Raw genomic sequence first — 144,179 nt, forward strand, 5'->3', positions numbered from 1 at the left:
AAATAGAATAATAACTGAATAATAAAGATAAGATGTTATACAATACGTGGATTTATTTATATTTTAAAACATGTAATAAAGTGACACGCACAGATATTGCACTCGCAGTCGTCTGCAAAGTTCGCCTTTGAAAAAGTTTCTGAACAACGCACCTGTCTACCTCAATGGAAGCCTGCTCTCAAAAGAGCCGCGAATCTTTTAGCATGATGCTTTAGAAACAGCGAAGCAATTTAAATATAGAAATTTTATTGTTCCTCGCAATGAAAAGCGACAGACTTGATAACTATAGTTTTGTTTAATTGTTCGAATATGAAACTCGTCTCTTTAAATTAAATTCCGACTGTATCTACTTGATTAACTGAAGTTGAGGATTTCGTCTCCGTCACAGTTTCTGCGAATGGCTCGAATTTTCTTTATTTAATTAATTGTAAATTGTACAGGATGTAATATCTAGTGGGTAAGAAATAGAACTGGTAAAAGTTAAACACAAATAACCTATCTAATTAATGTCAATTTAAAAATAAAAGCATCAATAAAAACGTCGTCATTTTTTTCGCACTACGATAATACAGAACGGACTTTTGTAACACTGGACAATTTTGTGCGAGAATATACTCGTCTTCCTGAAATAAACATAACAAATGTCACAATTCCTTTTGATGTTAATCCGAACAATTTCTCTGCACATCTCCCTTAGAATATCATAATTTAATGGTACAGTTAAGGTAGCTGTATGATATATAGCCTTGTAAGCCAGTAGTTGTTAATAAACCTCATATGCTTTGTGGTCTTAAGGGATTTCCACCGGATTTAGACGTGGTAATTTGATACCGTATTACTATTAACGTAGAATTAGTCAGTTAAAGTAGATTATACACGAATATTTACCTTAATCTTACATTTAATTGTCTCATTATTTACACAAATTTTTAAGAAGTTTATTTATATATATATTGCTATAAAATAGTAAGTAAACTAACAACTATTTCTCCTTGATATATTCATGTCTTGTCTTATAATAAAATTTTAGTCACAAAATATTACCTGCTTTTTTTAGTTTTTAACATGAAAAGTTTCATTCGGAAAAATTCAATACCTATTTTCTTAGAAGGTTTATTATTCCAAGAATCTAAATAAAGGCTTACTTCGTAATACAAGTTACTTATAAATCTTCCAAAGACTTAAAATACATCACGAAAATTTTGCTTGTTAAAAGTAATTTTGTGAGGAATTGTAGGAATTTACGCGTAAGCAAGAGTTCCATGCTCTAATACAATTTTTTGAAAATGTTAGTACATTTTCTTACTAAAGATTATAAAAGCAGCAATAACTTAGATAGCGTCGATTATGACGTCTAGACTATTTAATATTCAACATGTCGTTAAACTTCTAAGACAATAAATATGCAACACCATTCCTAAACAATTAAAACATAAAATTCATATCTTACAACAACTAATAATTCCATTCTTTATGTTAATACTAGCTTTCGCCCGCGAATCTGTCGTAAGTAGCCTATGTGTTCCAGACTATCCTCTACATCCACGCCAAATTTCATTGAGTTTCGTCCAGCCGTTTAGGTTACATACCTAACAAACATCTATCCATCCATCTAAATTTTTCAATTTATAATATTAGTAAGTTATAAGTTACACAGTTCAAGAGGTCTTATCCCAAAAACTGCAAACCGTACTTATTTATACCATGTTTCGGCAATACATTTAATTAGAAACACCGATATAATTTACATATAGATAGCTTAGATTAAACAGTTATAATATACTCAGAGGTTTATATTTCAAAAGATCCTACACATAAAAATGAATAAGGAAAATGTGAATTACTTAACCGTTGGCGCATTAAAAGAACGAGGCCGTCTCGGAATGTTGCTAAATCTCCCAAGACGTGCTATAGGAAATGTTCTCTTTATCTTACACCATCCTGCTTCCGAAGCGCACCTTCCGCAACCCCCTTCCGCCCCGCCGCCCACGCCCTGCCTTCTGCCGCCCGCTGCTCTGCGATACACACCGGAACGGAAAGAAAATTTGTTAAGAAAGAACATTGATATTTACAAATTATTTGTACAGTAAATCATTTACAATTGCTAATTAAAATTTAATTCAATGGCTGTGAATGAAAGTTTTATTCCGGTAGACAATCAAGTTATTTTAATATTGTTATTAAACACGTTTTAGATTTAAACATAATGAATAGCGGAAGAAGAAATATTTATAAGTAACAAATATCTTTGAAGGGAAACTATATTATCGAATGTAAATATTATTACATTTTCTCGCGTACGTACTCGAAGCACAACACAACAGAACATTCTACTAAAGGAAACAATCTTCACTGGAAATGCCATAACAAATATTATAAAAACGAATGAGTTTTTCTTCGAACATCTTTTGTAATATATGATATATCTATTGACACAAATAAATATCTATTGCAACATACTGACACTTATTGATATGAATAAAATAAGCAATTCTGCTTATTTATTTTATTATAAATTAAAAACATGAACATAGCAGAGAGAATGGTCACTAACAGAGATTAGAAAATGTCGCTAAATGTTTATACTAAGATAACAAAATAAGATTGAATTTGAATTATGAAATCCGAAGATGTAAATCAATCATTTACGCTACCGAGCTAGCAACAGCTGTGAGCTGTGGCACGAGTAAGAACAAATAGTCTGGCCAAAGTCGAACCATATTTACAACTTTCCGTTTTTTTTTCTTCTACCATTACTACTTTGGACTTTACTAGCTTCAAATGTTATTGACATATGCAAAATGTAATCATGTTTCTCTAGAAGCTGCAAGTGCATAGTTTTGTCTGTAGTGCAAATGTGTCGAGGATTACTATCAATCTCCGGGAGCGAATCTCATATGGCCTTTTGGAATGCGCACTGCCATTTGTGCGCTGCCGGTCAGGATTAGGCCGCATTAGTCGAATCGAATTCCGTGCTAAGCGCTCTGCGGTGCCATACGTTACACCAATACGCGCCTTCCCTTAACTATAACCAGTTCGGCGAGCACATCTGGAACAGAAAATTTACTGATAAACAAACGATATAACTTTAGTCAATTTAAGTTCTCCGATTTTCGTCGCCATCGTATAAAGTATGTTTGTAGAATTTCGCGGACTAAGTTTTAAATGTATTTTACTGATTATTATCTATTACTTTGCGGCAACGAGCGGATTAATTAAGAATTGAGAGTTGTTTTTAACGATGTTAAATTATTATTTTATGGAAGACGACGATTCTTGCAATGGTTCATCTTTAAATCTAATGCTCGTGGTTTGAATCTATATATATTGTGCTTTCCTCTAATCTTTACTAATATTATAAAGAGGAAAGATTTATATTTTTGTATGTATTAAAGTAACTCAAAAAGTGCTGGACCGATTTCAAAAATACGTTTACCATTAAAGAGCTACATTATCTGCGAATAACATAGGCTCCATTTTTTATTGTTTCTTAATTTCAATCAGGAGAAGTCGCAAGCAGCTAGTATAGCTCCGACGTATATATAATAAAAGATATTTGTAACATAAAAGTTACATTAAGAAAGCGTATAACTTAAAAAAAAAATAAGAATACTGTAGACGGCTACAGCTAAGCTTAACCTCAATCAATTATACAACACCAGCAATTAATTTCATCTCCAAGTTTAACGATTGTTTGTGTGAGGTAAGCTCGTTGAATTAACATCAGTGGTCTTTATAAGGAAGACGGCAGTTTGTTCGTGTCTTCTTTAATTACAGTACCTTATAAGGAACATAAGTGTGTGCTTGCTGAAACTATTCGTGTCAGTAAATCCGGTCTAGCACGGTTACAATCCTAGAGCGTAGTATTCATACCCCATGTAAATTTCAAGAGAGCCAGGCCCCTCGTTAATTTGCTCTTGTCACGGGGCACATCCCTTTCTTAGTAACTCGCTACCCGCTGCGTTTAGATGCCTTCCATCGGGTAACGGCGTCACGACTCCTCGAAATTGCCTCACTATATCTTCGTATTTGCTATCGATCTGTTCACATTCCATATAAATATTCTTTAGATTCCGTAACATGGCAACAAATACTTGTTTATCATGCCATTAAATAAACAAACGCGTTTCATTACGTTGGAAGTATATTTTTTCATTATACGTGTTGGATTTTTCACTTTTAAGGGATCCTTATTGTTTGCATATTTGCATAATGAACAAAAGGCATAGTAACATTTAAAATTATGACAGAAATAAGTAAGAGTTAACCATCGTAGATTATTATCGTTAAGCTGGGAATTTAAAATAATCGAAAAGGTTAATGGAAATTTTAATTTATTCAAACTGTTCTTACGTAAATATCGCTTTGTCGTAGTAACTATTTCTGTTAACATTTTGTAATAGAAAGATATAGCTTATCTACAGATAACTAAATCAAGGTAATTTCATACACTTTAGACTTACCCTTTGGTTTTTATCAATTAGAATACAATGTATTCGTTTTCCTTTTAAATTATATTTTTTTAACGGATTTTGAAGAATTTTAGGTTACGAAATCAAGTAAATGCAATTTAGTTTTAGTAATCTGATCATCTCTATATTGTTAATTCTAAAGTAAGATGGTAAAATGTGTGTGTAATAAAGTGGTACTTATATTATGATGACTTTGTTCAACTGCAAAAACGAGCACTAGAGAAACATGTACTTACTCTTGAGACCGCGGCTCTGAAATACTAATTAGGTGATCTACTGGCGGAGATTATTTAGGATGTTCTTCTTTGACTTACACTTCGTTATCTTTGGATATTACCATGAACGATGAGCTGCAGCATTTCGTATTTTGTGTTATTGTACCTACGTACTGCAGCCTCCAGCATTAATACTTTAAAAAATACATCAATATATGTTCAACAATTTGAACCAAAGCAATAGCAATTTATGGACCGTTTTTAATATTCATTTTCATTGTCTTTAAAACTATTGTGTGTAAACTGTTATTAAACAATAGTAGAGATGGAAAGTGGGTCGTGATTTTTTGCGATAAAATGTGGAAGAATTATCCACTTTTTGTTTTATATTATTGTTTTGTTCTACTACGAAATTTATCCATGGAATATTACCATATTGTGCCATAAAATAATGTCCTTATTTTTTTAATGATGTCTAAAAATTTCAAAAGAAACCGCCACAATAATCCTAAGATTATAAAAACAAACAGCGGCAACTGAACGTAAACATCTCTAAAGATTTAGAATAAAGTGAAATTATAAATCAATCGGATCTCATTTCCATTTGCGGTTAAAAAGCCACAATATTTTTACTCAATAACCATTTACTAAAAACGTGATCGTGTTTAAAATGATATAAATATTGGTGTAAATCAAAATGATAAGGGCGCTGTCCTCGCTAGATGTAATAAATTTTATAAAATATTATAAATAGCTTACATATTATGATTTCGATTCCGATAAAAGTAATGCAATTTCAATTCTTTTATGTAACTGGCTCTATAATAAACCAAGAACAAAATAGTATTTGTTTTATGATCTAAAATCTATAAAATCCATATAAAAAAGTCTCCTGTAGTCGTTTTTAACTGAACTTCAAATAGAAAATAAAGGTACATTTTCAATAGTACATATCAAAATAGAACCATAAAAGAAGCTTGACTCAAAATAATCTTTTGCTCTAATGGTATTTATTTAGCTGAAACGATTTTCCTTTGGAACATTTTCTCCATATTTTTAAAATATTGCCTTATATGAAAGTACCGCAAGAGGATCAGCCCGCTTTTATTTCACAAATGCAAACGAGGAATGATTATTTACCATGTCTTTCAAGAGATTTCAATAAGAAGCCGGATGCGCAAGGCAGTATGAAAATGCCGCTAAACTCAAAACGCTCTTATTAATTTATTTAACTTGTGTTAATAAGTCGCTGTGTGTGAACAAATGAATAAATAATGGCCTATGAATAAATAATAAATAAATAAAGTAAGTTAGATACCTTCATAAAATGCATTTCCAAACTACGTAACTTTAGTTTTACTCCGTTGAAACATAAGTCGTCATCGTCGTCAACATAAATCACGTGATTACGTGATTTAGACGAAAGGCGTGTTTGAAAATGACATGTAGATAACACTTTTTCATGTCCAATTAGTGGATAATAATTCAATAAAATGAATATCAAAATTTAATATGGTTTTACGTTTATTTTCTAATGGAAAAAAATATTTATATCTAAAATCCGTATTTTACATATCATCATCATCATCATCCACCTGCCCTTATCCCTTATGGAGGGTCGGCACAGTATGTGCTGCTCTTCCATACATCTCTATCAGCCGTCATATCTGAATCCACTCCTTTTTTAAGCATATCCTCTTTCACACAATCCATCCATACTTTCTTCGGTCTTCCTCTTCCTTTGTAGCCATCCATATTCAATCTTAACACTTTCTGGTTTATGTCCCCATCATTTCGTCGCATAACATGTCCATACCACGCTAACCTTTTGCTTCTCAATTTCTCCACCACTGGCGCTACTTTCAAACTTCCTCTAATGTACACATTCTTAACTTTATCCAATCTTGTCACACCACACATCCATCTTAACATACGCATCTCAGCCACATGCAATCTCCTTTCATCCGCAACTTTGGTGGCCTAACATTCAGATCCATACAATACGACAGGTCTTATGATGGACTTGTAGATCTGTCCCTTAAGCCTAAGAGGCATTCTTGGATCACAAGTCACACCAGTAACCTGTCGCCATTTCATCCAACCTGCATTTATTCGGCTTTTTACGTCTCGGTCAACGCCACCGTCGGACCGTATTTTACATATAACATTAACATAGAAGTTCTTACTAAAACATTAAAGAATTATTTTATTGGTTTAATCAATCCTATTTAATATCATTTTTATACATATCTTCTAAATTTCATATCAATAAGGATACGAAGGTTTAGAAATAATGTAACTGATAAATATCACATTTTTTTACAACAGGCGCGTGTTGTCGCCGCATGTTAGATAATGTTCATACATCTTTCCGTTGATTAATCACCATGCGCTTACGATATCGATTTCATTGAATATTAACATTTACCATTTAATAATGATAGTGGTATTTATTTATTTAGAAACTAAATATAACATTTTTTATTATTACAATAGCAATTATTTGTAAAACTTTAAAGCCAAAATGCATTTTGGTTACACAATTACTAGTAAAATTAAATGCATTTTTTTAAATGAACGACGTTTTTGTTTTTGTTATACCTAAATTGATCGGTTATATATTCACGTGAGCCAATAAACATGCAACAAGATCGTGATTATTTAATAATCTAACTATCTAATGATAGCAATAATGATAGAAAGTGTATTGCGAACAAATTAGAAGGAACTTAATTGCTTATCAACGATTTCGGATACGTCACTGTCAAATTGGGGAAATTATCTACGTGACGTCACTAACATTAGTACAAATAACTCGCTACATGGAGAAGGAAGTTACATGGATTGAGCGTCAATATGTGGTCAATGCTAACAACGGTGGTACAACAATGTTCTGTCAACGCGGACGCATTCTGACGCGAGAATATTCAGCTGAACGGATATTAGAGATCGTACGGCGTCGGCGTGCAGTATTCCGAATCTATAATTCCATGCGTCATACTTGCAAGTGAATTGCGTCAGCGACCCTCTTAGTTTGGCATTATACAAAGAAAGTTATGAAATGTTGAATAAGAACGCTAAAATTATTAACTGTTCTATATCAAAAATAGTGTTGTTTATACAGGTTATAGATGACGCTTGTCCCGTGGTCAACTGTTATAGAAAAATAATGATGTAACTTTATCAGAGTTACTCAATTTCGGTCGTGTCAATCCTCATTGACTGGTGTGTGGCGGCGAGGAGCGGTCGTCTAAAGTGTGCGAAATAAAACAAGTCGATGATTCAATATCACACGTGATCGAAACCGGACGCTTTATCTTTGTTGTGATTCCGCTACCCATTGTATCCAAGACACTGCTTTACAATGCGTATTCATTAATTCTTGTAGGTAAGAATTTTTCAGTATACATAAATCTATAAAAAACCTATGTGTTGGAAATTTTGATTATTACCTAAACAATTACTTTATTTAACCTTGAAGTAGTTTGGTATTTGTAATTAAGTTTTGTTGAAGACTTCATTATTAATTTTAAGCGGAAAACCATGTAAAGTGATGAGGAAAATTTGTTTTAGCTTTTATCTTGAATTTGAGCCGGAATTCTTAGCGGTTATTTGGCATTGTTTGTATGGCAAGTTACATACTTAATTTGTAACTGTAAACTTAGGTGCTTATTTAATCGGCCATTGTGGGTCAAATGCTAATATGACTATGTATTATATTACTATCAGTTTCGTCATACAATTATCAATCAGAGAAATTATTCAATATGTAACTTTACAATGTACTATTAATTTCTAGTATTATTTAAAACATATTTATATTTTGCACAATTATTTGTAATTGAGTTTTTCTTCTATTTTTAAAGGTAAAAAAAGTAATTTCTAAAACAAAGGCGATTACAGTTGTCTAAAATAGATTAAGATTATTTCAGTGTGAATTAACTTTATGCAAACACTGATAACGTAAGCCGTAGATAAATTTGTAAGTGATAAGAATAGGATAACTCTAGTTGCTAACTAAAATCTTCATAATCGCAAAACGTAGCAACCATTATAACAGAAAATCAGTTTGATTAACGATATGTAAAAATCAATTGATATACAACACTTTACTTAAACACTAATTTGTAATTTTACAAACGCTAACTACGTTGGCAAACTCGTAACAAACTCGGGGAATTTCGTAGTGAATAATATTTGAGCAGTAACAAGCAATTCACGATTTAAATTAGAGTTACATAGTAAATTGATATAAACGAGCTGTAATGATGCTAATTGGCCATATGCGTATCTGAAAGCGAAATTGCGGTAAAATCCTTTACCGAAAACTTGAGACAAAACAATTTTTTCATCAAAAAATAACTAAGAAGTGCAGTCACAGTATTGTCTCTGTTGAAAGACAACTATGTATAAGGTGTCCATCTGACATTGGATGTTTTGAAACTTAATTGTAGGACAGTTTTAAAATATCTCGGTGCTTTTTATTAAATTTAACAAAAGAATCTTAAACCAAAATTGCTGTCACTTGTTTTTGCTGCATGCATATAATTTGAAAAGTATGAAAACCTTGAAATAGAAGTGGTGCAAGGTGTGATCATTTTGTACAGAAGATTAAATGACCTAGGAAACACTTTTGGAACTGGTTAGACATTCAACATACATACACGACAAATGAAAGACCACGATGAAAATAATCATTAAATAGATTAAATAATATTGTACGTAATAAAAAATAATCTCTTCCGAGTTCGCGTCAGTGTTAATGGAGTAGATTATTGTTACCTTGAACATAATTCTTATAATAATGCGTGTGTTAGACAAAGCGACAATACCATATTTCTGACCTGGAATACAAGAGATGAAGAATAAACAATGAAGGTTGAGTTCATTCTATAAGAAAATATTTACTTGCATACGTTAAACAAGAATCTCATTGAAACCATAGTGAAAGTTTACTTTGGATCTCATTCGAAATCACAATAAGATTTATCCTGCCTGCATACGATATTCAAATTCATTTGGAACAAATAGGTTAATTTCTAATAATTTAGTTATGATAAGAATTGTATATTTTTTAAGTAGTAAATTATAAAATGCGTAATACAATCATGCGATGGCCCCCTAGAAATCGCAATCTAGAATAACAACCTTATCACAAATACGCGCTTTCAAATTTATGTCAAGCATATCTAGAAAAACATTTCCATCGTCGCTTGTGTTTACGTTCTTCATCGATAAGTTTGGCGAACTCACTGTATCGGAATGTTGAGTATTTTATACAATCGGACTTTAACCATTGTGTTTGATAAAAAATGATGCAAGTGACCCGCAAAAAAATTAAAAGTTATCTCGTCAATAAAAATCTTTGAGGTCAATGTCTTCTGTGATATTATATTTGTAGAGACTAAACTAGCTTGTCTGATCTTGACGTTTTGATATTCTATTCCTTACCGAGTTACCGAGGGATATAGCAATAGTTAAAAACTTTATCACTTGTATCGTTTAGAAAACATTCGCTACCGCTAAAATTCTTGAAACACTAAATACAAGTTATAACATTAACGGGTCGACAAAAAACAGAAAGTTTTATGCTGTCTCAAGAAGTCACGTGATTTAAAACCGGTCTCCGTGATTCCTCGACAGCATTAGCACGAGCGTAACCCTACTTAGTTGTCCGGACAGGTGACTGATTCAAGGAAGTTTTGTAGTTTGATTGTTACCAATTTATTTTGGTTGTAATTTATTTCCTTTAAGATTGTATAAATTTTTAATTTGTTCACAGATTAATAACCTTGGGAATGACATGATATTATCTTTCCTACTAGTAAATAGAATATTATGAGAAGAAATCTAAGTAAACCACAATGTCAAATAGAAATTCAATGATGGCCGTTCCTAGAGTGGAGAAAAGACTAAAACTGGTTCCACCAGATGGAGGTTGGGGTTGGATGGTGGTCGCTGGAGCAGCATTGTCTAATGTATGTACTATGTACTGAACCTAAGTTTGTCTAGCATAAGTAAAAAAAATCTAATTTCAAAAATATTCTCTCTTACTTTAGGTTTAGAATGATAGATATGACCATGACTATAAAGCGACACTACGAGTCTTTATGCATATGATTGAATATTAGATGCATTTAAAATATACGTTAAAAATCTTTTTGGTCACTCAAATTTACTATGTAAAACTGTTTCCAGATTTTTAATCAGTCGATGCTGTCGCTATTCAGTTTGTTGTACGGAGACGCATTAGAAGCAATGGGCCACAATACTAAAGGCGCCGCTATAGTGCTAAGCACGATGTTATTTACTACAAATTTCGGCGGTCCCATTGCGGGGGCAATAATAAAATTAACGTCGACTAGATTTGTAGCTGTGCTAGGAGCATGCAGTTGTACTTTGGGTATTTTACTAAGCGGCTTTTCAACTAATATATGGCATTTAGTAATTACTTACGGTATTTTTTTAGGTAAGTGAACATTATCTAAATTCAAGCTGAATTGGGTTTTTCACATTAAAGTACTACTTCTAAGTATTTTTATATCAGCCGTCATATTTGATTTCACTTCCATCTTCCGCATATCCTCTTATACACAATCCAATTCATACTTTCGAAGACATCCTCATTCAATCTTATTATTTGTTTATGTATTAACGTTAAGTTTTTTTTTTAGGTTTTGGACTGGGATTTATACAAAATTCGTCGTTTGTGGCAATAAACAGCTATTTTAAATTAAGAAAGAGTAGAGCTGTGGGCTTAGCTAACGTCGGTACAGGTATAGGACAGACAGTTATGCCGCATGTTGTTAGATATCTTTTAGAAAATTATGGTTTCCGAGGAGCTTGTATGCTGTTAGGATCCTTGAGTTTACATGGGGTAATGTTTTATCTTATCTTCTTAATATCAATGCGAAAGCTTAGATGGATGGATGGATGTAAGAGTTTGTAGTATAAACTGCAAAAAGATCTCGAAGAAATTTGACATAGACTTAGAGGATAGTTCGGAAGAACACATAGGCTATTTACTTTTTAATTTCTTCATTTCATGCGGATCCGCGGGCGGACTTAGTTTTACTAAAGTTCTAACTAGAAAATAGTCAAAAATGAATTATTTTAATTTAAATATATTCTGATTACAGATCGGTGGCACATTATTAATACAGCCAGTAGCATGGCACATGAAAAAAGTAGAAGAAGAGGTTGTTATAGATGAAAAAATACAACTATTGGAAGACAAACACAAAAACATTGTCATTGATAAAGATCATAAAGTAAATGGTGAATCAATTTACCAAAACGGTAGTCGGATTTCAAACAATGAAAGAGAAAACGGATTGCCAATGAATGGTACGATAACATCACTATAAATTATAAATACTTTATTTTATAGTAAAGGGCAATAACTGCTTGATTTAGTTTTTAACACATACATTATCTAAGAGAACGTAGTTTACTTTCAGGCAAAAACTCATCACCGAATCAAGCGCAACATAAAAGTATATTCCGAAAGATATATGAATTGTTTGACATGTCTTTGTTATTGAGTCCTCGGTTCATTAACATTATTATTGGAACAGCATTAACAGTTACTTCGATTCAAAACTTCAGTCTTATATTTCCTATCTTTTTACAGGTACGTATTGTACTTTACTCTGATGAATATTTTAATATAATTAGTATTTGTTCACGAGCACATTAATTTAGCACGTGAAAGACACTTCCGACTTTTGGTTGGCGTAAAATTAATGAGATGTAAAAAAATTACGAATAAAAAGATATACGACTGCAATTTTTTGTGTAATACGAGTATACTTGTTTATGTAACAGAACATTTTTTTAAGTAACGCTTAGCAACAATCAATATATGTTTTTTGTATTGATGACGCAATTTAATTTAACATCTTATTATCAATTGTTACAATTACAGTTATCTTCATTCGATACTTCTTAAGTATGTCATGTAACATATATTAACAACATTATGAAATGGAATCTTAGTAATATTATAAATGCGAAAGTTTGGATGGATGGATGTTTGTTAGAGTTTGTAGCCTAAAAGGCTTTAAGGATCTGAATGAAATGTGGCACAGACCTAGATGGAGTCGCGGGCAAAAGCTAGAATTTAATAAGTTTAAGTTGTATGTGTTTTAATTTGTCTTTAACGATTTGCAGAAAGTGGCATCCCTGGATAAACAGCAAACGGCAAATTGCATGTCTGCTGTTGCCATCGCCGATATTATTGGCAGATTGACATTACCCGTATTCCAAGACAAGTACAGGATAAAGGCGAGAATGATGATTATTTTGACAAGTATTTGGCTAATCGTTGTTAGACAGGGTGAGTTTATAAGTTTTATTTATACGCCTTGAAATATCTCTATCAAATATTCGTATACATACGTTGCAAGTGTGTTAATTTGTCGACTAGCTATTATGAAAGTTTAGATAGATGGATGGATGGATGGATGTTTGTTAGAGTTTGTAGCCTAAACTGCTGAACGGATTTCGATGAAATTTGGTATAAATGTAGAGGACAGTCTGGAAAAACACATGGGGTACTCAGTTTTGTTTTTTTTAATTCCACGGGGACGGAGTCGCGAGCGAAAACTAGTATTCTATATAAACTATGTCATTTCATTGTTCATTCAAATTAAATGCGTAAATGCAAGGAAATCCCCGAATTTTCATTGTGGCGCTTCTTTCATAGTTACTTAAACAGTTGAACGTTATTCAAATAGTTCTGTAGTATTATTGTATACAACCTTGTTTATTATAATATTACTACAAAAAGGATAAATAGATTATATTAGGAAATAAAATGGTGGTGAATCTTATAGGACTTATTTTCTGGTTACACCAAATTCTTCTAAATTTGTGGATCATGCGTTACTTTACACAAAGTTATATATTATTGCTTCGTTATGATTTGTCATTTGCGTAATTCATTACAAATATTAAGATTATCAGATCCGGCAAACCAGACTAGACACGATTATAAATCAATGAAAATTAGGTCAGCATTATCATAATTATCATCTTACCAATGATACATTATGACAATATTATAGTTTTACAAAACAACAATATCTAATCTTTTCAACTAATGAACTGTGTCAAAAAAAATATTTTAGATTTAGATTTTTTATTACGGATATTTAATTTACTAGGCAATTTTGTTGCATCTTTGTTATTCCTTTTGGAATAGAGGAGACAGAACGTAAGAGGTGACAATTTTGTATGACTACTTAATCAGTAGAATCCTATAGTAAACAATTACGATTTTCATTTATTCACTTGGCTAAATGCTCTTGTAATTCTAATTAATCTCTTAAAGTATACAGTCAGCTGCATAAATATGAATACATTTACAAAACTTCAGCACACTTCAGGCCTTCAGTTTTCTTTTTAAATCATGCACTTGTTCGTCAATAACATGTCTTAAAAGTTTACGAACGAATATGTCCATGCATGTTTTAAATCAACGGCATCCATTAACATTTATATTTATAAATGTCAATGGAGCTGACTGTACATTGAAAAACATATGTACTCGTATGTATCCGTGTTATTGAGTTGATAAAAATAATGAATCTTGCAATTTATTTTCAGTTCTTGCATACCAAAGTGACTTAACCGTTCTCCTCGTTCTATCATGCTTATACGGTTTTGGCAGAAGTATGGTTATCGTTGCCCGGAACATTGCTATATCTGAAAATTGTCGGTTGGATCAAGTGCCAGCTGCTGTTGGTTTGGGTATGCTAAGTATGGGAATGATAGTTCCCCCTACAGGATACTTCCTAGGATGGATCAGAGATTATACGGGCAGCTTCATCGTGTGCATATCCGCACAGAATGCATTATTGGTAGCATTCTTGATAATGTGGGTTCCAGATATGATAATGATATGGTTCGAAGAAAGAAGACGGAAAAAGAAGAATGTAGATGTTGTTGAAATGTCATGACAGAAGAATTAAAAGAAACAAAAAAGCCAAATAAAAATGTTAAAACATCTGAATTGGATGTAAACTATAGATAGGACACTATAATAATTTCCGTGGCTGTGATACATGGAACAATATTATCTACTTAATTTCATTTAGCAAGCATTTATAATTTTAAGACTGAAGCTAGATATAAGTAAGGTAATAAAACTTTTAGGTGAAATTTATACATAAAGAGCTTAACATGTTGTCTAGTCTGTAAAAAGATTATCATGTTATTTAATAAACTGAAAACAAATCAACGAATTTTTTTATTATCTTTTAAAGTTTACTTAAACCTTGTGTTTTAAAAAAGGGCATTTAATCAAGACGTAGAAAATAGATTATATTTATTGTCCAATTAAGATCAAACAAATACCATTCTGGATATCGTATTTCAAATATAATTTTAGAATAACGCTTGACTTTAAAAACTATACAAGGGTAAGTCCCAAAAATCTCATGTTTAAAACAATAACTAGCGGCCTGGAAGAGCACGCGGCACGCGGCGGGCGTCGCCAGCAGACGGTCACTGACTTGCATAAGGATGAATGTGTTTCTTTCACAAAACACATTTCTTTATCCCATTATAGCGTAAATGTACAGTAAAAAGTGTCTTAAAATATAAAGTCCATGATGAACCTACACGAATAAAAGACGATCCGAAGTTTTTGGACTTAATCTAAAACTGCATAAAAGTGTTTTAACATCAATTGGAGCAAGAACAAAAATCACTCGATTCCAAATCATATCCTTATTTGAAAAACTACAATATTTTAATTCTTTATATTGTGCAATCACAATAATTTAATAAAAAAAATCTAGTTACAAGTCAAATGTTGATCCGTTAATAAAATGTTTGCCGCAGTACGCAATAAATTAAAGTCCATACTTCTGTGAGTGGTGTAAATGCATACATTTACTGAAAACGTACAGTAGAAGCACACTAACTCAAAGCGACTTGGTGAAAAAAATGTTTGTTATTTCATACAATAGCTCACTGTACAATATTCCTCGACGACAAAGAGCAAAATATACAAAATTCTGGGCGCGGAGTATAATCCGTTAGTTTTCCCTGGAAAATATATACGAAAAGGACCCTCTAGATTTACGCGCTCCCCGCGTTGCACAGCGGGAATGAATTTATTTAGCGTCGACGAAATTAAACACAGATATATTTGTGTTCTGCAAACAGTTGTTTAGCATTACGAAGCTATTTTTTTTACGCAGGACTGATTGTCTTTTCAGTCAACATCTTTGTAATAACCTTTAAACTTCTTTAATAAAGTCCGACATTTAAAACATTTTTCTTTTAGTAACGAATGAAGTATAAAGAACACTATTTGCCTTATAAATTTGTACAAACAAACTATACATGTTCGATTTTAAAAATGACTGGAGTAGACAGTTAAAATAACAATTTAAATTTTATTTCGTCCACGCAATATTAAGATAAAAAGTAGCCTATAATATGCCCTATGTCAGATACCCTTCAGTGAAAGTCGACATCGGTCCAGTCGTTTCGGAGATTACGCGGAACAAACGCGGCTCGCGGACAAACAGACAAAATAATTTTAAATGCGTTTTCGTTATCACCAACGCATATATATCATTTACCCGAAATCAGGAATTTTTCTTTTGATATTACAAACAGACAATCCAATTTTATTACATGTGTAGATGAACATTACACATGTACACTAATATCGTTAGCTATTACTATTTTAGACTGAAAGAGATTCGTTATTTTTCAAGCAGAAACTGGAAATTACGTTATTGCACAAGCAACAATTTGAATGGTCACGGTAAACGTGTGACGTAAGTTGAAATTTTCCATAATACAGCTGTCAGTTATAACGAAATATCTGACAATACTTGCCAATATGGGAAGGGATTTTGTGTTTATTGTTAATTTTGCTATATCTTTTCGATAACGTATCTATATCAAAAGGTTAAATGTACGAAAAATATTTACCATGATACGCGATTATTTTCGCTCAATATTTAATCGCGTTAGTTACTAGTCAACATGTCTGAATTAAATAGAAGAAGAGTATGTCTGCACACGCTAAACTGAGGAAGTACAATTTAATATCGTGTTACATTTGCTAGTCTAATTAGTGTAGAATGCTATAGTTAATCTAACATTACGCTGAAACAATTAGGAGCGGGCCGAAATATAAAATACGGTTACGAGTGCAGACAGAATTATCGCAACCGTATTTGTGTACATAGTGAGTGATATCGCGGGTATTAGCTAGTGTGTATTTGAGTAAAGACTAGGATATTTTAAAGTTAGCGAATGTACGAATACAGTGCCTGCAGGCTCGGAGTGCGCGGCTGAATATAAATTGCTATATTACATAGAAGAGTTAGTTTTTAATTTATTACTCTGAGCATAGTTCACCAAAAACATTACGCTCCGATATGGACTTTACCCAACATTCACAATATTTTTTTATTATTAAAATGGAGTTAGTATTTTATGAATACTATTCGCGTTAATAGCAATTAATTTTATCAAATGATTTGTTAACTCGTGCGTTAACTTTTACAACATATTAATTAGTGCTTATGAAATAAATGTGTATGTTGAATTTATTGAATATAGTGATATTTCTTTTTAAAGAGGGGTTATTATCTTTTACTATATCAATTGGGTGTGCTCAGTAGGGTAAAGCAGTATATCCAGCCGAGGCACAAGTTCGGCCCCACATGGAGTACTGCTCGCATCTCTGGGCTCAGCTCTTACCGATCGTTTAGATCCTCTGGCCTTGCGGAGGGAGGTCAGTTCTCTCTGCACTTTTTTAAATTAAAATCAATAAATAACATAATGCATTATATTATATCAAATATAAATGATACCAGCTGTGTAGTCTCGGTTGCAAGCAACATCGTTATATTCTCAAGAAAAATAAAAGCCCAGTCAAAAAAACATCAAAATCTCATTAGTTCCCATTTCATGCCGAAACGACACTACGGAAGCAGTATAACTAATGTACGGCAATAAACACAGACGAGAAATGTCGTATTTCTTTTTATAACTTCAGTGTTCCATCCATTTTCTGGTTTAAAAGGTATCCAGCGAGTGCTGACGGCGAAATGAAAACAGGAATACCGACGTGTTATGTTCTGGACGCCAACAAAACAATACCAACATATAAACAGGACACTGTTTTATTATATCTTATTTTCTCGTTTTAAGTCTCCATAAAGTGCGTAAGTTTCAACAGTTTTTACGGAAAAAGTAACGACATATTTTCTTTTAAAGACTGTTTTAAACAAGTTTCATTTACCACAAAGGCAGACAAATGCTAACAGCGAAATAATTCCGCTGTGGAATATCAACGAGTTATTTCAATTTGAAAACATGTCATATCGAAAATAACACGGTATGTTTTTTTTAATAAATTAAGTTTAATAAATACGTAGAAAAATAAATTTGTTTACGTTGTGTTTGGGTAAGAAGCAGACGTTTAGGGCAGGTAAATGGAATTCTCTTGCTCGAGATGTACCCAGGCATTCCGTCTGTCTGTTTAAATTTGCACGGACCCCGTTCACGCTCTTTCACTGCAAACTTTTCACTTCTTTGGCCGTAAAACTGTCCCTCGGTTTTGTTTAATTATATACAAATGTTAGCAATGCTTCTTGATTTCACATTGCTTTTGTAGCGTAATGAAAAACGCGTAGCACCTCTTATAGCTATAAAATAGTAAATTAAAATGACATTTATTAATGTTTTCAATAACGAGAGACGCAATCAGTTACTGAAAACTGAAAAAACGTACGTAAAGTCTGAAAAGTGAGACTTAATTCTCATTTTTAGTTTTTCATCTCACGTTAAATTCTAAAAAAAAAAAAATTCTTCATTAACACAAGTAGTTACTTATGAATTTGCAAACAATTTTTTAGAATGTTTCTGAAAGAATTGCAGTTGAATATCACAAAATTTTATAATGAAACATCAAGCAAGTAAATGTGTTTAAAATAGACAGCACAAACTGTTAACTATTTAGTTGCAAATAAAATGCTTCAATTCCAAAGTATTAATGTATCGAGGCATCAATAGGAAAAGCAAGAGAATTCCATTACTGCGTTCAAGAGTTGTCCGCGGATCGCTCTGTTCGCACTGGCCTGTCTGTCTTTAATAAGCCCTTTCTATTTTAATGGACAACAGCATCATTGCTATCAATTCTATTGGTTGCTTTTATATATTTTCTGACTTATTATCTAAGTTTTAGATTTTGTTAAAGATACGATACGCACAAGATTGCAACAACTATATTTTTCATCTTTTTTAAGAAAGGTGTCTGTTTTACGTCCTACAAATATTCGATTTGGACGATTAGGACCATCATCATACCTTAATCGGAAGCATTACGATGGCTAACTAACAATTTACTGTGACACAGTTTGGAAATACCAAAAAAAAAACCATAAAAACTTTTCTTTTTTTAAGTAATATTTCAAACAAAAGCGTTAACTTATTAAATCAATGTCTTACCTTTAAAACATACGATAAAATGTACAGCAAGTGAAATTCCCTCCATATAGACCTCCCTTTTATTGCTATTTGATTAAAATTGGCCTTTTTTTACTTTGATACTAATTACTTATTAAAAGAAGAAGGATTTACCCAAGTAACCAATCCGATGAATTATTTTGTTTAGAAGAATGAATCTTGAGATAACTAACAAAGTAAAATGTAATGGAAGAATTGATAATTAAAAGAAATTGACGTTACAATTTTTTTCTGTACATATTTACTTCACTTTTATATATTTCAGTATATGCTTTCCATTATCAAAAAGCTTGCAGTGGGATCTCTTAATTGTGTGGTGAAAACAATAAGTAATTACTTTCCCGAAAAAACGAAATGCAATTTAGCAGTGCTCAATAAATGAGTGCTTAAACCGTGGAACAAATAAGAGGATGCAACAAAACGAGGTGCGCATTGTGAGGGCGCCACAGTCGACGGTTAACCGTACCGTTTCGTTGCAATAGTTCGATACAACTTGAAAGCTTTTGAACGGACAACTAAACGAATCCAATCAACAGTAAAGGGCGGTAAGGTATAACCGTTTTAATATCGTTACTATTATAAGTTATTCTGCTTCAGTCAGTAAATTAGGAGTGTTACTTCTAATTTTATCGGAAATAGAATGTTCTATAATTCTGATACTGCTTTTTCAATAGTTTTATATGTTCTGAATATAATCCAATTTCAATGTCGTTTTCAATTTAAATACTTCTCAATTTCCTACATAATTGGCAGCATTACACAGGCCAATCCATAGTGTCAGAATACGATAGTTAGAACTGAATTAACAATTGCAAAGGTCAATTTCCAAATACTCATTTGCTTGAAGCTTTCATGCAAAATCAAGCGGTAAGGTTCAGATATTGTCAAAGGATTTAACGAGGCAATATCGTAGTAGAGGTCTCCCGATCTTGATTCCTCCGCATTACGGTAGATGGAGCCGTGTTTTCTACACGATTACTCGTTTGCGATAGGTTCGGTTAATTTAAATTTTATTATCTTGGTTTGAAAAACTACATTCGCTTTTTTGTACACTAATCTATATCTATACTAGGCTACTAGCTAAGCGATCGTCAGTACGGTTTTCGTCAACGTCGCTCAGCTGGTGATCTTCTTGCGTACCTAACGCATAGATGGTCGGATGCAATCGAGGGCAAGGGTGAGGCCCTGGCAGTTAGTTTGGACGTGGCCAAGGCCTTTGATCGGGTGTGGCACAAAGCACTTCTTTCGAAGTTGCCTTCCTACGGGCTGCCCGAGAAACTCTGCGCCTGGATTTCCAGCTTCTTGGAGGGTCGGAGCATCAAGGTCGTTGTCGGCGGTGCATGCTCTGACCTGAAACCAATCAATGCTGGGGTCCCACAGGGCTGTGTACTGTCCCCCACACTGTTTCTTCTGCATATCAATGACATGCTGCGAATACGCAGCATTCATTGTTATGCAGACGATAGCACTGGTGATGCACTGTACACGGCCCGCGCTAATGTTTCTCGGGCCATTGCCGATGAGAACCGGAACAAACTTGTGTCTGAGCTGGAGACCCTCTTGGGTGAAGTCTCGGATTGGGGTCGACAAAATCTTTTCGATTTCAATCCTAAAAAGACACAAGTATGCGCCATTACCGCTAAAAAAGATCCCTTTGTCGTCAATCTCCGGTTTGAGAACACTCCCCTGGTTGCCACAGCCAGTATCGGTATTCTCGGCGTTGACATATCGAGTGACGTTCAGTTTCGCGGTCATTTGGAAGACAAGGCCAAGCTGGCCTCTAAAAAGCTGGGTGTGCTCAATAGGGCGAAGCAGTACTTCCAGTCGGGCCACCGCCTTCAACTTTACAAGGCGCAAGTTCGGCCCCATATGGAGTACTGCTCGCACCTCTGGGCGGGAGCACCCCAATGCCAACTTCTTCCATTTGACCGCATACAACGGAGAGCGACTCGAATCGTCAACGACCGAACTCTTACCGATCGGCTTGATCCTCTGGCCTTGCGGAGGGACGTCAGTTCCCTCTGCATTTTTTACCGTATTTACCACGGGGAGTGTTCCGAGGAGTTGTTTGGAACGATTCCTGCCGCCGAGTTTCGTCATCGGACGACACGACAGACCGCCAGGTACCATCCTCACCATGTTGATGGCTGGCATTCCACAACCGTGCGGTTTTCGCGGAACTTTCTGCCCCGCACAGCCGCGTTGTGGAACGGTCTGTCCTCGGCGGTATTTCCAAACCAATACGACTTAGGGTCCTTCAAGAAGCGAGCCTACAATTTCCTCAAAGGCCGGCAACGCATCTGTAGTTCTAGTGTTGTGACCACTGTATCTGTAGTTCTAGTGTTGTGACCACCTGTATCTGTAGTTCTAGTGTTGTGACCACCTTTGAGTTCCCGTCGCTCGTTTGCCCCCTTCTCTTATAAAAAAAAAATACTTCTATAATATTATAATAAAGCGTAAACACACACTTCTTTGTTGCCTAAGATTTCAGCAATTACAGCATATTTTTGAATATTTTTTTTGTAATAAAAAGCCCTATACTTACGTCACGGTTTAAGCTATTTGTTTTCAGGCCATTAAACTTACGGTGTAAATATTTTAGATAAAAACACTAATGTGGGAAAGATACTATAAGTTGCTGCCAATATCAAGTTGCTTCCTTGAATGCCAAGATTTGTTATGTCATGTCATTTTGACATTTGCTATTGATAATTTGACAGATGTAAACAATACAATAAAATTTTTACAATTTCATGCGGATGAAGCCGCACAGGAACAGCTAGTATCGTACAATGGAGTTGTGAGGACGTTTTACTAAACATTTTTAAGATATTTATGTTGTTTTCTATAAAGTAAATTGTAGAACTTTTATATGTAGTTTCATCTATTTGTCAATAAAATAACCCTAATCTGTAAACATTATGCGTAGCCTAGGAAGGATTAATGTGCACTCTATATCAAAAGAAAAGGGGTGCTAACACCAGACTTAGAGATTAAGTTTGCGTTGTCATAAGTGCAATGCTCTTAGACTATTTACTTTATTCTAAATTTATGTAACATCAAGGTTAACTTTAGGAAAATCAATAAACGGTTACTCTTTGATTTATGTTAAAGTAAATTTAAATATTAAATTGTTTTTATGTAGACTAGAAAGTAAATCATACTATTCATACTAATATTATAAATGGGAAAGTTTAGATGGATGGATGGATGTTTGTTAAAGTTTGTAGCCTAATAGTCTGGAAGAACACATAGGCTATTCAATTTGATTTTTTTAATTCCACGCGAACCGAGCGAAAGCTAGCACTTCAATAAAACAAAGTAAAATAAAAGTGACTACTTATTAATAGTAGAAAAAATTACTTCTATTAAAAACAATTAATTTATGTGAAACTTCTTAACTCTATTCATTGATTTTAGGGCAAATAATCATTTTATAGTTTTCTTTCGAATTCCATGTAAAAGTTTTAACAGATACTTGCAGGCGTTGCCGGTGAAAATTTAAAGTATGTATTACAAACGCCGCAAACCGTCAGCGGCGGTAGCACGAGAATTCCATTACTGTGCCGAGTTACTCGCTCGCATCCCGGCCCACTTCACTATCCTACCCTGTTCACCTTTTTAACAACCTTGTTTATTTAAATACACAAAATCATTCACATCTAAAACTTAATTATAACTTAAAAGCCATTTTGAAAATCCTTTTGTTCCTATTTGCAAATGACAAAACAAATTTATGTGGTCAAAATTTACTTGACTTTTTCTTATATTTACAGTAAAATGTAATTTAAATTTACATGTAAATTATCTAAGTTACGTGATGAGTATTCTTAAATATAGAAAAAAATTGAAGAGCCATTTCTTAGTAATTCGGTGTCATAATAAAATATTTCTTATTTACTAAATAGAAATAGCTTTTTCATAAAAATTTTGAAATCATCGCAGACACAAAATAACATTTATTCCAGGTACGCTTTGATTTCAATAAAGATATTAAAAATGAGCAACTTTGAATTAGGTGTTATTAACGTCACGGTTGATGAATATCAACGTACGAAATTATTATCAAAGCAGTTTGAATATTAGTCCTCCCATTCATGAAAAATATGACATACTTTGTGTGGAAAATGATTTCTTAAAATTAATTTTCTTCTCGCAAAATATATCGCAATGAATTTCTCATTGCGAAGAACCTTGGCGTATTTATTAATTGAAATCTAAGACGTTCTTTGATGTTAAAATAACTTTTAATATTAAAGTATTATTGATTTGATGAAACAGGTCATTGATGACAAGCATCGGAATTATTAAAGAATGGTGGCCAGAACCTAAATAGGTGTGAAAGCGATAATTTCCAACTAATAGAATATAGAGCCTAACAAAGTTTACTTTTGCCTTAAATTTGCCTTTCACACGTTTAAACTGAACAATTTCACTCTTCAGTCTAAACTGTCAATTAGAACTAAGCGTCGGTAGCGGACATTAAGCTTATTTTTTAAAAGACTGCTAAATGCTATTCTTCAGTAAAGTGTTTTCATTGCCTTGACTTTATCGACTTATAATTTAAATACTACAGAATTGTATAATTAAAACATTCTTCAGTCGTACACAAATGTAATAGATTTTTTGTTTAAAAGACAACTCGTAAATTGGCTTACTGCTTCAGTTTTACTTTTTCTATGTACACCTGGCTGGAGATAATAGAATTTTGCAGACGCGCCGCAAATCAACTTCAGACTACTTACGTCAATTTTATATTCAGTATTCATACAGCCCCGAAATATCATTTGTTACTTGTAAAATATGTACGCTATGTAACTTATGTACATAAAAGAACGGATATATGTATTACATATTTATTTACTTATTATAAAATATCTCGTTGACAAGAGACTCTCTAATGTTACCTAGAACTAGGTTATATTATTACGTAAAGCCGCAATATAATCTTATACCTACATGTCGAAACATTATAGATATCATATGACTAAACAAAACTAGATACGTAATTGGTTTTCTGTACAAACCTATGCAATGCATATTCGCTGTTGAACTTGTTGAACTCATAAAACCTTATCTCTCCCCTTCGAGGAGCGTTTGATGCGAATTTTCTTGCGTTCAAGTACTTGATAGTTTTTTACTGGCAATAAAAGTTTTTTAGATAAAGTTGTTGAATCAGACATAATTCTTAAAATAGTCATTAAAATAGATTATTAAATAACACGTACTTATGCCGATTCCAATGTTTTTTTTTATTAAAAAAATAGAAGGCAAACCACATTTGAGATACCGAATGAGTTATTATTGACACAAATACTTTATGTAAAAGTGTACACCTAAAAACTCGAAAGATTTAGAAGAGTGCCAACTAAGTGGAATTTATGGTACTATAGATTATCACAGACGTGTTAGTTTTCAAGGTAAAAAAAGAATACATAACAAAATTACATCGTGTATGTCGTTTTCTTGTTCTTCCTATGGATATTTCTTTTGGCGATGGTCCTCTTTAAACAATTGAGAGCAGAAAGTATTACAAAACATTTAGCTAATTCCAGTTAATTGGTTTTATTTGCCTTTAACGTTATGAAACAAAATGCGTTTTTTACTCGTATCATTTAAATTTTTAAAAGAAATAGACTTACAAAAGTAACACATTGTTACATTTTATTTTTACGTAGTTAATTTAAGAACGAAAAGCAAAATGTATAGAGAATTAAATCCAATAATGCTTACTTTTAAATCTTTCTTTAAAATCGTAGTCACATTCTCTGTTATGAAAATAAAAAAGGTAAAAAGAAATAAACATACAAATACGCTAGAAAAGACAAGTTTCTAGCGTATTAGACATAGAGTGAGATGTACTTATTTTCCCAATTAATTATTTTCTTAACTTCTTTTTTTATACATATATAATATAAGGTGGCAAACGAGCAAGCGGCCACCTGAATCCACCGAAATGGAAAGCGACCGCTGTCTATAAACATCAGCGGATACGTTGCATACCCTTAATCGATGGAGGAGGAGACGCACATAAAGAGGACATTTCCCCTTCCTACGCATCTCCTCCACCGTCAAATCCACTTTTCCTTCCCCTCCTTTCCTCTTACGAAAAGGGTGGAAGTAAAAGTGGGACTAAAATTAGTCCTCCGGCACCACACTCATCAGAGGAAACGCGGAATTGCTTCCACTTCACGTCTGTTTTCTGTGAGGTCATGGTGTTACACCGGGCGAGCCGGCCCATTCGTGCGATGATGTTAAAGCGGGCTCTACCACTGTAGAAAAGTTATTAGTTACGTAGTGTAACACTAGGCAATCACATTATTTGAATAATATGGAATCATATTTAAAGTCGTAAAAAGAAAGAGTGAAGTAAAAGAAAAAATATTATTAACTTTCCTAAACAGCAAGTAACTCGACTCGTTCGAACGCAGCACGGAGAGGGCCGGGATTGAAGTACCAGCAACAATGACGGTCTTTGGCTTTTGTAATACTTTATTATGTGCCGGCAAAGATCCCCTGACAAAACTTTATTGGAACATCGAGTATGAACACTCGAGCCGATATGAGATACTAGTTATAATGGAGAGTCATTATTCGATAGTGAAACCCTATATAAAGCGGTCGGACTATCTATTCAACGCTTTACTATTTTTATTATGTTAGAACATTTCATTGTATAACACTATAGATTACATTGTCCCTCAGAAATTAATTTTCTCATCTAATTCTAGGCCATTGTGTCAGTTCTTGTCCAATTTAATTATGGCTTCTTAAAGTAATCATACTTAGCAACCTAATACAAATTGCTCTTTCAATAGTTAAGTATTTAAATTCCACGAAATACTTTTGGGACCGATTCTCGCTAGATTTTTTTTAATGAAGCTGTCAGTCTTTTCACGCTGTTATTTAGCTATTATTAAGTCCGATTCAGTTATTATCTTTTGTTTTTATTTTTATTCGTATAATTATTTAGCTTTCATTTTTTTCAGTAGGAAACAAATAAGTAACGTAGTAAGTTCCATTTAAAAATAAATCAAGAGTCTTAGCACATCCGAGATAAATTAGTCAATGTCTAACCTGATTTTAGATGGTAACAATCGATATGCTTGTGTAGTCAAGTGTACCTGCTTCCTAGACTCTGACCTGTTATTTCAGGTTCAGTGGGTGCAGAATGGAAACAGATTACACTACATGAGTTTTCGCAATAAAAATATATCTTACTATTAATTAAAGTTTAGGTGGATGCATGTTTGTAAGAGTTTGTAGCATAAATTGCTGAACTAATCTTGATGAGATTTGCATAGATGTAGAGTATAGATCATATGATCACACAGGCTTTTTACTTTTGTTTTTCTTTAATTCCACGCAGACGGAGTCGCAGGCGAAATCTAGACATTAATAACGACTCTTATTATATAAAATTACGTTAATAACAACAGTGTCATTTTTTTTAATAACGTGTATTTAGTATTTAGATCGAACTTCTTTCGTTAATTTTCTAATGATTGTCTCTAAAAGTAGGAAACTTTTGTTTGTCGAATGAAACTCAGTATATCTTACTCAAATGTTTTCTAGGTTAAATTCGTTTCAGAAAATGTTTTCGTTTTATATTTTTTTAAAGTTCTATTAAAACAGAGTTTTTGCTGATTATTAAAAAATGTAAGAGCAAATTGAAACACCTCTTTATTATTCGGCATAATAATGCATTTAAATAAAACTAAAGCAAGAAAAAAGCGTACTGTGTGAACGCGCCCTGTCTATTGAGTCTCGTATTGCTTTCATCATTGGCTGGTCATTCCTCCGGCCGGCGCCGCAGTGTCTCGTCCACGGGAACTTCACTATCACACATCATAGAGCAATAGTTAAGGTAGCGAATGAATAAATTTACTGGTACGACTGTCGCTTTTGTGTGACGCGGTAATCTGCTTCCGCGCTATACAGATATTTCAGTATTCTTTGATGACGTCATCAAAGTGTCCGTTTTATGATTCCTTTAGGAACAACAATAACTTCTGACTTTGGTATTGTATTTCATTCTATCTAATATATTTTTTAAACAAAATATTTACAAAAAATCTGTAATTCGAGACAGAAACTATGTTTCAAATTCATTTTGTGTACACAAACTTATTACGTAACATGAACGTAGCTTAATTGCTCAGAAATATTTAATAGGAACAGCGATCACTGACCCATGATGGTGTTCAAAGTAAGATGTAAAAGTCCATTTATCACGCAAATAGCTTTGGCTACGAGCAATCAAGAGCACTGGATTGCGAACGCATAGAGAGATGCCACACGGGCTTTTGTTACCGCGGCCGCAACATTTTACAAACAATAAATACAACCACTTAACGTAACGCAACGTGACTAATGCTAGTTTCACATATTGGAAAAACAGTGAGACACTACAAGTTGGTTGAAATATGCTCTGTCTGCAGTTCTGCACTTGCGGCAAAATGAAAATAGCCTATATTTGAATAACAATATAGTATAATATTTTAACTAGATTCACGTATACGTGGTCTCTAATTTGTATTGTAATATTTCATGACGGATCTACTCTGATAATGCTTCGTTGCCGTCCGTGTGGCATCTCACGATTTATCTAACATTTGTAATCTAAACACTATTACGTGTAAATTTTGTTAGTTAATAATATACATGGTAGAGTATGAATCTAATAAAACTGAAGTAAGCTCCTTGACTGCCGGTGTAGGTTTTCTTTTACTAAATGTGGTCCATGAAGTTACCACGTAGTTCCTCTTTATCAACAACTAGTTGTTTCTGTGCGGCTTCATTCGCATGAAATTATGAAACCCTATTTTATTAGTTACATTTGTCAAATTCTCAATTGCAAATATCTAAATTATTGTTACCATAATAACCTTGTTTCCTTAATGATGTCAGCTTGTAGATTATTCCTCTCTCTCACATGAAAATTTTTTCCAACTTAATTACGCCTTAAGTTTAATAGCATGAAAATATATTGTCTAAAGCGTGTCATAAGTGTAGGGCTTTTTATTTAAAAAAGAAGTATTCATAAATATGCTGTGATTGTTGTCATCCGACTCTACGAAGTAGTGTGTGTTTGCGCTTTATTATATTAACTAACTGTTCCCGTGCGTTTTCATCCGCATGAAATTGCTATTAATATATATAATGAAAATTCTATTTTATTGTTTACATTTGTCAAATTATCAATTACAAATATCAAAATAACATGACATGAAGACAACCTTACTCCCTTGATGTTGGCAGCTACTTATGGTCTCTTTCCTACATTAGGGTTTTTATCCAAAATATTTGCCCCTAAGTTTAAATCGTGAAAATATATAGCCTAAAGCGTGACGTAAGTATAGGGCTTTTTATTAAAAAAAGAATTATTTAAATATATACTGCAATTTCTGACATCTTAGGCAACAAAGAAGTGTGTGTTTACGCTTTATACAATACAACTCCAAGTATAGATATTTTTACAATTTACTAACAGTTGTATTGTGATAATAGTTTTCATGGTTCAATTTAATAAAGTTACCTAATTTATAAAGATTTTTGACATGACAATTGCGAAGATAAATCTAAAGTAGCTAAGATTTAGACGTGAACAGCTTTTCCTAAATCTTAGGTCTAGTAAAATATGTTTGGCTTTCCACAACCCCGGTTTTTGTAGATATAAAACCTGTTACAAATTGCTACGGATAAAATCTTAAGAGTTGAATGTTAGGTAGGAGTTTTATTAATGTTATTAACAAATTTTGATGTTTTTTTATTAAAATTCCTCTAAAGACATCTTAAAAATAGTTTTTATAAATAAGAATGAAATGTATACATGTAATTTTTTTATTGTTTTCTCTTCTTCGTGTTTACATTTTTTTCAAATATGTAAACATAACGTTTGCAGTTTTTTTTTTACTGTCAATAAAGTTAATAAAAACAATTAGCTTTTGTTGTTAATATTAATATACACGTTATAATTTAATATTGTTGTTAATATTTATTTATTTAATTAGTTGCTCTTTGATAAATAGCAAAGTTAATTAAAAACCGATGGCATCTATTTAACAGGCCTCAAATTAGAACAGATGAGTGGTATCAAAGGGCCGCGTTACAATAGACTTTTGTTCTTTAAAATCATAAAAGATGCAAAATTTGAAAGAATTTAATTTTTCTATTTGAGTTTTTAAAACGTTTTAACCTTAATTTAAAGTATAACCTAAAATTCTAAAGGTCGTTAGTTAAACGTTATAAATTTTGCAATAAACTTCAATAAGAATCTATTTATTGTTGTCTAGAAAACATTCACATAATAATTGGTCTTAAAGGTTGACATGAATAAGTTACAGCAATCCCTTACTGTTCGCAATAAAAACGACAAAGCAGGTCGCTTCGTTTGAATTTTAAGATGACGAAGAAAAGATGGGTCTGCTTGTGTCTAGACGTTCGGTACTACGCAGTATGGCAAATAATTTGTTCAATTTTACTACTACACGTTACCTCCAATACATAAAGACGAAAAATATTTTGGGAGAGTCATCATAAGTGAAAATAATATGGTTCTTTTACCTTTATTTTGTGTTCACAATAATTAGTATTTTTCACTCATGAGTGGAAACGTTTTTTAATAAACAAGAGTTTTTTTGAATAATTGTAAATTGTGGTCGGTACTGATTAGAGTTACCAAATTGGAAAGAAATAAAAAAAAAACAAGGTAATATCATATGTAAATTGTTTTTCCAATGTTTGATTATTGGTTTTAAAAGTTAAGTTTATAGCGATAATTTAATTCAAAACTCTATCAAATTTAAACTGATAGGGTACACCAAATTCAAGTTCACCTTTTACATCTTTAGAGCAGAAAATATTTTATGTTAAAAGCACATAAATAAATTAAAACTTGGAGTAGCAAATTATTTTAAATCATAGCTCGTTAAATAATTTCAAAACTTGAGCAAATGGACTGATGTGTGCTGAGTTTTACAGCGGTAATAATTCATAAGTCATGAGAGTAATGTGCGTGAAATAGATTCGGTGCGCCCTCTTGTAGCATCTAGAAGAAATGCTTAAATTCAGCCGGACTCGGTTCGTTGGCTTGGAACGTTAAATTAGTCTGCCACACCCTCGTGTTGTTTGAAATATAATATAAAATAAAATGAATATCAAATTTAACATACATTTTATCCACGGTGATGATGTTTACTGGTACAGGTTTGGTGGCGCGATATTTGATGAGATCTTAATTAAAATCTTTACTCCTACGTTACGCAAATCAACGTATTTGTGTAATACGCCTACACTACTTAATCTGGATAGAAACTTTATCGAATAAAAATAATCATCTAATATATAGCAAAGCATTATGACACACAATGCATGGTTCACCAACTGACCGATTGAAAGCTAAATAGAGTTTATACAAATTCAACTTTAAATATTAAAGTTTGCAACCAAATAAATCAAACATAAAGCGTTAATGAGAAATAACATTCTGGAAGAGGGAAAAATAAAGGCAGAACAGAAGCGACGGAGCGTTGGCTCTGAAGCGGCTATGAATAATCCTGCCGTCAGCACCACGCGAGCTCGCTGCCCAATTAAAAACGTACTCTTTCCACGATTTTTAGCTTAGAATATTGTATAATAAGCCAATAAAATACCCCACTTAACGCCTGCGAGGGCCCGCCGGCTATGAAATATGCACTCCTCCCCTCATTACGGGGAGACGAAATTAAATGTAAACGCTTCGCTATGGAATGTCACGTAGACTCTTTGATGAACATGTTTTTAAATATTAATATGAACCAAAACACAAGTTTTACGCCTACACATAACTTTAGAATCATTGTAATGAAAAATTAAATTAATATTTATAACTGGACGACATCTTCGCTATAAAACACAATCAAGTAACTACGGTTTATTTTCGTCGTCATCCAGGTGACTCCAGCAACATTGGTCAAATCGTCAATAAATCCAGTAATAGGCTTCTATACTTCTTCTTATTTAATATCGCACATTTCGCATACCCTGTACTAACATAAAAGGATTTTTAGTTAAATAAATAAATACGTTTCATATTTATTAGAATTTTATTGTCAGTTCACTATCTGATTTAATGTAATTTCACCTCAATTCAATTGGCCTTAGGGAACAGAAAGCTAACAACGGTTTGTTAAAAGGAATACTTATTTCACCCAGCAATCACGAAAGAATCGTCGGAAGCTTTTTCATCCATTCGTGGTAAAAAGTGGCCACTTAGACAAAGTCCCACATTAATATTAAAACTCTAAGATTAAAGCAAAGTTCATCACTCCTTCCTTACGTTTTAATTTCAAAGAACATATTATATTCAGGTAAAACGTAGATAATACACAAATGTATGTGCGATGTGCGATACAAACTGTCTCTATTTTTGATTGACTTCCCAAAAGGAGGTACTCGATTCGTCTGTATGTTTTTTTTTCTCCCGTCCCATCTGTAAACATATAAAAAATATGATACTTGAGACTGGTGTTATTAATAAAAGCTCGTTCAATTTTTTAAAAGTTATTAAAACAAAGTAAAGTCTGGTCTTTAAAAAAATATTGTCATTATTTCATTTTACAGAGAGCATTTCCTTGTAAGATATAAGAATTAAAAACCTTAATTCGTAAAATTATTCCGATACTACGCGGAAGTGGCGCCATCTATTAGAAACTTTATGAATGTGAATGTATTCTCGACCAACGATACTACCGACAAAATACTTAAAACATCCTAGTAAAAGAGTCCGCTGTTGCGAATTGTTTAAATGCGGTTTAACTAAACTTAAGCAATTCGTTAGTTATAATAGAATTATTTTCAGTACTGTAATTAGCGTTTTGAATAAAACATTTTATTATGAAATGTATATAAATATGTCCTCCGCGTAATTCAACAACAAGAGTTATGGGCAATGGTGTAAGTTCTAATACGGAGTAACTAAAAAAAAAACTTTAAATTGAAAATATCGTGTAACCATTTTATTTCATTTTATTGTGCCAAAGCAATAGTATAGACAAATGTAAGTAGGTCCCTATTATTATTATCATAAAATTAATGTAATCATCGACAGCAAAATAACAGAACCACGCTCCGAATCACAAACGATTCCATTTTTATTAATAAATGAATCAAAACACAACGGGAAGTTACTATTATTTATTACCCTATCGGTTGAAAGCTAACGATCGAAAAAATTATGTTTGTTTTTGTAACGTCCCATTTTTGGTGCTGAACAAGTGTTTGAATATAAACAAGTGGATGAACGTATACTTGTGTAAGTAAACAAATTGTGTAGACGTATTTTGCCTTCGGTACCACACAACGATGATAGATCATGAGAACATGTGATTGTTCATACATTTAAGATCATTACAAAATTTAACCAAAAACATGTAAACATTCTCACGATTGAAATAAATATTTTAACTAACAAAGTTACGATATCCGTCTACTAGTAGCAAACAATTTAGTCGCTTTTATTTGAATAAAAAAAAGTAATAAAAACGACATAAAAAGGTTAAACTCAAGATTAAAAACTGAATTGCCTAAGTCTAACAACTAAAAATGTAGACTAGACATATTTACCGCAGTTGTTTTCTTTAAAATATCTACGACCTATTAGACTACAGAAGCAAAGACAATTTCTTTAAAAGCTACTAATATCTTTTTAAGAGGTCTTATCGACGAAGAAATACTAAATAAGGTTCGTCGTGAACATTATTTAGAAAAAAAACTATAGAGTTTACTTATTTCGAAAAGGCGGGTCGTTGCGGCATCAGATAACGCCAGATTTGCGGCCAGTCCATTAACAAATTACCTCTTTAAAGAGCTTCGTATAGATAGTTCGAGTACTTATTTACATACTGAAACTGTTTTGTCACTATGGAGTAACTGGCTATCTTCTATCGTTCAGCGTGGTGGGCTTACATAAGTACTAAACAACATTTCGATTTTATATTTCACTAACTTTTGCCCGCGACTCCATTCGCGTGAAATTTAAAAAAAAAACAAAAGTGAGTGGCCTATGTGTTATTCCAGACTATGCTCTGTATCCACACTAAATTTTATCCAGATCCATTCAGCCGTTTAGGACACAAAGTCTAACAAACATCCATTCATCTTAACTTTCGCATTTATAATACTTATATGATTAGTAAGATGAAGAGGTAATGTTATACAAAAAGGAATTCTCTCAAACGCTTTCACAAAAACAGATGACAACGATATGGGATAAAACAAATATTTTCTCCTAAAAACAGAGTTTGCTATCTCGATGTATGGAAAATATAGCAAGATTTATTTCATATTTAGTATGTCCAGTAGAATAACAGTGAGGCTTGTTTTCTGGGAATTGTGGCCGGAAAGAAGCTACCCAAGTTGAGATACACAAATTCGTACTAATGTTTATTTTATTTCCGGGTAAATTTTTAACGAGACGTAAGAACTCTTTAGGTGAATCCCGCCATGCTACCAGACTTGACCCCGTATGCAAAATTTAATTCAACATTCTAAAACAGAGCTAGGGAAATATTTTAAATGTGCGGTTTAGGAGTTTGAAGTATAACTTTGATATTTTCTAAAATATATTTCTAATGTAAACGGAATACAAAGCACACGATTCAAATTAATCGTTGCCAACTGGCGTTTATGATTCATAGGCGGACCAAAATTTTGATGAAAGTATAACTTCTTAATATAATAAGTAATTGTTTTCATGTGTAAATATATTGCGATAAAAATAGGTACTCAAATGCGATGGTAGCGATATTAACCTTACTACAGTTTACGTAATTTCAAGTATCCAGGCATCTTAGACGGCCTAAAGATAGCTAACAAAAATATGGCGTGATTACATTTCACAAATTAAAAATACTTCTATTACAGGTAATCCTGAACCAGAGAAAACTTCATGAACGTTGCAATAGTGGCAAGTCGGCAGAGGCAGTTACAAAATAGTCCTAATGTTTAAATTTTAAACGTAAGAAGTTTTACGAAAAAAAACCATTGCAATGATACGCAATTGGCATTTTAATTATTCGTGAAACGTAATGTAGTTAAGTTTAGTCGCGACGTCACTTCCGGTGAGCACGCACCGCGCAGGCGCAGCGCCACCGGAACCGGAAGCTGCGGTGCGGCCGCACAATCTGGAGTTAGACGGCGGGAAACACTGAATCAAGTGCAGCCTCGCTTTCTGTTTTATATATGAGACTGTTAAAGATAAATGCCAACATTCTCATGTAAACCTATCCTCTACAGTTCCATTCCAGCAGAAGCTAATCCGCGCAGTAAATTATAAAAGCTTTTATATGCTAGGATAACGTTGTTGTCGGAGAAAGCAATGATAGGTCCAGTCTTGATGTTAGGTTGTTTATTTAATAGGAGTTTTATTTGTATTAATACAGGATAATCACAGAAATGCGTAATAATTACTCTATCAAATCATTTTTTTACATTCTCACCTTAAATACTAAAAAAACAATTTCATTTCTCATGTTTCAATATTAAACGAGAAGGCCATCTGTAACACCGACACATTAATCATAAATAACGTTATTTAGAAAATAAGCTAATTGATGATTAATTAACGTTCAGCCTTGAGACTGTGCGTTCGATTTTCGTGTTACAATCACTTTTATAAATTACAAGCTTTCGCGCGCGAATCCGTCCATGTGAAACTAAAAAAAAACACAAGTGAGTACCCTACGTGTGTGTTCGTCCAGAGTATCCTCTACGTCTTTGCCAAATTTCAAAGAGAGTTCAGTCGTTTAGGCTACAACCTCTAACAAACATCCATCCATCCATACATCGAAACTTTCCCATTTATAATATTAGTAAGATGTTTTTCTAATACTCACTGTAGGTCTGGTGAAACAACCACACACATACTAGAAAAATTAGGAATCTCGAATAACTAAATTTCTACTCTTTTCATTCAACCTTTTCTCATGATAAATAATTTGTATCAAATATTTAAAATGATAATGTAGTTTTTTTTTTAATGTTTCCTAAAAGCATTCATGTGTCTTGGACGTAAGGTTTATGTGTATTGTCTCAAACAGTACTTCTAAACATCTACACAGAACGAGGCTCGAGTCTTTTGTGGGACGTACATCGAAACTTCCTCCCCAAAACTCCATCCGAACGTAGAGAGTAAAGCCTTGTACTTGGTACAACCTGCTTGCGTCCTCTTTTTCTGTCATATTTTTACAAAACTTATCGCAACCAGGCATAACCAAGTTTGGGTTAAAATATTACAAAGGAATTTGAAATAAATAATTACATTGCTTTAAAAATAATGAAAAAAGTTTCTGCTGTTTTATACTACTTCTTTTACGCTTAAATCATCACCAGCTCACTATCTGTCTCCACTGAGGGGCTCGGAGCCTACCCTAAGTTAGGGTGACTAGGCCATAGTCAACCACGCTGGCACAGGGCGAGTTGGTTGAATTCCACATATCTTTGAATTTCTTCGCCGATATATGCAGGTTTCGTCACGATGTTTTCCTTCACTGTAAGATCGTCAGGTAAATTATGTACATATGAAATTTCGATGAACCGGAAATCACATTGGTACATGGCGGGATTCGAACCCAAGACCTGTAGATTACAAGTCAAGTGGTTAAACCACTGAGCCACCGACGCGATGCTCTAAAATCAACGAATAATCACACAAACATTTTACGATTATTCCACTTGCATTATTTCACTCTAATTAAAACTGGCATGTACACGCTTTTAGTATTAAACGAATGAATAACATGTCACCGCGTTGTCAACGTATTTTAAAGTGATTGACAAATTAAACATTTCAAATCAAAGTCATAGCTTGGTTTTGAATAGTTAATATTATTTATAAAATGAATACTTTATTCCCTAAGATATGTAAATTTTTACGTGTGTATAATAATAATTTAGCGCGTAGATTCCATAAGACTTCAATTCTTTACCAAGATTCCGTTAAAGAAGCCAATCCTCTAATATTGGAACCCATCGAATATGAGAGTTGCACGTTAAGGAGCCACGACAATGAAAGGCGTCAATCTCTATATGAATTCGGTTTATACGTTGGTGCATGTCTGCCGAAATTCGTACAAAAGATTCAAATGCAACACACCGACGAATTGGAGATTCTCGTCGCGCCCGAAGGCTTGTTCCCCGTACTAAGTTTTATGTGTCTGCACCAACACGCCTGCTTCAGTCAATGCTCGTCGGCGACGGCCATCGATGTACCCAGTCGCACATACAGGTTCGAAGTAATTTATGACATTCTTAGTTTGAGATTCGGTGAAAGAGCCAGAGTCAAAACTTACACCGACGAAGTGACTCCATTGCATTCGGCTTATGATATTTGGAACGGTGTCAATTGGCATGAACGAGAAATATATGACATGTTCGGTGTTATTTTTACTCACCATCCTGATTTGAGGAGAATTTTGACAGACTACGGGTTTAAAGGTCATCCATTGAGAAAGGATTTCCCCCTAGTTGGGTATACAGAGGTGCGGTATGACGATGGTTTGAAGAAACTGGTGTATGAACCTGTTGAGTTTGCGCAGGAAATGCGAAGCTATCAGTTGGAATCTCCTTGGAATTATTACAAAAATTTCGATGAAGATTACAATGCTCCACCACCACCGCCCAAAAAGAAGTGAGATTATTTAGTGTTTTGTTTATTTTAATAAAGACAATTTTTGATTATTTAATTTATTTTATCAAAACATCTATTACAGAAATATATTATGAGGTGTTCAAAACTTTTAAATAACAACAATTATGAAGTGCTAGACCGAATTCTCCGCACTTGGTTAATTATGATAAATTTTACTATAAATCAAAGTCATACAAAATATATATTTGTTTAAATTTAATTTGATGTAAACAGTAGTTTGATATAATGCTCACGTTTGATAAGGAACTTGGTATTCGTAGTTAGTCGTTTAAGTGCATAATTAACACATGCCCAATGTGCACAGCTATAAATATTAATTAAAGTTTGTATCTACTTATCAGTACTACTACCATACACAGTAACACTACGTACTTCTAATGAGATCATCAGTAATACGTTAGAACAATCTATAATGTAAAGATCAAAATAACAACTACTAAGGTTTTACTTCTCAGTTTGGTTCTATTTAAAGCTCTTAGAAAACTAATATGAAATATAATCTACTTCTTCAGTCTCATCGAGCAGATGACAGTCCTTTCAAAAGCTTGAGAATTAATAACTTTGGAAATTAGCGGAAGGCGGCTAATTATTCCATCTCCATTTCAAGTTAGTTCTACTTACTATAAGAATCTTTAACTCGGTTGTGGGACAATTAAATTCATTTCATTGTCTTACTTTCAATTGTAGAACACTTTATATCAAATGTTTAATATTTTACATTGAATTTATAATGATATTTTAAACATTTCAGAAATGCGTTAAATTTTAATAAATGTTTAAAATAAATTGAAAATATGTTACACTGTTCAACACGTGTGAATAAGTATCTTGTTTCGAAGTAGTACAGTAGTGGGATATCTTAGTGGGAATTTTGGCATCGTATCTGGCTCTATCATACGGACATCTGCGTAAGAATAACGATAGAGTGGAGGAGTGAATGAGCAATCGGCCGCAGTGTGTGGCGCGCCCTCGCCATCGCCGTCCGCACGCCGCGCTCGCTCCCTACTCGCACTAAACTTAATACGTACTTATTACCAACTTAAATCACTTATTACAAACTTAACTTACTACGTATTTCATTAAAATTTGAAGGCATAAGTAAAAATAGTACTAACGTAAATTTTTAAATAACTACAAACATCCCGAAGAACTTTGTTGGTAAACTTTTACGTCAATGATTAAAGGGTAAGTAGTTTTTTTATCATCTTTTTTTAATTGTATTTGTAGTTTAAATCAGTAATCATTAGCTAATTTATAAGCATGTTTTCAATGAAAGAATAACTACTATATTATCGAAAAACATTTTTATTTAATATTTGTTTACTTGCTTGTTTTAATAACATTAATGCATGTTGTGCGAAGTCCCTCGTGTTATAGATACGATTATTTTAAATTTAAGATAGTTTTAAGTTAATATCGTAGAAGAAAAAAAGCACAAGTTTAATTAAGTTTTTATGAGTTTTGCGTAATAATCATTTCTGTTCTTTTATTATTCATATAATTGTTTTCATTGCAGCAAATATAGATAATGTTATCGTATAGAGGACAACAATAACATGTTTTAAAACATTGAATTTTACTTTGTTACTTTAAGAGATTCGGTAAATTCGATTGTTAACGTTTTATTTTGAAGAATGGTACATTTTAATGAATATTTTATTTTGATTATTGTAAATATAAAAAAAAAATGTATTTTAACATTTGTTGGCATGCTTTTTGTGTCAAACGTAATAATCTACGAATAAAAAAAAACAGAATAATCAGATAATATGAAGTATAAGGGTTAACGAACCATAAAACAGCATATTTCCTTTTCACTATTGCACAAATTGCAGAACACTATTATTAATTTAATGTAACCTTAACATATTAAATTGTGTAGTCTTTAAATGACTAAGAAGTAAATTGTTCGATATTTACATATTCAACAAGAACGCGTTGTCTCTCAGACAGAATATCCGTTCAAATATTTGCCGAGAGAGTAAGACTCAGTTTAACACTTCCTCTGTTAATTGTTGTTCTACGTTACGGACGCCACGGTTATTGTCCGCTGATAGCGCAGTACGGCTGCGTTGTTGTTTACTCACATAACTACGAGTTTCCACTGATTGAAGACATGTACAAGAACATGTACCTAAAAGAAAAAAAAGAACGTTTTTCTTGCTTGTTAGCAATATCAAATTTAAACAATTTCTAAGTATTATTTACAAGATGAATTCATTTGAAATAAATATAATTATCATCACCAGCTTACTGTCTCAACTAAGGGAGTCGGAGTTTACCCAAAGTTAGGGTGACCAGGTTTTATTCAACCACGCTGGCCTACTGAGGGTTGGTTGACTTCACACAAATCTTTCAATTTCTTCGTCGATATCTGCAGGTTGCATCACAATGTTTTCCTTCACTTCACTTATTGAGTATTTTTAAAATAATAATGTCACTATATAAATTGTTGTCTAGCAACTGAATAGCCTGTCCGAATTCAGAGACCACGGATTGATTACGACACTTATACAAATCGCTATTCTGAATTTAGAACCAAACGTAGTCACACTAATACCTTAACCATCACTGAAATATCATTATAACATACGAATATCCTTGTAAAATTATATAAAAATTACTTAATTCATCCTTATTCTGATCTATATTTTATTATTTCGTATTAATTAACCTAAAATTACGAAAATGCTCATCGAAATTATTAAATCATATTCCGAAACCTTTACCATAATTACTCGTTGCGCCGCAAATTTATATGTAAAGTAACAAATATTGTATTGCTTAAACAATACATAATTATTATATTAATTAAGTTGATCATGCGCTGAAAAGCTTATTTAAGCATGTGAAATATATTACTAGAAGAATCACATAATAATAAATATATGTGTAACTTACATTTGAAATGTATATTTATAAACAAACTGACTCTTTACTCAATAACTTTATCATAAACAAAAATAAATATAAAAAACACTTTGACTAAATGATGATAAAAAGTAACATACTGTATCTCATAAGTTTGTATGTGAATTTTTCACAAAGCATGTTCACGAGATAACAAATTCAATGAACCTTTTTCCATACAAGATTGCGGTCTTCGTACGGTTGAGTTCCAATATGTTGATAGTCCTCCTATTGAGGTGGCTGAAGTGAGATGCGCATTTTTCTCAAGCATTATCGCGGAAAAGTAGTTACCGGTACGAGATCGCATCCGTGCTCATTTTTGCAACATTCTCGATCGACTTTTCGGCACCCAGAATAACGGACGTAAGTCCAATATAACCCAGTAGATACCTTTATACGCGGTACTGAATCATTATTGACTGATCGAATCGTAACGTCGCGTACATGCAAATGACTTTTTGTATGTTCAGTCATCACTTGTACTCTTTGCAATTACGTTGTTGATTGCAAATTAAATATGTATTTATTGTTGAAGATTTTAATGACTTTAATCATTTACCTATAAAAGCTATGCTCTTAAATAAATGAAAAAATAAAGAATAAATCGACGATTCAAAAAAAGGATTTACAATTTTTTGTAAAGCTACTATGAAATAATAATGAAAGTATGTTATTTTATTTTAGAATTTATATTGCAGATCGAGATGGATATCTCATGTTTCACAATTTGACGACAACGCGGAGAATCTTTCGTGACTAGAAATATGCAGCAGCCTTGGTGGCTATACTTGCTAGCTGTATTCTGGATACGTCTTGATTCTAAGCTCGTAGGCAAGTCTTAAAAATATAATACAAGATTTATTTATACGTCATTGATTAAAACTTTTTAATCGTCATACAGGTCAAGCATTTCAGCCAGAATTTGCGGAACCTCTATCAAATCTAACTGTACCGATTGGGCGAGATGCAATCTTCAGATGCCTAGTTCAAAACCTTGGAGGTTATAGAGTAAGACATTTTACTATAAATAAAACAATCATTTATTCATATTTTATTTTCTAAAACATTAATTATTTACAGGTAGGTTGGGTGAAAGCTGATACTAAAGCGATACAAGCAATTCATGTGCATGTAATAACAAATAATCATAGAGTCAGTGTATCACATAACGGTCAAACTGTATGGAATTTACACATCAGGAACGTACAAGAAGAAGACCGAGGTCAATACATGTGTCAAATTAATACAGATCCAATGAAAAGTCAGGTTAGTATTTAAAATAACAAACTTTATAAAATAGAAACATGAGTTTTTATATCATACGGTGAAAAAGAGTTATCCGCAATTGCAGATGCGTTACCTACTATTAAACTAAAGAGAAGGGCACGCATAAAGGAGGGCATTTCCTCTTGCTATGCATTCCCTTCTCCACGCTTTCTCTTCCCACCCTTTTCTTACAAGTATAGTATAGGAAGGGACTAAAATTAGGCCTCCGGCGTTATTGAGTTTCTTTAGTTTGAAGTCAACGCACTCCATTCTGCCTTGTCAGTAGATACAGCCCTATCACGGTCATATGGTTTTGATTTTCTTCTAGTGTCTTTGTCTTTAAAATATCCATGTATTCTTACTTGTCGGTACAGAAATTCTCGTGTCATAATTTCAGGTACAAACATTTTTCTACTTCTAAGTAATGTTTTATCTTCCGGACCCCATTTTGAAGTGGGATAAAAAATGTTACGTGTAGAATTGAAGTAATGATAATATTTTAATTCATAAAACACGCCAAAAATAACTGTAAGGGCATAAAAACTTAAAAGAAGAATCAGTAAGAGAACATCGCAGGGGATACCTAAACTTTGGATCTTGAAAGAATTATCATATTCATTAACTAAAACTTTCATAGCTCTGATATATAATAATAGTAAAAGTAATATGGGATTTATAATCCATGATATTTTCCAATAGTAACTTGCTTTAACACCGATCATGAATATTATATCAACGTTGTGATTATTGTACCCGTAAATCCAATAAACAGAAATGGAGAAGAAAAAGCTATTAATAAGTTGTATAATTTCTATAGCATCCGTAAAAGATATAACCAAATCAGCACAAAAAATTGGACAAGATATTAAACATAAAAGCAATATTAAAGCAGCACAATATACATTTTTATATGTCTGTACGGTTTTAAAATTATTCACTAGTAAGTCGTGCAAATAAAAAAGTGTAATAAACAAATTAACAAAAAGACATAGAAACACGGCGGAAAACCAAAGAAAACTCCAAATCGAACTTTCATCGTAATAACTAGTAATTTCTGAAACTGAAGCGAATATTGAAAAAAACGGATTGTTCCCCAATTCTAAGACATTTTCTTCCTCGCCGTGAAAATAAGACATACTCTTGATACCGCTGTAGATAATTAGCGCAAACATAACTGAATAAAATAAAGCAAATAAAGTTACTGCAATAGCTGTCATAGTCGCGGGACTACGGAATGGGATATTTTTGGATAAAAATGCGAACATACCAAAACCAGTTCCAAATGACAACACGCCGCGGGTTAAAGTTAATGTACAAGATTTAAAATCATAATCATTCCAATTAATATGTATCTTTGATGAATACCATGCACCACTAGCAGATAAAGCAACGCAAAATAACACAAATACAACAAAACTTACATACACGACCAATATTTTGATTGCAATTCGCATTGATTTTTCTTTTCTCAAAAACAAACAGAACAAAACAAAACAGACCGAGCTGCTAATGATCAACGATTTCCATTGAAATGTACAGTTCTCATTCAGTGTAATTTTTCCACCAATTTCTCGTTCGAAGAAGCAAGAACTTGCCGTTTTCATGCCGCAGTCGTCGTCGAATAACATTTGCGTTTCAATACAGTGTTGAAAAATTGAAGTGTTAACGCGCTTTACCATACATCTTGAATTATTGAATTCGTCGCAAGTGAACCACGGCGGGGGATCCAGCGCTGCGTGGAATGTATAATTTAAATACCACGAACTGAGTACGATCAAGTACAAGGATTTGTAAACAATCAAAACCACAGTTCCGTACCCGATGCTTCGTAGAATTGGGAAAAAATTCCACATAGATATCGCATCACAATTCGTGTACTGAGATATACAGATCTCCGAATAAACTAGTGGCAAACCAATAAATATCGCTGAGAGTATATAAATACCGCCGTGGAAATAGAAACCGTTATGTGACATTTCGATCGGTGAAAAAACCATGGTTACTTCGCCCATCATCCAAACCCATAGAATAAGTCTGTAATTACCATAAGTTTTCCACCGACATTCAGAATCCATTATTGATTTGTTTGTTTCTTTAACATTGTGAATCAATTTGCACTTTTGACAGTCAAGATAATTTATTATTATCGTGGCCATTTAGATTAAACTATCTTTTCACTTCAATATTGACAATCAATATAAAAGGAATAACAAAAGAACAATAAAAATAAATGATAAACAGATAAAGGGAATTAAACTGCTGGGAACTGCAGGCGGGCGACGCAGCGGGTAATGATTCGTATATGGTAGTCCTAAATTATTGCACTCCGCTGTAATTTATACTCGGGTGTGATAAGGGCATAAATCCCCAACGACTGTGCAGCTGCAGGCTTCGACGGCGCCGTCGACGCGGCATGACGCCACTTGACGTAATGTCATACAGAAAAAAATGTTACACGCTGAACTTTGGATAAGGAATTAATGTGTGACAAGGATGCCAGTCATTATTATAATTCAATTAAAGTTCTATTCAATTCTTATGAAGAAAACTGAAGATTCCATTATGTCGTAATGTTATTTGTCTCATAATCCATAAATAAATCACAATGTAATAGTTATTTTATTCACAGATGGGGTACCTAGATGTTGTTATACCTCCTGACTTCATTTCGGAGGAAACATCGGGCGATGTGATGGTCCATGAAGGCGGGACAGTGCGAGTGTCGTGTCGTGCTCGTGGCCAGCCCGAGCCGCGCGTCATGTGGCGTAGAGAAGACGGTTCAGATCTTGTAATTAGACATACAAATGGAACTAAAACTAAAGGTCCGTAGAATTAAATAATACAGTTTACGTTTATAAATTTAATATTTAGACAATACATTAAGATAGTCACTTGAAATTAGTATGATTTTGTGCGTTTTTTCTGAGCATTTTTTTTTGTTTTTCCTAGTGTCAATATATGAGGAGGCAGTGCTAGCATTCAATAAAATCTCGCGGTCAGAAATGGGTGCATACCTGTGCATTGCGAGTAATGGTATTCCACCTTCTGTTAGCAAGAGGATTGTCATCAAAGTGCATTGTAAGCATAACAGTTTTACTAAAGAAATTATCTTATCTTTACCAGTTGTTTTGGAATAACTAAAATCTAATTTGATAGAATAAAATTGGTTAGCGGCGGATTCTTCGTAATTGTTCTTTATCTTAAAAAGTTTCGGATGTTTCTTGTTATTAATGGTGTTAGTCAATGTCAGCCTTCACTACCTATTAATTATTTTAGCTTTTAGATGGCATTGTCGAGACGAAGAAATTCCTCTTTCTTAGATTATCAGGATTATTTTGTGCGACGATTTCGATTATTAAAAAATACAGATAGTTATTTATTTTTAGTTACCGTTCTGGTCTTTCCCAATCTTCAGAGATCAATATTTCTACTTAAAATGTAGGTCATATACATTCTTTAATATATTTATCCTCTTCAGTTCATCCAGTTATTCAAGTACCCAACCAACTTGTGGGGGCGCCTCTCGGAACCGACGTCACATTAGAGTGCTACGTCGAATCATCGCCAAAGTCCATCGTCTACTGGGTGAGAGATTCAAGTAAGTCTAGACTTATTATTGTTTTAAGTGTAAACAAATCTTGCAAGGGTTTTGCATCTATTTACCGTTTCGAAGAGGTGTATAAGTTGATGTAAATTTCATTTTCAAATAGAAAATTGTGTATAAAAATATTCTATTACATACTTCTCACATATTTTTTTCTTTAGTTCACTTGATCTATGCTTCCTAATGTTTCTGCATTGTAACATTGATTCTTGTCTATTTACAATTATTAAATATTTCTATTCATAAATGTAGAGTTGTCCCACAAGACAATTTATAATTGTTACCACAAAATTGTTCTTTAAAATTATCATATTCGTTGTTAATTTCGAAGTAAAGTACAATTAATTTCGAACGCTAGTGCCGTCAATATCCTGACTGCGATTACATTCTGCGTTCATGAATCGAAAGTCAATTGAGTTGTATCTAAATTAGCTGTTACGCATTTTGTTGGAAATTGGTCACTTTATTTGAATGATGGCAAAAAATTTGTTACTTCAAATCAAGTCCTAGTTTGAATAAACATCTGATCCCTCTTCATTAAATTGAAGTTTAGAAGTCTTGTGACCAGGAACATTAAGTAAGGAAATCGTTCCACTGGGAACTCAGCCTGGTTACTTGACACGACGATAATTGCAAGCGTATTAGTTAATCGCATCTGTTAAAGTAATTAGAGATAGCATCGATTAGAGATAATTAGTTCTGGCATGATTAACATGAATGACTTATCTTGGTATGCAAATTTTGATAAATATATCAATAGAGAAGAATGAAATTTAAAGAAACTTAAATTATTTCAGGATTTTATAATGTAATTAAATAATGTTTCGTCAATAGTTTAAGAATATGTTAGTTAAAAATAAAATAAATATCAATACTAATCTAATAAGGAAGAAATATTGTTTTTTTAAAGTCAGAAACTATTGGACCAGTTTCAACAATTCTTTTACCATCAGAAAGCTAAATATCATCGAATAATGCTTTTATTCAGCGAAAGCTAGTTAGTAATCTGTAACTTATATTACCTATCGTATATAAAATACTGTACGGTCTGCAAAAAATTGTTTGAGTTTTTTGGCATGAGTCGAATCGGGCGTGTCGGTGCTCAATGGTTGCGAGTAATTAGATATTAAGTTTTAATTTATGAGTGCGTTGGGTTTAAGTCTTAAGAAAATTGAGCTATTGTGGTGAAATAAGACAATAGCCGTTAGTGCCGCTCGGTTGGTCACGGCGCGTTACGACTGCTCCGCGGCCGCCGACAATGCTTTTGTTATTTATATCTTGTGAATGTACGCCTTTTGCCGTTTCTATTATAAAGAGTAGTTCAAATGGAAAAAGTAGTTTAGGATTCTCTTCTTCGTGTTGCAGTTTCCATTCGATTTTATTTCAGTATTCCTCTAGACCTGAAGTTTTTTAAATTTATCGCATGTTACAACAATTTGTATAGTAAAGTTAGGTTTAACAATAATAGTCTTGACTTCACCATAGTTAAGTTTGTGTATCTAATCTCTAAACACATCAACTGACTGTGAATGTTAAATGACGGTGTCTAGTAGCAAGGAAGCAAGTTTCGCTGCCAGATCAAACATTCCAGTAACTCCGGCGGAGGTTGATTCGGTAAGTTTCCGCTTAGACAACCGGACAGACTGTAACGCCGCTGTCGATGTCGATCACTGATGGTTTACATATATTTATCGATATGATTAAAATATAATACATAATTGTTTAAATTGCATTATTGTAAATTATTCTGAAGGTTAATGGTGTTAACAGTATTAAAACCATCTTCCGTATGTTATCTATACTAACTAATATTATAAAGAGAAAAACTTTGTTTGTTCGATTGTAATGAAAAGGCTCAAAAACTACTGGGCCGATTTTAAAATTCTTTCACCGTTAGAAAGGTTATTTATCTATGAGTAACATAGACTTGATTATTTCTATATTTCACGCGAGCGGAGTCGCGGAGAAAAGCTATATTTAATATTCGAAGAGATTATAATGAAAAAAGAACGCTGGGTGTTCGTTGATTTTACTGATGAATACATATTTTATTCATATTGCCACATATAAGGTGCGGAGGCTTCTTTCAATGAGTTCCCAAGGTATTTCAAATGAAATTCTGTATTTCCACAATATATTCACATAATGTGGCATTTGCGGGACGGCTAGAAAGTTTCATTTTTATGTGTGCCTGATGTTTAATAATACGAGTAAAGTTAGAAACATACGTTTTTCCTAATATATTTGTAGCAATGCAATAAGCGCTCAAGTCACGGAATCTTCGGTTCATAATTCCCGTGTGCATAAAACTATCCGACATCCAATAATAGTGGAAAGTGGAAAATTTCACCACAGGGGAATCATAATAAAACGACCAGTATATCGCACCCGTTGTTAAGATTGTTATATATGTGACAAGCTTTTTAATAGAAGTAAGAACATATATTTTTGTTTGATATCGTCTCGGATATCTGTTGGTGGCTCGCCGGCACCAAATCAAACCATTACGTATTCACGGAGGATGACAACGTCTCGGATTATATTGCATTTGTTGCGGAGCGCACAATACTGGAATAATTCAAATGTTGTTTTATGTTTTGTTTCCCTCTTCTTTATTTTGTTACACTAGCTTTAGTTCCCGGCGTCACTTGCATCACATGAATCATAATTATGATTTATACCAATAACATTTATGATATTCCTTCTATTTTATATTGACTAATATTTCACAAGTCTAACATGTCTTTTTAGTAGATTTTTATTAATTTACTAATATTTCTTTTACAATCCCAACTAAGCTCTACGCTTGTGCTAGGATATGGTTAACGACATTAGTCGAAATGCGGGATTCGAACCCTCGACCACATTATCGGAAATCCGTACCACTAACCATTAGACTATTGGCGCTCACAAGAATTAATATATCTGTTTTAAATCGATTCAGTACATTTGGCTTTGTTCTATAAAATTTCTGTTTAAAAAAAGTTAAATACAAAAGCTAAAGACATAACCTATTAGTTACAGATGACTCGTCAGTAGTAATAAATCAGATGTTTCAGATTAAGCAACTGTTACATTCAGCGCCAGTAAGAAAACGAGCTGTAATGAGCTGGATGGAGCGATTCGAGCTTTTACTTCGTATTTCTTCCCCTCTATAGCCGTCGGCGGTTTCGCAAAGTTCTCTCAGCAGTTGTCGCCTGAAATTTACGAGTTAATTTTCAATGGGAAACGGTTTAGAGCTTCTAGTATTTTTAAGTTTCGTGAAATATTTTGCATTGTTTTGGTACAGGGAGATGTTAAATAACACCGGTTATTAAGCAATACCGATTGCTAGACTGAGTTACAAGGGAACTAAGGGAGTACCTTAGTACTGCTTAAAAGGTTAATAATAACTGTGTGGGGAATAAGGTGTATCGTGTTCGAATAAATGAATTTGTGGAGGTGTTGAAAAGGGTATCTCTTAATATAAAGGTGAAAAAAGCGAACTCAGTACGCTGAGGGATCCGTGCGGTAAGGCGTGAAGCATTATTTTAAAGGCGAACAATTTGGTAGGTGTAAAGGTAAAAGGTCGGACTGGTATTGTGGTGATTTTTTGACATCGACGTTTTCATGCTTGACATTTATCACTTTGTTTAAACAAAAACCCTTTATGCCCGCTACACACCTCCGGATTTAACGGTATATTTATCAGCAACCTTAAGATTGTGGTCCACTATGGAAAAGAAAATATTCATAACGCAAGAATTTACTCTTTTACGCGCGACTTCGCTTTGACGTCTTTAAATTCGTATGGCTTTTGCATTAATTCACAAAAGTGTTAACAGTTACGCATTTGTAGATACAATTGTCAGTAATTAAAGCAACCAATCTATTAAAAAATTGATTCATTATCGTGCTATAAAGCAAAGGTACATGTTCATTTAAAACAGTTTGTGGTGCACTGAGTACTCCAAGAGCTTTGCTACCTCTCATTCTATTCAGTAATGCAGTTTACAGCGTTCCACTACGTACACTTAGTGCTGTGGAAGAGGTCATAACTACTACAATTCATTGACCAATGCTTTCTCGACCGACATTACATTTCATTGGCTCAATTCGAAATATTTTAAAAGTGTTTACTATTTTATTAAGAGGGAAAAGTAGTTTTAATTAAGTAAAAATGTTGATAGTTTGATGTTGTTGGTAATATTTTTCGTCAAAGTAAATAGAATCAAAAGTACTGAGACTCTAACTCTAAGGTTATCTAAGTTTTAGATTATGACTAGTTCGTTAATATTTAGGTAATATTTGAACGTTAACCGAATGTTTTTTTTATGCAACTTAATATTCACTTTTATAGGCCGAAATGTGTTAGCACATACGTAATGCGTTATGACAGGTCTTAACTAATAAAACGCATTAAGGGATCAATTTGTTTTGGCGAGTATTATGATTCATGTAACAACCGGCGGCCGTCGATCAAGCCTTTGTTTGGTCGAGAACTTGGTGAATGACTTGCGTTTTTGCTGTGAAAGCAATGAAAACCATCGCGAAAGGGGAACAACGCTGGATCGTCATTTTCGTTTGTCATCAATCTATGTTAGGGCTGACATGTAAGTGTTAATTAAGCAAGCCCCACTCGAGCGTTATTAAGAGTGTTACAGTGTTATTTTAGACATTAATTGAGATGAAATTTCTTGTTATGAATCAAGGGCGAGGCAAGTCAGGGGTGTATTTTGTAAATTCGTTTGAAGGCCATCTTTGTCGCACGACATCGGCGAACTAGAACGGAACAAGCAAACAGAAGTTTCGATTGAAATTAAGATTAGAAATGTTTAGCGTTATCTTTTCGCTTTGAAGTTTCTTACAAGATAATTAGGTTGCATTTTTAATCAACTTTCCTTTTAGTCTAAACTCCGTTTATTTTGGAAGGATAATCAAATTTTCGCTTTCACTTCCGATACTGATTAGAAAATTAAGATTATCTTAGAAAATAAGAAGTTGTTGTTTTATGCTTGTATTTATAATTTTATGTTATGTCTTTGAATTTGAAAACTCAAAAGAGTAAATCGTTTTATCTTATATTGAATGAACAGTAACAATTTTCTAAGTCTATTACATTGTCTGAAGTATAGAAAAAATAAAGTGCGGTTAAATAAAGGTAAAAAAAATGTAGACATATTTTTTATATTATTAAGAGAAGTTAGTGAATGGCAATATGCTTTGTTCATTGCTTACTTACAAAATACTTCGTTAACTTTTGAATGTGTGTGCAAATCTCATTAAAGTACTAAATGTCCAAAACTAAATTTGTTGTAATCTTGTATAATCTCTTGCAAATGTTCGCAATAAAACAATTTCGTAGTGCACTTTATAAAGCGAATAAAAGAGAAAATGGTCGTTATAAAACGAGCGCGAGGTGTAGTATAACGCAACAGTATTTCCGTAAGAAAGCTAGTCACTTTATCATTTGCGGACAACAGACGCCGGAGCTTAGTGCGCCCGCCGCGGCCGAACGACATAACGGGATGGAAGGATTGTTTAGATTGTGGGACAGCACGGAAATTGTAGCCATTTTAAAACTATTTCAGCTTTATAATTGTTTTTTGCATTAATTCTTGTTTATTCCTGCATTACCAAATGTTTAAACATCTTACTTAATATTATAAATGCAAAAGTTTAGATGGATGGATAGGTGTTTGTTAGAGTTGCAGCCTAAACTGCTCAACGGATCTCGACGAAATTTGGCATAGATGTAGAGGATAGTCTGGAAGAACACTTCGGCTAGTTACTCTTGTTTTTTTTTTTAATTCCACACGGACGGAGTCACGGGCCAAAGCTAGTATTACTATAAACGAAATTATAATTTGACTAACGATAAATCAGTTCTTATTTGATTGGTTTGTCTTCTTCAAAATGAACGATTGCCTAAAATACTAATTTGTATTTTTCATTATGTCTATTTATTTATCCTCCTACGTAATAACCAAATACTTCTTCATTAATAAATTTTAAGTTTCTTCACAGTTACGTTTCGTAGTTTAATTAAAACAACAATACAATGAGATTGTTAATTTTCTTTTACAAATTAATACTTTTAATTGTACATTAACAATAGAAGTTGATGTTTCGCTCTTATTTATCACGGTTCGTTATTTTCAAAGAAATTCAAAGCCCCGACATAATAGTAAAGCTCTGTCCGGCAAACTTTATACTCTTGAACAATTAATACTTTCCAAAGTACTCTCTTTATTCCTATACTCTGCTACACAACAATGATTTTTTTATTGAATTAAACAGAGATTACCTTGCTAGTACAATTGAATTTTTAACTATTTCTATTTTGTATTTTAATGACTATTATTATTTTAACAGATGAAATGGTAATATCGTCAGAGAAGTATGAAGTCCTCAATACAATGTTGAGCCCTTTCGAAAGCCGCATGACATTGTCCATACGTCGATTGGAGAAGATTGACCTTGGAGGCTACAGATGTATTGCAAAGAATTCATTAGGCGAAGTAGACAGTAACATCAGGTTGTACGGTTAGTATATCAAATTAAAAACAAAATATAATACCATCAAGGACGCTATTATTTTGTGAGCACAGTGCACCAGCGAGTATAGCCGAAATCTTACACTACTCTTTTCTTAACTCATGCTTAACGTCAAAACTAAGGAATACACTTTAAAATTCCATCTTATACTAAACTGTATGTAATTTTTTTGTTTCAAATTTTGTCATAATTATTGGAGTTTAAAATTACTCGAAGTTGATTTATACGTCAAATCGCCTGGACATTAGGAATAAAACGACATAGGCTTTGTGTTTCCTCTTGAATACTGCAAATTAATTACTACACCTTAATGTTGATGGATAATAGCATCAAATTGGACGTGGCTGGAATATTATAAGGCATTATTAACAGTGCAATAGACTTAGCTTACAAAAGCCTTACTACTAATGGAATAATTCCCAAAATGACCTGAATGGTCAGCCATGCATTATACAATGTGGCTTAAGATGAACTACACTGATTACCTCACGACAATACATGCTTAACAATAAACTAATACTGAGAAATAAAAAAAGTCAAAAAATGCTTTCTTTGGTCTAAGAGAGCTTTTTAAGATAGATACAGCCATTAAGATCAAAACTTTACCGTCCTATTTAATCACACAAACTTCGTACACGTGGAATTAAAAAAAAAAAGTAAAAAAACGCCTACGAGTATATTACTCAGGTGTAATTTTTTTTAAAATCGGACCAGTACTTTTTGAGTTATGTAAATAAATACAAATCTTTTTTTTCATAACATTAGTATAGATATAGGTTACTTAAATCTAATCTTAAACCGTTTACCGCAAAATTTGGTTACAACTTTTGTACATAATAAACGGTTTGGTTATGCTAAAATTGATCATCCAATTTAAAATAACAATGAAATGAATAGCAAAACATATCTAAAGTAAACGAAAATCTGAGTATCATTCGTACACGTCTTTAAGAGAACGCAATGTTCCTACATCCGGGAATTTCCTATATCCTTCAAATTCTTTACATTAATATCGGGATCCAGGGCATTTGTTCTCGTCGCTCCACAACGCTCTCAAATTAGGTGTATCACTGCCATGTGAGACGTGCGGTGCGCTCGAAGCAGACACGTTTACTGTGTACCTACGTTATATATGTGCTCTATTTAACTACGTGTATTGTTTAAAATATATTCAGTGATGTAGCATTAATTTATGTACTGAAAAATACTGTCTAATTTGAATCGTAACTTGATCTGAACTTAAATGCATATTTTTTAGCTTTTGCCATTTGTAACCGAATCTATCAATAGTATACACAGAGTATAGTGGTTAACGGACAGTCTAAGTCTAGATTTACACAAAGTACTATGGGATTATTAAAGTTATCACTAAGCGATTAGTAGATACTGCATAATGTTGTTCCTTTTCAGAAATACCGGGACAAGATCGATTGAAAAGTTTAAGCACAGAACAGAATAAAGAAGATTACAAATATTCAACACCTTTAGAAGGTCCTGATAATCAATTCGGATCCGCAGATACTTCTGATGATGAAGACGAAAGAGAAACTTCAACAGATGTCTTCAATAAAATGTTAATAACTGCTTCAAATGATACTGCAAATAAAACTTTACATTTAACTCGTTCAAACGCAATAAGTAAATTAAACTTAAGTAACAAAGTAAAGAAAATCACAAATAAATTTGATATAACTTATCAAAATAATGCTTGTAAAAATTATAATGTACAATTAATACTGATATTATCGTTTGTATTAAAGAGTGTTTTATATTTGTAATATTAAATAAAAATCGCCTTCACAAATTAAAAATACTAAATCGATAACTTCCTTGCTCTTTTATCAATAAATTTTTATTAAATGAAATTAATTTATTAAAAAAGAATTAAAAATACATTTGGTCGTAGTTTGATAACAGTAATGCAAAACCTACGGCTCATAAACCTAATTGAATGTGTCGAGGCGAGCGGGAAATTGGTATTGATGCGAAAGTTCCGCTAGCACAAAATTAATATTCAACTGATGTTTAAACATGTACATACCGGCATTATATTATGCTAATTTGCATAACATACTGGCTTTTAATAAATATTGTGAAAGCTATTTTAATAATGGAAGTAAAATTATATTGCTTATTGTTACGTTATTACGTTATTGTATAAACTTTTTTGTACACTGTACACGTCGAAGAACATACGTGTGACGTCATCGAATCTTGTTACCATGCATGTTGTTCAGTTAAATCTATTTTAAAAATCTATCTAATATTCTAATTCCTTGTTAATAAAAGTTAAAATGTATAGAAAGTTATAAAATAATTACTCAGATATACTCGCTAATAAATTTTGATTGTTGTGCACAGATATAAAATAGCTATATTTTAATAAGCAAACATTTTGTATAAAAGTATACAATGTTCAAGTACTAATAAACAATAGGCTCGCAATTTCCACACCAGTTACTTATGAATGGAAAACTAATGTATAATATTTCAATGTTAACATGTATCCATAATTAAAGTAAAACGAAAACGTATGTATATATTAATAAAAGATGTTAAAAAAATTAATGCATTTTTATTCGACGTATTAAACAAAATTATTCAAAAATAATAATTGGAATAAATACACATCATTTTACAAGTAAATGAATGATCATTTTTGTAACATATGAAACTCATTGTATACACTTTGCCTCTTTTCTCGATCAGCCGTAAAGGCAAGAAAGCAAGTTGATAGACATCAAAATACGACTATAATAAATACGACTATTATTTCCACAATAACAATCAAAATTAAAGTAAAAATTAGCTTCACATAGAACTGTTTATAATAATCTGCTGTTATGTAAATTTATTATATCCAGTTCTGTTGTCACATTTTAAAATATCTGAACACATTGCGTGGATTAAAACATTAAACCCGTTTGATAACAAAGCCCGCAATAACATTAGTGGTAACACACACTTAAGCCCACTCTGATAATTACATGCCATTTACTGTAAAAGCAATCGTCTGGTTCGAACGAATCCTTTGTAATATTTAATTAACGAAAAGCTATTAATAATTCAATTACTTTAACAATTTCATATGTTATTGAATACGCTTGAGACTATAGTCGATTTATTTAAACATATATTAAGGTTAATTAACACAGAATGAGCATAATTGTAGCAACACAGTGATCATTTTTATCATATTTGAAGGCATAAAAACAATTATGGGTGAAGTATCACTTGTTCTCCTTAACTTTCATATAAAACTACACAGACTTTGAGCATATTTAAGAAACTTACATAATTTCCTAAACGAAAACAAGCCGATACAAAGTTATAAGTAGAATAATAATTTTATTTGAAAATCTGTACGAAGTAAGAATAAGTCGAGGCAACAAGTCAAGTTCGCGAATCAGGCACGGTTGTGGTTTGTTTCAAGTTTCCGTTCCAATGTGGGGGATTACCCGACATCTTCGCTCATCTTCATTATACGGTGAGAAGTTTGTTCGGCTGTAGCCGCCTCGCGCTGTGTTTTGTTCGTATGTATGCAAATGTGCCGCGCTCACTTCACAAACAAATACACAACTTTTAGCTACACATAATTACCTAATCTTTTATAATGTGCCAAGTTATTGTTAGGGGCGAAAGAAACTTTGATTTAATCACAATGCCGATCAAATATTTTTATTATTCTTTAGATTTTCATTACTACAAAAAAGCTATATTAGTTTTATTCTTTTAAATTGGGTTTATTTTATTTACTTAGTGTTTGAAATATTGTGTGTATAATTATAGTAACGCAATTAGGTTCGACATATTTCGTTATATCAGTGTCGGTTCACCATTTCGGTTAATTAAAACGCGTCTGAATTCTCGGGTTGTAAATTTTTCGTCTGCGAGGTTTTTTTTTTATGAAACTTTTCGACAGAGCATCCAGTTTTCTGTTTATTTATGAGCTTTGGCTGGCTGCGAACGGACGGTTCGCTCGACCGACAATATTTTCACATTAATGTTTGCCGGTTTTTGCTGTACAGATTTAGATGAAGTGTGGAATAATCATTAAATATACATCGTACACGAAACCGTTTTCCAAAAAACAATTTCCTTTTAGTTTCCTTCCTCATCGCCTTTGACCTATCAAATAAATAATAGGTGACAATGTGTAAAGGAAAACAACGTAGTGAAACAGGAGGTCCGTAACGAGAAAATAATCAATCTCCCGAGTCCACTTGGAAGCAATCAACGGTCTGTTATTGCGTCCGTCCAATCCGATAAAAGAGCCGATATATCAAAGACGTCCGCGGTTCAATTACTTGCCAATGTGCTATCTCTTAGACGCAGTAATCGAAAATGAAAATAGTACACATTTTGCAATGACCGACACATAAGAGAATGTCGGACCGCGTCAGTAACAGACTCCGCGGCATCAGGCCTGATCGATATTGTCCTTTATCGCAACTATTAAGGCCAAATTGAAATTTACATATCTGCTAGTCAGAATAAATGATATCGAAAACCTTTTAACCATATTTAAATCAGACATAATAATAAAGTTCTGTTTTAAGCTCTTCCAAGAATACTCCATATAGGAATTAATATACAATTTTTTACGTTTACATATTTGTAAAGCTAACAAAAGATAAGTTTTAGTTACAATGAGGACGCTCCTGGATTATAATTTTCGAGCGCTCCTTAAGTAATCTTGCTCCCGTTTTTTACAGAAAATATCATATATTTCAGTAAATTTGTCGACGCTATTTAAAAATATTCATATTAAAAGCAATAAAATATTACGTGAATTCGTATATACACTTCTGACGTTTAGTTGTGATGTGTTTGAATGTTTAATATTCACAAGAATTACATTAAACATGCAAAAGAAATATGAAATTAATTCATAAGTCCCCGTATGTGCTGGTGTTGTTCCGCATGTCTCGCTTTGAGAGACGCCCGCGGCAAAAGACGAGCTTTTAACGGCTAATTGCTTTAATATGTCCCAACGTAAGACATTGTCGAAATTAGATGAACCTACACTCTTCACGGGCGTTGTTAGCATGTTACCTTGGAAATTGTGCATCAACTCATCTCAGGTATAAAATGAAGTATAAAATTCAATTTAAAGCATCAAAAATAAGTCGACTGCTAACGTTGAAAATTTATATTTCAATTTAATAAAAGGTACAAAGTATGTATGTACATATTACTTCGTATAACAGACTTTTCCAATTATACATACTTTTTATTAAAACCTCATCGTATTTCTACTGTATACACTTTTATTAGCGTTTATATTAAACCTTTTTATAAGATTCTCTACGTCATACGAAATTGTTTTAGTATAAAACGGCCAATTCAATCAACTTCAGACTCATTTCGCTACACATAAAGAGAAATTAGGTAATTTGTTACGCTCCTTTCTATGCAGTCTTTGTATGAAAATATTAATCGAACGGTTACACAGTAATCTATTGGCGTAATACAGAATTGATAAGAAGATATTTCTATGTTATTGTTCGTCTTAATATAAAAACATTCTTAATAACATAAATATATCTTTCATTTGTCAGTGTCCTATTTTAGAATTTCATTCGAGCAATTAATATTTACCAATAAAGTGTAAAACCATAACCAATACAAATTAATAAAGTTTTAGATAAGACTCCTAAAATTAAAAGAAAAATTTTCTCAACGATCTACTCTTTATATGTGTGTATTTTGCTATAGGAATAATAGTCTCAAGCGAAATTCAAGTTCTCAAGGCTGTACCAATTCATTGGAATTGTACTAATGTGAGAAACAGAGCGATAGCCAGTTCCGTCCCAAACGAGCTTCACGAATGTTTGCCTAAATCTGACAGCTGCAGCTAATTCGTACCAAATAATCTGGCGCAATACTGGAATTAGGCGTAGAAACCATTACCCGATATATTGATTTATTTAGTGCTTCAAAACGACCCGCTCGGGTCTAACAATTCGTTGTACTGGATCCATTTATTCGTAACAATTCTGAACTTATACGATTGGTAACTAAAGTTTTCAACATATGGTCTGCTATAGATATATAGCTTATTAGTTTTTAGTAAACTAATATCGACATATAACAATCGACGATACGACAGTATCTACTAAATTCAATTTGTACAAAAACGTTGGCAAATCCTTATTAAACCCACGAAATTTAAGTTATTTTTGTGAAATAAATCGCAGTACTGCCCCTTTTGATAATAAATAAGATAAACTTTCCCTTTACCGTCACTTAGGGCATGTCCCACCACTGGCTGATAGAGGCTCAGATAGCTTAAAAATGACGTCACTATCACAGACACAGATTTTACACGTTGGATTGATGTCAGACAATTTAAATTTGATGGGACAGGCTTTAACCTTATAAAATCGAATGTAAAATAACATTACAAATACTTTTAGATAGGTGTCGTGCGCAAATCAATTTCCCACTAACAGTGAACTATAACTCAATAGAGTTGTTCAGAGGAACGTGCCAGAAAGCCAAAGAGAGTGCATCCATCGTTCCACAACCGTGTCTACTTTCGCGCCTGACAATATATTATATTGAGTGCTGCGAAAATTGCAACCGCGCTTCCAACTTTCACAATTTACACGCGCCCGCCGTCGCCGCCTGCATATGCCGCCGCATCGACTACGTACCAACTAAGAATTAAATACATAAATATAAAACCATTTCTATTCAACGCTCAGGGTACAGACTGCACATAACGTTTTGCCTGATATTATCTCGGATATAGATTAAAACTTGAGTGTTTTCAAGAAATTCATGTGCATGTAGTCTATGACGTTCTTTTTTTATTGATTTGTTATTAGAAAAATTGTTATCGTCAACACCAAAAAACAACCATTTTTCTCTAGTAAATTTCTAATATTTTGTGTAATGTACAATTTGTAAGTTTGTGATAATAATTGATTGTAAATATGTATGAGCATGTAACTAGCTATTACTAATTACTTTTTCCGCATGATAAAAAAATAGCCTATGTTACTCACAGATAAATTACCTTACTATCGGCAAAAGAATTTTCAAAATCGGCCCAGTAGTTTTTGAGTTATTTCAACAAATATATAAAAATACAAATCTTTTCTCTGTATAATATTAGTATAGAACATCAAAGTAGCTTATGAAACTAAATAATTTCGAATAATGCAGCAATTGCTGGATAAAGCTAAACTCAAACAATAAGTATTCCGAGATCAGTCAGGACGCAATATGCAACGAGGAGAATGAAATATTGAGCATGACTGGCTTTTATATCGATTTATCCACGAAATTGGTCATAACTTTGACAATTTATCTATATTTATTAGTTTGAGACTTTTTACAAGCGAAAAATTGCAATACGTTTATACGTGAGTATAACAGATTTGACGTTGACTGTCTTACAGTAACCATCCATTAAAATTCGTAGATGTCGGCGTAGACGTCTACGTCTTCTACGCCGAAGTCTACGCCTAAGTATTAGTACATCGGTTTCACTGAGATATGTAATGAATATTTCGATTCAAATTTTTAGTTTCATCTATATACTGTAACATTGTCTGACTGCAAACATGAATAAACGCTATTAACATATACGAAAACAAATCCAATCTGCCAAACACGAAGTGGTAACAAGACACGGGAACTTTACAGGACTTGTCACGTATAAGCAAACTCCAGCTCGTATACTATTAAATGCAAACATATTTGAACATATATTAAGAACCTTATTACAACGAGACAAGATCTATATTTGAACTGTAAAGGTTTAAAATGAAATTGGTAAAAGACGAGACGCGGCATTCCGGTTTTACTATTTCCGTTCTGTACAGACAAGTATCACTTGCGCAACAACGGCAACCGATGCAGTTAAAGATATCGTCTCCTCCAATTCACTTATTTTGGCGTAAGTTTACCGTAACTTCAACCTGTATGTATATATATACCATACCATATATACCAACAACTTATGTAATATTTTTATTTGAATTACATTTTACTTAAAAAAATATTTTAGACATATTTACATCATTTCCTTAACAAGAGAGACATTGATAGATGTAAGTAGATTATTCAAAATTATATTTTCGTAATAGTCGGTATACCGTTTTTTTTTAAAGGATTTTTTTCTGTTCAAAGAAAATATCACAATAAAATCTAGAATCAATTTTGTGATTACCTTGTTTTATCACTAAACATTCGATTCCACTATCAAAAACTTGTTTACTAGACACAAAAAAAGTTTTAGTATTTGATTGCTATGCCATCTATATTTTACAATAAGTACTAAAAAGGGAAACAATATTTGACTATATTTATTTAGGCTGCCATCTACACGCTTGCTACGAAACCTGCTACACTGTTTAACTTGAAGCCTCCATAACTGACCTACTACTATATTTATACAATAGATGGCGCCCTCGTGCCATTTGCCATTCAAAAACTGCAGGCTTTGCAAAATGTTTGAATTATGTTTGATTTTTATAATCACAAAAATACGATTAAATCAGAAGTTTCTTTATAAAATACCTAAAGAAAAACCTACATTTCTCTATCTACTCCAATGTTACAAAGCTTGAATATGATTCAGATAAATTCTCGGTAGTATAATTATTTCTTTAGTACAATAAAACTTTTGAATTACGCTGTAATCAAAAGTTAAAAGTGCCGCCTTGAAGCTCAAATTTCATAACTTCGTTTATGAAAATGAAGCGCTCCCACACGTTACTGAAATATTCATTTTCAATATTATAATGCAGAGAAACATGTCTAAGTATTATATTGCTCACAAATAAAAATATGTATAATGATGTTAATTCTTAAAATTAGAAATCAACTCTACATAAAAGCGTTGCTTTATTTCCCGACAGGCTGGAGAAATATGGTTACCATATCTAGTAATATAGTATTCTTTGGTCTAAACTTGAAATGTTGATTGTCCTAGAACAACAAAGGGCTAAAATTAGTTGCTTGAGTAACAAAAAATAAAAAAATAGGTTTTCTATCATGATCTTTCTTACTACATATACTAAATAAAAGTTTGTTAAAGATTTCCTAAGCCTAAACGGCTGAATAGACCTGGATGAAATTTGGCATGGATATAGAGCAAAGTCTGGAAGATTATAAAGGCTACCTATTTTTCTTTTTTTTTAATTTCAAGCGGACGGAGTCGCAGGCGAATGCTATTTTTAAATAATTTGTTGCATGTGTTGTTCTTTACATATTTTAATACTTAGGTACCTTGTGGTAGAAATTAATTATCACTTCGAAACATAAATAGACTGCGGAAAACGAAACGAGTGGTAATAAGAAAAAAATGCACGGAGATTCAGAATTATAATGCAATAAAACGCTCGCAAATTTAATAATGCAATCATGAGTCGGATTTGCTGTCGGGACACAAATGCAGTGTGGAGTCCGTGATATTTTTAATATGAATGATTTATTTTATTGCGATACAATTTTAATCTTTTAAAAAATTGATACAAAGAAACATGGAAATACTGTTAAGTGATATTTATGCTAACAGAATTGAATAAATTCTATTATTACCAAATAGAAAATAAACATCAATTGATTATGGCGTTCTATTCTTTTTTTTTATAATACAAGGTGGCAAACGAGCAAGCGGCCACCTGAATCCACCAAAATGGTAAGCGACCGCTGCCCATAAACATTCGCAATTGCAGATGCGTTGCCTACCCTTAAATGACGTAGGAGGAGACGCACATAAAGAGAACATTTCCCCTTCCTATGCATCTCTTCCACCATCAAATCCACTTTTCCTTTCCATCCTTTCCTCTTAAGAAAAGAGTGGAAAGGGAAAGGGACTAAAATTAGGCCTCCGGCACCACACTCATCAGACGAAACGCGAAATTGCTTCTACTTCACACTGTTTTCTGTGTGGTCGTGGTATTACACCGGGCGAGCCGGCCCATTCGTGCGAAGATGTTAAAGCGGGCTCTACCACTGTTAGATTGTTTCTATTATTTCTTTTTAAGCTTATTAAACCAGCTATTACTGCTTCAATGTATTTTTGTAATATCTGAAACATTGAACAGCGTGGACAAGCTTTTACCGTAAACATAAAGACATTTTCATATATACAAATAAATTCATGTCTCCATACTCAATAAATCGAACAAAGAATACTTTATAAGTATAGGAAAATTAACAGAAAAGACAGTAATTGAACCTTTTGGAAAAAGTTGAGTCATTTAACAATAGAATAAAGAAATGTAGCGGTCGGTCGGTGCCGATGAGGCGGGACACTCGATGAGATCCTAACAAGTAAAGTTCACCGGGAAAAGTAGGTATTAAAATTCTAAATGCATTCGACCAAATGAACCAAGTTTTTACAGACCTTCGATTTCGAAACCCGTGGAGTGGTTTCTATCTAAATAAATTATAAAAAAGTATTTGTAATTGATTTTAAAATCTTACTAGTATTTACTGCCTTTAAAAAAGCACTTTGTTTGCCTTTGGGTTATATCTACAAACATATTTCGAAGTTTTAGCTACGAAAATCGATTTTTTTCTTATATGTAAGCCTTGAGTGTCAATAATAACTTCGATACATGTTATTTTTTTTAATTTGTTTTAAATAATTATGACGAAAGTGTGTTAAAAAATTACTGTTTGAATACTTTTCATTCAATTCGTATCCAATTTTGTTTCACCTTAATTAGATATTCCATGGAATCTTTGTTATCCAGAAAAGAAAATGGTCTTTCGAGGGAAGTTACGTCTACAAAACTTACTTCTGATTAAGTTTGTTTTTCACGATCAACTTTCTTTTTTTATAAATATCACAACACTGCGGACTGCATATATAAACATTAAATATAAATACATTGGAATGTCAAATATTGTTTAAAAGTATTTTTAATTTGATTAGCTCACCTTATTGACATGAAGTCTGAAATTGTAAGGTATCAGAGTGAGCTGCAGGCTTAACGCCTGTTCAACTTAATAACATCGTCGCTACAACGGGATGGCGCTGCAATTATAGCTACATCCGAAACGCTTTAGTGTTGTTCGTGGTACTACTTAACTTCATATCGACTTACATTTCAATTTGTCTATATATCTTAAAAACCTCAATTCAATCTTATTATCTAACTAATATTATGAATGCGAATAATAGATGAATGGATGGATGGATATTTGTTAGAGTTTGTAGCGTACACGGCTAAACGGATCTCGGGTTTGACGTAATTGTAGATAATAGTCTTGAAGAAGACATAGGCTACTTACTTTTTTAATTCTACATGGACGGATTCGCTGGCGAAATCTAGTATTAAGTACAAATATTAAATCACTGTAATACTCGTAGAATATTAAACTTCTAAATTAAAATATTGAAAGCTTAAGACTTCATTAGGTAAACTTATAAATCTAAATAACCATCATAGTTATTTTGGTCAAACTTTAAAAAATTGTTTGTTTTTACATTTTAATTGGATCTCGCAAACATTGTTCTAAATGCAGTAACGACCATGTCGCAATGCGAACATTTTCTATTGCATACTCTTTAATTAATTGCTGGTATTTATCGTATCGATACTTTAAAAAAGGACATCACTATCTGTCTTTAACTTATGTTCGCCAAGTGTTAATTTCACGACGCAGACTGACAAATTCGCTGGAGGCGCGCTCAGCGCCGGCTCACACGTTTTTAATGACTCAAAGAACTACCTCAGTAGCTAAGGTTCTTTTTTGCGTATACCTTTTCAAGTTGTTGAGAAATTTTGTTTCCAAATAGTGAAACTACGGTTAATCACGTTCTTTATTAAAACCACAGTTATTCCGTCTTCAATGCGAAAGGCATGTGCAAAATTGAACGACTAATTTTTAGAGTTGCTAAGTTGTAAGAGGCCAAAAAGTAATTATTTAGTAAGAAAATACATCTTAGCATTGTGTTTTTGGAGATACTAAGGGTTATCTAATAAATCCAGCCGTTAAATATATTTTTACCCTAAACATAAAATGAAGCCATTCAAATGTTAAACACCACTGTGATTATAAATTTAAATTTGTTTAAACGATTGTTCGAGTATTCTTATTGTTCAAGGAAAGTTTACTTTGAAACAATGGTAATAGAGTTGGTAATGGCTTTGCGATACACTTTAAGCCTCAACTGGATTTTAAATCGTAAAGTAGTTGCGTGTTCCGAAGCGGGGTTACTGAGGAAACTAAATAAGTAATCGCCGATAATAAATCAAAGTTAATGCATCTGTGCAACTTTATGTATGAACCACAGAGCCTTTACTGTGTTGTTACTAAAAGGTGAGCGTGTATTTGGTGATGCTTTAATAATAGTTATCTAACTAAGAATGTTTAAATGAATATAACTAAATAACTTCCTAAGATACTTATCTAGTACTAATGTTATAATGAGAAAATATTTGTATTTTTGTATGTATTGAAATAACTCAAAAACTACGGGGCCGATTTAAAAAATTCTTTCACCATTAGGAAAGTAAATTATCTATGAGTAACATAGACGACAATTTATAATTATTTTTTATTAGACGCGGGAGAAGTCGCAAGCAAAAGTTAGTCGTTTGATGCTGCGTAACATTTTAACTGACAAAGATTAAGTCACAGTTGTAATATTGAAACTTAATATACTAATTAAATTAACAAATATCTAATAACGCTTTTCTTCTTCGAATGTAAGATGCTTTTATTCTTAATAGAAGTTTATGGACTAGTCAGTTATCGCAGTAGATAGTTCTAAACTTTGTTACCCTCTTGATAACTACGGCTATGTAAATTTAAACTTGGCTGCAATGTTCCGTGGTAAGCAAATCTTGAAGTAATTACCTACGTTTAATTTTTAAATAGTGTGATATCTCAAAGTAAAAAGTTCGTGTTTGTTAGTTATTTAGACGAGGAAAAAGACGAAAACCTGATAACAAACGAATTTTAATTTTAAATATGTTGTTAACCTGTAAAAATACTATTCAAACTTCTATATTTATTTATGACTTTTTTAAATCCTCTCCTATATTCAAACTCGGCGAAATACCTATAGATGATTTAAAAGACTAATTATATCACATCGTCACTAGCTCCATATACGTCCCCACCGAGGGGCTCGGAGCCTACCCTAAGTAAGGGGGTGACTAGGCCATAGTCAACCACGCTGGCCCACTGCGGGTTAGTTGACTTCACACATATCTTTGAATTTCTTCTACGATGGGTGCAGGTTATTATATTACATATTTCTAGTACACTTAAATATATGACAGACTAGCTTTCGCCAGCGACTCCGCCTGCGTGGAATTAAGAACAAACAAAAGCAGGTAGCCCATGTGTTCTTCCAGAGTATCTTCTAAATTTATGCCAAATTTCATTCATTCAGCCGTTTAGGTTACAAACACAAACTCTAATAGACAACCATCAATCGAAACTTTCGCATCTATAATATTAGTAAAATAGCAAATACGGCTGTATTTAAATAACTGTATACACGTAGTACATTGAGATAGCGCAATCTTTGCTTAACTAAATTGAATTACAAGATGGATGAAAGCGAAATGGATGTTGATGTAAACAAGAAATGTTCCTACGTGTTCTCATGTTTTAATCATGCACTTTGATATACTGAGTCGGCAATAAATGTCTTAAAAAATACACAAGAATGCGTAGAGAATGGTTATTTGATTAGTTGGACGGGTAAATATATTTTTTTTTACTTTATGAGACCTAATCAAAAAAAGGTTTACAATTTTACAAGATTTTTCATGAATTAAAATAGAGTAAGTTTTAAACACATGATCAATGTTACGTAAACAAAAATACTTCCAATACACAAGCTAAATTTATTTAAAAAAAGAATTCTAATTACTCCAAAAAAAGATATCTAACGCAACAGCAGCAAAACAGTTATCTACTGGTATTAACATAGAACATACGAGTAATTAATTAGTTAAGTTTTATTAAACCAGATTTAAAATAAATTTGCGTTGACCATCAGACTAACAAACAACAACAATGATTTTCAATTTAGCCCGCGGCCCTCTCCGCGCGATAAAATAAATTAACAGTTTTACTTTGTTACCTACACTAATCGTTCAATAATGTTGTTATATAATATGCGATACAACGTTAATTAGCTAATTAGGAATTAACTAAAACAGTGGCACTACTATTCATTGTTAATTACTATATAGATTTTATTGTTTTTTCACATTTTTACAAATTGGAAAGCAAATAGAATATTTTCATTACGCATTTTATTGTAATCCAATAAGACGTGAAAGTTTGGTTCGAATGATGATTGTTAGAGTTTGTTGCCTAAACGACTGAATGGATCTCGCTGAAATTTGGCATAGACGTACAACATACCTGGAAGAACACATATAATACTTTGATCTTGGAAATAGTTACGGTTCCCGTGAGATGCATTAATTTAGTGTCTTCATGTTTACTCGATAGTTCTGTAACGGTTCAACATATCCTATTGGAATTTCGCACATATTTAAAACAAACTGTGGGGTAAATCATTGGATATTGGTCATTCGTGAAAAATGTCTGGTTCTCGAGGGATACGTAGTTTTTTGTTTTGATAGTTCGTACATTTAATTGTGCGCGGATTAAGTCACGGGCAACAGCTAGTGATTGAATAAATTTGTTCTAGGATTGCAAATACGAGGCATAGATTAACTAAATACGGTTACATAACAGCGTGGTTAAGCTGTTGAAACAGAGGGTGGTTCGGATTAATTTACTGTTTGATTAATACAAATAGACACACGGTGATTGATCAATCGTCAATAACGTTTCAATTATTTTATATCGCATATCGGTATACTATTGTTCTAATTTAAGTACTAAATTAATCAAAGTAATAAGAATAATACCATACCATAGTTTGTATTAAAGCAATTTACAATGTCTTTTAGTCCCTTTCAGGTTCCTCTCTTTTCTTAGGATGGATGGGAAAGTTGATTTGAAGGAGGAGGAGTCGCATAGGAAGGGAAAATATCGTCTTTATGTGCGTCTCTTCCTCCGTTGATTTAGGGCAGGCAACGCATCTGCAATTGCAGATGTCTATAGGCAGCGGTCGCTTCGCCGTTTAAGCAGATTTAGGTGGCCGCTCGTTCGTTTGCAATTGTAAAAAAAAAGAAATAATTAAACAGTTCTATAGTTTTTTCTTATGGAGTAGACAATATTTTGACTTACAAGTTAAATGTCAATAGTCATATTTTCTTGGATTATTTTATTACGTTATAATATCTTCATACTTTGTTTGCTAAAATTCCTTGTTGCTTTTGTAAAACTTAGGTACTTGTTCAAAATTAATAAAGTACTACCAACTATTTCAAAGGCACGCACTTGTACAGAAAGCTTACGCGCTTCTCCCTTTTACAAGTTTGTACTAAGATTCAATTTTATCCGTAATAAAATGATTCCCAAGAACTTTGTTAATTTACGCATTTCTGGAATTTCCTTATAAATTACTTTTCAAAGAGAAACAAACAATTATTTTATTATAATACATAAAAATATAGGGATAAAAAATTCATATAATCCCCGATTAATTTGATTTTGCCAGAAAACTTTCCTTTTACTCAATTAACAAAACTTTGTAATAAATTATTTTCAAAAATTATTATCATTGTCATTTGAATTTCCATTCCAATAAACATTGATTTATGTTAATTACGTACAGTTTATCTTCAATTTCATATTGTATAGAATGATTAAATACACTAACGAAATGAGTACGTTGTGGAAAGAGAGGCTGTCGGCTAAATTTATTGCCTGATTGAAGTTAACCGATTTACGTGCGCTGATTGATTAATAGCTAGAAACGTGCAGATTGTTTTATAGCCACCTGCTTCACTCATATATAAACAAAAACACTATTCTACTGTAATGAATAACATGTCTAAAATTTACCCAAAATAACAAGACGAGTCATCTCTTGCAGCAAATAGTACTTTGAAAAGATAAGGTGGAATGCTTGTAGATATACATCATAGAGTCAGTTGCATATTACGTAATTTTCCTTTGTGTTTCCCTTCTATCAGACGTAAATCCGAACAAGGGTTAGCAGTATAATCGTACCATTTGAACAATCAGTTCTGCCAAAGCATTGCTTTCAATTTAAGCCTTTATTCCAGCGGCTCTGTAACGAAAAATACATTCGACAATAACTAACTGGTGAAAACGCATGCAATGTTTCTTTTCTTTCCGCCACAAAACTGCATAAAAGGCCAATATTTTCCAATTAAAGCAACAAACGTACGTGTCCACGAATAAGTATGAAAGTCGTCGTAACATCCCGATGGCGATACGGATTGTTTAATGCTATAAACATTTAAACAACTGTTCAGAAATTAGTAAAACATTTCATGTTTAATTCTTTTCCATAAACAGGTTGGATACTTCAACCGATAGCCACTAGCTATTTTAAAAAGGCGAAATGAGTCTCTAATGTAAAATAATCATACTTCATACTAATATTATAAATGTGAATGTTAAGATGGATAGATGTTTGTTAGAGTTTGTAGCCTAAGCGGTGAACGGATATCGATGAAATTTTGCATATATATAGGATAGTCTGGAAGAATATATAGGCTACTCACTTTTTTTATTAATTCCAGCGGTCGTAATCGCAGGCGAAAGCTAGTTAATCATAAATCGATTCATTTACCTTTTTAATATACAAAAATGTGTATTTATTAGGTAAAAATCTTTACAGACAGTAATTATTGAAAACTTTTAATTATCGTCTAAGTAACGTACAACAAAAAGCACACACGAAACTTGAGTATTCTAAACTTAGTCGAAAATTGAAAACTTCTAAACTCGCAAACTAATAATGTAAAGCGAAGTTAGAACAAAAACTTCGTCTCTGGTTTTCTTTATTTCAGTTATACTGTTTATATTTTGTTGAATATTACTTATGAAATAACAAGGTGTTTCAATACAATTAAAAATATGTCACATGCATGATAAGTTATAAAATATACTACGAACTTAAACATTTATCCACGTAGTAAAGTAACGGCCGAATTTTGAAACGAATTTTATACACTTCGCTTCGTAAGCCCCGTTTACAATTTGATCAACGTTTAAGTTTTATTTGCATTTTAAGAATTGTTTTATCTTTTAAGACGCTATTACGTATTTAAGTTCAGTATTCGGCCATTAGTGTACACGTTTTTTTCAATTAGTCTAACTGGTGATTAAATATTAATTTTAACATTCTAGTAACTTAAAATTAATCACAACTACGTAAATAAACTTGGCATTTATTAAAAATTTAATTAATAAAATACGGTTTCAAAATTTGAATTAATTCCACAACAGCATTACGACTGCAACTCGTGTTGTACAATTTTCCGTTAAAAGATGTTAACTGCCACTCATTTTGGAGGTTTTCATGCGGCGAGGTAATTCAACTATTATTTATTGTCTCGCAATGTTAATATTCCAGTTCATTTGATTTATATTAAGCTCTTTAATTGGAGCAATTAAATACGTATATTATTAACCGATATTACTTTTTGTTTGTATTGAAAACTTTACAAAAACAATCCTTGTTACTAGTATATAATTAGTCTATCTTTTTAAGTGTACATTTAGTAATTCTTAACCGTTTTTAAATCAACATAAAACTTGTATAGAAGTGAAGCTAAGTTCGTTAAGAAAATCAAAAAGAACATTTAAATCCGAGACTGTCTGAGATCATGATACGATTTACTTATAATCATTACATTTTTTAGGAATTTCCGAACGACTAAAGGGCGAATGTTATTATCTTCTTATAATTTTAAGTACACAGCTTCAATGTAAAAACATTTTCTACGAAAACACCTCAGATAAAGAGCTTAAAGGATAACAAGCCTTTCTACGTATATTCTTTAAAAAAAGAAAACATTTAAAAGACTCACACCGTGAGTTCTACTACATAAAATGATATTACGAAGAGCGTTGCCAGGCGATGCAAATCGTAGGAAAATTCCTTTCATAAGTGTATAGAATAATTTACCAAAAACATTGGGACGATGTAAATTTTTATCAACTTATTGAATTCGTAATTCAGTATTTACTTGAAAAATTATAACACATTTTAAAATAAGGCTTTTAATGTTAAATCACTTCTACGTGTAAGATCTTAAAAGCTTATTGGTAACCAATAGATTGTCCAAATATAATTATTTTTATTATGATGGATGCATACAATTTTAAATAAAATACAATAAATTTAGTATTCTGTGACAATTCCCTTACAATGTATTTCATTAACCTTAGTCCTTTTTCCTTCCAATCAAAGGTTGATATCAATCAATAAGCATTTATCAACGTTGCAATTTATTTTCTCGTACCTTGCTAAAATCGTTGAAACGAGCATCGCTGGCGTCGCAGCCGCGTCTCGCGAGTCCCACAAGAGTTGACTTAATCATAAGAACGAGCCGCGAAAATCGCTCCGACTGAAACTAGCCCCCGGGGAGTTGCGCTATCGGCCTCCTTTTGCTTTCTTTGGCCCGAGCCGACTCAGTACTGCAAACTCGACGGATTACAACCGACTTACGCTCTTAAGGCCGTATGAAAAAGTTTTGCACGATAAAACGTTCTGGATTTTTTTTATTTAAAAATGTTGCTTTTAAGTCAAACAATCTTAATAATTTACTTCTTGATAACCGTTTCCTGTTTTGCTTTTAATTTTTTAAATGTATTTGAAGTCAAACTTGAGTTTCATTTTTTGCTTTTTATTTATGGTTATTTTTTCTATTTATATGTACAAACTTCAAGACACATAGACGAAAAATTTATGTTAATCAATTCACATCAAGAACACTGGTATTATAAAAGTATTCACCAAATTCTAAATCTTAAAACATACGGGAACAATTAAATGTAGCCTTAAGATAGTGAATAGACGACGCAGTGAACTTAGATAGTTAATACACCGTATCCAGAACTTATCTTTAAGATATAACTGATATTTACTGGAGAATACTATAAAGAAACAAGTGAAGATAAGTCATATAGTCAGTTGTATCCTCATTAAGCTTACATTGTGTTAATGAATTTCGTTCTGTCAAAACAACAACTAACATAATGTAATTTATTGATGTCAGTCATCATTAGGATCTTGTTACTCGCGACAGTAAACAAATAGGTGCACACTTAATAATTATAACAACACTTCCTAATGTCATAAACGCCAATCAAACATCAAACAAAATTATACCTTTCCACGTGATGTATAAAGCAGTTAATTGTGTGCAAGTATGTACAAAATTTGATACGGTAAAATAGGTGTCTAGAGGGCGTAAGGGTATTACGCTGGCTTATGGCACTGTATTAATTTTGAACCGTAGTAACTTTGGCGGTGACAGAACTAAGACACCGAAACATAATTCACTTTGTAAAGCAAATGAAACTAGCGCTTAATTTACTGGTATAATTTAGTAAATTCCTTAACACTCGAAATTGTTTACGACGCTGTAACGCCACCCGCACGCTGCGCTTTAAATCGTAGATCTGGTAGTGTTGTGATCTATGTCACTCTTTAATGATGCTATCAAATAAATTATATAATAGAATTAAATTCCTTAGAGACAAAACATTGACAGTGAATCCAAAAATGTTGCAAAAAATAAATTAAGAAAGCGTTTCTTACAAAATTAAAACAGATGTAAATATATGAGAATAAGTACAAGACAGAAATGAGTGCCTGTCGCCAACAAACTGTTATGCAGTTTGGCGACATTATTTGTAAAACATTTTTGGTTATGTAAATAAATATAATAAAAAAAAATATTAAGACAATCTTCATTTTTAAATGTATGACGTACAAAGGCACAAGGGTTTACTTCTATAACTTTCAACCTTTAACTACCTCACTTGTAGTAGTCGATGACCACCTAGGGCCTCCCTTAGGGCAGAATCAGATACAAAATCAATTAAATTCAAAGATAAGTTTGGTCACCAGCGTCTATTTCTTTGATTTTTTTTTCATCTTATCTTGATTCTCATTTCTTACTTTTATTAAAAGAAAGAGTAATTGTGACGAATTTTAACTAACAATGGTATTATTAGATTAGGAACCATATATTTACATCAAAATTCCAAAGTATTCTGTTGTGCAAAATATTCATGTTGTTATTAACAAAATTGTTATAAGTCAGCTTTTGTTATCGTTTTTAAAATGAAAACATTTCAATGTCTTTTCATCAAGCACAATAGATATAAGCGTTCAACAGCACGTGAAATTGAGATAAAAAAGGAAACAGAAAATCGCTGGGAGCGCCGTGGCATAGGCCAACTCGGTTCGAGCTACAATACACTTTACATAAAAAAACATTGTGTTGAACGACAACGGGGCATCAACTTTCCCAGCGAAGACATAAGCGAAATTGAATTACACATATTGAAAAAGAAATGTGTAGCTTCTTGGTAGGCGTGGTTTGGTCGAAGACTCCTCCTACGGCGTGCAGCGCGTCGCCGCGAGGCCGCGCGGCCGCGTGTCGCCGCTGCCGTCGCCGCTCACAGTCGCGCGCCGACCGCCGCCGACCAGCGCGACATCGCTCTACACAACTTTATCAAACGCGAGCTTAGTTGCCGTTTATCTCCGATCGCGAATACATCCGCAACTTTTGAGTGTTTGACTTTGAAGAGCTTTAATATAACTTTGATAAACTCTTGAAAGTGAAATGGGGAAAATGTTGCTTTAGAACAAATACGCCGCTAATCAAAACCCGGCAATGTTTTAAGTGCAAAACTTGTTGTGTGCTTTGTGAAGATGTAAAAGATCAAACACTCGTATGATACAAAAACTTTATAATGGATTCACGTCGCAATCAGGTATTTTACAGTAGCTTGTTTGAACTAACTTATTATCAAATATACATATCATAAAGTTTAAACAATTATAAAGGAAACATTCAATTTTAGTTATATTTAACTTTTTATGTTACGATTAAAAATTTATTTACGGAGGTTTAAATACAAAAACGTTGAAACTTTAATGATTTTTTTATGTAACCTAGAATCGAACCTACGAGTCGCAGTGTCGCAGGAACTTAACCTACGGGATAAATATTTATTCGTTTGTGCTAATACTCGTATAATATTGTATTATCTTTGTTACTATTTACGTACTTACTTTTGTGATTAAATGTTTAATGTTAAACCTATAAAAGATACAAAATAAAGTATTTTAAATGTCTTTAGCGTACCATAGACAAAAGCCAATTGATAATTGATATCTAATATTAAAAATTCGTGGCAGCAAGCAAAAGATTTTATTAGTAGGTATAGGTATAACTATAACAACAGACATAATTACTACTAGCTTTTACCCGCGACCCGCGTGGAATTAAAAAAAATGTAAGTAGCCTCTTAGTTCTTCCAGATTAACCTCTATATTTGTGACAAATTTAATTGAGATCCTTTAAGTGGTTTAGACTACAAACTCTAATATCCATCCATTCAAACTTTTGCATTTATAATATTAGTAGGATTATGAAAATAAAGCATTATTTCATGCATATCTTACATACTTTATAGTATGAAATTGGATTACTTATTCTAAATAGAAGCCGGACATTACCCATGGATGCCCGAAGCCGTAAATTAATTAAATGTTTAATAATTCAAGGATAATAGAGATAAAATTTAAGAAACATTTTACGTTAGCACGCGCGAGACCTTTCAATCTAACGGATCAGTTAATCTCATATTTCAACGATCGCTTTTACCGTGTTCGGTTTGCGATGAAAATGATATTACCTAGTGAACGTTAAAGTTACTTGTTTGAAGTTATTGTTGTAATTGAATAATACTTGGTAATACAACCAACAGTTTTGAAATGTGACGTTGTGTTACTTTAAGAATAAGGCTATTAATCACAGTAGCCAGTAATAGTTATAACAATAAGCTTTAATATTACTTCTTTTGCAATTTCAATACTTCTTTTTCTAGTAACAAAATTATTCTAATGCTTTTTTTATAAGGGTATGACATATACATCTTTTTGTTAGGCAAAAGTGAATTCGATCTTTTATTTAATAAATTGTTTTAACGTCTGTAACATCCTATGAACTCTTTGTATAACGGTACAAAGATGTCCTCAAGGACAACTTGTACTACGTTAACGTAGTCAGGGGTTTGATCTATCTAAACACTGCACCGGTTGTGAGAGGCATAATGATAGAACTGCCAAGCTAGTGTCATTTTATATTTTAAACTAGAATTAAAAAATAAGCTCGTGGTGATGAAAAAAACTGCCCATAGGTAATAGTGCTCTACCTCGCTTAAAGAATATTGTTACGTTAGCTCATGTCATCATCATCAACTTGCCCTTGTACCTACGGAGGGCCGGACACTGTTTTCTGTTCCTCTATACATTTCTATCAGCCGTCATATCTGAATGCACTCCCTTGAGCATATCCTCTTTCATACAATCCATTCATACTTTCATCGGATGCGTTAGCGCATGTTCATATTCATTTCTGATAAAACAAAGTAAATTGTATCATTAACCCCATCATTAATGTATCATTGAATAAATATCGTTACATTGAATTAGTTTTTTTTCTATTTTTCAGTGAAGTAAATTGCTTTAAAAATGACTAATTTCTTTTTTCAATATTGGTTTACGTAATAAATTTGTGCAATAAAGTATGTCTGAAATCTACCATTTTATATCTCAAGAACTTTTATTTAAAGCAATTATTCATATTGTCTGTCATATAAAAATGTCATTGTAAATACCTTGGTACTGAATGGTACACAGTAAAGATGTCTGTGATATTGAATTGCTTGAAACGCGTAGTTAAAACTAATGATCTATTATAAAAAGGTTTGATATAATGGTCGTAATTCCAACATTGTCATATTTATTTTTGTTTATTGTATTTATTATTTTTTACTCACATTCGTTTTACACTTCTTACTCATATTATAAATGTGAAAATTTAGATAGATGGATGGATGTTTGTTAGAGTTTGTAGCCTAAACAGCTGAACGGATTTCGAAGAAATTTGGCATAGATATAGAAGATAGTCTGGAAGAACACATAGGCTACTCACTTTTGTTTTTCCATTACCACGCGGAAAGAGTCGCGGGCGAAAGCTAGTATATAAATTATATAAACTTACTTTTTCTATTAATTTAATAACTACTTACAATCTGCATTAATCCGCTCTATCTGTATTTACAATACTAGTAACTAAACTTTTTATATTCTATCTGTATTTTATACTTATAATGAAATATTAGGAACATATTAAAATACACTTTAACTCCAGCGCAAAAGGACACTAATCAAGTAAACATTTTTATTATTACATTAATAATGTTAATGTTAAAAACACCGCCGCAAATAAAAAAATATACCTCCTATATAAAAGTGGCATTACGTGTTTGTCCGGATGTCACTTAAGTTTTCAAAATATTAATTTGTATAAAACACTCTCCATAAAGGAGTCAATAGAGTTTTTTTAAGCTGTTCATTAACTTAAAAGCTTCTTGAAAGCCTAACAAGACGCTTCGTCAGTTTTATATAAAATGAAGACCAGCATAATTTAATATTCAATTCATTTTCTGTATGAATTTCTGTCTGATCCAAGTACTAAAGATATATTAAGATTAGTAATTTTCATTTAAGAATTGGTTCAAAAATACAATTTCAATTTACTTTAAGTATTTTTCATTACATTACTTCGTCAAAGTTACTTTTTTGATTAGTTTTATTCTATTACTAGCTTTCGATCGCGATTCCGTCCGCATGAAATAATAAAAACACAAGTGAGTAGCCTATGTGTTCTCCCAGACTATCCTCTACATCTATACCAAATTTCATTGAAATCCGTCCAGTCGTTTAGACTACAAACTCTAACAAATGTCCATCCATGTAAACTTTCACATTTATAATATTTGTATGATTTTTGTAGATATAGAGATATAAAATTAAAATATAAAGGTTACTTTTACTGAATGACTTCTAGCAGTCGATATTGACAAGCGGTCGACGTAGTACAGTGCACATGAAGACTTAGAAAACTAATTCTTGCAAAGATGTCCAAAAATGAAAAGATATCTTAATTTCCTTATCTTCGTTAAAGCTTTTCACGCGTCCCTAACGGCCATTACGTCCCGCTCCGTGACACCAGGATGTAATAAGAATCAATTACACCTTACGCGGCGATAAAGGTAATTTTTATTCGGCCACCCTCTTATCTTAATAGTGTGAGGAATACAGTTAAGTGGATTTGTAGGCACGAAGTGAGGCGATGTTTCCTGAACGTTGAGTTATTTAAAGTCGGCTCTCGCTGATATCTAGCAGGGCATCCATTACCGCAACAACGGGGTTGCTGCGTACTATAAATTATGACTGAGAATATTTATTATTTGATTTATATCTGCCTGTTAATTATAGATACGTTTAAATGCTTAACGCAATTTGCTAATTAAATCTTGAATCTAAAACATATTTTATGACTTCGTAAGTGTTATGAATATGGAAACGCTTTGAATGTTTTTGTTGGGGTATAATTTTAAGGTAAAATTCTATATGTAATCTATGTTAAATCCCAAATAGTCGTCAATTGTTTTCAAAATTTAAGATTTTTGTAATCAGATTTTGATTTTCTATTAAACCTTCAAAGAATTCTAGACCATTTCCTATATTTAAACAATCCCCACAGATACATTTTTTTACTAAAATGTGGAAGAAAAATTGATATTAAAAAAAGCAATTTCGGAAATAACTATCTAGTCGCAATTATCTAAAAACTTTTGTATGAAACGTGATAAACAAACAGAAATAATAAAACTCGCTTGTAAACAAATACAATGAATAAAAATATGACAAAAACAAAACACGACATGCAGCCAGAATAAAATTCCAACGTCAGTCTATATTCCTCAAAAATCAATAACTGGCCAATATGTGCCTATCATTTTGACATCTAGAATTTCGTACACGGCTTATGGGATCCGTGTTAGGTTATACTCGAAATTCGCATCGTGTTTGAGGGCAGGCGTTTTTGTGCGACACGCTACACCGTCCATTCATTAGGCCTGCCGCTGTCCACGTCGGCATTAATTAAAACCTGTTCTGACGAAATGTGTGCAAGGATACAATATAGATAATAGCAGGTCACGGTTTCACACACATTTTATAAACGTGCCATACTTTTTAGACTTTCTGGTTATAATAGCTTGTATTGAATCTACCTTTTACTCCACTCGAATTTTATATATTGCTTCTTTTTTATGTAACAAGATATGCCACGTGACGTGTCCTTGCAATTTAACTTTCGATTCTTGTCTATTTAAATGTCTGTCTAAGTTATGAGATTACGATCAAGTTAGTTAAGTTTAACCCTTGCAAGATACTTCAACTTTCAGAAACAAGTCGGTGCAATACTTTATTTTGAATAGCACTGTTTTGTTTATTTGTTTTTATTTTAGTAAATATGTATACAGGGATAAATGCCAATATTCTGTACTTACTAATCAGTTTATTGCACCGTGGAATCAGGGATAACGGCCACAGTCAGCCGCGCCCTGATTACTCTGGTTTATAATTGCCGCTCTTACAAATGAGTGGGAAGCGGCGGCTACTCGATAGCGAAATATTTTGAGCTGATCATTCATTAATTTGTGGACATTGTGTTAATGCAACATTTGTCTAATTGAGATGCGGTCTCGTGTTTTGTCATCAATTTTAACAGTAATTTGTATATTTTATGTGTATCAATTTATTCGATTGATAACAATCGTGTTATTTATGACTTTTATCGTGTAATTTAATATTACAAATAGCTGGATAATTTAAATAGTCCAATTCTATATTTATCTACTAATTAATTTATCGATTCCTGGCTGATAATATCAGACTTCTAAAATCCTGGTAAGGACTATCGAACACAAATTAATACAAAGGTGGTTACAGGATTGTGTTTGAAGAGCATTTGTCGCTCGATTTCGTACTGATGATCAAAGATCTAGTCACTTATCACTATTGGTTTATAATTATACCAACACTATGCATTAAAAAAACATGAATACTTTAATTAAGAAAATGTTGGCTGATTTTAATCTCAACTGGGTTTTATAGAGCTTATACAAACTCTACTTTGAGATTTCTCAACACAGACTACATTGCAAACGTTTGAAATATAAAACGCTCGGAGAAGTGAAAGACTGAATCTTTCTTCACCACACAATAACGCTCAAACGTAGGTGGAAATGTTTCTAGTCGCGTAAGATTTAACTAGAAAGTATGTCACTTGTGAAGGGAAATAATGATGTATTAAAAAAGATTCTCGGAAGCTACACTTCATGTTCATAAATGTAATTCAGCATAACCTTTTAATATCATACGTTGATTTAACTAAAAAATAGTATTTAGATATCATTGGACAATGTAAACATATTTTGTGTATTAAAAATATATTAAAGATATTTTTACATGTACACAGGTACTGTTACATGTAGATATGATAACAATGTTTACTACGTCTACTAAATATGGAATCACGAGTACAAAACAATTCCTTTATATCCATTAAACAGCAATAAAAAGCCAGTCATGCGAATCAACCCTAAAAACTTTATTACTTCGGAACAATTCTCACTACTTGAAAATTGAAATAATTCACTTCGCCCCGTCGCATAACTTTAAAGTAACTTATGAACGGGCACAATGAGGCTTTATACAATACGATAATGTCGCTTGACCTGCACGCTGCCGGTACCGGAAATGCATGATGTGGCGCTGGCATTAATTACAACATCCGGTGGCGATCGCGCCGCTATCGCGACTTCGCGGGTAGTGCCGAGTCCGTCCCTGCTCGACCCTTTTCATGTTTATTATGATTTTTCATACGCTTTATTCAATGAACAATACATTTATTGCAATAATTTTACATTGTTACGATGTTAACACAACTTCGTATATACAATACTGAATACTCTTTAAACAATTTGCTACGTAGCGATAAAACGGACTTGCCAGTAAATCTTTTTACCGTGCGCGAATGTTAATTCATATTTATTTCCTTGAATTGCATAAAAGTTAAATGAAATAGTTCCCTCGTTGTGTTATTTAATTGCGTTTATACTTATTTCTTTCACAAATTGTTTCATCACGTATTTATTTTAAAAAAATTAAAAACAATTTGATATATAAAGCAAAATATTTTTTTAAACTAGTTTCGTTTGCAACAAATACTATTATTGTTAATGGCATTGTTTATCGCACATTAGCAGATCCGAAACAGAACTTTTCTAAAGAGTACCGGAGTTTTTATCGACTTCATAATTCAAAAACATTTTAAACAAAATTAATAACCAACAACCACAAGGGAATACAGACGCTCCACAATGTAATATAAAAAATTCAGCATTCACATTATTCATTGTATAAAGAACGGTATTACATTTTAACTTTTATTGTATACTTCCATCGGTTACTTTTTAATTTTGTTCAGAGGTATATCGTTAGCACATTGTCATTTCTGCATTGTTGTCACAAAATAATTTGCATCAAAAAGCTGGTACATTTTATTCTACCAAAGTATGTGCTTTGAATGGCAAAAAATAAAAGCGATAATAACAATTGCAGAACGCTATAACGTTTTAGCTCCGACAATGAGCGCTGTACGTATTCGAGGGTTGCATACGACCGCCGGCCGCGCAGCAGTTGCGCAACGACTTGCTAATGGTTTAGAATAATTTGCTGCGCCGAGGCGAAAACATTCGGCCGCACTAAACATTGCAATTGCAGCTCTGTAGCCCCTTGCCATGCAAATTGTACTCAATTGAAATTCTTCCACGTTTGAATCCTGCGATAGTTCCCCTTATACCTTATGATATCTTACCTTTTTACTGCTACAGAACAAATAGTTGTTATTTTTCATTTAATGGTAACACTTGTAACCCTTACTTAGCTTCTAATTTACTTGACTCGGGTATATTTAAAGAAAATATCAATAACTTATTTTTCTTAATTTCGTATCAAGTAATAATTGCTTTAAATTACTGTCAATAATTTTTATTAAACTTTATGAAATTTACTTCTAAATTACAGTAATTTTTAGATATAAGTGAGACAAAATATATTATCGTCTTTCTGGTTCCCGTTCTACGAAACAAACAAGCATTACGTTTCACTTTTGCCTAATGAAATGGATTTTTATAAGTTGGTTAGCTTCCCCTGCGCAGGCTGTAACGAAAAAATATTATCTCGAAGCACTCGTAGCGTAAACCTTGTTAGTTGTTACTCTATTATCATTGTATAGCGAAACCGGCAACACGATATGAAATTTTGTTAGCGTTCTCTCTCCGTGTCCGTTCGTTTTACACGAGCATAAAAACTATGTTGTTTAGTATGTGGTTTATATAACGAAATCAAATAGATCGCATAATAGGATATTGTTAAATAAATAAATGTATATTAGAAAGTATATAATAAAGTGAATTTGCGGAATTTTAATTTTATCAATGGGGCGACCACAAGGTCCATATTAGCATCACCCATCGCCGCGGGCGACTCTTTGATATGAAATTCTTTTAGCGTAGACCGCACGTAGCCGCCGCTACGATGCTACGCCGAGCCGCCCTACATTCACTCATATTTTAGATAACGTTCGACTGTTTCACTCGCGCACCGCAGCCGGAATGTGAATAAAAATAGGAATATTTTAGCGTTACCCGACGTCGTGCGATGATTCCGCAATGTTTATATTTCTTATATTATCTTTACAATGCAGTACGTACGCACTTATCTACATGTGAGAGACGCTGTTTGTATGTTAACTAAAGCAAAAGCACTCACACAAATGTTTACAGAGACAGCTACGATTTTATTTTATCATTCTTATATGTATATATTATTGTTCCATGAATATGAATATACGCAATTGAATTAAGCTGTAGAAAAAAGTGAAATTTCAAACATGTTACACAAAAGTGTAGTACTTGAGCCAATTAAAGATATCTATTAAATAATTTTCAACCCTACTTAGTCTTTCCTTTCGTTTTCTTCAACTGCGGAGAGAATTGATATATAAGAATTTTTAAAAGAAAAAAAAATATTGTGGCGTAAATCGAGAACTAATCGTGACAATTTATTTACAGGTACCAGAGAGCGATGATTCGATATGAAATCGAAGATAGAGGAGGAATAATATTGAATATGTCATCGTGGAGATGTATACGGAAGAGTGGCGGTAGTCGGCAGCCGCGAGCGCTGGATTGAGATGGCAGGGACACAGTCGCGTGGCGGGGGGCCGCTCGCTCGCCTCCTAGTGTTGGCGGTGTTACACGTCAATTTCATTGGTAAGTCACTTTTGTAGCAGAAAAAGATGAAATTTTATTTGACTAGAAATTAAATTGAATTTTGAGTTATTAAAATAGTAGACATACTATTTCGATGACCACGTCAGCACCACTCCAGGCAACTGCGTCGCGATATGAGATATTCTAAATATCCAAGATAGTGATAATATTGGTATGGTACATAACTTTCTTCTGAATTGAACATTTTAATTATATGCAAAAACAAATTATAATAATTTCCTCCCACACGTCACGTAATTGAAGTGAAGCTTGTGTTTGTAGAGGACAATGCGTGGGCGGGTATAAAACGCAGCAACGAGGATTGCCAAATAACATAGTGGCGTACATTTACGACATTCGCGCGGTTTGTGTCCGGGAGTTTTGCAGTCGCTCTCATTTAACAAAGTGCAAGCTTTCGCAGCGTTTGCGTGAAATTTGCTACGCTGTGACAATACACAGGCTCGTTTATATCGTTATAAAAGCATTTCTACAAAATATCATTGTGAAACTGCGAGAAATTATCATTACTCAAGCTTTGAATGTTTAAATTGTTTTAGCTAAATGTTATACGGTTTAATTCTGCTATATTAAGGCTTAACAATGACGATATGAAGTTAGTATAATACTGCGTGAATCGTTATTTTAGAATTTAAAATGAATATGGATCAAAGTTAATTAATTAACATTTTTAAAAAAAAACATTCTAAGACACCGCTTTCAACCATCGATACTTTGTACCTTTAGCATTTTATACTTCATAAAAGAATTAAGAAACACTTTCTTGAAAGTTACTTCTAATCTCCCGGACTATCCCTTGTTTCGTTTAATTTATAGTAAAAAGTAATTATCATGATATATCAAATATGTACGAGTATGCAATAATTAAAGAGACATTTTGTAAATGGATTTTTTTAGTCACTTTAAAAGCAATACATTCAACGATGGTAAAATGTAAAAGCTTCATAAAGTACCGTGGATAAACCCTTTCAGAAATCAAAGCGCCGCTACCTGTACAGAAAACTCATTGAAAAACAGTCCGTAGGTTAAAAATCAGAACGTTTCACGAAATACGAATGCTCTTCATAGTATTGAAATAGTATGTACCTGTAATGTAAAAATGTGTATTATGGAAAAGCATTATGACTTTCCTATTAAAGTAATTTTGAAAATCAAATAGATCTCATATAGTTCTTGTTAAAAACTATCAGCATCGTAAATTACATTAGTACTTCCTGTAGTGTATTTGCTGTTTCAATATTGCTAAGACAAACGAGTATATATACTGGTAGGTAAAAATATGTTTTCATTTGACAAATGGTAAACTTTTAAAGCTCAAAAAGCCATCATAAAATCTCTTAAAATCGCTAATCAGTCATATAAAAATGTTTTTGTAGTTTTATTACTATTTATATTCCGTATATTAAAATTCTATAATATAGTTAGTGTCTGTTATATCAAAAAAAAAATCCACATTTCGGGAAGACGGTGTATTTGCGTTGCTGACAACGAAAATCGCATTTAATTTTTTTTTGTCTGTCTGTATGTCTGTTCGCAAGCTGCGTTTATTCCGGATAATCTCCGAAACGGCTGGGCCAATTTAGACCGAACTTTCACTAAAGGGTAGCTGACATAGACGGGCATATTATAGGCTACTTTATTATCTTAATATGGCGTGGACGCAGTCGCGAGCAACAGCTAGTTACAAATAGTATTTAATATTAAACTTAAATTATAGTGTGATTAATTAATGCCCGCTACAGGGTAAAAAAATCTTAGACAAAACTTAATGTCTTTCTTGCTTAGCTGCTAAGTTACATTGTCCATCAAAGAAAAGCTTAATTATAGTGTGATCGTAACAAAGAAATTACAAAAGCACTGATGAATGTAATTGAAATACGGGCTACGTTTAGTAAATGTTCGTCATGGTATATGATTTGTGTCGTATGTAAATTAATCTCATCGCGTTCAAATTTTCACTTGCCACCATATCTCGTGTCGTTTCATTGTGCCTGCCCTGAAACCATTAGCGAAAATGTCACAGCGCCGGCATTGTGAACGCGCCCGCGGCCGGCCCGCACAATGATGCGGCCGCGAGACCCCGCTCCGCCCCGCGCGACCTCGCTACACCCCGCTCGTCCCCGCCAGCACGCCTTTACCTTTACGCTACGATTCACATTTATGTCCCCGTTATAAATGACAACGACAAATTTTAACGAACCTTTTATCTACTTATCAATTGAAATATACTTTTAAAAACATGCAAAAGCAAATCGTAAAAGATTTTTTTGTTGAAAATCCACATTTTTGATTTTGCTTTGCTTGGTACATTTTTAGACTTTGCGTACGGTTTAACAAATCTCAAGCGTCCGCACGCAAAGATTCTCATCACGTTGCGAACGAGTGGCCGACAAAGGAAAAAGGGCTTGCATACCTTATTACCACCTTTTTACAAATCCTTACTTATGTGAAATACGACACGCTCGCACAATTTAAAATGACAGCTAAGTGTATCCTTACGTGACTGAAATTATAATCTTGAGTTTAAAAAAATATATTTACCTACATCGAAATGTGTACATACAAATTAACTTTTTCTTACCAAAGAATTTCGTTGGTTATTTTCTTCCAAATTTTTCTGTGTCAAGTTGTCATTGCGCTTTACTTTGCAATTAATCAGAAAGTCAATGAGCCGTTTTGTTTGGTCATTTCTAATGAAGAAGGCTTCCCTTGCGATTTAGCTAAATAGCAACCAACAGCTATCCCCTAATACAAACCGAAAATGAACTACATTAGAGTGATTTAAAAAAAATGATACAAAGAAATCCTACAGCAGTAAAACAAGGTTCAACGAACTTATAACTGATCTTTGTTGAAACAAAGAGGGCGGAAAACCCAAAGAACAGTATTTATTGCTGTTATCTTATTTGCATGCAATTCAGTGAATTGTTGCCTTCACTCTACGCCATAAGTCGCATTGCGTTTATAGAATATTTACTCATAAACGTGCAGATTGCGGACGGGACGCGATTTTATGTAAAAATAGGGAAAGGGGAGTTATTTTATTTATTGCCCTCTTCAGTTGGTAGCGTCGGAGTGAGAGATTGCCCCCGGTGCATATCTGAATCAGGCATCAAGCCTATGAAAGCATCCGTCGAAATTTACGTATGAAGCAAATGAAAAAGTTCTTGGCACGTCTACTATATTAAATAATGTTTCTTTTTTTATGTTTCCCATTACATCATTTTTATTAAACTTAAATATTAACATTTATGCACTCATGAAGTATGTATATTTACAAATGTGAACGTGTAATCGTACTAGAAAACATTTGTAAATTGCACAAAAAAATCTAACATATTTTTGTATTTGAATTTTATAGATTTTCGACTGTAGATAATAAAAGTATATCTAATTAATATTATAAAGAGGACTGATTTGTATTATCTTTGAGTAACATGGGCTGTATTTTGCATTATTTTTTAACTTCACACGGACGAAGTCGCAAGCAACATCTAGTTTATTAATTAAATTATTCTTATTGAATACTATCAGATTTAATAGTAATCCAAACGTTATGAAGAACACTCAACCGCCGAGCTAACATTATTCAGTCACGTTATACAAATCCGTTGCTGTTATTTTATCCTGAACCACGTTATCTTCAAACTATTACAATTATTGAAGCAAATAGGATAGATCGAATTTATTTTCCGGTTCGTGTTATATTTCAAAAACAAAGGATATAAACCAAATCCTTTCTAAAGGAGGATCACTAACCATATTTTTTTATTGGAGTTGTCATACTTACATGTTTATATTTTTACTAAGTTTCGCCCGTTCGCGTGGAATTAAAAAAAAGTGAGTAGCCTACGTGTTCTTCTAGACTATCCTCTACATCTATACCAAATTTCATCGAGATCCCTTCAGCCGTTTAGGCAACAAACTCTAACAAACATCCATCCACCCATCTAAATATTCGTTTGTATAATATATAATATTAGTAAGATTAGTATATTGAGGAAGTTTACCATTACAAACTTGTCCAATAAAACATTTCTAGTGAAAAAAAAAACATTTGATGTCATCGTTAAATTTTGATAAGTGAATTTATATTTTTAATAATAGCAATAACTGCTTAAAACTTAAATCACTAAGCTTACAATACTTTACTTAACAAATGTAAAAGCTTTTAAAATTTTCAAGCTCGATAACTTCTTTGCGAACTTTCCGGGCAAAGCCTAGAAGTTACACAAATAATCTGGGAAATAGTTTTGCGCCTCGACGCCTCATAACAACATATTTTGCGTCAGTCTGTTGCGTTTAACGCTGTGTTTCTTCTACAACTTGCCGAGAAGTCTATTTAAGATCTTTCTTGAGCCAACAAAAACCGACCAGACAAGTTAATCACGCGAATATTATTGTAAGAAATTCTTACAGATAAAGAACATTTTTATTAAGAAAACACGTTTATATATATTGAATTAATTCCATATACATCACGGTTCATACCGAAATCAGATACAAATGTGGACCTGTGAGATACTGTGTAATGAAATATATTTTTTAATAATGCGGTTAATCAAAGTAACAAGCAAACAGGCATTACTTGATTAGCGCTTTTGTAATTAATAATGACAACTTCAAGACAAACCAGCGAGCTTGGATAAAACATATTAATCCTAATATATAACTTTGAAGTGAAACGAGCCTCTTGTGAATCATGAAGCAGAATATTACAAACTCAACAGATACCATCTCAATATTTTATCTTGTTACAGAAAAAGACCTTGACAAACATTAACATTAATTAATTCTAATAATAGGAAGAGAAAACATCCTTATGTGCGTCTCCTCTCCCGTCGATTAAGGCTAGGCTACGCATCCTTTGCCTATGGGCAACGATGGCTTCACTAATTCGGCGAATTCCGCTGGCTTCTTTGCTATCTTATCATGTAAAAAAGTTTAAAAGCCAAATTTTACAGACGTCCTCCTGCGGTACGCGAACAAGACTCTGTTACCTAATTAAAAACGTGACCGTCGTCACTTGTCGCCCCAATGTCCATAAGGGTTTTATCTACCCCGCGCCACTCACTCCAATGATCTTTGTTTATTAGAAACAAACTTTTATGTTCGCTCTCGAATTTCGGACATTTTGGGCGCATAATATTTTTATTATCCCTATTAAGTTTACAACGTTAATAAAGTGTGACAAGATTATTTACGTGGCATAAAGTGTTACGGGCGGTTGCCATGCCTATCGGAATACGGAATCAGAGAAACTACTTGGATTTAATAGCTGTATAATAAATAAATGTGAAAATAATTCATTGCGACCATTCACGGATTGCTTGAACCAGTTGGTGTAGGGCGATTTTCAGTTTTAATAAAAACGTTTGCTTAACACGGTCTGCTGCAGTCCGTAGTACACCCTTTGAAGTTATCGGCACCAATTACTTTAAGCAGTTCGTGTATGGCCCTTTTTAATAAGTTCCTCGGTGTTTTCTAATTTGTGGACAATAAACGATTATGATATTTTCATTCTTGTATATTATGCATCAAAACTTTAGTATATTATTATAAAGTATCTATTAAAATACAACAAGGCCCTACGTCAGTGGCGAAAGCTCTCGCGAATATTTATTTAAGCTTTGTCTAAGTTGCCGGCGCTATTTTACGCATCAAACTTTCCGTTGACGAAATTTATTCATGACGTGATCCCTTGTAAATACATTTGGGAGTTTATTGTCGTAATGAATTTGATATGGCTTATGAAAATAGGCTTATCTCGACTTGTAGCGTTTCCTTATTTCGCTTGTAAGATCTTTAATAAAAATTAAAATTTTAACAGTATCCGTTTTATTCTCGCACCTACACACATTTGCACACTTTGAGTATGGAAGTATATATATTTGCACATATATATATAGTTTAAGTGAAATTTAATAAAGTCACGTAAATGTGATGACAAAATTGAGTAAGCTATTTGACCTGATATCTTTAGATATAGATTAAATACTTTTCGACCCCGCCCGTCCGGCCGTAACCAAATTGAAAATTCCTAAGTCTTTTTTATAAAACGAGCGGTAAACATTTAGTCCAAAAAATTTCATAAATCTGTTAATAAATGATCTTAAACTTGCTAAACATTTTTAATACACTCAAAAACCAGCTTGTTTTGTTACATTTATCTTAGTAAATATGAAATTTCACAAATAATGTAACTTATATCAAAGTGTATCTAAATATTTAATAGGTAAATTTTATTTATACGTGTTATTGTGTATAGAATTTCACTCACTTCTATAACACTGATGTTTAAAAACATTAATAAAAATATTGAAAAATTGTGTACATTTAAGCAAAAGGCATCAAATTGTGTAAGACATTCTAGAAGGAAAGAAGTTCAAACGGCAATGCGCTAGAAGTGCTAATCGATATAGAATAAATGTTGTTGAATGGCGCCTTTGTGCCAATAGTTTACTGCACAACCACTAGTCACGTAACTGAAGTACACAGATAAAGACACTTAACAATTAAAAAAGTGCTCATTATTGGAAAGGTAATACATCCAGTCTTACATACTCAAGGAAAGACAAATCAAATGATAATACGCTTGTCAAAATCGATCTTTCACATTACAGAATTTCATAAAGGAATACATAGATTTTTACATATGAGCGAAAAATATTTCCCATATGAGACAGTCGTGTAAAAATCACAATGTTAGCTGTAGCTGAACTATACATATTGTAGAGACTTTCAAACAATATTTAAATTTCAAAGTCTTATATGAAGTAAATCGTTTAAAGATTTTTTAATATGTGTAAAAAGATTTATTCACGAGGCACATGTCCTATCAAAATATCTCGAGCCACACGTTATGTCGGCACATTCTTCTCCTAAATTGAAATTCTCGAACGCTCTGCCTCCAACGGCGGGATGGGGTCACAACTCAAAAGACAAATAGAATGTTCGATTAATGGCATCTTAAAATATAATTTTTATCGGTTAAAAACTTTAAAACATTTTTAAAAACAAGAAATTAATGAATTTGCTTAAAAATTTAATATAAGTTGCTTGTGAGCGAGATGTAAAGCATTTAAGGTATCTTAATTGGCTTTTATCAAACAAATGTTTTCCGTTAAATGAATTAACTTAATCGAAATTATTTCAGGAAAAAAAAGATTTATACGAAACTGTTCCGCTATCTTAAAACTTTGTCAGAATAAGTTAAAAATATTGCATCTTAAAATTTAGATGCGACGCATAAAAACCTACTCTAACGTGGGTACATCGAAATTTTAAATCCTGCCTTTACTATTACAAATAACATTAAATTTGAAAGCATACAACATTGAGACGGAAATAAAGTAAAATCTATTCAGTGAAGTTGGAATCGATAGCAGTATCAAAACGCGCTCGTGATGTAGTTCAAAGGCCGTCTACAGACCGCCTCAAAGGATGTGTTCATACGAAACAAGCCGTGTGGCGCCCACTCAGATCATGACACAAGCCCGCGACTATACACTACTCTTAAAGGATATCTTTTTATTCCGGTGTTACAATATCTATACTTCTCTTTACTAAAAAATGAAGTAAGAGAGAAGGTTTTTCTTTCATTTTTAAACTTTTCATAGTTGAATTCATAACGATAACAGGATTTTAATAGAATATTTCATGATAAATTTAAACGTTAAATATGCAATTATCTTTATAAGACTGATACAATATTAATAATATTAGAAGTTCTATTTCAAAAATAAATCTTTTGTGAGTAAGAAAACCAAAATGAATTATTGTAGAAAACAAGTATTATTCGTGGAATAGTCAAGTTCTAGTAATATTTAAAAATGTCTATGTTTACATAAAACGATAACAATATATCGCCAGCCCCAGAATATGCAGTCTTGCTGCATTAAATTAACATTTGTAATCCCCTTGTAGTTTTGAATCAAAATTTCTGCAACTCATTTCAATAATATTCAACTAAAGAGTAAATGTAGTATGAACAATAGGTTGTTCAAATTTAAACGCTTTAAAATTAAATCACACTTTACTAATAAATCGAAAGATTTCTAACTTACTTTTTTATTTCTTAACAACAGCATGAATTCTAGTACTTTTAAGAACCGATAAGGTGATTATTTAGCTTATACATGTATTTCGTTTCCGCTCATTAAATGTGTATTTATTTAATTTGCCGCGGCTGAGGGCAGACGATAAGCAGTGGGGCGTGCGCGTCTCAAACTTCGCCGACTGAATAACAATACATGCGGTACCCTAAAATGCCGCTATTCCTCTCTTACAATTATACAAATAAACCAACATAATCATATAATTTGGATCCGAACGGCAACATTTTATAGCTCGAAAGAACTCGACTTCGTCTTTCAGATACGGTTTTTTCTAGTAATTGAATTACACGTATAAATATACTTTGAAATAAAAATCCTTTGGCAACTAAATAGAAAATCGGGATTTCTGAACATAGCTCCATTATTTTGCGTACTTAGTTTATTTATTTTTAGGTAACTAGAAAACTAAAAAGACTGACGTATAATTTATAGTTGTTACCGAAAGATTAGAACTTCACAAAAGTAAAACAAATAGCAACATTTTACCGGAGTATATCGCTGTACATGTTCCACACCAATTTTTACTTTCTCAGTATATTTACTGAGTTACAAATAGTGTAACCTGTGTTCAACACGTTGTATAAGTTGAGCTATGTATGTCAGGAGGGAAGCGCAAAGTGCTCCGATAACCGGCCAAACCGCCGCCTATCGCTTTTTGATAGCATCACTTTGGCCAACTCGCCATCTGGCGGCCATTAGGTCGGCGCGGGGATATTGAAAAACTAAGGCCGCAAGACAGACCGCAGCACCCGCACATGTGTTACTTACACAAACTATATTAATAAATTCATATAATAAAACTAAAGTAATCACTACTTATTTTAAGTAACCCGCCTGTCAGTAAATGATGATCGCAAATATTGAAGAAATTTTCATATTTTTTCGATCAGTAGACTTCGAATTTAAAAAATGTTTTCTATGGTTAAAGAAAAATACTATAAGTAAGCATTTAATGTATCAAATTAGTCTTAATTGATACCCATAATTGATGTAGATTACGGAACATTGATTAGCGACAGTTGTGGACATGTTATATCTAGGAATCATGACACATTTGCGTTAGCGGCATATCACTGATGTTAAAAACATATTGGACACGGATACTTGGAATTCTAAATGTTTTTTATTGGTAAGACATTATTGAAAACATTTCAATCTTGATATTAAATGTATAATAAAAAGTTACTGCGACTTCATCGAATTATTCTTTGAAATTCTGAGTCGGACAGCCAGTTAAGCTATATTTTTTTATAATAGTAATATGCATTCAATCTAATTGTACTCGTAATGTCATAAACAAATTGTAATTTGTTGTTAAATGTCATAAACCGCTTGTAAGCGGACAAAAGTTTCTTCAAATTTACGGTAATGTTTTTTTTTCAGTCGGCGTTAATTGTAATTCGTTTTATCTGTAAACTTGCCGACTTCTTTTGTTTATCTAGGAAAGGTAATTCATTTACCCGTGAGAATAGTTTCAACACGTGCCCGCGTCTAGACGAATTGACTGTAATGGACTTTGTACCCGCACGGATGGGGTCCACTGTTTTTTGTGTTTGCCCACTGAGACTAACGTTTATTTTGTTCTCGGCTTGCGGCTAATTTAACATTGTGTAATTTATGGGATACATTTAATAAAACGGCAATAAATTGTAAACAATGGGATGATTAGGATATAGTGGTTCTTACCTACTTGATGCCCGCCTCACCTCCTTAATGTGCCTGGTCTCTGTCGGTGTCAATCAAGTCCAGTCTAGTTCTATCAAGTCTGCAGACGCCAGCGATGCTGCCTGTTGATGCACCTATACACGCACCGTTCTGTTCCAAACGTAAAACCGAAATACAAAACAACCCGTTCACTAACAAAAATGACACGTCCATTGTGTCTTTCGCGTTTTCAAACAAATAATCACTTCCTATGTCCTTTGAACTCGCACTTTCGTAACAGACTAACTAGCTTGGCTGTACACACATTTTACCGCATCCCTCTCTTCAGGCCGGCGCCCGATCAAACCGGAGAGGGATTCGAATCTACCCTCCTTTGTGGGCGAATAAGAATGTACGAATACCCGCGATAATCTGGGCCGCGAAAATTTAACTACATGTTTGCCAAATTTGGCGATCCTGTATCATCTGTACCGAATAAATATTTTACCATAAAATAGTACTTAAAACGACAAAGTAAAATGCATGTATAGTAAATGAGTTATTTTATGGAAAAAACTTATCGGTTGAAGATTGGCTGTTCGTAAAGCCATTCCTTTGTAGTCTTAATAAGTAGAACATTTTCTACGGTGTATGTAAAAAATGGAAGTGTTAAAATACATTTTCAACATATAACTCCAAAGCGGTTTAAAGTGAAATTAAATGACATTTGAAAAAAACTGATGACTATCCTTTCTAAGATTGTGTAAACTAATTCTATAGATTTCTTCGAGACAGCAGGCTATTCAAGATATTCGTACTGAATCGTGAGTAATGTAATTCTCTGCCAACTGTGCAATAAGTAAGGAAGTGTCAAGTTCAATCAAAAGTAGCAGTAACGGACGCTCCGTAGTACGAAGTAGTTGCAAAGCTTTTTGCATTTATTATAAGAAAGTTCAGGATCCGATTTGCGTATTTTATTTAATACTAGCTGGTCCCGTGCGGCTTCATCCGCATGAAATTATGAAAATTTTATTTTATTGTTTACATTTGTCAAATTATCAATTAAAAATGTCAAAATGACTTGACTTGATGACAACCTTGATGTTGGCAGCAACTTATGGTCTTTTTCTCACATTAAGGTTTTTATCCAAAATATTTACCACATAAGTTTAATGGCGTGAAAATGTATAGCCTAAAGCGTGACATCAGTGTAGGGATTTTTTACAAAAAAAACATTCAAAAATATGCTGTAATTGCTGACATCTTAGACAACAAAGAAGTGTGTGTTTGCGCTTTATTTTATTTAATATGTCTTGTTAATAGTTACAAAGACGGCATATAATAATGCACTTAATTAAATTTGTTTATAAGAAATTTAAGGGACATCAATAAATTAATCTAGAGTCGAGTGGATTTAATTCACGTAATCAATCGAAAACTAGTCCATATTAAAGTACAGTCGTCAATTTATGTTAGCAAAAAATTAAGTTTCAATTTTTCGAATTCATCTTCACTTCTTTATCAAGAAAATTATGTCTTACTCCAAATTTAGCAGCGCAACTTATTTATTTAACAATATTTAAACAAACCTGTCTCCATCCAAAAATATAAGGCGACCTCGACAATTAAGTCGCTCCAAATATTTAATGAACAGTGCTAGTTCCGCAGCGGAAATGACACTTAATCGGCTTAACTTCGCCTCAAAACTTCCGCAAGCCGTCCCCCCGCGAGCCCGTGCCCCTCGCGGCTCGGATCCCTCCCCTCGCCACGACAGCCGTGGAAGATACGCTGCATCAAAGAACTTGGAGAATGTGCAATTATGAGATTGTTTTAATTTAGAAACAACGTTGTTTGAAGAATTTCCTTACTTCGAGTGAGCTCTGCAATCCGAACCAAAATTCTTGGTTTCATTCTACATAGTTTCTGTGTTATTACTTTAGTTGCCGTTGCGATTCAAAGGAAATCGCTTTATAAAAGTATGAAGGTAGAGAAAATTTAGGAGCAAACTTCTAACGGAATTCTTTAAAGTAATCCGAAAATTGTAAGTACAAGAATGTATTCTTAACTTATTTCTCGAGTTATTATTTCAAGTTGTACCTGGAAGTATAGTCTCCATACAATGTTTATCCTTTGAATAACATTGAATAGAAAACTCGAGAATATTAGATCTTGTATATGTACATTCGTACCTTATATGGATGTAAAAAAAAATGAAGTGTAAGGATATTTGTTCATTGTATCGCAAAATAATTGTGTAATTTACTCTTTGTATTTAGAAAGTTGTAGTCAAGTTGTAATTTGTAGAACAAGCGAAGAAGTAATAAAAGAAAAATAGCTTCAAGTGTACTTAACGGAGTTTAACAATAATAGAGGACAACGTCTAAGTCAGTTGTCCGAGCAAAGTTCGGACGAACATTTAACTAGACGCAAACAAATCTCCGAGTGTGACTCTCGTAGCCGCAACTGCATTCGAAATCCCTCCCGCCTTCTTCAAACTTTGTGTAAGGACGACAAAATATAAAACTACAAACAAATCAAAACGGACTTTTGCTTCTAAGTAATATAAAAAGTTACCAAGAACAGTCTTGAAAACGCTATGTGATTTTTTAACCCGCTTCTTTATTTATCTTTTTGTACCTTTTCAGTTTTTGAGGTACTATAACCCAGAACCTTGCTCAAATAGTCTCTTTTAAGTTATTGTATTACCAATTCCTATGTAGACATAAACGATGTCCGAAAAAATTCAAATTGATCCGAAAAAATAGCTCATTCGTCTGAACCACGATCTGCTTTGCAACTGCAAAATAGATTATTGAATGTATTGCATATGTAAGAATATTTATGGACTCCTTGACTTCAGGACATATCTATGTCTTATGAAATATTCACTTATTTACGTGTCATATAGCCCTACTAGTACTACTACTAAAATACCACTCTCAGTCAATTGACTCCCGACCCATCGATCAGATCATAAACATATCTTGTGAACAGCTTACCTGCACTGAACAGATGTTCAGTAGACACCTTTAGGAACAATAACTAATGTGCAATAAATACACAAATAACTCACTGTTCACTTAGAATTTGTATCTACATTATACTGCATGTAAATTGAAAATTTGTTTACTTTCTTATCTGTTACCAAGGCTGTTGTCTCTACACTTATTGGAACCGGCGGCGCCAAATAGCTTGTATTTATTTACGCTCGCCGCCTGCTCATAGCGGAACTTCCGAGTGCCTTCGATTTCAAATGTTTTGTTTAACTAGTTCAAACCTAAGTTATGCAACTACTTATAGTTCATTCAGATAATTCTGTTAGACATATAAGTGCACTACAGATATAAACTAGTATTGAATTTTAGTCACATAAAAAGGTTATTATTTATACTTCTACTTAAAGATATTTCAAGTGGTTTAGTCCAAAATGAATCTTAAACTCGTAACTATATGCAAAAGAACAGGATAGAACATCATAACAAGTTTGTCGGTTTGTCGCAATTAGAATTCATTTGTTTCTTGATAGAAAGAAATCACACCATAAAATGAAATATTTCTATATTCCTTTATCTTTATTCTTTAAACAGTTTTATCGAAGTTAAATCTGAAGCGGCCACCAATAAACCACCTTATAAACTGTAATAAATTTCGATAAGAATATCTAAAGGAGGGGAAAATGCTCTTTGTATTTCGTAATACAAGCTACCAAACAATAGCCTACTGATAAGTATAAGCCCCTTGCTATTATTTTAAAAAAATATTCATAATTTCTTTTCTATATTTTATGTTAGACTGGTAATCAACTGAACTCATGAAAGTGTCAACAAGTCAGTCAAAAACAATCTGTATTTTTCAAGCGTCTAAAAATGTATGGCGTTGACTAACAAAGGATTATAATATACAGAATTCAGGTTGAAGCAACGACTAGCATTTCCAAGCAACGAACTATCCATTAATGCAGATTAGTGATTACAATACACACATTTTAAAAATCATCAAAAGCACCCACTTTACTTACTCACTTATTTTATCAGGAAATAAGAAGGTCTTCTAAGCTACGTATTCAAACCATCAATCTTGTTACTCGCGTCCTGTACGTCCCATTGTAAATGCATTCGCATGTCTCCGATTCGCTTGTACCTAAATAATTCAATAGTACATGCGATGGCCATTCTATGAGCAAATAGATAGCCCTCACTTCCGACACATGTCTCCTCCGCAGACACAAGGAACTGGTCACGTAGAATATTGACGCCCCCAGCTATCCACTCGAACACTACAATACGTATTTTAACAACGAAATTCAATATTTTTGTAACGTTAAAATTTTCAAAATACACCGATGTGCTGTTAAAACTAGCAAGGAAAATCTTATTTCGTTTAACACTATCTTTATTAAATTAATAGCTTTTGCTCGCGACTCCACCCGCGTGGAATTAAAAAAAAAAACAAAAGTAAGCCTTTGTTTTTATCCAGACTATACCATTTATAACATTTATGCCAAATTTCATCCAGATCCGTTCACTCTTGTAGGCAACAAACTCTAACAAACATCCATCCATCTAAACATTCGTATTCATAATATTAGTATGAGGTATGATTACGAACTTAATATTTTGTCAATGACAAATCTATTTTTAACAATTCACTCTTTTTGTATTTTAATTAACACAATGCAGACTGTTTGATTTAGTACTGATATATTTATTTGCTTGTAGCACTACAAAAGTTTTCGTTTAGTTTAATATGACACAATATTAATGTGGTTATTGCCTTTAAGCCGGTGTAATGGCGGAGCGCGGGCATTATTCTGTAATGGAATAACAATAAATTGGTAAATCAGCGATACGATAGTAACACGATCGAGCTCATTCCGATTTAAATATAAAGTACTCATGTTAAATACTCAATTTACGTAATTGCACTGATAACATCGATTAATATAGCCGTTTTTCGTATTATTATATTCTGATTATATTCCTCTTCAGTTAATTGGCACAGCGCGAGATCACAGCGTTTATTTGAACTCGTATTTGCACTTTTTTAACTACGATATTCATGCAGCACAAAAATGTAAACAAAAATGAGAGCGTTTATTACTTTGCTTGCCCCTTCGCTCATTTATAACATTAGCACTTTTACAAACAGATGAAAATTCGAGACCAATTTGCTTAAAAAATGATTCTATGCACGTAACAGAATAACATAAATCAATAAACATGATTTTGGTTACTTTTGTTATTTTTTTTAACTATTTTGATATATTCTGCATTCTTAAAAGTTTTTCGTTTGATTTATAGCAAAATCAATAACATTTATTTTTATTTAAGATAATAGAATAAACTTTGTAATTTTATAATTTAATATTTATTTAATATTTAATATAATTTTATATTTAATATCATAAAATTATAAATATTAATTTTATAATTTTATGATGCAGGAATTCTACTTGTTATGTTATAATTTGACAGTAATTAGATATCAGAAATAAAAGTGTATTATCTCCTCTAAACGACGGCCATATTAGTGGTGGTGGAGGAAGATTGTTGATAGATGTAAAAATAGCATTATTTGTAAAATTATTTTGCGAAAATTCGAAGAAAGTATTCGAACGAAAAAAGAACTTATTTTGTTAAAAGCATAATCCAGCTTTGATTCCCACACATTGAGTAAGAGGTAAAACTAAGTACCTTTTGTTTTTAGATCAATAACAGATTTAGAAAAGATTAAATTAAGGTGATGTTATTTCTAATTCACGTTATTATCATTACCTTTCCTTTCATATAACTCTTTTTACCTACAGGAAATATCCCACAGAGTAGAATTATATTAACATCTGATGTTATTCAGCCCTAGGTCTGGAGCCGGACTTCTTGTATCCATTGGAGAACGTGACAATCGCGCAGGGGAGAGACGCGATGTTCACCTGCGTAGTCAATAACCTGGGCGGTTACAGGGTGAGTGGCGACTCCGCCACTGCCAGGGTGTGTATCAAACTGACTCAATACAGCTAGCCGACTGAATAGTGACGCACCGTCAGCACTGGAATGAGATCTGGTAATGTGCACGTTACATGGACTATTGGTTCTTGAAAAATAAATTGAATTAGTGTTGGCTAAACAGTTGACATAAGAGACATGTCTAAACTCCAGTAATTTATTGTCTTTTTTATTATATATTCGACAAGACTGATACCAAAGATAGATAAATAACGTTATTAAACTAAACAAGAGAATGCAGGAAGTAAAATTAAGTTTAAATAATAATTTAGAAAGCTTGAATATTTTAATATAAAAAGTCAACAAAGCTAATCTTGATAAAATATTGGAATAAATTGTCAAAATTTTTACATCACAATTTCCAATAGCCAAAAATGAAAAATTTAAATAAATTGTGGCGATGAAAATTGCCAAGTAAACGTCACATATCAGATCTCAGCCAATAGAACTTTGCACAAACTTCCACACTCCCTGCACATTCTTTAGCACACAATCTGTGTACTTCTTGAGCACTCTTCTACTCACACCTTCTAGAAACTATCTCTATCTAGAATAGAGTGCAACACGATAATTAAATTGCACAATAACCTGCAAGTTTGTACTAAATAGACAGTAGATATAGAATACTGCAAGACTTGCACACAACCACAAATGCACATAGATTTTAAGTTATATTTAAATAGTTAATAACAAATATTTTAGCAAACACTTTTGCTAACGTTCCACCCTTTTTTGCTTAAATGCACAAGACACTAATTCACATAACTTTAAAGCATGTTACAATTGACATAAACATTTTATTTAAAACATTACAAAACAATTTGTTTATTATCAACTTACTTAAACTTTCACCTATTCATTATACGCCATTCTAAAGCAAAAATAAACATGCAAATCCTCTACGACAAGCCAATTTAATTTAGGCAAGTATATGTTGCAAAACAGTCACTTTACGAAATTAAAATAAATCCTCTCGGTCCCCGTTCAATCATTTCGAGAGGCATTACTCTCAAACCGTCCCAACAGTTAATCTATAGCCTTCCATGATTGAAACATTCGATAATTTGTCCTATACGTTTTAACGAACATATTTGAACGTTAATAACAGCGTCAAACTGTGTTCAATTTAATTAAAATTATTGTTATAATGGCTGTTAACTAAATAGCCTCTATAATTAAGCAATATTGGCCACTTCATTCCATCACGCCTTGTCTCGATCGCATCTGCCGATAGGTATGTGTTTGCTCTTCAATATTGCTCATAGTAAGCAATTACCCACTTCACTGTAACGTATATTCAATTCCCTTTAGGCTAACTTGAAATTTACGGAAATATTCTACATACACATAGCCTAGCTCACAAATAATGTGATACCTATTTATTTAAATATAATATCAAATTTGTGCAATATTATAATTTTTTTATTTATGTAACATATCAAATGACACAAATTAACTGAAGCTAACAAAACTTCGATATGCACCGCTGGTATGGATGAGTTGAAAATTGGTAAATATCTCACATATTGTGTTTATTGTATTAATATTTAAGTTTCTGTACTATAAATTGCGATGGAATTTATAATTAGAATTACATTTGGCATTTGAAAAATGTCAAAAATGTTTTTACAAGCATTGCGAAAAAGCAAAATATTTATGACTGGAATTGCACCGCAATTTACCATAGCAACCCTTTAAATTATAATTTTATAAACGAACGTAAACAATAAACAAAAGCCCACAAGGCAAAATTATAATACAAAGGGTTGTAAAGGCTATAAAACGAAAGTATTATTGTTTGTTTATCACAGTACGTAATACTTTCATTTTCAGCCTTCACATAATATTCGTATACTGTAGCGATACTACACTATAGGCACTTAAAGTATCAGAATATAGTATTTATGCACAAGCACTGTTACTAAAAGAACGTGTTGTGTAGACCTCTATCTTGATATAGCATTTTGCCCTTTGCACTGATTCTTGCACATTAGGTATTTCCATGCACATAGAAATAGGAATTAAAAACATCTGTTTAAGTTAAATCTAATTATTCTATTTGAGGTGTTTGTTTGCAATGACATTGTAAATTATTCATACATACTGCTCCGAATACCCAACGAACCGTGTTGGAATTCCTGAAACGTCATATTTTGTGGACATTTGTTCGTTTTTTGTTACGCGCTATGCAGGAAATTAGCTTCTATTGCAATGTCGACGCTTTCGGTAAGCGGGCGGAACGAGGGCACCCACAGCCCGCGCCCGCTCACAGCGACGGCGACCAGACCAAAATGTAATTAAAAATTCCGAGGGCATTTTGCGAGGCGCTCGCAACAAGATAGTGTTACTCGACGATCTCACCGCCTCTTGGGAAGTATTCGCTTGTAATTAGATTTGTCCCATCTAAAAGTCTTCATTAATTATACTCTTTATAACTGCTTAGTTCTCGCCTTGTGGGATCATTGGGAGAATACTCGTACATTTCATTTGGTTGCACTATGTAAATGAAATGTGTTCGGTTGTGGTCTGAGACAGGTTGCGTGGATCAAAGCGGACACAAAGGCGATTCTGGCGATACACGAGCACGTTATCACAAACAATGCGAGGCTGAGCGTGACTCACAACGACTACAACACGTGGACTCTCAACATAAGAGGCGTGAAGAGAGAGGACAGGGGACAATACATGTGCCAAGTAAACACAGATCCGATGAAAATGCAGGTATTAATGAAATGTCATACTCAAACGTACTTATTATTTAATTGGTATTTTAATATATTTGTAATTGCATTGGCATTATTGACTTTATGAAAATTATAGAGTCATACAATCATTATACTATTTAACCAATTATTGTCATATTTTTATTTGTTGACTTATGAAATGTTGTTAAACTTTTAGACAGCATTTTTGGAGGTGGTAATACCGCCAGATATAATATATGAGGAGACATCTGGAGACATGATGGTACCGGAAGGTGGTTCCGCGAAACTGGTGTGCAAGGCGCGCGGCTACCCCCCGCCGAAGATCCTGTGGCGTAGGGAAGACGGCGGTGACATTATCTCGAGGAGCGGCCCACAAGGAAAAACAAAAGGTGCGAATAAATTATTTATAATTGAATTTTGCCTTACGACGAAAATTTTAATCTTCTTTCACCAAACAATTACTGATTCAAACATTAAAAAGGATTACGTTATGACATTGATTTATGAGAAGAAAATATTTAAGCACATATACAATTTCGCTGTATAATGAATAATTGTAAGTTCTTTTTGTTGTCGTAAAACATTTTTAAAATTACTTTTAATGAGCTCTGAACATTAGGTACATATTTTAATTGAACAAAGAAACAACAACTTTAATAATTAACCACGAAATTATTTCTACAGAAACATATCATAGTCCTACTTAATAATGAAAATACTTTAAATTCAATTAACTTTTCTATAAATAATAAATGAACAGTAATGGATTCAGCGAATAAAGTTTATAAAATATACGTTCAAAATACACTGAATTTTATGTTACATTGGAAGTTATTATATATTTTAAATCTACGGGATCACAGGAATAGAAACCATTAATACCTTTTAAGGTCGTGAGGTCCTAGATGGGACAATATAAAAGCTTATAGCGGAACAAATAAAATAGTCCAATATAAAAAAAACAATTATTGATATAACTATTTGGTTACATACGATTTATTAATTTCTAACCAATCTTAATAAATATACTAATATTATAAAACTTAGGTCTGATTTTATAGATTTTTTTCACTATTAGAAAGGTAAATTATCTGTGAGTAAAATAGGCTATTTTTTTTATGATTTTTTTTTTAATGTCACGTGGACGGAGTTGCGGGCAAAAACTAGAAAAAATAAAGCCGTTCTTACCGGTTAATTTACAATTCAGTGCGCAAAAAATACATTTAAAGCCTTTAAAATTGAACGTCAAGTAAATCACAGCTTAAAATATTCACTATTGAATCTTAGCAGTAAATCAGAGCATAGCACCTCAAGGAGCTCCTATTACCATTCAGACCGCCCTTTCTAATCCTTCGGGATTACACTCTGTAGACAGTCCGGGAATAATTACTTATCTGCTCATCTATGCTGGCCAAATAAATGGAACAAAGAAGGACGGAACCCCGCCAATGGAACCATCAATCGAGGAAGTCTCTATTACATTCGTCATTTCCATTTTATCTATTTTAATGAAAGCCACAGTAATTAATATTGAGTTGGGTTATTGGAATTAAGATATTTCATATCCTCGTTTTATAAGTCTATGACTAAATCTTGCGCAATCAACGTATGCAGTTAATTAACTACTGATAGATTTTACAATATATATTTCTTCTTCGTCGCTTAAGTCTTTACAGACTCGTCGTTGTTATCACGTGTCAGGTATCAGTGACCCGCTTCACAATACGACGCCACTCCTCCTTGTACGCTGCTTTTACAAGATAAAGTATCAATCAAGAAATCTATTATCGTTACTTTTAATACAAAGTTTTACATCTGTAGTTCCGCTGGTGTTGCGGATGTCAATGGGCGTCGTTGTCCAACTCTGTTTCCGCCATTCGATTTCCTTCATTTCTTATGAAAAAAATATTGTTTAGGTTAGTTTTGCATTATGAAAGCGAGTTTTTCTACACGTTAGTAATTATATTGAGAAGTTACAAGTCGTTATATTGAGAATTCGTGTCGAATAGCAATTGGAAACAGCACTGACAGGTTGATTAATCGGCAGATCCTACTTAACCCCACCAGTGTTCAGACCTTCTCATGCCATCAGTCAATTCATTAAGCTAACAAACTACCACCGGTAATGACTTTCACAACGCTCAGAGCACTTCTATACAATCCGTTAAGATTAGAGACTAGTTATTCATTACCTGTCCTAGACTTGGCGCATTTACTCTGCTATAATTAGATACATTAATATTGTACCAATTGACCTGAATGAGAACCGAGTTCAAGACTAAATGTGTAGTCAGATCCATTTCTACATCACGGAAATACTTTTTGTTTTGTCGATGAATTGTTTAAGAAAATGACTTTTTTATAAGGAATCATGACTTTGAAATTAAAAATTGTCTGAAATTACAAATTTGTCTTGAGCCTAATCCTAGTTTTACGTCTGCAGGACTAGGATCACATGTCCATCAGTTACTTGAGGTATAGTTAGTTAGTCTACTGCGTCACCATTCTTGCTATTCTTTTATAGGTATATACTTAGTTCCTATCAAAATTGGCTTTATTTGCAAAATACATTTGTTACTTCGTATGCTCTTCATTATTATTTTAACATAATTTCTTGAAGTGCAATAAAAACTTGCATTTTTCCGTAATGTAAATCAAGCCAAACAATTTTAAATAACTGAACGTCAGTAACAATCATCAATTTGAGTAAAGAAGTGTAATTAAAGAAGCCGTTACAAGTTACCTTCATAAATCTGAAGAGGAAACAATATAGGCTATCCGTTACTTGAGGCAATGTTTCTTCACGGAATATTCCAATGAGGAAAGTTCGAGGGTTGGACAACGCGATGAATATAGTTTTTCAATGACAGCGCAGAGCTCCCTCGAATTCGTTACACCCATCTTATTGAGTTTCCTTTACATAAATTACTTTAAATGTTCAAGACTGTTAGCTCACGGAAGGGTACTCTTGTAAACGAAGGTATTAAATAATATTTCATGGAGAACTGCGAATGCTGTTCTGTACATTAATTTGTTTTTCTATTAACTTTAATAAATTTTAATTTTTAAAGTTCTTTATGTTTAGATAATTATTTGATTGGAACAATTGTTAGTACTTAATGTAAATATACTTTTAATTTCATTTATCTTACTTCGTACTAATATTATAAATGCAAAAGTTTAGATGGATAAATGGATGGATGTTTGTTAGAGTTTGTAGCTTAAATTGCTTTACGGATTTCGAAGAAATAATTTGGTATAGATGTAGAGGTTCCGATCAACGATTATTGAATTTCCTTTTTTCCTGAACAAACCTCTAGACTCTATGGTGCTTGAGTGTCACTTGACTTGTGACACATCGACAAGCCAAGTTTATTCAACATCCCAACCCGAAGACGGTTCTGAAATCCATGGAGAGCTGCGAGTTTTTTTTTTCTGTGAACTCTGGTTTCCAATACGTTTCAAAACTAATTTATTTATACACATTTTCCTCAAGATTGGACAATAAATACAAATGTAAAATTTCTGTGAAAAGCTTAATTAAAAAAAATCGTTCCGTTATACTAAAAACAGAAGTATTACTTACACATTTGATGTATTTTGACATGAAACGGAATTTAAATATGTTAGCAATTTAAATAGGAGTTACCTTTAAAAATATTACTATAAATATAGCAGCTCTACTGAATCTCTGTGCTGTCCTTGTTTGCTAACGAAGCGTCGTGCCGCGGTCGACCGAGAGCTCTACACTTTAAACCATTAAACTCTCTTCGGTTTCCTTGGAAAATATTGCTCTAGCTTTTTATCCTCTTGTTTGAATAATGGCTGTTAACGTACTTAGGTGCCATTTCAGGAAGGTGCCACGAAAACAACTCGACAAGGAACCATTAATGTTACTTGTTTATCGAAGCGCCATCTACTTTTGGCGTTACGGAGTGTTTCCAAACACTTCTCGGTGGAATGTAAAGCAAGCACTAGTATTGATAATAGAAAACACTCGTCAATCTTGAGCTTTGGCTTCTTAGATTCGAATCCTTGAGAAATAACTGTTCGAACTTAATTATACTCGAATAAAAACAAGTTCTAAGACATTTGTGTTTAGGCAAACTATCAATGGGAGTAGAAATAATTCAACTAATTGTACATCAAAGAAAAGTTGTAAGGATGGATTGGATTCTGAAACCTAATTTACAATTTACCTTAATTTGTTTTGTGTTTAGTGACGTCACTGGAAGGCGACGTGGTGAACCTGACTAAGGTGACGCGGTCAGAGATGGGCGCGTACCTGTGCATAGCGGCCAATGGAGTCCCACCTTCTGTTAGCAAACGGATAATGCTGCACGTACACTGTGAGTATACGTAGAATTTAACACAGCACCTTAAAAAAATTAATACAAATCAGACTACTCAAACTAATCACGTACAATTTCTAGTCCGTATCTTAAAAGGTGAAAAATTATATGCTTCTTACAACATTTCGCCACATTTCAATATCAAACAAAATGTGCGTTGTAACAGTTTAAGCAAACACGCTCCGAGATGAACACGGCGATTACAAATTCGAGGCATGAATCAATTTACCCATCGATAAAGTCTACTCACCTGCGTAAGGCAAAAAAGCCACGTAGCGAACTCACTTATCAGACGATCTTCGAGTCTAATTTATAACCGGGAGTTATTCAATGCTCGGTTAGCCGGGGCCGGGGCCAAAGCCGGCATCGCGCACGTAAGCAATTGGGAGATTTTCGTGTTATCACGTATCATCTTCGCGGCGTGCCTTGCATCAGAATGCGGCCGAGCTCGTTTGTAGTCGGCGCGCCGTGTTTACTGCCCTGTTGACTATCAGCAATCAGTATGGATGTAATGCTTTGCTTACACCCCCTAAATATACTGTACAACTTACTATGCCAGAATCTACTATGTTTTTTTTTTCTACAGGCTCGTTTTTTCATTCCTTTGTAACTTTAACTTATTGTATAATTTTAATATACATGAATGCAGATTCATTAGTAAAGAAATAATTGTGTGAGGTAAAAAAATAATGTTGCCATTACTTAAACTTATGAAAGTAATTTCAATTTAATTGACAAAGGTTTAATTGGTTGCTAATGTCGGTACAGATTTACATTAATTATTCACGTCTTAACTTTATTGATATTACTGATACATTCCAATAGATAGCAATGCAATTACCAACAACTTACAAAAGATTTATGGATTCAAATCTGATCGTGTAATGAAGTTAATTCCAATGTTAAATTATAATTTGCTTTAGCCAAATCCAACCAATCCATTTTCAAAGTTTAAATTTTTAAAATCCTTGTAGATAAACCCGTCACCTTTCCAATATCGGTTCTCGTTTCATTAAATTTTTAATTAACTGTTCTAGTTCGGAGAATTGGCTCCGTCTGTTTTGGTTTTAGCGCAATATGTATAAAAGTTTTTGCGAGCGCTGCCGCACGCCGCCCGCCGCCCGCCGTCCGGGCCTGGACGTGTTGTCCGCTACGTATTTGCATTCTGTTATTGGCAGTTCCGATGTAAACACTCGTCTGATTGGACACCACTATATCTGCATACATACTCTTGTGTTTAAGTTGGGACTTTTAAAATGCTCTTTGATGTTGCATTAAGTGAAAGTTGACTTTCATTTGGTAGTTGATGCAGTTTGTAGATTTTTATTGACATTTGCCATGTTTGCAAATCCGATAGATTTAAAAATACCAAACCGACATCATGAAAACAAAATAGTATTTTTAAAGGGAACAATTTTTAATGACATTCTGCATGACAATTTACTAGAAACATGCTTGTAATGTTGATTATTTCCCTAATTTGTCATGGATCATAGAACTTCAATTGTTTGGCGGCAGACGAAGCGGCCTCGGTCTTTACACCCCCCTCCCAACGTAAACAAACAGAAGAGAGAATGACACAGCCGGTGACAAGTGGGAGAAATTCACTTCATAGGAAACGCAATTTCAGCCGAACAAACAAACTACCGCCTGGAACCCTTCCACTCCGTTTAATTACTTCACAAAGAATGCGTCGCTCCCCGATGAGGAGACAAAATTAACGCTCTCAAATATTTAATTTAAATTTCCCTCCCTAGAGCGAACGATAACAGCCTATCGGCCGGCCTTGCGGACTCTTTCAGTTAACATAAAAACACTTTTTAGACGGCTCTGAGTTAAGCGATTCATTTGTATCTATAAGTTTTCAGTAACGCGATGAGTTTCTTTTACTCGATTCGACTCACTCCGGAGAGACGTCGGAGTGAATTTAAGAAAAGAAAAAAGGTGAATGAATCGCAATCAATTTGTAAAAGAAACCGCTACTTCCGTTTAATTACTTATCTTGCGGTGCAGTCTTTCTATTCTATAATTTGTCTAGTAGATTTTAACAGCTATTTATGTTACCTTCCCTCTTTTAAAATGATATTGTGTGATAATAAAAATATTTTTAACAGAGGATCAATTGCATCTCATTGTATGAATGGCCGGAGACCTATTTTAGTCCACATTCCCTTCTCACTCTTTTCTTTTAAGGAAATGATGGAAAGGGGATATAGATTGGGCAGATAAGGGGACACATAGCAAGTAGAAACATATCATACATTTATGTAATACTTCCATAAATTAATAACAAGAGATGTTAATTAGTCTACAGCCACTTAATATTTTACAAATAATTAATAATAACATTTAATAAATAATTTGCATTATACAATATCAACATGATCGAAATTCTGTACAAAATGCAATCTATAGTGGCGGCGTCTCTTCATTACTATTCAGATTAATATTGGTATAAGTTAAAAAATAAACTGGTCATTCGATGGAAATAAATAAATGCGGAGATTCGATGTGGTCCGATGCAGGTGACGTCGACAAAGCGCTAAGAAATCCGAAGTCTGTGGCGTGTGCGCCACTCGGTTAATCAAACTGTCACTTCAAGAATTCCGCGCGAAATCCTCCCCGGCAAATCTCGCCCCAACTTTTGATTGCTGCGAGGAATTCCTATCCACTTACACATTTACAAATTTTCTTAATCAACTATCGATTCCAATATACTCGATATTAAAATACGGTAAACTTTATGCTAACAAACTATTAATCCAACACAAAGCAATTTGATCCTTAATTTTAATTAGATGAACATCCCAGCGGTTCGTTATTCCGCTTTATTTAATAACCAAAGCTCTCGTTGAGCCTTCGAGTTATTAATTAGAACAAAAATTCCGATCGTTCAGATTTTGTTCGCTAAATTGGCCACTCAAACTCGTAAAAGCCGTCCAAAGGAACTTAACGACGGTCAAAGAGAATAACCGCAAATAAGCGGCGATCTAAGACCGACCGGGGAAACCCGCCTTCCCTTAATTCAGTGTAAACTGGCTTTAGAATGTTGGTAATAGTGCCTACACTTGTACAGCAATCTGTTTTTAAATTCCTTTCTCCCTTAATGTTCTAAATAACACTAAAGAGTATTTGTACTTTAAAATATTTAATTATTCGAATAACAAATGTAATTGACTTAATGCTTTACTGCAAATAGAATTTTACAAGGTTTTTAATAATGCTTTGAATCGTTTTAAAACAACGGTTGAAGAAAGGAATTTTCTTTCACGTAAAAATACTTTTGTACGAATTAAAGTATGGTTTGCAACGAACAAAGGTATTTTAAGAAACAATGGCACGAGAACATCCAGTATTAACTAGATTTTTCAGAAGTAATTTTTATAAACGTTTAAGTAGATGAATATTTATATACTTTTTATTATATCATGCATCTATCTTTCTTTGTTTTAAGATCTTCGAGTCAAAATAAAATATTAAATTTTTACAAAAAAAAAGCAGTTTCATCTATTGCCTATGGTAATATACTGTATCTATGACACTATAATTGACGTAAACCTCCTCAAACCCCCAAACGGGGAGCCCCATCTTTTTAGTGCTAAAAGATATCAACATTTATAAAAAAAAATTATAACTTAAATGTATTTTGAATCAGTAAACATTTGCTTGATATTAATGAAGAAAATAATTCAACAGTAGCTAATGTCAAATAGTGAAAACTAGTCGAAGTAAATAACTTATACAAACGCAAGTAACGCAGCCAGTCTCCGGATAATGTTCAAAGTAAACACCTGCCAGCGGCGGAGAGTTTTACCGGCGTGCCGCAGCGCACCCTGTGTACAAACAGACTACGAGCTAATGTAATAAATACCTTATCAAGCTGCATACCGTTTATATCCATATTTAATCTTACCACTGTAATTAAAAACAAAATATACGTGGCAAAAAACGTACAAAGACTAAACCGTATATCACTTATCTTGAGAAAAGCACTCATGTTAGTTTAGATTTAGTATAAAAATTATCTTATAAGAAAGTTTTTCTCCATTTTTCTCTGAGGAAAATATACGAAATGTGACTAAAACAAGCTATTTGAAATCGCTAGCTAAAATATAGATTTATCATTTTAAATTGTATTCGCATGCAAAACTCAATTCGATTGCAGTTCGATAAACAAGTTTTAATGTCAAGTACCATTTGCCAAAGCAAATAACATTTAAATGCACCCGCTAAAGGTGGCTTCAACTAGACGAAAATGTTAAAGGCATTTCACGGATCTGGCGGGGCGCATAACCACGCCGTCGGCAAATAAATGCAAATGGAAAATTGTGTAAACAAAAATGCGGCTGAAACTGCAGCGCCACCTACCGCGAGCTCTAATACTAAATAACTGTACGCTGGTGATTGAAACTACACCGCGAAACCTAGGATAGGTTAAATCAATACTTCGATTTTTATTGTTTTCGATGTTAGATATCCAATTAACTTGTTCTGAATAAAATCTTTCCGTCCAAATATTTCAAGTTCGTTGCAATTTTTAATTTAAGTTTAAATATTAAATTGGACCATGCAATTAGATTTTAAGGACAAACCATCTGGTCGTCTGTTGCAGTATTGAATCTATTTTTAAATCCTGTCTAATTGGTTTAATTATTTCAAATGATAATACAATTGTAGTGTAAGCTAACATACAGCTCCACTAATCGCTGAGTATATATTTTAAATTCGTGGTATTAAAAGTGTTAATAAATCTAATACTACAATATCGTCCGCAGTCCACCCGTTAGTGCAAGTGCCGAATCAGCTGGTGGGCGCGCCGACGGGTACCGACGTGACGCTGCAATGCCACGTCGAAGCCTCGCCCAAGGCCATCAACTATTGGACCCGGGAGAACGGTAAGTATTTATAACTTCTCGATATTAAACTACGTTTTCTACAGAAATAACTTTATAGGTTCATTTTAAACTTCGAGATTTTCCTCAGTTTAATATTGAACAGTTATATTTCTTATATTTTCAATTTGATAACCTGTCCTTTTTTGGTATATTTGGGTTTTCTTATTTTGCCAAAAAATATTTATTGTCTTTTTCCTTGTAAGTAGGACTGCGATCTCTAAAGTTTGAATTTTACATGTTTGCGTCTGTAACAAACTAAGAGCTATTCGTCAGTCACTATTCACCGAACTGTTATTTTTTTATTTCGTCTTATTTGTTTTTATTTCCACCACCAGCCATTGTTCAAATCTACATTTAATAAGAATTGATACCCTGTACCTGTTACAAATATTAATTATTTTATATAATAATGTCATGTCGCATTCGACAATATACGAAAGTAACAATAACAAAAATCATCTTGTTGATGTTAATAATTTAACTTGTTTAGGGGTTTCTTAATTTAATAAAAAATATCGTAAATCTTGTTAATAAACTCAGATTAAAATATGTAAATAATATTAAATAAAAAAGTTTGTAATATAAGAGAGTTTATTAGGCTTGTAACTTTACAGGCGCGTTTACGCAACTCAAATACGTTTCGCTCCATTAAAATCTGAATAACATAAAACAAAGTCTAATTACAATCTTTGATTACGACCTAAACAGAAAAGCGGAGCAGAAAGTCGAATATTTTACGGGAGACTCGTAACTCATAAAGCTTATTAAGTCCGAGGCACGAAACTTAAGAACGGAATAAGCAACTAATTTCATTATTCATAAAGCACATTGAAAGCGCTAAAGTAGTAATTATGCGGACCGTTACTCACTTTTCTACGATCCTTTGACGGGCCGGCGCCGCTGCCCGCTAACAAGTTACCTCGTTTTTATATGCGTTTTTAAACGAAACTAAGCGATCGCGTCACGCTCGTTTTCGTTACGTTACTTATTAGCGTTTTGATTACAAGGTGTTAAAGAATTAACAAGCTATTAATGTCATTGTTTTATCGCTTTTAATAACTGTATAGTTAAATTTAACATACATAAATAATGGGTATTTTTTTCATAATGTTGTTACTTTACTTTGTGAACGACTTTTGTATCTTGAAACGTGAAGCCATAGTTTCAAAAGCAATCAATGTGAAAAAATAATGTCTCATAAAAACTTTTAAATAAAGCTTTGGTACTACAATAAAACACATTTATGTCGTTGTTTTAAAAAATATGCAATATGATAAAAGCAAAAGTATTAATAAGTATTGTAAATATTGAAACAAAATGGCCGCTTTATTACTCTATTAATTATTTTTGTCACAAAACAACAGTATTTCATGAAAATGTTTTGATGGATATATGAAAGAACGAATTTTAAAATATTTTTACTACATTCGGAGTTTTTTTAACAGTATTGTATTAATGTTTTGTTTGAGGTCAAATGTTAAAAAATTGAAAGCCCATCTACGTACTGTCAAGTCTTTTGTTACTGGATGTTATTTGTTTTTAATATACAATTTCTCTAGTAGTTCTACTTAATATAAATTAAAATAATATTAACATTAGAGATGAAAGAAATTACTTTACACTTTTACAAAATCCAGTTTTAATAACCACTTTGACTTTTTTCATTCGTTTGAAGATTCAGCTTAAGATAAAGTCTAGTTATATCTCAAACGCTAGACACTTAGCATTCTTATTTTCTTTACAGACTGACGAGTATTATTAATTCATATTGTTCGTCTACGAGGAGCTAAAAGCTCGTTTATTTTTAATTGTACCTTTATCTATGTAAAGTAATTACTTCGTTCCTCCATGTAGCAAAGAAAAACATAATTTTGTGAAAGAGAAATATTGAGTGAAGTGTAAAAACACGTCCTAACTAATATAAATAAGGCTCTTAGCCTAACAAAACGTCGGAAGGGTCGGGAACTTCATTACTTCTCATTAAAACAGCGCCGTAAGGATAAAAGTTGGTACGCCGCGGCGACAGACGGACAAAGCCGCCCATCGGTTACTGATGGAACGAAGAGATGAGCTTTATATTTAATGAACAAAGAGTTCAAAATATTATAACGTTCATAATCACATACTTTGAGACGTCCAAACAGAGTTTACGAATTTGAAACAAATTCTTTTTATTCTGACGAGAATGGTACGGATATACATAAGTTTAAAAAAATGCGTAGGTGCAACGTGACGTAAAGTGAAAATACTTTATTTGCCACAATAGAACCTCAATTTGATTTGGCCTCATTAATGCGAGCTAATATGAGCCGTCAGTTAAACATTTATGAAAAGTCGAAAAATACGTATGCACTCCATTAAATTTGATTAAAATGAAATTCCAAAGTCTGTGTAAACAAAATTGTAGGATATAAAACCGAAATTTACTGATAGTTTCAGGCGTTTAAAGAGGAGCATTTAAACAAATTTGCCAATATACTAGGCGATAATGTGTGGAAACAACATGGGACGCGGAGGCTGCAACAACGCTCCCCACTAAAGTCGAGTTAGCCATGAATTTACGTAGTCTGGGACATGCACGCCGCCCAACCTCCCACGGCGATCCAGTTTCCCACATCGCCCACGCTACCCACGCCGTCCCAGCCGCAGCTTCCCACCGAGGCTCAGCAAAAAGGAACAAAACCTGTTTCCACATAACACTCTTTAAACTAGAATTTAAACCGATTGGCCGATTTATTTTTAAAAATGTTTGCAGTACTTCGATTTAACCCTTATAGTTGGGTACATTCTTTGTTCATGTCTTGTTATTATTTTTGTTTATAGAATACTAACTTTACCAAAACTTATGAAATTGCATGCATAATGTAGGACATGTGATTGTTTAACGCAAGATCAGATTTTACCCATAATTGCTAATGTTAGCTATAAGATTTAAATACATAAATATTCCATGCAAAGCTCTACAAAAGTGAGCCAAATAAAGTCTAATACTTTACTCCTTTCGAGCTCTGACTAAATAATTCTGTTTAGTTCCTTTATAAAAATGTGACTTAAAAAGTAAGGCACGTCATAATCTAATAACACAATAACCAGATGGATACTCGATGCAGGCAGATTTAGATGCAGTTACAAAGGCAACCGAGCCCGCCATTACGCGGCCGGGGCGACCGACTGCGCAAAAAGCGGACCAAATTCTATTACCGTCCGATATGCAACAAAGACCGCTGGCCCGCCCGTTTCAAATTGCTTTAGGCTACAGTCGCGATATTTACTCCCGCATACCACAATATTCGAACAAATAGAATTCAATTTTATACTCTCTTTTCAATATTGTTAAAAACTTCAAAAGTTAGTTATGTCATTGTTTATATCCAACAAACAATAAATTAAAATTTAAAAACAAAATAAAACGCATTTTATTTTTCAACCTTAATTTTTTCTAAATAAACCACGCTTCAAACCACGCTAATTGTTTGTTGAATGCAACCAAATCACGTTTTCCAGTTGCAAGTCTACTTCAGCATGTATAAAATATTTTTAAGGCTTGCCGGTTCCGTTTATTCCGCTTCAAATAGGACACAACTGGCCGGCTTGCGATATTAGTGACAAACAGGCGTAGCGCTGTAGCACTGTAGCGCTGTAGCACTGTGTAGGCCATAAATTGCGGCCGCTACAAATTAAATTAGGTAATACACGGCGTGACGAGCTGGGACAAGCGGTGGGGTAACACTCGACATGGAATGGGAGTGTCCTATACGCTCGGACCGACCTGCAAGCTTCCGCTAACTTTTTATTGTCATTTAAATTGCCCCAGTTCTTATTTATATTTTTGCGAGGCCTGGCATTATTTACAATGTTGTGACAGTAACCCGAATTTTAAACCACAGGACAATTAAGGAGGTTAGTGCAAGTTCTAAGTACCTACTATAGAAGAATATGTATTATTTTGTATGTGAAGAGTAGGAGGAGTATAATATTCGTATTTGTTTAATCGTAAGTTAATAGTGTTTGTTAGTACTACGGAAAGTCTACTTTAATTCTTTATAATATTTCCTTAACCAACATCCGATTAGAAATCTATTGGGTTTCAGATCTTAGTACATACGTTTGGTCAGGTTACACAGAACGCTCGTTATTTTGACATTGCGCTTCCGAATTCCACCGGAAACGGGAAATCGGCTAATGAGAGTGTTCGTGCGGACGCTCACGGCATAATAATTTCTTAAGTACACGATTGCGCTCGGAAACTTCATCGTGATTAGAATGAAACAGTAAGTTCATAATAATAATAAGGTTTAAAATTATAAATAGACAGAGAACTAGAAATTTACAAAATCAACTCTATTTTATATGAAGAAGAAGGCAAATGAAACAGTAATAGATTAATGAAGTTATTATGCAATAAACAAAAGCGGGTGTCGTTGGCAGGCGGGCGGCGTCAGATGTCGCTTGCAGCGCGGCCGCCGCAGATTTGTGGTCAATTCACACGACGTTCGCCCACTCGGCCACTAGCCACTTGCCCACTTTCCCACTCGCCCACTCACCCACTCGGCCATCGTCTCTGCCTTCAGATATTACTAAACTGTGAACGTCAACTCCTCTGACAAATATTGCGACTGTTATTGCTACAACTTATGTTATTAAATTTGTGATACTTGGTTTTTTACTCGAATTTACGAAAAAATACGTTTTGATTGCATTTTCGCGAATAGTGAAGATTTGTCTTTACATTTTGAGGTGGAGAAATTCTGCAACGAATAAATCACTATGAAAATCGTGAATTAATTATATACCACAATAGTGTTTTTTTCTTTCCATTAAAAGATGTAAAGAAACTGTGTAAAACTCATTTTTTTACCGCATAATTAATAAAACTTTAATAATCATAAAATCACATAACTTAAAATAATATAATCCAGGCCAACGTTTGCCAACAAGAGGTCGTTCAATAAACGAAAAATGTTCAAATAAAAACCGCTTTAATATAAGCTATTGTTGGGAAAAAAGAAAAATAAAACTCTGGCACAAAATAAGCGGCACTAAAGGAATGCAGGCAATTTTTAATGTGGAGTGAGTGGAAAGCAACGTGACCCTCGACCGCGGTAATAATGTAGCCAGCGGAGAAAATTCAACAGAATCCGTGAAGCACGATTCTTTCCTGAGAGTTGTGGCGTGTTTATAAAAAAATACGTACCTCTTGTGATCTCATCACCCGCATACGCGTACAAAAGTAAATATTAAGGTAATAAACGAGATGAAAATACAAACACAACATAGATATTTAAGTATAATTAATATTACAGTTACTGATTACAGGAAGCTGTTTTATTCAATAAGTCGATCCAAATAATAAAATATAAATACAATTAAAATATGTAGGAATATTTAAATTTAAAACTTGTAGCAATGTATTGTTCAGCTAACATGTCGAAACAACATATTTCAACGCGATACCGGTCGGACAATGGTCGGAAGTGGCCGAATATAAATGATCGGAAAGAGCAGAAGCTATCGAATAAAGGGCTATGTTGTTATAAGCGAACTGCCGGATATAACTTACGATAGCTTAAGTTGCATTACGTGTATACTAAAGATCTAAAGTATTTTTAGCAATAATTTATATTAAAACTTATGCGAAGATAAATAAGGAAACACAGAACAAACTAGTTGTACGTTAGTGTACTAACTCCTGATCGCATGTAAATACCAAATATGTATTATAATGATAATTCATCAATAAATGAAAACTTTCACTGAACGGCCACTAGCGCTAATGAATGCAAATTGGTGTTGTAAATAGTAATTAATTGGTATTGAACGTTGAATACGATAACAGCGTAATTGTTGCAGGTGAGATGATAATATCGAACGATAAGTACCATATGACGGAGATCCCGAGCTCGTCGTACAGTGTGCAGATGCGACTCGTCATCAGGAACATACAGCGTAGCGACCTCGGCGGGTACAAGTGTATCTCAAAGAATTCTATTGGCGACGCTGAAGGGAACATCAGATTATACGGTGAGTAAATAGCTGATACAAGACTCTTAGATTCTTAGATAGGCAAGTTAAGATGGATGTTTTAACTAAGTGATCACTACTTAAGGAAAGAAAACTTTCCTTAGATCAAAGTATCCAACACATTGTATGATAATGATTACAATAAATTTCAAATGTGCAATTTAATTAACTACTTTTTTGTAAAGTCCACTCAACTATTTTCCCTCTGAACGATTCTCTCTTATATTATAGTAGAAAATTTATAACACTAACATTCTTGTGTATCAATATAAAATCAAAAATCATACACAGAAATGGAGCTGCCGTATCGAAAATCGAGAAACGAGGAAGAGAACGATACGGCATCTGAGGAGAGCAACGACGTACGATCAAGTCTGCAGGGACCACTGCGAGAAGGCGGGAACCGCGTAGAAGACGCGGGCTTTCTAGGCGGCGGGGGACCCCCGGCGAGCACTGCGCGGCGCGCACTGCCTACTGCATTTTATTTTATAACTACCCTCATGTATACAGTGTGTTAAAAATAACTTTTAAAGCCATGTGCAAGGTTAAGACTTCAGTATTACATTTTCTGTAATTGCTTTTTCAAGTTTTTACCTTTTGCTTTATTTCATTCTGATAATATAAATCTAATATAAAATAATTATTTTTTATGTTTTCGTTTGGTAATATAGATGAAAGCATGAACTTCTGTTATTTGGTGTAATTTTTTATTGCACTTTTTCATAAATCTTGTTTTAAAATGTAAACCGGCAGAAGTAGAAAAAAATAACCAAAATCGTATGTAAGTAAATATGACGCCGCAAGTCTTAACAGGGTACGTGGTTTAACCAAGCAAGTGGAAGTGTTATTATTGTGCTTAATTGTGAAACAGTTTATTGACAAGTTATGTAATAAATTGTGTACAAAATTAAATAAGTAATCCCATGCGTTTGACCTGGAAAAGTTTATTTTAAACAGCTTTAAATGTCCGGTAACGCGTCGAAAGAATTGTTAGATATTTTAGCATTGCTGAAATGTTATTGAAACTTATGTACCCAGAATGTCATTATGCCTGAAAATGTATTAAGCAAGAGACGATCTGTATCTGCTTTAATATATACGTGCGATGTACTACAATATGTAAATAATGTAGAAATAACTCGTTAATATTAATTTGCGTATTAACCATTAATCGTGAAGTTATTTGAAATATTTTGGAAAAATGAAATCGCTATCATTGTTTTTTTGTTATACATAGCGCTACTATAATCATATTGTAATTGTTAATGTTAATATTGTTGAATTTATAAACAATAATTTGTAAATTATATGCGAAGTATATACGTAGGAGATACATTTTATCTGAATATTTATAGTGAATTGTACGAAATCGTCTTATTTGAATGTATTTTTTAGTTGATAATTATTATACGTAACTTGTATTCCCCCATCATAACATATTGGCCAACAACAAATGTATATTATTGCCTGCGAAACCAAAATAAACTACATATACATAAAATTGTGTTTTATTCTTAACTAAAGACCAAGAATTTAGTGAACAATATACAGGAATAAATTGAATATTTAAAGTCGTCAAGCTTCTAACAAGTGTAAGCATATTTTAGCCCACGTTCCTATTTACTTTTATAGTGTCTATTAAATCTATATAATTTCGTTTGTCGACCAACAATATATGTACATACATATTGGATATATGTAAACTAGTACCATCTCATTTTATATCTTTTTTATTTATACTTAAACACACAATATTTACACAATTATAAGAGCATACAAATACGTTGTAACTTCCTTCGTGACACATCTTGCATTCCTTTGTTTCGAGACTAAAATCTTTACTTTTTTTAAAAACTTTTTAATTTGTCTTATCTTGATTTATTGTCGGTGGCCAGTGTTAACATAAACAACATCATAAATCATTACTTCAATATATGTATCTATACTATTATAAAAAAGCGTAAACACACACTTCTTTGTGGCGTAAGATGTCAGCAATTACAGTATATTTTTGAATAATTCTTTTTTTAATAAACACCCCTACACTTACGTTACGCTTTAGGCTATATATTTTCACGCTATTAAACTTAGGGTGTAAATAAATTGGATAAAAACCTTAATGTAGGAAAGATACCATAAGCTTCTGTCAATATCAAAAAAGCAAGATTGCTAAGGTTTGTCATGTCATGTTATTTTGACTTTTGCTATTGATAATTTGACACATGTAAATAATAAAATATAATTTCATGCGGATGAAGCCGCACGAGAACAACTAGTTAATTATACAAATCACATTCTTGTGAAGTACAACACTAATTTTAATTAATGTTCTTTTGCGTTTTAAGAAATATAATTATAATACAAATGGTACGTCTAAGCGTATAGCGCCATCTATTGGTTGTTATAGACTGACCACACATTAACACATTTACTGTAGGCACCTATATTCTAGTTAACATCGTGGACAAGACTAAGGAGAAACTATTCATTATTGAATTATCTCAAGTCAAAATTCAAGAGACCAACTTTTTCATTAAAAGTAATTGTATAATAGCAAGGATAATTAAACGCTCTTACTGAATATGAATTCGTGGTAACCCTAACAATCTTCCCTGTGGACCCTCTTAATTGCTACCTTCGGGTGCGGAGCGAAGTGTAAGAGCGATCTAGATAGGACGTAACCACGTGCATTAGCAAAATTACCTGACGCTCTATTATTTTCATTGTGACAAACCGGGCTAAGAGTTTCCGGTACGAAGGGAAATTAGGTTTAAATTAAAGTAGAAAATCTATTAAATGTGACCTTGACGTGTAGAAAATAAATTGTATTTACAAAATACTACAATAGGATTACTTTAGATCTTAAGTATACCGAGTATTAGTAATTGCTAATAATATTTCGATCTGAGCATCCTTGGAAACCTATTTGTGTTTTCATGTGTTCTCGAATAATGAGAAATTAAGTTTCGTTCCATGTTATCAGCGTTACGGTTGCATAAAAAGCCGATGGCGCGGTAAGCCCATTGTAATCTCATTATTTATGTACTGTTTAACGTCCCGCTCGGCAACGCACCGAATTAACAACTATCAATAAAACGGAATTACCTCGACCACGGAAAACATCCAATTCTCGTAACGTTCTACATCTACGTACATTGTTAAACGATGTATGGAAACAAAAATACCAAATGGAATTTAAAAAACATAGAATGGTGTCGTATCTTACCTTTAATATAAAATAACTAGCTGTTCCCATGCGACTTCATCCGCATAAAATTATAAAAAATTCATTTCATTGTTCACATTTGTCAAATTATCATTTGCAAAAGTCAAAATGATATAACATGATGTCAAACCATGGCAACTTTGCTTCCTTGATGTTGGCAATAACTATGGTCTCTTTTCCACATTAAGGTTTTTATCCAAAATATTTAACCCTAAGTTTAACGGCGTGAAAATATGTAGCCTAAAGCGCGACGTAAGTGTAGGGCTTTTCATTAAAAAAAAGAGTTATTCGAAAATATGCTGTAATTGCTGACATCTTAGGCAACAAAGAAGTGTGTGTTTACACTTTATTATAATATATAGTAATATAGTATAGATAACAATAATTTACACCATGAGAAAACTTGTAACTTTTTATAAGTTACTCTTTACGTATTCTATAAGAATAAACATGTAACTTTACATATTTACATTGAAGGAATCCCAATTGTCAGTGGATTACATTTTAAACAAGGCTGGTTGTGTCAAAGGGGCAGATAAGGATATTCAAACATCATCGCTGTGAGAGAAACGATAACTCAATATGTGTTGTACCATTGCGAGTCCCCGGCGTGGCGTGTTGCAGTTTTGACGTCACACTTCGCATCTCAAGTGCATTTCGTAACGCTACAAGCATCGAACTAACTGCACACACTTGTGTAAAGTACCGAGTCTACTATAAACATATAATTTAAAAGCTATTTTATGTCAAATGAAATGCTACAATTTATAAAAAATATTAATGAAAGTCTTTATCAGATTACTATCTGAATTCTGAAACGAATCACAAACGCTGCTTTGTAAGCGCCGCTTACAACCTGATAGAAGTTCTTTTTTATGAAATTTGGAGTTTATGCGCTACATACGACGTTGCATATTTAAATCCATGTTGCAAATTTCAAAACTTTAGTTTTATTCTTCCTAGTTTCTTGCAAATTATGTTACTCAAAGTCGGACGTTTAAATCAATATTTCCTTTGAGATATTTGAATTCGTACTAGGACGATAAATTCATGTGGGCATTTCATACGTACATAATCGAGATATATTTGTTTGCAAGCATGTTATATCGGTGGGAATACCCTCGGCGCGGGACGTCCGGTTACAATCTGCATAACAATTGTGTCCCGTAGATTTCCCGCACTCCAGATGGATGCTAATGCCCTACCCATTCATAATTCATGTCTTAATGAAGTGGATGAATATATTGAACATATATAACACATTTGAACAACGTTTCTAATATTTAATTACAGGTTATTTTGGTTTTATTAATGTAGTTTTCTTAAAAGTTAACTGTTAAATTCTTGTGCAGAAATTTGGAATATAAGAATAAATTTATTGAAACCTTCTTTAAATATCTTTCGGCACTTTTGTACTCCAGTAATATTGTTAACCAACATATTTTAAACCATAATACCGTTGTAGGCTTAGCTATTACACGTGTGATATTAAATTCGTATTGAAATGTGCCACCGATATATTTTCTTTTAGTATTTTGCGAGTATTCAAATAATATTCAAGATAAAAAGTGGTTTATTGTGTTCGTAAATAAAACCGTTCACTTTCCTCCCGCACGTATTGTGTGGGTCCATTGTGACTGAGCACAGGTGCGGTCGTCCTTACCGATTCCCCTTTCGAACCCTCCTATGAATGTCAAAAATACATTTATTTAAGCATCCATATTTTATTGACACGTTTATTTAAGTAGCATCTACGTTTATAGGATTTCTTTGGAAGTTTATAGTACCTGGATACATTATAAGTTAATTCAATGTGTAAAGTTTAAATGATGGAATGTAATTGATAATTTTACTGGCTGGAAATTATACTTGTTATCTATTTAGGCAACGATGGAAGGAACATTGGTACTGTTCCGAACATTTTCTGATACAAGGTTGAACTTAGTAGTATTCGATTAATAAATAGCTTATATTTTTTGCAACCACAACAGAAACAAAAGTCAATTAATATATACTGCAAATTCATTTGATGATTGCCGAACAACGGACGAGCTATGGGACCAGCAATACCTAGAATTGATTTTTGCGAGTGCAATCGGCCCCCGGTCCCCTGCGGCCGGGATGCCGCGCACTTTAATGACTGATCAATTAGGTATCTGATCCAAGTTTAAAAGCATGATTATCGACATTACAGCCTACAGACCGCAGCGTGCATTTTATGTAATTAACCAGAAATTAACGAGAAATTGTGTACACTTTGGCTGCGCGTTGCACTATAAAATCGTTCGTGTGTACGTAACAAGGGAACAAAATTCTATCTCGTATTTTTTTATTGAACGATCCATTTTTGTTATTGAACAGCCGGATTAGGAATAACGTTAAAGGAAAAGTGTGAGTCGAAAAAGGTTATTGTGACAAACATTGAGGAATACATAAATATATTCTAATCTGTTTTTCTATATGTAAGGAAAGTAAGAAGAGGATTTATCTTATAAATGTTATTATAAAATCTGGGGTCTCGCTAACAAGAAATACATGTCCTATTCATCAAAGTAAATAAGAAATGTAGGTATTTGATTGAATCGATAAAAAACCGTTCATATTTCTTTTTGATGGTCGAGTTTATTTGCCGCCGACCAAGAGCGCAGTATTCGTATGACGAACGAAACAGACGGCGGCACTCGTGATTTCACTTGGAAAAAAATCCATGCACTTAACGGAGAAATAAGCGCGGCTTTCGACCGCATTCACTTTTAGCGATGTAGTTTTTCTCGTTTTACACCCTCCACACCCATTCTCCCATCTAATGCTAGGGTCACACGAAGGCCAAATAGGAGGCAGAACAGTAGAATAAATCAGTACTGCTATGATTTTCAAGCGCACTCTGAGACACAAGCATTCTGACAGTAAAAGCGTGCACACACCTGGAACTAAACTATGGTACAACTGTTTAGTCTCACTTCGTTTCCTACGAGCTTATATGGAGGTGCGCGCACTACTCGATTATTAGTTGTGCAACTAAATAGTTGAAATGGCTGCGAGACAATCGACAAGCGCACAACAGTTGTGCAATCGTTTGTATAAAGGTGTGCGCCGGCTCTAAGTGTACGTTAAAACAGTAGCAGTACTGCACTGTCCTACTGATCTGTGTCACTGTTTTGTCTTGGTATGAAACCAGCTTAACATCGGCCGTCTCTCTCTAGCCGCGTATCTCGTCACATCTGCGCGTTTCGCTTCAGCGTTCGTGACACAAAGCAATATGTGAGTTAACTTCAATGTAACGGTTCTTGTTTGAGTTGCGATTTAATGCCTCCTTAAACTGAGATGGTTTACGGGTTAAACCGACTGAAAAAGTTCAAAGTAAGTACCAACTGGTATAAACTTTTAGAACTGTTTCAATATAAACTTAGTCTTTTTTCGATAGGATCAACGAAAGTTTTTAAGTTATCAGTGTACTTAACTTTTTTTATACTTATGTGGTACAGCATACTTGTATTACTCGAAAACGTTCAAACTTTAAGAGGCTGGAATTCTTATTAGAGATTAATATCGAACGTCGGAAGATTCATATTTTTTAACAAATTGCAATATAACCAAAACACTATGGTAAAATTAATGATTAGATCACAAGTTAATTTATGTTTAGGACTGAATCAAATATTAACTTTAGTCCGATCCAATTTACATGACGAAGGTGGCGATATCGCATGAGAAAGTTCTCGTAAACTTTTATCAGATCCCCACCTATTGCGGCTGATGAGTTGGGTTAAACTTTACTCAACGAAACGTTCATCCACTTCAGCGGAGTTCGATCTCACTACTTATAAATCAATATTGAACATCTACGACTTCCAAATAACATTGACAAGTAAAAAATATTGTATACAAAATTACTAATTTGTTACGACAACGCTTAGGATACCGAAATCAGTCACTCTAATCAACATAAGTATTTTTTACAGTCCATAACAATTACTGTAGAAATGTTTACTAGGAAAAATCTTTTAAAAAGAAAGACGTTAAGTTAGCAGACCGAGATAATGGTCCGACTCGAGAATTGATTCTAAGAGGCTGGGATTAGGCAGCCTGACTACGTATTAAACGAAAAGATTTAAACTGAGTTAACCGTTCGATCGGAAAATTGGAATGCCACACAGATAATTACCTGACACTCACAGAAAAGGAATCCGCCTGAAGTAGATTCAAATAATCGTGTTCGGAAGGACCAAGTGAGGCGGGCCACGGCCTTTATCACGGAAAAATAACTGATACGCCGCTATCGCAGCCAGCCATCAAGTGGAATCCCGAACCAGACAATCGAATCAACTTCTCGATTATTTGAGTGTTCAAGATTGAATTCGTTTCAATAGATTTCCCTTGCTTAGAATAGAAAAGGTATAAAAATTTATGTTTTATTTTAACAAAAAGTAAGCAAAAATGATAAAAATAATTGATAATTTTATAGGCAACATGAAGTTTAGTATGATTGATTATGCATATAACGTTGGTTACGCTTGTAACATTATGGACAGTTACAAACAGTAAGAAATGTTAACCTAATTTATTTTAATAAATGCGTGTATTGATATTAATCTAGCATTTACTAAATATTGTAGCACAAAAATTTCGCATGGATTATATGTGGGCCCATGCATTTAAAACATTCTATCGACTGCATGACTTAGCTACAAACTGGCATCAGGCTCGGCAGACCTGCGAAGCGGAGGGCACATCTCTCCTTGTTCCCGGATCGCTTGAAGAAATGGAAAACCTTAAACTCCTCATCAGCAATATGAAAGCGCACTACACTGCTATATTCATTGGAATACATGACCAGTTTTCAGAAGGTGACTTCGTTACTATCAAAGGTAAATGGAATTTTAATGGAATATTTTCACTTTCTCTTCTTATTATTGAAAGCAATGAACCTTGTTCGCTAGAGAAAATTAAAAAGGTAGAATATCTTACTTGAAATTACAGGAGAACCCATAACAGGAACAATATTAGAATTACTTTGGGCAGACGGTCGACCTGATAACGGGAATCACACTGAAGATTGTGTTGTTATGACAAGAGAAGGACTCTTTGATGACAGACCTTGCTATGATATACATCCATTTGTTTGTAAAATTCTAGGCAACGAAAGTAGATTTAATGATAAGTGTGAAGGATATGATATGGGTAAGTTCTATTTGTTTATAGAAAAACATGACACATAAGGCGAAGAAAGCAAATATATAAAAGTAGAGAGGGTTCAGAAACACAACTTACAGATATAAGAGTTCATACAGGGAAACCGGGAGGCTGTTCTATATTATTTAAAACAATTACATCTTCGTTTACGTGTAATTTTAAAATGTAATCTCTAAGTCAGTTCTCTTTGTTTACTCAGGGTACGTACTACATGAAAATGGTAAATGTTACAAATTTCACTCAGAACCGTTGTCGTGGCATGACGCGTACCATGTGTGTATGTTAGAAGAAGGCAGCCTCTGCGTCATCAACTCTGCAGAGGAGGCGAGTCTCGTTGTCAGTATGCTCGGTGAACATCTCAACAACAACGCCCCGGACTCTCACATTTTGCATATAGGATTTACCGATTTAATGTTCCCTTTTCAATACCGAACAATAACAGGTAAAGTTCTTTGTTTTGTGCTGCTAATAAAATGTAATTATGGTCACATTTGAAGTCTTTTCTGGTTACTCAAACTGATGCTTAGTGTAAATTAACTTTTACTAAGTGAGGGAGAATAGGAATCAATGGGAATAATGCTTTAAACAAAGCATGTTGGACCTTGGTAAAATAGAAATTAGTTACTTTAAAAGTATTTAAATTATTTTATCTTTAAGGTCAGACATTAGAAGAAGCGGGGTACTCCTCTTGGAGTCCATTACAGGAAGGTATGAGAAATCTGAGGAACAACAGATGCGGGGCCCTTTCGAGGACAGGTTTCCTCAAAACTACGCCATGCTCGTATCCAGCTATGTTCTTGTGTGAAAAATCAAAAAACTCTACTTCGAACTAAAATGTATTTTCTATTTAGTTCGCACTCGCGTAAAATATTTATGATATTCGTTAAATAAACAGTTTCTTTTTTCTTTGTAAATTCTGTTGATTCCGAAAGTAGTAACACATGTTGATAATCATTAACATTGTTCACTATAATTTTTAATGTGTGGGGGATAATAATAATGTCAAAACAGTCTCGAAAGGCAAATGTCATGATAGTGGTAAACCACATTTAGATTCTAATGTTATACAGTAAAAGCCATGTAACAACAAAGGATGACGTAGTTTCAGTGTATTGAAGAGCGATGGTGCGTACGATTTGTTTAGTTGTAATTCCAGATTACGAGCACTGATTGATCGAAGTTAATAAGCGTGAGTTCACCTTGCTTTGATACTGCCCCTATATTAACGCTGATTAAATGTTCACTTTCAAATGTTACAATTATTAAAACGTTCCATTAGTGGTCAATTGTTTCTTGTTTTTATCAAAATACTTTTATACTCTCCTCCTCCACATAGATGTTATACATTTTAGCTGTTTCAAATTTCATGTTCATCAGTTTTTTATCAAAAATATCTCCAGAACTTTGATTGATAAAACTGTTTTCCCGGTGAAATTTTCCTTTTCCATTTATTTTTTAACGTGTAAGTATATCACACAAAAACATTTACTCGTATAACAAAGTAGTATTTTATTAAAACTATATCATGTGATTCCCTAAGATTTCGTGAAAACATTTCACAGTGTACATTTTCATCTAATATTTTTTCTAAAAAGTATTAACAATGTAAATTTAAATTTGAAATAACAGACTTCTCCGGGCCACACCGTATGGTTATGAACAATTAAGGTAGTTACTATGTGATCCATGATTAGAAGGATGTCCGCTTTCCTCGCCCGCGGCCGTGTCAGGAAATTGTTTCCAACAAATGGAAATGAACAGGGAACCGTTTTCATGTGCATTTATCTACCTAAACATTAATAGAAACCTATGTTAACAACATTGAACATTATAGATAAATTGAAAACTTTAAAATGAATGAATTAATAAATTAATGATCTTCTAAGTACAGAAGTATAACAAAAAATGTTTAGAAAATAATTAAGAAGATTTGGAAATGATAATTTAAACTATTTCAATTGAATGCAAATCGGTCTTAAGGCAACTACAATCAAAAGTGTTCGGTCAGGAATAAACAGTTTATGCGCAGCTTAACGGAGCTTTTAAGTTAAATTTTATTTGATTGCGAGCGGCAGTCGCCGGCGGCCTGATTGATGTATTGCCGCCGCGCCGCCCTGCCCCGACAAAGATTACCTACATAATTGATGCATGGAATGCAATTGTTCACATTATTGTTTTTATATTTATTAAATGCCAATCATGATAGCATTCATTAAAGTTTAAATTGATTCATTGTAAGTAAAATTTTATATATAAGGTTGGTCTACTTGTAATATGTTGAGGTAATTATGGACCCAATATTCGGTACACATATTTTCAAGAAGAATTTTGTTTGTGAACACCTCAAGCAAACATGTTCGGTCTAAAATATACACAAAGTGGGACAGTATAATATTTGTAGACGATTACTAAGCAATATATGATCAGTTCAATGAAATATCACATCAATAAATTGCGTAGGTGTGGAACTGTTATAGCTATGCCAATGATAATAATTGAAGACGGATAAAGGCAAACATGTCGAGTTATATTTGGCTTGTTTAAGGCCGCGCGGGGAAATGAGCCCCTGTATCTTAGGATTCACACACGACTGAGCTACGGTGCAGATTGTTACGAAATGTGGCGTCACTAATGTAGCTAATGTCGTATGAAAGGGGCGCTATTGCTTTATCTCAATCGCGACTTTTCACGTGTCATGGCCCTATAGTGAATTAATAACTGATTTAGCTTTGTTATTTTTTAACTTCCTAATATCATTGTAAACTACTCTAAAATAACATAATCTCTAATTACGCTATGATGGAACCTCTAACAAGCTAAATGTGTCCTTAAATATTTCTTATATTTCTAATTTATTTTAATGAAAAATAAATGTTATGTTTGATGTTGATTTGACAACTAAAAACAAAATTGAGAAACATTTAAAAAGGAATCTCAAAATACTTAGACATTGTTTTCAAGATTTTTCAATTGTTGCCAAGAATAGGAATGGTAATAGTTTTATACAAACCAGCGCCCGAAATTCCTTCGCAAAAGTCTATGAAAAGCAATAAAATTTCATCGCTTTATTCGGGCAGAGTGACAATAAAAATGCATCTCAATTCTGATCACACTCGCTTCAATATTCAGATGCGGGACAACACCTGAGACATCGCACTTCGCTTGAAATATGCTTATTATAGAGCTCGCCTCCAAATTACGATGAAATTTTATATCGGTCGCATACGAGTGTTCATAACGATTCAATTAACCACAAATTCTAAAAGTATATTTTTGTATAGGGAATATTTTTGAAAATACTGCCATTGCCAATTATATTTTAAAATGTTTTGATAACACTCCTCGGCAAATTTACTCGAAATAATTTCAGGAAATAAAAGTCAGTGATTAGATTAAAATATGAAAGTTAAATGTATAAACGTTCTGAAGAACGTCCTAACTTCGTACAGGAATAGAAATGAAAATCTAGGAAGCGTTATACATTTTGGGTAAAACGACGACAAACGCGAGGTGAGATCAATACTCGCATGCACTTAGAGTAATGGTTTCCCAAACAGGAGCGACTGTTCCTCGAACATTTTTTGGCGGGCGGAGGTTGTATTAAAAATTCACGTGATCAAATGTCCGGAACGAGTATCTCTGAAGCGGGAGCCTAATATTAATGTTATTCTTGAACTACGGCACAGTCAATTTCAATTTAACTTTTCTATCCGCGCGACACTGAGACAGAACTTATCTTTCGTAGTTTCAAACGAATTTTGGACAATTAGCTTTGGTATAGTATGTTTCTTTTAAAGTAAGGCTAAAATAGGATATCACATACATGTTTTATTCAAGACTCGTAATGTAGCTGTATTCCAAACTCAAGGTCCAATCACATGGTGCATAGAACTTAGTTAGAATTTGTCAGTAACTTCCAATCACATTCTGGTATATAACAATTATTGCTATTTATACATTACTTTACGAATGACAACATAATCATCATACTACAAACTAATGTATCTAAAAAAATTACCATTACAATATCTTATGATGCAACTAAATAAAAATTTATACAAATCGGAGGGAAAAGGAAAAGAGAGATTAAATGTGGTAAATATGAAATATGTCGAGCGAGAAGTGTTATTGACAGTGTGATGTAGTTTTTAATCTGGTCGTATATTATGCATTCCGCACACGCCTGTTCCTTGTAGGGCTGCGAGCTGGGGGCTGCGTTCCTCGACTCCGACGTAAGCCGAAAGCAAAGCGAAACTTTCCACGCAAAACTAAGTTTTGGATTTTTATTGCTTTCACCGAACGTGAGATGCAATAATATTAAAATTTTCTATTAAACTCAGTTTATGCTTCTATTCATTTTTACGGTCAGGAAGTACAAAATAAAATTTAAATGTCATGATATTGAAACAAACTTTATCCAAACATTGCATCGAGTTAAATGCTGGAAATGTTTTCGTGAACAAAATTGTTTTGTAAATTTTAACGATCTTTCATCTGAATATACTTTCTAAAAGACTAATCTATATCGAGCTAAGTTAGAGCGTCATCTTTTTACAATTCAAATATTCTTTTAATTTATCTCGATAAGTAAAATTGTGGCGCGCAGGCCATTATTCATTTTTGACGGAATCCGTCTGCAGAAGACAGGCGTCTCTGTACTTTCGCTAAAAATGCAAATTCCCATCGAAGTGACACCACGCCCCCGAGCGTGCGGCAGTCGACACGACCTCGGAGGGCAAACGAGAGCACAGGGCCTGATACAATTTTTCACCCAGCAAAATGAGAGACACACCCCTGAGACGCGACTGTTTTAGCTACAGTTTTTCATTGAACTGATTACAAGGACCGTGCCGCTTTATAAATGTCGCCTATAAATTACGGTAGCGATCTGTACAGAAATGATATCCCAGTGGTTGGTTTATCCGGGGTAAAGTCATTGTTCACAGTTCGATTTTAGAATAGTAAGTACATGTAGTAAGTACATGGAAATTAAACACGTATGAAATGTGTTTTGCACAAAATTACATACTTTATTAAAATATCTCCGCAGCCTCGTAGATGTGGGCTATCACTTACGTAGATTACATTATCCCTACTACTGTTTATCCTAAAGACGTCTTTGTCTCTTAGTTCACTCACCCAGTTTATTACTGAAAAACTAACTGATCGAAATTGGAATAAAGAGACACATTTTTTAAGATTGTAGAATATTTTTTCAACCAAAAATATTAAAGTCACCTCTCTTAAAAGTCAATTTGTACGAAGAATTGTATTAAACAACCGCACTGAGCAATAGTGTAAATACGAAGAAAATTGTTAATTTTCGGAGCTATTAACACATAACAAGTACGCAACGGGTGCTGTCGTAAATCAGAAGTGCAAACAGTGTATTAATTACAAATGCAAACAGCGAATGTGGCCGACCGCAGCCGTCTCTATCCAGCTAATGATTTGCAGGCCGGCGATACGGACCAGCCACCCACCACCGGCCACCCACTAGCGACAGCCACAAGGATGCCGAAACGTTATTTGACTGCAATAACATTAACTGTCTCTAGAAATAAGATATTTATTACCGTCTTCTGAGTTGTAAATTGACCACTAAGTGAGGCTATAAGAGTAGATTTCAAGTATTCAATCCCTATCAGAGAGACCAGTTTACCACTCTGTGTACACTCTGTCTGCGTAATCTATCAGTCGAAGTATGTAAGTATCTTTGCTTATCTCGAATAATAATTATATGAAGGACTAAGGAGAATACATTATCTAATATTAGACGAATGACCGAATATGAAAATCCTGCTTATAGCTCGAACTTATTTTTAGTTTATCGAGTTAAACCAGCGTAGGCGTACTCAAATATGAAATCTTATAGACAGTGAAAGATATTTTGATATGTTTTGTAAAAGGGTGATATTTATGCGACTGCTATGATTTTCTTTATGTGGCATTGTAATAAAACTATGTAAAAGTAGTTAATAAATTCATATATGTTGTTTAAAAAAAGTGTAAATTTCATCACCATTAGTCGAAAGTGGATTCAGTAAAAATATTAGAACGACAAACAATAACATCTGAGTCAAAACAATAATGATTGTGTGCGGGCACAATAGACGCGGTAGACGGGAGCGCTGCGTCTACGTAAAGTGAAATCACTCCCTTCAAAACATTTCGCTGTGAAGCTCGCAATGTAAAAAGAAACCACTCCTGCGTGCGAGGTCGATGTAAAGTGTCTGCTTTAACTTCGACTTGTTTCAACTCTAAATTCGGTTCTTTGAAGCGAACTTCTATTTGAATGTGTCGTTGGAATTATGTACATGGAAACAGACGTGTGCTGAAACTATTTAAAAAAGATTTTCTGAGAGTAAACTTATCATCTCTGAATTTCCCAACAGCTTGTTTTCCTAAAACTTGGTCCAAACATCAAAACATATTTATCATAAAAAGATTAATAATGCTTTTATTACGACTGTTTAAAGAATACTTAAAAACTAGATGGGACTTCAAGTAAAAGTAGAGAAATTAAAGAAAAGTTGGTATCCAAACTAAATCTTTAGTCAATTGTCGCTCTAATCGATACGAACAGCAAAAACCTTAGAATCATCCTCGCATTTCCGAGAGGACCGCGTCTCTGCATTCGCGAATATTCGATTGGACTCTTACCTTGCAGTAAGTGTGAGGCAGCTATTTTAGTCGCCTTAGGGTGGGAACACACCTGTAGTAACGCCAAGCTTGTTGTAAAATTAAATAAAAGCTCGATAAAACCTGTGGCACATATTTACGCGTTTTCATTTTATTATTACTAAATGCGAAAGTTTGAATTTATGAAAAAATATAATTTAGTTAGTTCTATTGTTAGTTTAAAAAGGAAAAAATACATTAAATTTCTTGTTACGATATAAATTTCCCCTCAATATAAATTGAACTTCCAAAACTGTTACCGTTCACTCTGTGTACATCAAGCTTTATAGAAAGCTAAGTTGGCTTCTAGAGTGGCTTCCTGCTTGCGAACTGCATTCGATCTATTTTTACCTGCCTCATGCAACATACTCTTTATCTTTTAATGTGATCGTATCTTCACCTACAACAACATACACGCCAACCTGCACACTTTTAAAGAACCTACGCTATATTAAACCTCTATTCTTAGATAGCAAATTGTATCTATAAAGTTTTCGTAGATAATGGATTGCTGAATAAGTAAAATTTATAAAGAAACTTTGCGAAGGAAAGTACATGGAAACAAAAAACAAAAAACAAAACATATACCGATGCAATGGTTTGTTGTTCGGCGTTTAATTAAATTTATTTGGGACTTGTGACGCGACACACATTCGGACGTTTCTCGCAGATTGATTGCATAGCAAGCGTCATTGCATAGAAAATATTGCGAATTTGTAATTGGATAGGGCGCGGGAGGCGCGTCGCTCGCACTCGACGCCAGGGCCGGCCGCGCCTGCCGCTGACGTGCTGACAAATAATATGACTGACGATGAATACTTGTCCCATCGGCTTAAATGCAATTTCATATCGAGTGCGTTTGTTTAATGCTTTCCATTGTAATGCTCATTGTTAAACCGTTTCATTTAATTTGCTGTTGATAGATTACTCTAAAATTTAGAATCTATATCTATACCTTATATTATAAATATTATAAAGAGGAAAGATTTCGATTTTTGTATTTGCTGCAATAACTCAAAAAGTACTGGGCCGATTTCAAAATTTCTTTCACCATTAAAAAGCTACGTTATCAGTGAGTAACATAGCCTATACTTTTTTTTAAATTTCCATGAGTACGAAGTCACAAGTAAAAGCTAGTATATCACATGAAGAACCTTTTGGTACCTAAAATTAGTAACGAATTTATTATTGTGTTGTGATAACTGTTAGTTTGTAACTAAATTAGGTATAGACAAAGTTTATTAGTATAGTAAAATGATGAAGACTAACTTAATGCGTCTTATATAAATTTGCATAACTTAATTACGATGTGCTGAAGTTAATATAATCTTCTTAAGAGAAATTCATAACTTTCTTCGTGCTCTTTAACTTTTCGGTTACCTATAGTAACTAAAAAAAATATGTTTATAATGTTAGATATTTCCACAAATGACTTCCTTTAAAATATAGACGGACGGCCATATTAACATTACTTGTAAATTACTTTAAAACACACAAACTGAACTCCAATCCGACAACGCAAATATATCGAACGTTCCGTTGTGACGACTAGTAAAACACTGAGCTTGTTGGCGACTGAGCGCCGAGACTGCAACTGAGCGCCCGAGCCACTCCTTGCCATATATTTTATAAAACTACCTCCCACTATTTCTTTCGTTTCCTAATATTTTCTTGTGTAATAAATAAAGATAAATGTATTGATAAATAGCACAGATTAACAAATAACTTTTAAGAATACAGAATACATCAAAAACAGTTAAAAACTAACAATAATGCCCAATACTTGGGCATATTACTACCAATTTAAAAACAAGATTTCCCCTCTGGTAAATATTTTATACAGCATAAAATGTAAGTTATGGATTCCCAAATTGGTTAATTTAAAAAACAAATTTAGATTTTCAATCTATGCTTGAGGACTGGAAAAATTAAATGAAAACTCTTGTTAATAGTCGTTCTTTACTATTCGTATATGAAAATTAAAGGAATTTGTTTAGGGTAATAAATAGTGATATTTAGAAGAGAAGCGTAATCTTGCGTATAATGTTTGAAAAGAGATCCATAAAAGTAAATCACTAAAACGATAAAGTTTTCTTTTAATTATTGTGTTAGTTTACGAGCGATCTCATACAATTTGAACGGGACCGCGACGACTCTTTTGAAGCGCGCAATTCGGAGTAAGCACCTATTTACCCGACGTGGACGTAACGACTCCCCTGGCAATAATAAACTCTATGAGACTACACTTTAAGTGAGAACGTGATTATTTTCACAGATATATTCGATGTTCTATTATAGATTTCTCATTATATTTTTCGTTTGTGTCATCATTTAAACATAATACAATTTGATTGGAACATTTTCGTCTATTGGATTGGAGAATGGAATAAAATTTTATTGCGTTTATGACGAAAGTCAACAAAAATGACGGACTGCTTACCGTACATTAACTGTTTTATTTTACAAAATTCTACATTTCATTTATATTAAGTTTTAAGTTAAAAAAGTAGCAAAACTACAGGAAACATGAATCATATACGTAGTAAATAAAACTTACCTTTAGTCTGTACGCAAGGAAATTATTTATTTGTTTGGATGATGTCCAAAAGACTGCTGATCTGCACATACAAAAATCTTTATCTAAAAGGATATACCAATATCATTATATATCTGCCCCTTTTTGGACGAACCAACATAATAATTCATGTTGTACTTGACACGAAAAGTTTTATAAATAAAAATGTACTTTATACTTAACTATTGAATGCATATTTTTTTAAATAGTAACATAATAGAATATTTACTGAACTTCAAGCAGTTTCTATAAAGTGTACAAACGGACAATCGCTAAGACGTCTTTGTGCAGTGTGAAGAAGAATTTCTTTGACCACGTATTTATTCAATAGACATACATATACTCTCCATAAGAGATATCATTTCAAATTTCAATACTTATAGTTTTAAAAAAAAGTTTGTTACAAAAGTCAAAACCATAGTAACAATAAGTATAGCAACAAAATAAATACGGGGTTTATCATTTTTTATAAGTTATTTGACATGAAATATTTCACACGTTGTTAAAAGTATTATAATTATATTACAAATTATTGCTTTTACGACCACAGAGAGTCGGGCATCAATCAATTTACCACAACAACAGCAATAATGTTCATTAATTTTATTCGTATTACAATTTATTGTGACTATGTGATTCAGTGGGACGTAAATTAGTACTCATATGTAGGGGATTGTTATGACCGTCTCGTCGCACAGTCGTGCACTCGCTGCTACTAATGAAATCGTAAATCAACGCCGCTCAACATATATCGACAGATTTTAAACGCGACAAAATTACTCTTTTCCAGTGAATTTCGCACTTACTAATTAACGCAGCTTACGCGACTGCTGTTTAAAGTAACAAACTATTGTTTCGCATTAATTTAATCAGATTTTTTGTGGCTTTACTTTTAAGCATTTGTACTTACATTCATGTAGGGTCACCACAAAATTACACATTGTACAGGATATCTTTCAGAACGAGCCCAAAACCGTTGCCTGTTCCATTTGTTTCAACGCATACCTCAAAAAAAATTGCGATAATAATCGTATTTGAATCTTTCCTTTAATTATTAAAAACGTATTAAAGCTGTAGGGTGAACAGTGAAACCGTAGGGCAGGTTTTTTCAATTTTAACAGACGTACAAGTGCCTACCAAGTACGTATAACCAATAGTTCGTAAAAGACCGCGTTTATTTGAAAAACGATTAGTGCATGTCGAAAAAAAATACCCTTTTCAAAATGAATACTTAACAGCGTCTGTGCAGGTCGTTGATTTTAGGAAGGGGATTATTTTATACGGGATGTCGGTATCCATGCAGGCTTCGTATCGGCTCTCGGTACTACATCAAAAACGGAGCACTCAAACTAATTGCATTTGCCATTGACGCGGTTGTATACGTAAGTACGAGCACGTAGGTACGACGCAGATCATGCAGGTACAATCATACATATTACGCTGATTAGATCAATCAACAGATCTACATTAATAGAACGTTAATGTGCTGTTAAATTTGAAAATCCTTGATGTAAAGAAGTAAGTATAAGTATAACAATAAATATGATGCGAGAGTTTGTATGAATGGATGTTTGTTAGAGTTTGTAGCCTAAACTGCTAAACAGGCGATAATATTAGGCATAGATGTATGTAATAGTCTCGAAGAACACATTATCACTTTGTGTTTTTTTAATTCCACGCGGACGGAGTCGCGGGGGAAATTTAGTGGTTTATAAAGTGGATTACCAATGTCAAAGCTTTAAACAAAAATCTACTAATAAAAGGCTTGAATAATCCATAAATCTATTTAGGATTACCAAATAAAGCTACAATTTTACTGATATAGGAAAAAATTACATCCATGTTTTGGTAACATTTTAGCATTTTTTATTGTTACTTTTATAAACAAAGCTAACATTTTAAAATATTAACGCTAGACTAAACACGGATACCCAAATTTAAACCAAATCGAGTAAAACCCAGAGAACACTTCTTTGAAAGTTAATCCTCGTACGTGGAAAGTTTTATTCTAGAAATGAACGCTACAGCATTAGTATAGAGAAATTAAAATAGATCGATTGTAATTTAAACGTGCATTTTAGCTAATAACTTGAAATGTTCCAAGTGTTTTATTTTATCGAAACTGACTGAATACTAAATGCCATTATGTTTATAAAATGTCTTTTTTTAGATAGATATACAAAAATGCCATCACCTTTTTGTACGGTAGGAGCATAATAGTTGATTAACACTTTAGTATTCAGTAGAGTGTAAAAACAAAGAGTTGGTGCGTCAGACAGGGAGGGTCGGGTATTCTATTATGTATTAATGTTAGCGACGCCGTTCTGCCGCTAGTTTTGGCAAAGATGCAATTTCATTTGAATATTGTGCAAGTCGACTGTTATCCAGTGTTATCGTCACAGCAATAGCACTTTAAATACAAAGTGCTCATAAATGTAACACGACTCTAACAATATTGCACCGCATACCATTAATTGATATTAGAATAAAAATAGTGGAGGCTTTAGAAACGACATTTTTTTCTCGTTGTTAAAAGTAATCTTTAGTTAAGCAATATTCAAAAGGAAACTATGAGGATAATGTCAAGTTATTTTCATTTTGTAAGTAAAAATGAAGATAGCTTTGCCTTCTTTGATTAACAGACGGAAGTAGAGGTGCTACTGCAAATATCTAATAGTTTCTATTTCTTTTTCTTAATTATACAAACGTTGTTTAAAGAGAAGAGTTTCTTACACAATGGCCGGTAATAATACGTTTGCTTTGAATAAATCTTTGTCAGACATCTATTCGATTCTTCTTCGTTTAAATACTTTTTATCTTTAAAAGTTAAATTACAATATTATAAAAAGTATTATCAAGGTGGTGCCAGCATCATATATTTGAAGAAACAATTAAAAGGACATTTCACGGAGCAGTTCCCGCTCGAGGCGAGGTAGATGTGTCTCATTCGGCAAGTAAGTGCGCCTCCGCAGCGCTCGTCACAACCTTCACACGATTTATACTCCCGTATTACATGCCATTCGACACTTTACCCCTTTACATAGATATATGAAATTTACAAAAAGTCATCAAAGTTTTGCATTAAAACAAAAAAATCTTACTTAATATTACAAATACGAAAGTTTAAATTAGTGTTTGTTAGAGAAGCCTAAACTGCTAAACGGATCTCGATGAAATTTGTCAAATATGAAGAGGATAGTCTAGAAGAACACATGGCTACTTGCTTTTGTTTTTTATTTCACGCGAACCAAGTTGCAGGCAAAAGCTAGTTGTATTATAAATGTTTTTAAGATGTTTGTTACAACTCAAATACAAAAAACCTGAGCGAAATTGAATGAAATTAAAAATTAATTATAATCTAGAATAGTGCTAGGGCTAACTCAGTCTTTTTCTTGCTTACGAAGTCGCGAGCGACGGCTAGTACTTGATAAATTAATAAATAAGCATTTGTCGTTGTTAAAACATGATACGCCTTAGATTATCCCATATTGATTGAATAGACAGCACTTCAAAAGGGTCAGCAACAGACGGACTGAACACAAACTTAAAGGTCGAAACACAAACTGCCAAAAATTGCTGAATACAGGTAACATGTTAAATTAATTAATAGTTTTGAACGTTACAAATATACATTAATTTGTGTTTCTGTACCTTATTTAATTGGCGACCTGTAATATTGCATTCAAATTGATTTAAATGTTTATTAATATTTAGCATTCTTGCTCCCTCTAAAGTTACGTAGCTCCAGTGTATCTGTACTCGTATTTAATTGTTTCTTGCAAGGCGGCTATATTAAGCAGTGAGACGCCTTCAACTTTATGACTGCTTGAATGAATTAAATTGTCGAACCGGTTCGTTTTCGGTCTCCAAATTACTGAAACGTAAATGTGATAGGAGACAGGTACTACCGGTAAATAATATAAATATTTTATTAAAATAATTTAGGTGTTAAGATGAATTTAGTTTATTTTAGAACTGTGTAATCTAATTCCCATTCGTTTAATCTCTGGAAGTTTTAATGTAAGACGATTCTTTAGCACTTAATATCTGTAGAGCTTCTCGCGATATTTTATTTCAATACCGGCTGAGAGAAAATTAATATGATCTTTTGCTCTACTAAACAGTTTGTGCAGAAACAAAAACATAAAATAAGTATAAACAAAAGTATCAAATAGTATGACTTAAGTATAACTTTAACTGAAAAGATTTTCGAAATGTACATTTAAAATTTCTAACGTTATATTCCTGGCTCGGCTTATTTAATTTCTTCATAGAGTTCTACGTTTCAACGAAGTGGAATTAATAAAAACAAGGCGAGGGAGTTCATAAAGAAAAATGTCACTGCAATGCAAAGTAATGCTTTCTTGTAGTAAAGGAGCGGCGCGACTCAAACGCAAATTCATAAAAGAACTATTTAGAACTTTGAATATGTAGAAACGGACTATGCAAGTAGCCGCGTTGTACTAAATGAATCTTACCACTTAACAATCACAGATTACAAATGACAATTACAAATGTGCATATCGTGCTGACACTTCTTGTGAACACATCATTTAAAGAAACAACCTAGTACAAATAACAAGCATGCAAAAATCAAGTGTAGAACCTTTTGTTCGTATTTATTTGATACAGGAAGATGCGCTAAATGACAGATCCCATCATTAGAATTCAAAGATTTAATGCCACGGCTGAGGGTGAACTTGACTACGTTTTGCTCGAGCTTAATATTTTCCCGACTGAACGTTATTTTAAACTTTTTATGAATTAGGTAAGCGAGCATGTAGTTACAATTAGAGTATAAATATCTGATAATAATATTCAGTTACAGTTTATAGGAAAGCGATAGTATAGAACATAGTTATTTAATGAAATTATACAAAAAAAGTGTAATTAACTCTCAATTATGAATTTAGAAAAAGCAAAAACAAACGTAATCCTTGATTTCTGGTTAAATCTGAAGGTGTAGATATTAAAATTACAATGATTTAGAAACACGTGAGAAGATAGGAGATATCTTATGCAGTGATATTCAGAGTACGTACATAAATGCATGTGCAAGTTAATAGCTGTAACCCACGCCCACCTCACATCTTATATCAAACGAATTTAATATCTTGATGAAATAACAATTAAATTAATGATTATCATTTATTTTTTGAATTCAATATAAAGTAAATTTCGAAAGCTAGTGACTATGCTATTACTAATTAGTGATAGCTAGTTCGAAGCATTCTATCCGATTATCGCCTATACTTATAATAACTTCACTTACAATATTAATAAATCTAATATTCGTTATTTCCTTCGTTCCCTACTGAGCTACACATATTTTATAACCTACGTTTACAATCCTCAATTCTATTATACAATTTTTGCCCTTACACCAAACATTTTAATGCTATTCAAAGTAAATGGTTTCAGTGTCGCTATTTGAACAAATGGATAGTTTTATTGAATGGGTGTGCGGTGTTCGTTGTATAAGAAGGCTGCGGTGTGCGAGCGTCGAGCGTGCCCTATCAGTCATCTCGCGACGCAAACACGCCGGTTACCTCAGTCCGTTTTATTGGGGGCCCGTGCTCGCCGCGCTAACGCCTGAATCACTAACTCGATATGCTAATAAAATGGACTCTGTATTTTTTATAGCTCCTAAAAAGATACAAATAGTTGTAGACGATATAAATACGTCAAGTAATCGATCGAATCAATCACTTTTACCCTACAAGGGTAGGATAAAGTATATCAATTTTACACTGTCGTGACACCTGAGTCGCTTCTACAAGCCTGTATGTCTTACAGATTCAAATAACTCTTTGATTTAACAACTAGCTGTAGCTCGCGACTTCTTCCGCGTGAAATTAACAAATTTCAAAATATGACCTCACTGATGAAGTAGCTTTATAATGACATTTTTTTTAAATCGGCTCAGTCGTTTACGAGTTATTTCATAACATACAAAAATACAAATATTCCCTCTCTAAAATATAAATATAAATTATTGTAGTTTCATTATAAAAAATAACTTCAACAATTTATCTTGTTAAATGACATATGCTTTACCAAAAAATACATTGTACTCGTATCTTATTTCCAATTATAAAAACTCTTACCACTTGTAACTAAAATATTTCAGTGAGTAATACATTTACTATTTGAGTCAGGGTTCACAATAGAGATCAAGTGTCCACACTCAGTTACACAAAGCGCCACTATCTGTCAACTTCGATCATCTCACCATCGCTGTGCGGGTCACATAATTTTTTAACGTATCGCTCCCCAGAGCGTACATATTTTCTTTGTTCTTCACTCCTTATGAAATCAGGGTTGCCAATTACACATTCAACATAAAAAATAAAAATGTTTGACCAACTTTATTCAAATGACATGTCAAATCTGAAGACAACCCTGGAAATCAGCATCCAAAACTAATGAGACTCAGGTATAATGTAAAAAGATTGTAATTTCTGACGGTAATGAAAGAACTCTTTTTATCTTTTTATTTTCTAAATTAGATTAAGAAAACATTCTTTCGCATCTAGGATACAACGATAACATTTGTATAAAATTCAGTGAGGTCAGAAACTAGATTGACTTGCAACCCTGAGTCGCGGTCGCCCGATTGTGATCAAGAGTGGCTCCGTGGAAATGAGAACGGGCGGCCTGGGACCGCGCACAGATAAAAAGTTTCACTTTTTCCGACAACTCTCAGCGGCAACATTCGCCGACGGCAATAACGCCGGCTGCGGTCGCCCTTATTACGTTATTGTTCGTATAGTTGTCTCCGGCGTAACTGCTTCAATTAAAATTCATAATAAACAAAAAAAACTATCTAGAATTTCAGTGTTACATATTTTATAGAACCAAGTCCTAACACTCCTAGCAAGAAGACATTTAAAATTCTTTCGGGACAAGAATAGACTTTTTCTACTTCTGAAAGATAACCGATATATTCAAAAGCCATAAAATAACTTGAACATAATGGTAAATTGCTGATAACATGAACATTTAAAAAACAACTTGCTACAGAAAAAAAAATATTTTCTAATGCAAATGACAAAAAAAAATCATGTTCCATTTGACCAATAACCGGTTCCAAACTTCGAAAGAATGCACTGTAAATATTGCAGAAGCAATAAATTTATCTTACAGTGACAAATGGTGGTTCTTTGCGTGTTAGTGCGATGGCTTTATTTACGAGGGCGGGCAATATCTGGAGACAGCAGCGGCGGGTATACTAATATCGGTGTGGGTGCGGCCGATAGCCGTTCGATAGAATAATATGACGTGTGCGCGGCCGTGGCCGTCCCGGTGGCACGTAGGCAATAAGCTGCCGGCATCGAGCCAACGCTGCCCGGAGGAATAAGATTGCGCGAGGACTCTCCTCGTGCGACCAACTCTCTACAGACACACGCAACACATACTCTATTTGTGGCTACCGTAAAAAAACATTTGCCAGACATGATGGTATCACTACTCTTCTTAATTAGATCCAAAGTTAATATACTTTAGGCTTTATATTATTTAACATAAATCTAAATAAACTCTGTCATTCTAACCAAAGCTTAGATAAAGATTTCAATGTATGTGTCGGAACACAAATTGCGAAGGCGGAAAAATTCGGCATCAGCTTCGTGTCTGTCCGTTCTGTTTCGTGCTATGCTTTTATCGAAATAATACAATCTTCCACGTTATTTCCTACCGCGTTACCTTCTATTTTGAATCTAGCTGTAAATCTGCAATAGTACTGAAAGTATTGGTCGTATCTCTATTTTTTTGACACAGGTGATAGTTAATTTAAAAAAGCAAGAAACCTGACTAATGTTATTAATTTTAATCCTTGAGAGAATGAGAAACAAATAGTTGTTCAATGGATATTGGTAAATCAATTTAATCTAGAAGTCAAAAACAATACTGATAGTAAGGCACAAATACAAGGCATAGCATATTTAAACGACTATACGCTTATTTGCATAACTGTACGTATCGATAGAACAGATTTACAAGAGCACTGTCTGCATTTATTACACAAGTTGCCCGCAAATAACAACTGCAGTGTACTTTTCCCAAGAGTTGAAGCGAGAAATTCAATAGCGGAGTCCGCGAACCGAGCGTTGCCGCTACACGTCCGACACCACCTAATAAGCTTAGACGAGAGAGTAAAGTAAAATTCTTTCCATTGTCATTCTCCTAACGTAGATGTGGTAATGAGCTAAGTTCACCGTAACCTCGCATACATACCAATGGGACATTATAACAATTTTTATAAAGTAAAATGAATGGAATGTATCTTATTAAATAGTTTATTTTGTAGTCAGATTTTTAGTCAAATAATCTCGAAAATTTTCTTTAAATTTCATCGCATACTTGCGTTACAAATATTATTCTGTGTTCGAATGTATTGTGAAATTTTAAACTGCATCAATGAACTTACTACAATAAAAAGAGATCCAGCAGGATATATGTTTCTATGAAACTGTAATAAAAATATTTAGTTAGTAGTATACAAAGGGTCTAGATTATTATACACGCTTTGTAAACTTCACTAACACTTAGTGTGGCTTTACACAGTTCTGGTTAAAGTTGTAGCGAAACAAACAATGATACGACGGAGACGAGACACCTCGTCTGCAATACAGCGAACTTTGTGATACCCCCTGTATCATATTGTACTGGTTTATAATAATGTTAAGTTATTACATATGAGGTCAGACTCTAATGAATACGTCATAATTTTAGGTATTAATTTCATGGATATGCGTCGGTGGCTCAGGAGTTTTAGCATATGACTTGTAAGCTACAGGTCCTGGGTTCGAATCCCGCCATGTATCAATGTGATTTTCGATTTTTAGAATTCCATAAGTACATTATTTACCCGTTTGTTTGTTTTTACGGTGATTTGTTCTTTCGGTGAAGGAAAACATCGTGATGCCCCGCACATATCGGCGAAGAAATTCAAAGAGATGTGTGAAGTCAACCAACCCGCAATGGTCCAGCGTGGTTGACTAAGACCTAGTAACCCCTTACTTAGGGTACCCTCCAAGCCCAACAGTGGGGATGTATAGTGTGCTGTTTATGATGACATTTGATGTAATTATTTGTTCTTTTAATATGTTTTAACTCTATTTGTTGTCAGTAAAATGTTTGACATTAATTGTTACGTTTGGAGTTCTTAATAGTGTAAAAAAACATTATTCAGGCTAAATTACTTAAATTGAAATAAAACCACAATAATTCTGATTTCCTAAAATTTTAGATTTCTCTATCAAAAGTGAGTTTGGATGAAAGATCATATTGTGGTAGTGGTAATCCGCGGTCGGTAGCCGGTGCGGGTTTCTTTTGACGCCTGCCCCTAGACTTTGTAAATGGAATTTGCAAGTAATTTTCCCGCGTCCGTGTGCCCCCTCCCGTGCCCCGTCAACCCCGACCCCGCTCGCTCTCTTGTCTCCGCGTGTCGCTTCCATTACAAATTGTGTTGGTATAAAAATATTCTCAGATCTCTATAGAGCTGTTTGGTGTGTTTTATTCTTTTAAACGTGTGCCACAACATTTAAGTCATATAAAGACCATAAAAATCCTAGTTTCATTTTATTGTCAGTAGACTCCTATTATTGCAATATTTTGAAGATTATGGCGAAATAAATATTGTTATAACTAAAAACCGTATTTTAAGAAAAAAACAAAATATTTATACTAGCTGTGGTACGCGACTTCGTCCACGTCTAATTAAAAAATAATGGTGTAAGATTTTTAAAATCGGCGCAGTATTCCTTCAAATCCTTCCTCTTGATAGAGTTATATTTTATATTTAAACGAATAAGTTATAGCACTCAACTTAACTGTAAATATCATACTTAATTCATTAAGTATTGCAGCTCTGGTGATATACTTCCGTTCAGGAGAAGAAGTGGGCGTGTAATAGGAAATGTTCCGCATATTGACTCCGGCGACGTCCCGAGATCGCTAAACAATGACACACAGTGCCGCCGACTTTTACACTGAACTACGCCGCAATCTTATTTTGATTTAGAGCCTCTGAACGCATAAACTCAGATAATCCGTAGCAAAGAAACAAGCTTTTTATCGGATCTGTGCGAGTAGTATCAATTTAGAAGCGCTTTTACTAGGCTCTACAAGTTAGATATCTCATTTATTTGGCCAACACAAGTGAAATTAATTAGTTACAATACTAAAAATTATAAAACAGGATTTTATTTGACTTTGACTTATTAAGAATCAATAAAGACATCGTAATTAATAATTATCCTGTAAGAAATAAATTCATATTGAATATACGCATATTTTAAAGCGATCCGGTAAAGTTTTGAAAGATCAACTTTGATGAGTCCGTCAAAGCGAAAAGATAATTCCTAAATCGCTGCCGTAGTCTGCTAAAAGTTAAAATTAGTAACTCCTCTTGACGTATATAAAGAAATACCTCGCGGCAAAGTTCGAGTTTTCAACCCTTTGAAAATTGAAAAGCTGATTTATACGATTTACACAGTATCTTCAACTTTATTGTAATTTCTTTACAACTATTTACTGTTTCTGATTAGTTAGACTTATTTAATAAATTATTAGTTAAGATTTAATAAAAGTAAATTTTAATAAAGCAGTGATTAATAAAATGAAGATAAAAAAACCATACATAACAATCTATTCTCTATTTTTTATTCAAAATGTATCAGTAGATGTGCTATGCGACGATAGGAGCTAAATTTAAAAGAAAAAAAAACTTTTCTGTATGTATTTTAAGAATTATAATCATACATTTTTTATTTTTCCTCTGTTTCGTTAAATGCTTTTTTTATAAAGTTTTTTTTGTATGAAAAACTTTGTTTTACTTTAGTAAATATCAGCATAAAAATACAATTTTTACATCACAAAAAATCAGATCGGCACGAGAGAAACACGCTTATTTTATCTGTAAATCGAGTCACCGTTACCTTTCCCTATTCTCTAATACATATTCTATTCTGCATTTAAACTGCTTTCGCAAAGGATTTTCTAGGGTAAAAGTTTAAATAAGTTTAGGGCGAAGTTCCCAGATCCTTTTTACGATTTCTAAAGGGCAAAGAGAGTAAATGTTTATTCAAAGGTTTTATAGATCGTGTACTATAAAAGGGGCGAAAACAAATTTACTTTTCATATCGACATTCTCCATATCACTGTAAGTGAATATGTAAAGTTTTTCAATGTTTTATAGCACGTATGTAAAGAAAAATCATACACAATTAATACGATCTCGCTCAGTGAAAATGTTACAATAGAAGACTTTGGGTACCTATATGGATTAATCTCAATTGTTTTTTTTATAACTTTACATAAGTACAATAATTACGTGACATCTTTAAGTGATAACTAGAAAACAAAAGTAATAAGAAATGATCAAAACATCTGCAGATGTAATATTACTAAAAGTTACTTCAAATGAAATTACAAGTATGAAAGTTGAAAACGTGATAACTGTTGTAGAAAATTTAATACTCCCAAATACGTTACAAGTTTCTTGATAGAAATTACGACGGCGTAATATAATCTCCGCGAACTTTGCTAATTTTATTTTTCCTTTGAATTAATTTAAAAATTCCACCGAGATCTGAGCAGTTATCGAACTCCGGACGTCGGAAAGTTTGGATGCTACAGTAATATTCCCCTAGTTACTTTTAAGAAATTCCAATATCTTGTATTGTATTTGTTTTATTTCAATACATGTTAACTGTTAGGATTTCTGTTTATTTTTCTAACGTACCAGCATTATTTATGTAACAGGGGTAAAGCCCGCTTTAACATCTTCGCACGAATGGGTCGGCTCGCCCGGTGTAATACCACGACCACACAGAAAACAGGCGTGAAGTGGAAGCAATTCCCGAGTTTCGTCTGATGAGTGTGATGCCGGAGGCCTAATCTTGTCCCTTCCCCTTTCCTCCCTTTTCTTGAGAGGAAGGATGGGAAGGGAAAATGTCCCCTTTATGTTCGTCTCGTCCTCCGTCAATTAAGGGTAGGCAACACGTCAGTTTCCTTTTCGGTGGATTCAGGTGGCCGCCTTCACGTTTGCAAGCCATATATTATAAAAAATATATAGATACCTCAGCTATACGTATTGTGATGACGAAGCCCAAACCATTTTCTTCAGAACAGACAGACAGTCGTCTATCGTCCGGCCGTATTCTTACAGATAAATTCTTCAATTCAATTCTGTCACAGTATAATGAAACTCGTATGTTCTTACTTTACAC

At 33.3% G+C, this 144,179-nt stretch overlaps 6 protein-coding genes across 8 annotated transcripts; 5 read left to right on the forward strand and 1 right to left on the reverse strand.

Moving 5' to 3' along the window:
- Window positions 1–7,883: 7,883 nt before the first annotated feature.
- LOC106100616 (monocarboxylate transporter 12-B-like) lies at window positions 7,884–14,919 on the forward strand. 2 transcript variants are annotated; one of them, XM_013279549.1, is made up of 8 exons: window positions 7,884–8,075; window positions 10,470–10,665; window positions 10,886–11,156; window positions 11,362–11,564; window positions 11,827–12,034; window positions 12,148–12,320; window positions 12,860–13,025; window positions 14,297–14,919. In XM_013279549.1, exons 2-8 carry the CDS (start codon window positions 10,552–10,554, stop codon window positions 14,647–14,649), a joined length of 1,488 nt encoding a protein of 495 aa, XP_013135003.1. In that variant the 5' UTR covers window positions 7,884–8,075; window positions 10,470–10,551; the 3' UTR covers window positions 14,650–14,919. The 2 variants fall into 2 exon arrangements, with proteins under 2 accessions (XP_013135003.1, XP_013135004.1); XM_013279550.1 differs by having other exon boundaries at window positions 7,884–8,071.
- A 21,094-nt stretch (window positions 14,920–36,013) lies between these two features.
- On the forward strand, window positions 36,014–36,912 carry LOC106100618 (NADH dehydrogenase [ubiquinone] iron-sulfur protein 3, mitochondrial-like). The gene has a single exon (XM_013279553.1). It carries the CDS (start codon window positions 36,067–36,069, stop codon window positions 36,859–36,861), a length of 795 nt encoding a protein of 264 aa, XP_013135007.1. The 5' UTR covers window positions 36,014–36,066; the 3' UTR covers window positions 36,862–36,912.
- Window positions 36,913–37,820: 908 nt separating this feature from the next.
- Window positions 37,821–53,735, forward strand: LOC106100619 (lachesin-like). The gene is made up of 9 exons (XM_013279554.1): window positions 37,821–38,063; window positions 40,487–40,619; window positions 40,690–40,796; window positions 40,869–41,054; window positions 43,684–43,876; window positions 44,004–44,132; window positions 44,533–44,652; window positions 51,013–51,183; window positions 52,606–53,735. The coding sequence occupies exons 2-9, from the start codon at window positions 40,553–40,555 to the stop codon at window positions 52,971–52,973; spliced, it is 1,341 nt and encodes a 446-aa protein (XP_013135008.1). The 5' UTR covers window positions 37,821–38,063; window positions 40,487–40,552; the 3' UTR covers window positions 52,974–53,735.
- On the reverse strand, window positions 41,196–43,156 carry LOC106100620. Its single transcript, XM_013279555.1, has 2 exons — window positions 42,868–43,156; window positions 41,196–41,577 (listed from the first exon to the last, which is right to left on the reverse strand). The coding sequence occupies exons 1-2, from the start codon at window positions 43,127–43,129 to the stop codon at window positions 41,300–41,302; spliced, it is 540 nt and encodes a 179-aa protein (XP_013135009.1). The 5' UTR covers window positions 43,130–43,156; the 3' UTR covers window positions 41,196–41,299.
- Window positions 53,736–71,712: 17,977 nt separating the features above from the next.
- Window positions 71,713–115,468, forward strand: LOC106100617 (lachesin-like). Of its 2 annotated transcripts, none has more exons than XM_013279551.1 (9): window positions 71,713–72,030; window positions 80,317–80,517; window positions 96,150–96,283; window positions 98,834–99,019; window positions 99,200–99,392; window positions 103,224–103,352; window positions 108,131–108,250; window positions 114,101–114,271; window positions 114,563–115,468. In XM_013279551.1, the coding sequence occupies exons 2-9, from the start codon at window positions 80,439–80,441 to the stop codon at window positions 114,787–114,789; spliced, it is 1,239 nt and encodes a 412-aa protein (XP_013135005.1). In that variant the 5' UTR covers window positions 71,713–72,030; window positions 80,317–80,438; the 3' UTR covers window positions 114,790–115,468. The 2 variants fall into 2 exon arrangements, with proteins under 2 accessions (XP_013135005.1, XP_013135006.1); XM_013279552.1 differs by having other exon boundaries at window positions 96,150–96,256; window positions 114,563–115,467.
- A 6,653-nt stretch (window positions 115,469–122,121) lies between these two features.
- Window positions 122,122–123,523, forward strand: LOC106100328 (macrophage mannose receptor 1-like). Its single transcript, XM_013279151.1, has 4 exons — window positions 122,122–122,365; window positions 122,478–122,678; window positions 122,890–123,132; window positions 123,348–123,523. The coding sequence occupies exons 1-4, from the start codon at window positions 122,128–122,130 to the stop codon at window positions 123,521–123,523; spliced, it is 858 nt and encodes a 285-aa protein (XP_013134605.1). The 5' UTR covers window positions 122,122–122,127.
- Window positions 123,524–144,179: the final 20,656 nt, after the last annotated feature.

Source organism: Papilio polytes, unplaced genomic scaffold (assembly GCF_000836215.1).
Source record: "Papilio polytes unplaced genomic scaffold, Ppol_1.0 DF824047.1, whole genome shotgun sequence".
NCBI classification, from domain to species: Eukaryota; Metazoa; Arthropoda; class Insecta; order Lepidoptera; family Papilionidae; genus Papilio; species Papilio polytes.

Coding starts and splice junctions, on each gene's coding strand:
- LOC106100616 (XM_013279549.1), top strand. CDS start 10,552: ATGTCAAATAGAAATTCAATGATGGCCGTTCCTAGAGTGGAGAAAAGA. Junction 11,565..11,826: donor GATCCTTGAGTTTACATGGG/GTAATGTTTTAT, acceptor TTCTGATTACAG/ATCGGTGGCACATTATTAAT. Junction 13,026..14,296: donor GCTAATCGTTGTTAGACAGG/GTGAGTTTATAA, acceptor ATTTATTTTCAG/TTCTTGCATACCAAAGTGAC.
- LOC106100618 (XM_013279553.1), top strand. CDS start 36,067: ATGAATACTTTATTCCCTAAGATATGTAAATTTTTACGTGTGTATAAT.
- LOC106100619 (XM_013279554.1), top strand. CDS start 40,553: ATGCAGCAGCCTTGGTGGCTATACTTGCTAGCTGTATTCTGGATACGT. Junction 44,133..44,532: donor GATTGTCATCAAAGTGCATT/GTAAGCATAACA, acceptor TATCCTCTTCAG/TTCATCCAGTTATTCAAGTA. Junction 44,653..51,012: donor CTACTGGGTGAGAGATTCAA/GTAAGTCTAGAC, acceptor TTATTTTAACAG/ATGAAATGGTAATATCGTCA.
- LOC106100620 (XM_013279555.1), bottom strand. CDS start 43,129: ATGGATTCTGAATGTCGGTGGAAAACTTATGGTAATTACAGACTTATT. Junction 41,578..42,867: donor TCTACGAAGCATCGGGTACG/GAACTGTGGTTT, acceptor CCCTTACAGTTA/TTTTTGGCGTGTTTTATGAA.
- LOC106100617 (XM_013279551.1), top strand. CDS start 80,439: ATGGCAGGGACACAGTCGCGTGGCGGGGGGCCGCTCGCTCGCCTCCTA. Junction 99,020..99,199: donor CAGATCCGATGAAAATGCAG/GTATTAATGAAA, acceptor TTAAACTTTTAG/ACAGCATTTTTGGAGGTGGT. Junction 103,353..108,130: donor GATAATGCTGCACGTACACT/GTGAGTATACGT, acceptor TATCGTCCGCAG/TCCACCCGTTAGTGCAAGTG.
- LOC106100328 (XM_013279151.1), top strand. CDS start 122,128: ATGGATTATATGTGGGCCCATGCATTTAAAACATTCTATCGACTGCAT. Junction 122,366..122,477: donor TGACTTCGTTACTATCAAAG/GTAAATGGAATT, acceptor TTGAAATTACAG/GAGAACCCATAACAGGAACA. Junction 123,133..123,347: donor TCAATACCGAACAATAACAG/GTAAAGTTCTTT, acceptor TTTATCTTTAAG/GTCAGACATTAGAAGAAGCG.